The sequence below is a fragment of the Calonectris borealis genome, chromosome 17, assembly GCF_964195595.1.
Source record: "Calonectris borealis chromosome 17, bCalBor7.hap1.2, whole genome shotgun sequence".
Classification (NCBI taxonomy): Eukaryota; Metazoa; Chordata; class Aves; order Procellariiformes; family Procellariidae; genus Calonectris; species Calonectris borealis.
The window spans coordinates 9,532,111-9,669,374 of NC_134328.1; the positions used below are offsets into that span (position 1 = coordinate 9,532,111).

The window sequence follows — 137,264 nt, forward strand, 5'->3', positions numbered from 1 at the left end:
GTAAGAGAATAACAATTAGAGCAACTTTTCAGAAGTGGATGTTACAGCACATGTCTGAAGTTACTTGCCAATAACATCTGAGAAGTCTATGTTAGAAGAAATAATTCTGATTTCACCCTGTACTGCAGTGATTTCCAGGTATCCTTCATTAACGTTTCATTCTTCAGTTTTCCTCCATTCTTTGCTTCATTTTTTAAGTTTGCAGATCATTAAAATTGTACTATTTTCAGATTGATAAAAACACTTCCTTATGCCAGAATAAATGGAGCATCTCTGGTGGATACGATTGAATTGATTTACTAGCAAATCAAACAGCAAAGGAACACAATTTAACGAGGAAGCCACTACCTTCAAAAAAAATGGGGGAAAGAAAAATCTGTAATTCTGAAGACTGCAAATTTTGGAGCATAAATGACAATGGAAGTTTATGGAGCCTTTTAGATTAAACCAAAGGCCAGCTCCATTAAACCAAATGGAGCATTCCTAATCTGACATGTTGACAAGGACACCCCTGCCTATTCCAAAAGGGAGTTTCAAATGAATCCAGATTTATCTTATGTTCCCAACAGGGGCTGGGCTGGCTCCAAAGGAAGTTATCCAGGCCAAAAATAAACAAGATACACATGAAGCAGTTTGTGCCACCAGGAAATCTTCCAGGGAATATGTGGAGAGGAGAAGGAAAGCCAGCAGAATCATGGCTTAAGATGTCTTTCCTCTCTCCTCATTATGTCCTATCTCTATTTCTTCAGAGAATGTAAATCAAAGTTTCTTCCCCAAGAGACCCCTTCCCCTTCTATTCACTTTCCTCATCCTCGCTTCCCCAAGAAGAGGGCTCCATGTGCTGCTGCTCCCCAACACTCAGCTCCTCCCTGCAGTTGCAAGGAAGCAGCTACAGAGATGCTCAGTGCTGAAGTGCTGATCCTGCATCTGCTAATATTCATACTCGGTTATTGACTTCTGCAAGAGCAGGCTGGAGCCGAACAGCCATGCTTTCCCCAGGAGCGCGTGTGTATAATTTGAATTATGTAATTCTAAAAAGCAAATTTAACCTTTTCCAAGTGCTTTTACTGTGGCAGACACATAGTCACAGTAATTGCAAATATTGGGACAAGCACCTTTTGCATTTACATTTTGTCAAACTGGGACCAACCTTTTAATTTGCTAAGAGACCCCAGGAGAGCTGTCCTGGTGGCACACATTGTTCGCTGCACTGTGTCTGACCAGAGTCTGACGTGGGCTTTATAATTTGCTGGAGCAGAGTCACTAAATTACACGCTGCTATGAGATATATAACCCCATGAGACCCAGAACAGCTCCTTAATACAACAGCCTTCGAATAGAGCTCAAATACCACTGCAGAGAACAAAGCTTCCCAGTGTTAGATACGATAGTAGAAGTTCTACCTTAGGAAACATTGTAAGACTCCATTTTCAAAGGAAATCCAAGTTTGTGCCCATAATAATAGCGTGTTCAGAACTTCCTGCCAAAAAAATAGTCTGTCTAGCTACATATGGACAAGCATCAGTGCGTGCAAAAATGAAGGCTGCAGAGTGTCCACTTTACAAATGCAACTCCAGGGTTTCGGAAGCGCATGCCATACACATGCAGGATGGAGACAGTTATAAGCTGTGTGACAGTGAGGGCCAGAGTATAAAATATGAGTCTCAGAAGGTTGCTTTATAGCCTGAACTGTAGATTTTGCAGCAGCCTTAGTGTACGTATAGTGTTAGCTATATTTTGGAAACCAGCAATCTGTTTCAGAGATGTGTGTTGCCTTCCATCTAGTATTAACATTTAAATTTTGAGTGTGAATCTCTTGTCATCAAAATGACAGCAGTCCTGCTTGTCCGTGGATTGTGTCATTTATTATCCCCAGTGATAACTGGATGATAATGGCCATATTCTTATAGAGTTTGATACTTGAGGAAATACGCTAACAGAATTAAATGTGAAAAATAGATTACCAGTGTCACTTGCAACAGTGAAAACTTTTGCAAAGAGGTGGCATAGTATATTGCTACGGTATAGAAAGTTGTTGAAACACTGCAAATAAAATAGGTAAGTGATGATCAACGATTGTATGTGTGTATTCACCGCAGAGTCACGCTGACTTTAATAGCACTTGTATGTACACTGCTGTATGTAGCCAGTGCACATGTATGTAGCTGTACACAGTTGTATGTAGCCAAGGAAGAGTTTTTATCATAGATATATAAAAATAGATATATTTATATATGTCTCTCTATACATATGAATAGATAGATGTGTGTGCCTGTATGTATAAAACCACACAAAACCACAGCTGCTTGGTCTTGTCCTTTTGCTATAATGTTTTAAAAGTCTGATAGAGATCTTTTCTGATAATATTACAGTATATTTGCTACATGTATCAAGTTTTCTTTTGTTTGTTTGGGTTTTTTTGTAGGCACCAGGAAGGTAATAGGTAACTGGTTTTGGGGGTTCAAGCAGGTGCAAAAATCTGAGGCTGGCCAGACCAAGATTTCAGCTTGAGAAGTGCGAAATACAGAGCTGGATCACTCCAGCAGTTCTAGTGCAATGATTTTGCTCTTGTCTGTCTGTAAGATGTCTTTCAACTTGCTCTTGATCTTGGTAAGAAGCTCATATTTGAGGCTTTGGCTCTCCTTCCAAGGAGGAATATTTAGGCCAATACGGACACTTGAATCTCCCAGCCCTCGTAGGAACTGACAAAATTATGGGCAAGTTCCATTAAATGATACTGGAGAGTTTTGTTTTTAAAATCACTTAGAACTAGGTCGTGCACGTGGGACTCGGGCTGGGTATCCCGGAGGGGAGCAGGGAACCCGTGTGCCTGGCTGAGCGAGCTACCTGCTGGTCTGGAGATGGGGGGACACCACCCCTACACGCGCTGTCCGCAGCCCAGGGTGTACAAACTGCTGCTAGCTTTGGCCAGCAACACGTTAGCCTCTCCCTGGGGAGGGATGGTGACTCAGAGGGGTGTCTGAATCATCGGGGCTTCCCCCGGGCGAGGCAGGACTCGGGCACACGGCCCTGCCTCATGTCCGGGCAGCGGGGATGGATGGGGAAGGAGCTTCTAGCTCCATAGAGCTGCAGCCCCAGGAGCAACCTCCCAATCTCCACACCTGTAGAGTGGCTACAGGTGAGAAACAGGATCAAGGTGACACATGGCATTTGTAAAAGCCGTTCCCATGACTTTTTTTGGTGTATTTGTTTTCAGGGTCTGTTTTCACTTCACCGGGGCTACAAACTACGGCAGCTGCCCTGCAAAGTCTGCAATAATGCGAAAACAGAAATAAGCAGTGAGTGGCTGTTGCAAACTACACTGGCCTCCTGGCATTTTCGGCTGTTTTCCACCCACCCTTGAAAATCATCTCTGGCCCAAAATGGAACTGTGAGCTGTACCACATGCTCTAAATGAAGTGCTAATTAAATACTTCTACTTAATGTAGACAACATTTCTTTGAAAAGACTGTAATGTATTGCAGATGTCATGAATTCCCTTAGAGAATGACGAAGGGAGCAACATACACATTGCATCCCTCTCTAGGAGGTAGGGATGTAACCCGGCTGGTTACCACTGATAAGGCCTTATGCTGAAACAGCACTCGTCTGATCCAAATTCCCACACACATTCTCTCACAGTGACCTTGCTATCAGGAATACTGCAGGTGCTTCCAAATGGATGCACACTTTGACACATGGGAGATAAACGGTGGGGCCGTAGAGCTTGATAGGTACTTGGAGTCTAAGGGAAAACAGGTAAGAACTGGCAGATGTTGCAGAAAAGGACCTAAATCTCTCTGGGTGGAGGCCCCAGCCATGCTAGAGGAGCTGGCAAGTGGTTTCTGGCTCAGGCTGTCCCAGCGCAGGACAGAGCTCCACAGCAAAGGAGCTGAAAGGCTTTGGGTTTAGCACATGCGCTAACATCCTTTCTGGCAACAGGAGAAAGGCTGAAAATCCAGGCCCAGAGCAGCTGGAAGGCTCTGCTAAAGTTCTTGCCATTGAAATCATGGTCGATCTTTAGATTTCAGGGTCAACAGCCATCAAGCTCAGAAGAGCCAGATCACCCAGCTTTGGGGATATGTTTATGCTGTTAATGGACCATATGTCCAAGTCCAGGCTTGCCCATGAGCTGCTTGCTTTCACGCAAGCTCTGGCGCAGGCTCAAGTCCAGCTCTAGCTCTGTCCTGAGGGAAGAGTTTGAGCAAAATGGGTGTCTTTGTACAGACCCAGGCTCTCATCAGCGCAGTCTGGGTGGATTAGACAAAAGCAGGGCTGTGCATACAGGGGTTCAGTTTTCCAGCATGAATGCCAAACTTGGACTGAAACACTTTATATGTATACCAGACCCAAACTACCACCAGGCCAATAGCTAGCCAAACGGACAGAAGCTTGTCACGGAGCTTGTCCCCACGTGCCTGTGCTCATCACACACGTGGCCTCTGTCCTCAGGCAGGCTCGGAGATCAAGCTCTCCTGGGTCATCTTTTGGGGGAGATCTTTCTCATAACCCACAGGACTAGAAATCCAGCTTGTCCTTTCTACGACAGTTTAAACCTTTGGGTATCTGAGGGGCTGCCTGTGACACACGGGCACTTTGCCTGAGCTTGGGCATCAGGGACGGGTAAGAAGAGGCGTGCAGTGGGGCAGGAAAGGGGAAAGGGAGCTTGTGGAGTATTTCGGCTGCAATGGTCTGAATATGCCCCCCACACAAGCAAAGCAAGTAGGGCAGAAAGAGTAAACTAGGAAATCCAGTTTTCATGCAGTTATGGTTACTTACAGGGTTGAGAAAGATCTCGGATACCCCAATGTCAGGATGGGGGAAAGAGACTGATTAGGCAGAGATTCCAGTTGGGAAAGGAAGGAGCATGAGCCAGGACTCCTGGCTTTAATTAGTCTGTGCTAATGAGCCTTGTTGGTGGCTTACCTACTGATAACCAGTTTGCTCTTCAAAATGGATGGTATTATCCTGTCTCGTTGAGATCAAATAACTAAGGTGTGTTAGTGCAGGTGAAATAGTATTTGTGTAGGACTTCCAGGCCTGCAGATGAACGGTGCAATAGTGCCTATGTTTTGGGGTGTCAGCGATGATAAATTAAACCTTGCATTAACGCTGGCTACGTGTAAGTTTGTAAGTGCAAATTGGAGAAGGAGCTCAGCACTGAAGAGTTAACAGGTGGAAAAGAAAGTCCAGTTCTTTCTGTTTTCATTCTGACACATTTTGCTTTGAACTGCAGCCAGCGTGAGCCGCCTCCGCCCCGATCCAGCAGTACCTCCCCACTGCACTCACGGAGCTTTTCCCCCCGGGACTGTGTCCTGCAGGTCTCCCCAGCAGAAACAAAACTGGGTATTCATAGATCCCTAACTGCAGATCGAACTCCCTCTGTTTTTCTTTTGAAGATTGCAGGCTTGTAAAGACCTGAAGCTGGTTTAGCAACTGTTCTCTGCAGCAGGATTGTGCTTATTGTGCAATGTTAAACCAGTTATTTTTATTAAAAGCGTGAAGCCAGTGTGTTTCCTTGCTGCTGGAAGGATCGCTGTGGACCTAGTACACTGAGTTTCTCCCTGCAGTGCCCAAGTCTGCAGGCAAAATTGAGTCGAAGGGTGCAGAGAAGGATGTCTGGTCACCCTGGCAGTGCTGCTCCCGTCACCCTCCGCACACTGTCCCTGGCCTGTCCCCACCTCGTAGCTCTTCCGCACCAGGCAGTTACATCTCTGCTATCTCCATGTCCACTTTCAGCTTCTCATTCCCAGGTACCGCATCGGGAAAAGTGTGTCCCTGTGCCACTGACAGCAGCCAGTAGAAGGCACGGACACCCTGGCACCCCGATTCTGGGACCAAACCAACCTCAGGCAGCCCCACACTTGGGGTACAGGTTGCAAATTGCTCCTTCACAGGAGATCTGGGGATCTGGACAGTTTCCAAACAAGTGACTTGCAAGGTGCCTGGTAGCTCTAAGTGAAGAATTAAAAGAGTACAGCCACTGTAATCAGTATTTTGGAGTAGCACAATTCATTTATTATTCATCTCTTGTGCATGGGAAGGAAGTTTCAAGGTGGGATTCGAGTGCACAGAGGGGTCAGAGTTGCTTTGGTAGCTGCAGTAAGCACCAGCACAAGCCCGCAGGGAGCTGGGACTCTTGTGGTTGTCCTGTGGGAAGATACTCTAGGAGATACCAGAGTCAAAAGCAGAGAAAGATCTTCGTTTTCAGAGTGGTGCAGCAATTAATTAGTGCTATATTTGTTCTTCTTTTGCTGGGGCTGATAACAGTGATGGCTGCAAAATATGTGGATAGCTTCAAAGAATTTCTTGATAATAAGAAATATGCAGTATCTTACTGTGTAGAGTATGAAAGCTGCTCCTGTAAAAATCCATAGAATATCTCCACATTTCTTTCAAGATGGTTCTGCAATGTTGTGAGTGCTTTTTGGAGTTGGATGCTCTCTTGGGAGAAAAAGGAGGTAGGAATCCAAAGATGATGAAGAAACAAGAAAAAGGGGGAAGAGAAAGCAGATGGCTAGGTGGAGAGCTTTCCTTAATAAAGTATTATACATTGAGGATGTGAATTCAATTGCCTGTTGCTATTTATCATGACCACATAAAATTCAAAGTACTTTGGTATTTAAATAGTTATAGATTCAGAGATGAGTCATGAGGCAGAGCTGATATTTTATCCGTGGCCATGTTGGTGAATGGTTTTCTAATGCAAGGATCTTATTTCCACTCTCTCTACTTTAATGGTATTCCTGTTCTCAGATTATTTTGTTGTAGAGAACAGGACAAAATGAAGAAAACTAATGCTTCTATTATTACAAACTTAAACAAGGGCTATCTATTATTACAAACGTAATTATTTTCATTTAAAAAGCTACATGGTATTGCAGAGATATTCCAAGTTCTTACTCTCCAGAGAGAATTAATCAAGAAAGATACCTTCTGGCTCCGCTTCTGTAGGAAACTTTGAGGGGAATTTTTGCTGCTGTTGGTGAGCAGGTCTCTGAGTCAAGTCTCATTTTGCACATCTTTTTGCCAAGAGACGATGTGTCATTTGTGTGATAGCCACTGCAAGCAGTCTGCACAAGGCAGGGAGTGTTTGGGAGTGCAGGGGAATGTATCCAGTGGCATGAACTTAAAAAAAAAAGAATCCTGCAAAGTTCCGTCCTGCATGTGGAAATGGATATAACTTGCAATTTTTCAAGTTTAATTCTCTTGCTATTTCTGGGTATGGTAAACTAGAATAGGCTGAAATTTGTATAATAAATAGGATCATTCACATGAAATTTATTTTGATACAAAATGTTCTCTCTTGCCCTGAAGACAACTAGCTACTCAAGCAGCCCCTCCACTCCTAAAAGAATTTGTAATGGTGCAGTGGTAGTTTTCTCTTCCACCAAAAAAAGAGTTAAGTTTGAGAGAAGACAGATCCTTGTCCCAAGGAAAGTATTGCTGATGTTAGACTCGGGGACCCCAAACAGAGGCTGCTTTCGGAAGATGCATGTTGAGGATTGTTAATGCTGGAGAGGGAACTGACTCATCACATCATCAATTCTGCTCCTCTGCCAGTACAGCACAAAACATCTTTTATCATCACGCTCGCTCTTTCTTCTCCATTTCTTTTTTAAAGGAGTTTAAAACTGGTCAGTGTTCTTGTCTTCCCCTTTTCCTCTTTTGCCGTTCTCTGGCTGGTGGTTACAGTTTGGGGTGATGGACCCTCCATTTGCCTTATGCAGGAGGACTCTTCCCATCCAGGCATTGTCAGGGACAAGCTAGAGGATTAATTTCTTGGCTTATGCTTTCACTCCTAGCACTGAGTTGCACACATACCCCTTAGCTGTAAGAAAACTAAGCTTTCCCATCTGAGCCCTTTTTTCTTTTTGCTTGCCTTAATTCCTCCATTCTCTTTGTTGCGGAAAGCTCTGTTTATCTTAATGGGGACAGCAAGAACACTCTGGCCGCATAATTGCCACGAAGGCTACAGCGTGGTCCAGACGGTACCAGTTTGCACTGATATTTTTCTGGAGCATGCCAACAACAAGCGGCTGCTGGGAGAGCTGAAATTGCTGCTTTTTTCTGTTCACATCTGCATTTGATTTTCAATCAAGACTTGGTTGGTGAAAAGCCAACTAATCTACAGTGCTTACGGGTTTTTTGTTTGTTTTTAAGGGGCTGGTTTGAGCCAAGTTTAGTACCACAGAACTAGTTTTTAATAGATTTTTTTTCTCCTGAATTATAAGTAGTTTTGGAGATACAGACTATTTCAAATGGATCTTATGGGAAAATTATTATTCACCATTATTTCTTTGTATTAGTATCTTGTGTATAACTGCTATGAAGGGCCAAGACCCTCCCATGCCAGGTGCATTACAGCACACCACAAAAGGGCAAACGGCATACCCAGGCCCTCGTGGTGTCAGGGATGCTGCTGGGGAGATGGGTGCCTTCAGCTTCGTGCTCTGGAGCCAGGGAATCGGAAAAGTTTGACTTTTGTGAGAACTAGGGGAGGAACGTCCACAGATTTTGCATTAAATGCCTGGCATTTTGTTTGGGCTGGTGTCTTATCCTCTTCCATTTGCTGCTGTTACGGTGGATGAAGAGTTGGTTTTGTATTGAAGATACATGAAAAGTTACTGTTTAATCAGAAATTTCAAAAAAACTGAAAAAGAATCCATCTGTAATTCAACGATCTTAAGCTTCAGGGAACAAAAAGAGGGAAAGGTCTTGGATCACAGTATTTTCACTTTTTTATGTAATTTTTCTGTGAATTACAGTAACAAAAAGTATTGACCTGTGACTAACACCGTCTACAGAAGGACTTCTAGTATTGCTTGCTGTCCTTTATTTATCCAAGGCTCCGCTTGATACATAACACACTTTTAGTAGAATTTTTTAAGCTGAACGTACAGTTACTGTTGCAAGGTGCTGAACTAATAACTCTGAAACTACGGTTTCCTCTTAACATGGGGAAAATTGGTTGGGGGCACTGGCTGGATGAGGAAGAGGGCAAATTAATCATACTGACGAAGAAAAAACATAAAAGGTAAAAGCAACTAATATAACACAACAGTAGTACTGTGAACCGTTAACACTCGCATCTCGGTGCTTTGTGCCTGTATTTGAATGTGTGCTAGTGCAAAATCAGTGAACAAATCTACCTCGGTCAGCCTGTTTGTATATGGTACCCTCCGCGACCGCATCGGCATGGCGCTGGGAGCCTAAGGCGCTTTGCGGGGTGCCAGCAAATGTATTGCCGGGACCTCTGAGCCTGTGCAAAAGTAACGTGAGGCGATGTTAGGAACGCGGCCGTGCTGAGGAGCCGGGGGCCGTTCCCGTGCCGCGGTGCTGCCGCGGGCCCGGGCTGCGCTGGCATCCTTGTGGGCCTGCTCCCTCTAGCGGTGCCTTTTCCAGAGGACGAATTTGACCTTTCGGCTCATCGAAGTTATACTCCTTTTTTTTTTTTTTTTTGTATTGTTTTACGCATATTTTCTATAGCTGGTGATTTTTCGACTAGGTTTTAGTGATGAAAATCCACGAGTCCCATCCCTCCTCCGCCTTCCTCCGCTAGCAGGCGTGATGTGCTTGCTGCAATAGTTTTGGCTTGTTAGAGAACCGCTTTAAATAGTTGAAAATACTTAACGATTGTGTGGTTGTAGGGCAAAGTACAGCCTTCTGCAGTCTATGCTTTCTTCTGTTATATGGCAAAAGCTAATAATGGACAGCCCAGAGCTAAAATCTAGCATTCTTTTCTGGTTAGTTGTCTTTTAGCGAGCAAAGATACTAACTAGAGTATGGAAAACCTGCTAATTTCCCACCTACCTTCAACTTTCTGGGTCAGTCCCAGTGGGCTAGATGTTTAAAAATATGTAATAGTTGGAGGCAGAGTATGCGGCTGCAGTGTTTTTTGTTTAGCCAGTCAACTGATGAAAGTTGGCAGCCGTCTTTGTACAGGGTATTAAATACCGAGGGGAGCTGGGTGCGCCAGTCAGTGCTGCCAACAGCGGCGGCTGTGCCTGCGTGTTGGGGGCTGATACCGCCCTGCGGAGTGACAGGCTCTGCTCTGCCTTACGCAGAAAGTAGGACATGCACAATTTTAAATCGCTACCTGTTTCAGTCTTTAGGGGACATTTTTAGGGAGCTCGGATAGCTTGATCTGCCTCCTGCGGTGTCTGTGGTGCCGTCTATTGCTGCCTTCCCTGCGGCGCCTAAAAACCTTCCTCTTGATATGGTTTGTGCTTATGTCCAATATATTTGCCTGCGTATCTGAACTAGGCACCAACGTAGGATGAGCAATTTTAGGTTTTTAATTGAAATTTCTTTCCTTCCTCCATGCTTGGCCTTCAGAAAATGGTTGGGTTTTTTTTTTTTTTCTGGAAGGAAGGAAGGAAAAGCGTTGAACTTCTGTTTACCTCATTTTGTTTGAACAGAGCCCTGTGTGTTAACCCTCCTCTGCACAATGAGACTCTGTACAGTGAAAATTGGCTAAGTGGGTCCTTATTCAGGACCATTCATCACCATGGCATGGCCTCGTGCATACGTGGCAGATTTACATCAGTGAAACTGAGGAAGAAAAACAAAAGGCCCAAGATCTGAAGGAAGGGCTGGCATTATTTATGAAGTGCCAGCGATGTGCTGAGGACTAGATGAAGATCTAATCAGCCTTGCTCTGCAAGGGTGCTGGTGGATGGTGACACACCACCGAATGCTGCAGCAAGGAGGACAACATGTTCAGCAACTTGGGGCTCTTCAAAGGCATGTTGTGGTGTGCATTTTGCACGCTAGACTCTCCCCTCCAGAAGATGGGGCGTGTGTGTGGGAAGTAAGTGTAGTATAGACAGTAAAATTAGTTAAAGGAAATAGTGTTCCTGTTGCACTTGCTGATTTGAAGTCTCAGGACCTTCCCCAGGCCAGGAAGCCATGGTGATAGTTTCAGATCCCACTTTGCTCTTTTTGTCCAAGCAAAATAAAGCCAACAAATGTCAGAAGGGATGCAGAGAGGAATGGAGAAGGCGCTTCTTGGAGTCAGCAACTCGTCCTCCTTGAGAGGCTCAAATACATACCTTCCCTCTTGTCTCTCTGCTGTATTTCAGTGAGGGACCAGCAGCAGGAGTTGTTACTCAGGAGCCCAAACCTGCAAACCAGGCTCAGGCCGACTTCATCAAGGGCATCGTTAGGATGCTGCTGGGCTGGGTGCAGGGTGCGCGGTGTCAGCGGGCACCCGCTGCTCATTCACAAATTCTCAGCTTTTTCACAGCAATGGCAATACTTGCTCAAGAGCCAATTGCCAGGCCATGAGGAAGCCTTCTCCCGCTCCCTGGATCCTGGTGGTTTTTGTTAAAGGAGAAATTGCATCTCTTGGCACTGGGTGAGATGAGAGTTGTTCTGGTTTCCGAGGCGTTGCTTTTTGGTGAATGTCTCCAGCTGCTGCACTCCCCTTCACTCAGGGCACTGACTCATGCTTTTTGCCATCACAATAAGTCTGTTTTCATAAACAAAATTAAGTGCGCTGTGTTTATTCATTAGGGAGATTTGAAGTCTCTCAGCAACCAAGAAATATGCTTTGTGGGATGAACTCTCCCTCCCTCTTCCCCCCTTTTCTCTTTTAACAACTAAGGGAAAGAAGAGGTTTGGGAAAACACTGGCCCGATGCTATCAGCGGGCTGATTCTGCGCCTGCTGGTGTGCAACACCACGACAGACGAGATGGTATTGACTGTTCAGCTGGGGTTTGTACATCTCGGAGACTCGGTGCTCTGGAGAGGGATACTGTAAATTGCACAAAGACGAACAGGAAAAAATGGGACAGGTTAATGACCTGGGCTTTAAACAACGCTCCAGGTAAGCACAGCGCAGATGAGGGGTCCCAGCTTGACAGCCAGGGAGAGAAGCTTGTCTGGCATGTGGGTGGCTCTGTGCCAGTTGCTTTCTTACGGATGGTTTTGGGCAGGACTGGGCATGGGCATGGGCAAAGCCAAGCAAGGCAGGTTGCCCAGGGCCCCAGTGCCTGTGCCAGAGCCCGGGCGGCACAGCCGGCTCTGCTGCTGTTCTCCCTGTCGTGTCCATCCCAACCCCAGCCTTCTCCTCTCCTTCCCACAGTGGGAACACTTATCCTAAGTGGGACAAAATTCAGTTTGCCTACAGTGCTGATAGCTTTTGAGCTGGATCTGCAGCAAGGTGAGAGGCTCGTGCAGCCTCACCATGCCGAGACTGCCCGGTCTGGGTGTCCCTCCTCCCTGCTGCCAGGGTCCTGCAGTTGCTGCCATCTGGGATTACTGATGTATTGGCGACATTGATGTTTCTTCATTAAGGACTGGACTAATGCCCACAATATAATGTGAGAGAAAAGCAAAATCTTCAAATGGTTAAGCCTGAAATAAAATTAAATCAGATGGAAACTGTATGAGTGAGTTCATGGCAACAGGATGGATAAAATGTTGGGACTGAAACAACCCCCGTGCTCTCACTTAGAACAAGTGTAAAGGCAAGTAGCAACCGAGAGATGGCATTAAGCATTTGAAGAGTCAGAATCCAATTAAGCTAATAAATAAGCTCCTGTAATTCGTATGACTTTTAACTCAAGCATCCAGATCAACAGATTCTGCACCTTGGTCAGCTGCAGTACTGCAGAGGGAGAAGTCCAAAATGCCAAGTTATGGAGTATTATTTAGATAGATAAATTCTAATGCGAACTAAAGAAAATGAACTGCATCAACATCAGCAAGGACATATCTTACTCATATCAGCCTACCAAGATAAATTTACTCCCTAATGTATGTTGCCTATTACCGTATGTTTTCCAGCGTGCCAGCGTGATGGGGTACCCACTGCTCCTTTTGGAATTTGGTTTATGTTATGGAACCCACATCAGAGACTTGCAAAGCATCTCCCATACTGAGTACCTGCTTCCATTCAGACAGCTTTAATCCTGCAGAAGACAATTTAGAAGAAATAAGTAATCCCCAAACCAGTGGGGAGCAGCGAGGGAAGCAATTCAATTGGCCAGGTATAACGTCAATATACACGGACTGTAATCCCAGCCTTTAAAATAGGGAGATCTGGGTTTGGACATTGATTAATAAAACTATGTTATTACAGGCTGGAAAACATACCTTGAATTTCTACTCATAACAACTACCCAGTGACTTCTTTATTAGTATGCAAATTTTGTCCCCACAGAAGAGGAAATAAACGTGGAATTTGCTGTCTTTGCAGCAATTGTATACGGTATTTTGGCCATTCTTGAAATCCCACTTTCTACCACATACCATAAATGAAGTGAATACCTTTCACTTGTGCTTTAGAGGGATCCATAAATCAGAAACAAAGGACAGCAGAATAACAGGGTGGTGTTTCTCCTTCTAGTACACCAGATACCCCGTGCCAACAGCAATAATGTCAACGTGATCTGCGGTTTCCGTGCCAGATGATTCCATGGGATTTGCGTGCGGCCGTTGCTCACCTTCCAGTGCGCAGAGCAGCCCTCGCTTGCCAGCACCCAGTCTTCCTCAGGGGTTGTTCCTCAGTAAGAGATGCTGGCAGCCACCTCAAACTTCCTGAATTTGGGGGAGTGGGAGCATGGATATTGATCTGAGCTCAGGCTTTTGATAACTGGATTCTGTCCCCTGTTATCACTGCAGTTGCTGGAGCTGGGACTTTGGACGAGTCCCTTTGCCGTGCCTCAGTTTCGCCATCTGTACAAACAAGGTTATAATAATTTCCTTGAGAAATTTGTGCTGTGTGGGTAAAAAAACACTGGCTAAACCCAAGGAATTTTGTAATTTTAAAACGTTTAAAATTTTTGAATGTTTTGATTTCTGTGTGATTGACAGCAAGTGGAGGGGGTCTTCTGGCTTGGGTTCCCACGTGGAAAACTGGATAGGCTGATATGTGGAGTTCGTTGGCTAGAAAAGCACCATGTCTTCAAAAGCGTAACCAGATGGACTGCCCTGCTGAATAGTCACAAGCATGTGACTGTGCATAGCTCTTCAAAGGAGACCTCTGAACCTGCAGCCATTTTCTCTCATCAGCGTGTCTACAAATACTATTTCAGGACTCTTCTGTTTCTGTTGCTCTTGGATTCTTTCGCCACTGAAAAATGCTCTGGGCAAAGTGATGGCCAGGTGGAAGGGGTGAGTCTAATTTTCAGCTCATGCCAGGTCAGCCTCTGGCTCCGATGGTTTATAAAACACCTGACAGATGAATCTCAGGCAGAGGTGAATTGGCCTTTTCATCACCTTCAGTTGGTTCTGGTCCTCAACCCCTACCTCCTCCTGAGAGATGGAGCCAGTGAGCCACCATCAGGTGCTGCTCTTCGCCAACTAGAGGTGTGTGGGTCTCTAACACCTTTTCTAAAAGGTCCTGGCTCATTTCAAATCTGCTTATTTCAGAAACTGAAAAAAACCCCCACAGACATAGAAGAGATCTCATCAAACACATGATGGGCTCCAAGTCCACAAATGGGTCTGCATCTGTGTAGGTTGAAAGGTTTCAACCAGCCAAAGCTGGTTGCACATTCAGATGCAGTGCATTGGAGTGTCAGTCTCTAAAAAATTCACATTCAAGCTCAAACCTATGTGTCACATATTTGAACTACCTTGGTTTGGAGGAGGGTGAAGCCTCATGGTTATTTTTGTCGCTGCATTTTTTTTCCTACTGAGTCATGATGTTCATCAGGCATCGTTGCTCAAAAAAAACCCAACCCAAAACACCCTTGTCCTCAGATTTTCTTTTCATCCACCAAATCCCTCTTATTTCCTTAAGTTCTCCTAATGGAGATCTCACTATGGGTAAGAAAAATAAAACAGCTAAGCCTTCATCATTAGTCTTATTTCAGAGGGCTTCAGGTTGGCCAAAGATCTGGGTTTGTCTCATATAACTTCAGGAAAAGGGATTAGTCTTGGACTGTAACCCACACAAAATGGATCTTGTTTAGATATAGCTCCTTACTTATGAAAAATACATATTTAGCTTAACCTGTTTCTAAAGAATGGAGGCGTAATTTAAAAACGGTTAATTGTTGCCAAACCCACTCCCTGTTGTGTGAACCAGAGAACTTGTAGGGGCTGTGGTCAGAAAGTATCAGTTCGTGTCGGGTACAACGGCTCCATCCTTGCTCTGGTTTCCACGCCACCTCCGGAGGCCGTGGCTGGTCCCCAGCAGTGGCCGTCTGCTGTTTGCCGGGTAGGTTTGGTGTGGTTTTCCCAGCTGTGAAATGGGGTGATTGGCTCTTGGAGACTAACGGGGGTGCGCCATATCGGGGAATAAAGAAAAAGGCTGAGAAGTCGCGTAGCCATCGCGGCAGCTGTGCAAACACTGGTTTAATACAGAGCTGCTGCAATTAATAGAAAAGGCGTCATCTATGATCATCACCCGCTGTCCGGGGCATGAAACACGGTGGCAGAGATCAGCCCAGCAAAACTCCCTGCTTTCTTCCGAGGGAGCTAAGCAGCACAAGGCGAACCAAGCTGCATGGAGGACTGGAAAAACAAGGTTTTCCAGACAAAAAAGTTTTCACAGCTTCCTAGTCTTGGCACAGCTTTGCCAGAGCTGGGGAGAGATGGCTGGGAAGCCCCGGAGGGGAGGGTGGGGGTGTCTGCCTGCCTGTGTCTCGGTCTCAGAAAGGCTGGCCAAATCCCCCCATGCTTGGAAAAGTGCGTGCGTGTGTCTGTCTGTCTGTTGAGGGGGGTAACGGCGTCGTCTGGCAGCGCTTCTTGCTGTATTCTGCTGTCAGAGCGGGCAGGGTTAGGGCAGGCAGCAAACTCCTCTGCCAGCAAACGCATCCCAGTCACAGGCAATGGTGCAACGTGCAAGGCTGCGGCGTGCGAGGGTGTGACATGAGGGTGTGACGTGAGGGTGTGCTGTGCGGGTGTGCTGTGCGGGTGTGCTGTGCGGGGTGTGCTGTGCGGGGTGTGCTGTGCGGGCGTGCTGTGCGGGGTGTGCTGTGCGGGTGTGCTGCGCGGGGTGTGCTGCGCGGGGTGTGCTGCGCGGGTGTGCTGCGCGGGTGTGCTGCGCGGGTGTGCTGTGCGGGGTGTGCTGCGCGGGGTGTGCTGTGCGGGGTGTGCTGTGCGGGTGTGCTGTGCAGGGTGTGCTGCGCGGGGTGTGCTGCGCGGGGTGTGCTGTGCGGGTGTGCTGTGCGGGGTGTGCTGTGCGGGTGTGCTGTGCGGGGTGTGCTGTGCGGGGTGTGCTGTGCGGGGTGTGCTGTGCGGGTGTGCTGTGCGGGGTGTGCTGCGCGGGGTGTGCTGCGCGGGGTGTGCTGTGCGGGTGTGCTGTGCGGGGTGTGCTGTGCGGGGTGTGCTGTGCGGGTGTGCTGTGCGGGGTGTGCTGTGCGGGGTGTGCTGTGCGGGCGTGCTGTGCGGGGTGTGCTGTGCGGGGTGTGCTGTGCAGGGTGTGATGGCGTGGGCGGATGCGGCACGTGATGGTGCAGCAGGTCTGTTGCCAGCACCCAGGCAGTGTTTGCCATGGCCAGGACATTTAATCTCCCCCTGGCGCTGCAGCTCCGTCCCACTGGCACGGGGTCTCCGCGGGGTGGGGTCCCACAGGGGCCGTGGGAGCGTCGCAGGATCCGTGGGGATGCACCCCCCTGCAGAGGGCACTGACAGTCTGCACAAAACCTCCGCCCTATTTCCCCGGACTTTTTTTCTTGCTAAGGGGAAAAAAACCAAAAAACCCAAGCCTCCACGCAGCCTAAAAAGCAAGTTTTATATAAACTTGGCCTTGGCCCCAGCCTGCAGCCTAGAGGGAGCAGTGCCATTGTGAGGCAAAGTATTACATAGCCCATTCCCGTATAAAAGCCTAGAAAATGTAAGAGATGTGGGCATGGTTCAATTACATTTATTCCTTCCATTTATTTCTTATGTTATATGGCCTTCTTAAAGGTAAATGAAGCCAATACGGTTCCTTGCAAGAGCCCCGTATACACAGCCAGCACGAATCCTGATTTATAGACCTGTTTGAGTTTAGAATTGGGAAAAAGAAAAAGCCTAAGGAAAGTAAGGCACTCCTGCGCTAACAGTAGACTGAGCTAGTCACTGGAGACTTCAACTCAAACAAGAAAGGTCTCTCCCCGCCCTTTTCCTTTAGTGAAGCCTAACATGAAAAAGCTTAGAAATTAAACATCTGTTGGGCTTAGATTTCCGTGGCTGGCTCGTGCTGATATAATCAGGCATCTGAGAAGGCTTTCATGATACTACTCATCTTTCAATAAGGTTATATAAAGGGGCCATGAAAAATTTACTGAGGCCAACTCAAACCTTCAGGACTATTCATCTCACCAGTGATCTAGCCTTACCAAGTATCTGATCTATTAAGAGTGTCCACAGGGAGCAGGTCAAAGCGGAGACCTTACTATCACTGTAAGGAAAAATAACCTGCCAGTTTAATGAAGCTTCACTTTGACTGAATCGTAGCCAGCGGCATAGAAAATACATAAATTCCCATCACTGTCATGTTCCTGTACTCTTACCTAGCACGGCGCAGAAGCAGGATGGCCAGTCTGTCACACTGTGGGGCCCAAGGGCTGTGCTGCTGTCGAGGTCCCTGTACAACACGTGAGCAGACTGCTGTGTGCTGGCTGGAGACATTAGAAATGCCTGTGCTGTGAAGCCACTTTATAAATAAACCTGGAAAGTCTTGGGAATTAGGAGTAACACTCCACGGCTCTCAAGGTAAGTAACTGAGGCCCCATTTCCCATGGATGTTTTTCTTATGCTGGAAACCCTTTAACTTTAATTTGGGATGGGGAAAGTTTGCTGGTAGTTGCAGTAAGCCTGCAACGCACGTGCATCCTTCCTGCACACCCTTTCCAGGGAATGGATGAAAACTTAGAGCAGCTCCATCACTTGCCATGCAGCACATGTGCGGTCAGCACCACTGATTCTCATCTTTCCCCAGCCAGTTTGTAATTTTTCTTTCAGCTAGAAGCAGATATGTATTTTGGTATATAAAGGGCAGGGTTAAAGCAAGCGGCTTCAGATGCTGTAGCACAGATGAGGGCAAACTTTGCAAGGAATTGGGCAATAAGATGCAAGGAGGTCCGTTGTCATAAGCTTGGGTGGGGGACACACACATACTTCGGAATCTTTGATGGCTTTTGGTGCCTCGAGTTCACCTAGTGTGAAAAGTTAAGGCTTGTAGCAGGGTTTGTGACAATTTCTGACATCATTGAAAAAAAATGTAAATTAAAAGGGGAGGGAAGCATGTAGCTCGCAAAAAAGTCATTGATGTTATCTGTCAAAACTAATATGATTCAAACTTGACTCCTTCGGTGATTACTCCTAGGCTAGCATTAAAGGCCTGCCACAAAATCACAGCATTCATCTCCTCTGTTCTGCTCTGCAGGGACAGAGGCTGTAATATTTTCCCCTCGGCCGCACTGCTTGCTGCTACGCCGATGGCTCCCACCGAGGGCCGGGAGGGCACGTCGGTGCAGGCAGTCACTGCGGCTTTGCTGGAGGGAGGTTTCCGAAAGCTGATGTCCTAATCCACGCCAAACCTCCAGCAGTATTTCGGAATAGGCATTCTCGGTTGCTGCTCTCAGCTAGAGGTGGTAGATGGACTGGACTGCTCCCGGGGGGACCTCCGAGTCATATTTCCTCTGCTCTTTCCTCGCGGCGCTGCGGGAGGAGAGGGCTGGGGGCAGCGGCGGGGCTCCCCGCGCAGGGCCAGCACTGACCCGGCCGAATTCACCTCCGCCGGAGGCAGAGAGCCAGGGTGTGTGCCAGTGTCAAGCCCAGAGGTCCAAGGAGTTAAGCTGCAGTTTCTTATTGCTGGTTTCTTACTATCTACAGCCCAAGGGCAGTTAATTCTGCCTAGACATAACTCCTTTCCTTGCATATACTCCCTCAGTTGTGCATAAACGCTGCAGCTGGCGGAGGAAGGTTTGTTATGCTTTTAGCTTGGTTTCTGAAGAAAACAAGGCTGGTATGGTGAATGCTGGCTGCTTGCTCCCCGTACCCCGTCCCTGGCCTGGAAGTCCTTTTCATCCAAAACCCCTGAGAAGAGCTGAGCTCTCACAGGCAGTTAGACAGCTAATAGACTGCAAAGCTCAAAAAAAAAAATAAAATCCTTTTACTATTTATATTTCTCTATATCTGAGGGACAGATAGAGAATGTTTTTCTTTTACATGCTTGCCTTCCTTGCTCTGGTCTGCCTCCGCGCGCTCCCTCTTGATTTCAGCTACAATTTCGGTCCTACCGTCTATTGAATAAAGAGGTGCCTTTGTGCTGCAGTCACCTCCAGTGCCTGGATTTGGCCAATTTGTGCGCAGCGCAGCTCCTGCCAGCCTCTCCCGCCTCCCCCTTCCCCCGGGCTCTTGGGTTAAGTGGTTCCTCACAGCCTCAGCAATTTTGCTGTGCCAGCAGTCTTGCCCTTCGGAACTCAAATCCTGTGCTGTGGCCTTCCCTTCCCTAAATAAAAATAACTCAAGCCCCTCTCCAACTAAGGCACAGGAGGGGAGCAGGGATAGGGAAGATGAGGACAGTGTTGGGTGGAAGCTCATCTTTCCTGCAAAGCTCCCTTAGCAGCAGCCCAGTCGAGCGTGGCCACCTGAGCAAGCCAGTGATGATGTATTTAGAAAAGAATCTGGTATGAAGCTGAAAAACAGCTTCTTAAACTGAGTAAATTACATTTGTATTTAAAAAAAAAGAAAAAAACAAACTTGTAAATCGCATATTTACACAATGGAGCATGCGAGCAAGCGAGTTCTCATACGAAACCCAGATGTTCATTAGAAACATGAATTTTTCTTCCTTGCTGCTACCATGAAAAGTAAAACTGGGAAAAAGTCAGCTATGTTGAAGGGGAATAAAGGAGGGAGTTAAGTCTACAAAATCCAGGAAATTTCCCGTTAAGACTGAAAATCTGGGATACTGTTGTAGTCTTTTAGTTTGGACCCAAGATATAAATTAAAGCCAGAGTATCAGGTCAGGTGCTCAAGTTCTCAGCCCTTAGCTGTGGAATTTCCAGGTTAAGTTACTTAAATTTTCCTGTTGCTGAATAAAGCTAAAATCCTGTGTGCCATATATTTGCTCATCATAAAATGTTCTCTCCTAGCCAGTAACAGCTTCTTTGTTGGCGCAGCCTGTCTAGTTTATGAGCTTCCCAGCCTTTGTAGAGTGTACTGGGAGTTAAGAACTTCCACATGGCGCTTGCTCTGAGGCTTTTGTGAATAAGCAAAGCAAAGCGCTTGCTCTATGTCCAACAAATGCATCAAATATGGTTTGAATTCTCTGTTTTTAAATGCAAAGGATAATATTGATTTTGTTAAGGTAAATGTCTTTAATTGTACGATATATAAACTTGACTCTTACTGAGACATAATGGGCTCTGGGCATTCTTCCAGCACAGCAGTATGAAAATGTATCTTTTAGTGTCTCCAGTAGAGAAATGTGGAATTAAGATTTAGATGAACAAAAATTAAATGGAGTACATCCTCAGTCTCTAAAAAGCAGATATTGATGCAGAAGGACATTTACGCAGATGGAAATTAATGCTATATTAAGATTAAAACTCTGGAGTACCTGTTGATGTGGATTGTTTAGTGCTTTTTATTGGGATGGTGCTGGTGGGAATAGAAAATTAAATGAGGGAAAACAGACAATAAGAGAAAGTGAAGTTGTTCATAAAATTGTCACTGTATGAATCAATCTATCATCTCATCTACAGAAACTGAATGGGATCTTGATGCAAAGGGGTACCGGGCATCTCATTAACAAAGAAGTACTCCATACTCTGAAATCCTTATGCACGTCCCATTTGTGAGTATTTAGGAGCGTGATGAGGACAAGATGACTGTCAAGTAGGTGACTCACCCCCTTGATATTAGTTTGTCAAAAGCAATAAAGATATTTAAGAATAGACCAAACACTCATGCAGCTGATATCCTTTCATTTATTGCTAAACTACCATAGTACAGGCAATATATAAAAATATTTTACAGATAGCAAAAAATCATTACATTGGAGGTTAACAATGTTGTTGTAGGAATGTGAATGATATAAACCCCTTTTGAATTCTTAAAGTTTGATTAAAAAGACATCTGTTTGTTAGGATGATTTGAGTGACAATTGCTCACTCGTGTATCTATTAACATATGGTTTTACCTGAACATACAGGGCAGGGCTTCAGCAAGGAGGCTTGGACTTCAGGGAGGGGGGGATCACTTTATAATTACACACAGTCATACACACACACACAGATATGTAAGTCCCAGTTAGGCCACCATTATTAAGACTGAGCTGTACCTTGATTCTCTGTTCCCAGTTCTCACCACACTACTTGTGCAGTAAGGTACTGATCAGCATCAGTAAAATGATGGCAGTTTAATCCTGGAGTAACTGATTATTCCAACAACACATCTGTGGATTTCTGGGCTATTACAAACACATAAATCATTATTCATTTTTGTGACTCAGTCACTCCAGAACTTTCTACCCAATTTTGCTATTTTATGAGAGTTATTGAAAAGAAACTCAAAACACTAACTTTTCCCCAGATAACCACTTGTTTGCAGCCTGCATGATCTTTTACAGTACCAGCACCTTCATTTGAAATTTATTGCCATGTGGGTCAGGTACCAATTTCTTTTTTTTGTACACCAGGAACAATGAAAATGGCTAAAGAAATCTTAAACAGACCATAGTAGGTTAGATACTGACTGGTAGTTAAACAAATTGCAATCAGCTGTCACCCGCTGCAGTTATAAAGTAGTAGACATTAAAAAAGACAGCTGTCAATCTTATGTCAAACGTTCAAAAAGGTGGATTATTTATTCTGAACTGAGATGAATAAAGAATTATAACTTTCCACGTGTGATGACAGATAGATGCCTTACATTTACAGGTAAGAAATCAATGCAATGTAAACGATGAGGAAAACAGTTGATTTCTGGAGAATTTGCAATTCACCCATTCTAAACGCAACACTGGCGTCTCTTCCTATTGCACAGGAATACGTAATATAAATAACAAACACTCAGAATTGCAGCTAAACTGGAACATCAGATGATGTGGTGCAAAATTTATGAAGACCTGAATCAATTTAAGATTTGAAATTAAGACAGTCATTTTCTTGAATCCCATCTGGCAGATAATTGTTCCCTATTAAGTAGCAATTTGGAAAGAAATGCAGGGGAAAAAGTCAGATTGAAATATTTAGAAACATATTTCTGAAGTGTTTAAAGCTGTTTTTGAAGTCTTTGGAAAATTTATCAAATACATCTTTTTTTAAGACAATAACAATTCAACAACAATTGCATAGAAAATTAATACACTCAGAAAATGAAAATTGATCCTTTATAAATACTATCCTTAATCCAAAAGGTGTTGCATAGTAGGTCAGACAAAAAGCATAGACACTTTTTTGTAAAGATATGGATTACAAAATATACTTTAAAAAAACATGCTAGCTATTTTGAGAACTGTTTTAGATATGTTATTAAGCAGCAGCATTTTATACAATAGAGAATAACATAGTGCTGGTTTTGGAAATATTCTACATTCAGAAAATGCTGTATTCCTATAAGAAGAATGGAAGTGATACATATTTACATGGATACAAATAAAGCAAGTGCAAAACCCATGGCTCTTCTACATTCTTTCTACCAATAAAAACACATACATTAGACACTTTCATTCCATCGCTGCTGTTCAGGTCTTACATTTTGCTCATTCTCATGGAGAAAAACAAAAACGTGACTTCATACTTCATTGCAAGTATCTTCACGAGCAATTACTCTCCTGGCAAACTGTACTTCCAGCACTCATAACTGACAAAAAAAAATCTTCCTGTTATCTGTCCACTCCCATTCCTCTCTCAGACTGTTTACATATCATGAATGATGATTTTAGTCTACGTATTCATATATTTGATGCAGAAGTTTATAGAAGCTCATCCTGTATTTGCAGCCAAAGCCTGGACGGAAAAATGGAAGTTAAAAAAAAAAAATGCACACACACACAGAAATGAAAGAGATGAACTTTGAGTTCCAAGAGCCCCATGTACTTCGCATGGTATAACTTTGATGGAAAATGCATTAGAGTTGTTCACCCTGTAGAAAATATATTTGGAGGCCTTTGGTACAATGGCAGGAAGGCACTGTGGTGAAACATTCAGATAACTGAGGAAAGACAGAATTTCCTCATGTGCAAATATGGCTATCTTCCAGATAAAGTGAGAACAAATTACTCACAAAATGGTATTAACTCTTCCAAGGTTAAGCTAATGCTTCTACAGAAAGAGAGCAAGTTGTATTAAGTAACAAAATATTAATACTGGAAAAACACTGCTCAGCAAGAACAGGAAATAATTTAGTACTGTATATTTTGAAGTTCTTCAGCCTAGCTATATAATTTTAACATATCGGTTTTCTTTTTAAAAAGAGACAACGATGCGTAACGCTATATCTGAGGATACTCCTTTTTCTCTGGAAATAAATATAAAGTTGGTTAAAGCTGTATTATTTAACTAACAGTTGCATGTAAAAGCAGATAGAGTAGCACAGCCTGACCTCATGTAAATAAAACCACTAAAATGTAGTCTATATTATATACATCTTATGCACCCTCGATCCAATAGCTGGCTTCATGTGCCTGCATAGGTCTGACAGACTGGAGCCAATTATAGGATCGTGACCCAAGTTTGTAATGGGGTGTGTGTGTTCATATATAATCATATGTATATAATATAGCCATATATGTATATGGTTATATTATATAAATACACCTACACAAACACACATACAGATTAATATCTATGCATTAAAAATGAGGAAGAAATACAGGTAATGCAAGCACGAGTAAAGCACTTGTAGCACATTAAAAAAAATCCTCTCCCTCTCTCTATAGCAAAGCGCCTGACAGAACACATAAGAGCAGTGGAAATCTTATCCTTCAGTTAAAGAGCGCGTTTCATGGGTGCATCCTGCACAGTAGCTTCAGTGGAGCATTGCAGGGACTCAGGGGTTTGCCTGCCTGGGTCCCTTTGAAGGTTGAAAAGCCTTTGCTATGAGTCCACATTTTTCTTGTCTGCTTTATACATTTATGCATTACAGTAAAAAGGGGAGATGGATGCTTAAATGATCCGTGGGGGATAGTGACAAAAAATAAAAATACAAATAAAAATCAGTCCGCATCATGAACGTGCATACTGCAATGGCTCACTGCAGGAGAAGGTGGTTAGTGGATTTGGTGCGCGGTTATCTGACTTCGAGATCAGCCATTCATCTGTATACGGAGGACTACTGACAAGCAGTTGCTATGGACAATCACCAAATAAGTAACAATCTTTTTAGACTACGTCAGTGCGTCTACAGATTTGAAAAGAAGTTCATGTTCTTCTTTGATATTCTATTTAAAATCCAGCAAGAGCAAAGAGTTTCTGTCAGTTATTTGGGGATTTTTGGTTTTCTATGAATGGGTTTTTAGTTTGTTTTTTTTAAACTTCTCCTATACTTTACAGGTTGGATCAGGGAAAATAGATGGTTATTTTTGGTACTTCCAAGTGTGAATTCTGTGAAACTGGGAGACACGTTTGGTCTGTTCTTTTACTCAGCTGCAGCAAAGAACTTCTGACAGGCAACTTTTGGCCTGAGAAATTTTTCAGAATTGTCCAAAGTGTCGGACTGCATTGAAATACATAATATATTTCAGATTCTGGCAAACTGGCAGTTTTAAAACAATCCAAAATAGGTTATTATTTGAGGCATGTGAGCCAGTTGAAGTACTATACAAGTGCTGTTTAACAATCAATAATTCCCTGCGCAGAAGTCATTTCAGCTAGTCCAAGCCTCAGTTTTGTTTCTGTAAAAGTCAGTAATAAAAAAGGCCATTTTCACCTCTGCAGGTAACAGGCTGAGGCTTGGCTATCTCGACATTCATACTGATGCAATGTGTGGAGCTCACAATATGAGCACCAGAATGGGGCATCCTCAGCCAGCAACTTTTTGGTGCTGCTGAAATGGGATACAGGGGACTCACTTTTTGACAAAAGATTTGAATCTCACAAAGTGGGCTAATGCCTGCTACTACTTGCCGTCTTATGCTAGCGCTGCTGGTCTGTGTTAGCAGTACTTCAAGGGGAAAAAGAAGCAAACTCCCCAAACTGCGTTATTAACGCCAGTTTGGGATTTGCAATTGGGAAGGGCTCTGCTCTGGTTCTGGTCCTAGGCTTGGTTGAATCCAGAGCTCAGAGCTGCTCCTGTGAAATTCAGATTTCAGTTTAAGATCCAAGATTATAGGTGAGACCTAGGTCAGGTGTTCTGGAAAGTCTAATCCTTCTATTAACTCTAAAACTGAAGACCTTGCAGCGTTTAAGTGCCAGCTTTTACTGGCAGAAAATATATTCTTCTCAACACTCCTGAAAAGACTGCTGCTGAACCAAGCACATACTCTGCAGAGTTTGTGCAAGATCTTTCTTGCACTATTGGGGAACAAATTATGCAGCTGCTCTGTTGTGTTCATATAACCTAATTCCTGCTGTGAGCATGTGGACACGTTGCTATTCAGCAAAGCTTACTGTGAAACAACTGAGAACAGGATAGATTCACTGTGTTTTCTAGAATAGAGCTCAGGCTCTGCACTCTTAAAAATATCAGCGTTCCTCATTTACAAAACCAGAAGAGATTACTACGTATTTCCTACAATATTATGGCTATCTTTTACTGTACATTGATTATCCACTCATGATGCCTTTTTATCACACTGTGGTAGCAATGACACACCAAAATGTTATAAACTTGCTAGCGATACAACTGCAGATGGCAGCGGTTATCTCTTATCGTGATAAGCCTGTGTCAGTACAGTATATTCTAACACATGAAGCAAAACATAACAAACATACTCATGTGGAAATTTAACCTTTCCAGAAATTGCTGGTAGCTTTGCAAAGCTAAAGAGACAAGGTGAATATAAGTAAGTGTATACTTTTTCTGGAACATATTGCTTCTGTAAGATGCAATTATTTTCCTCTGCAGCTTGTGTGGTTAAATGTTACAGCTGCTAAATGAGACAAGTTACGAGCCAATAGCAGGTTCTATATGAAAAGAAACAGCAACAATTTATTAGAGGGAAAATAACTAAGATGTGTTCATACACTGCCTAAATGTTAATAAGGATCAATCATAAAAACTTTGGATTTACTGTGACTCCTATATATTAATTTTATCTGGGTTTATTTTACCTTGGGACAGGTGTTACAACTGCTGAATTGCGCTTTTTACCGGTTCTCTGTAAGCATCCTTCTCCTTCAAATTCCTATCCAGTCTGACAAGAAAAATGAAGAAAACTCCTGGATCCAGCTGACATCTACTGTTTGAAATACTGATCACAGTGCTCAGAATCAGAAAAAAAATGGCTTTTGATCCCAGGTCGGATAAAGGCCGAGCAAGCTTGGGTTGCCTCAGTTTCCTACAACAATAAAATCTCTCAAAAGGGCTTTGAGACCTGGAGGGCAAGTCATTGTTAGTGAACTGCAAAACGTTGTTATTCTTTTATGGAATATATTACTCTTTCTTCCCCCATTTCCCACCCCACCCAAATAAGCACTAATATATAACCTCCCTTGCTTTGTGCGGTGTTCAGGAGTGACATCTCACTTCTCCCTTACTACTAAGATAGATCGATACATAGATAGATATTTTGCAGCAGGCTTGAAGAGTTTCCTCACACAGATGCTCTGTTATACAAGAACAATATGATCTCTGGACGAAAGGAAGGGTGTCCTTCTCGGTGTTTACAGAGAGAGGTGGCGAGTTGCTTAGTCAAGGCTGTCAGCTTGATGCCAATACATTGTTCCTTGCATTGAATTGGTGCCTTGAGATGAACAGTTAAGGAAGCAGGAGGTTGCAGGGGCATTGGAAGGACCTAAGAGGTCAGTTATGGAAGGATTCGGTAAAAGTTGTCTCACAAATCTCTTCTTCTATGTCTGATTTCTGGCAGGGAGTCCAGAAAATTCCTTCCTGATAATTTCATTAACTGTGAAATAAAAGAAAGAGGAAGAAATGTTAGTGCAATTTCAAAATCACAACAAGTAAAAGCCATCCTTGGGTAGTTTGCTGTTAAGCTGAAAACATCCCCTCTGTATTCATAACATAATTTTACATTAGAACTTAAAACTTTTAGTCTTTATTACCCAGACTACATATTTTTGGAAGGCCAGGGGGAGGGAGCGGAGAGAGGGGGTTTACATTGTGTTCAGCATGCTTCAGGTACCATAAAAACACAACTGAGAAGCTGTACCATGTGTCCAGTACATGCCGCATCCTTATGTACACAACACGTGCCCTCTTTCACAGACATTTGCTTTACCCAAGGTAAAAAAAAAAAAATCTGAGCATTTTAACATTTTCACTAGGCTGAAATAAGAATATTTTGAAAAGAGAAAGGCCAGATTTGGAGGAAATACATTGGACAGTGCTGAAAACACAGAGATTGCAATTCAGGTGAAAAAGTGTTGGTTTTTTTGTGGTTTTGTGTTGTTTTTTTTTTAATCTCGCTGTAGACTGTGTTTACTTTACATTTTTATTATAGTTTGTTTGTAGATTATAGCATAAGCAAACTTCTGTGCACCACTATGATACTCTAAGAGGTTGGGACAGGCTTGATAATAAAGCTCAAGAGAAGACACTGAAGAACTTTGTTTTCTGTTTAAAAAAATGAGAACAATATTACATGTTATATACAACAGCCATTCTCTCCTGTCACCCTTTGGTACCCTCCTGCAACAACATTTCTTTCTCTAGGCAGCGATTTCATTAGGAGAGACTTGAATGTTCTGCTGCAAAACTCCAGAACTGCCTGTTTTGGGGCTCCATTTCACATGCAGCTCCTTGGTGCTGTATTCACCAAGGGGGTCCATGGTTTGGAAACTGGTTATCTACTTTGAAAAATTTGCCTTAAAACCAAAAGACCAAATTTTCTAAGGTTTCAGAACCCAGATCTAAATGATTTCTCCCTGTTGATATTTAAGGGCTAAGACAAGGACTAATTCAAACCAGAGAAGACCCTCACCCAAAACTGATTAATCCTCAGGTATGCAGCTGTAAGACTCCCCCATATTTAGGCCCATTTCTAACAAATGTTTAAGAAAAATTTTAATTAACATAGTATTTCACCACTTCCCAACAATTAAGAAAAAATGGTGCCCGATCTCTTACTGTCTCTGGGAAGGGGAACACATATATTAATTTTTAGTAGTTATGACTAGTAGTAGTTTCCACTTTACATGCAATGGAATTGATCTCTGAGAAAGTAAAAAATCTATGTTTTATGCAAACAAAGCTCCATGTTAATACTGTACAGATGTCTGCTGTGGTCGGTTATACTCCGCAAGGACTACGTATTCGCACAGGTGCTTGACAGGAGGAGCAGGGAGCCAGCCCTCTGCATTTCCAGGCACAGTAAACTCTCCTGAAGGGACCCCATAGCCTGTGCCACACAAGGCAGTTTCCATGCCTCCGTGCTCAGAAATCCCACTGTAAACAGCCCAGAGTTTAGCTCTTCCTAATTCCAGCCAGGAAATGCCTGACATCAATCAGATTGGTGCCTCTTGGAGAGGACATGAGCAAAAAACAGCATGGCTGACAGCAGAACTCCTGCCCTCTCCTGCTGCCCAACTTTCTACCTGCCACTGTCACCTGCTGGCTTCTACCAGCCTTTTGGGTGAATTCTTGCAAATAAAGCACATATGTGGGGTGTTTGGTGTGTTGCTGTTCTGCAGTGCAAGCAAGCAACCAGTGGGAGGTGAGGTTGGTCCATTTTCAGGGAAAAAACCTCCTTCAGCTCAGTTAGAAGAGCTTCCTGTTTGCTCTACCCAGGAAATGAGAGGAGCAGGTCTTCAATGGAAATTTTTCACAGCCTCAGCTAAAAATAGCAGTGAGGTAAAAGAAGTGGGCACCCACTCTTACAGGGTCATTTCCTTTCTAAAAACAAGTGGGCTGAGACTGCAGGCCGATTTATTTATCGACACATTTGTTTGAGAAGCCAGCGTACCAAAAATACCATGTATGAGTTTCCTTTCATTTAATAGAGGCACCACTTGTGGAAATACTAGAATCAACAGTCATCTTCGTCTAGGAAGGGTTAAATATGAAGTGAAAAACGAGCAGATAATTAAATGGAGTTTACTAAACATACAGTCTTTTGAGGGGTCTGGTTTTGGTTCTGTTTCCCAGCCTGAGCTTTAGGCAAAGTGAAATCCATCGTGCAGCACCAGCAGACCACAAGCCCAGAGTTTGGCCAGCGTGGGGACTTCTGCTCGCCGGCTCGGGGCAGGTTGGACGGTGCGGTAAAGGGCTTACTCAGCCTGCAAACTTCACTTTCCCTCCTGTGTGCTGCATCAGAGGTCAGCAGTGGGTTTTATGGGCTGAGGTTATAGGGGGACTACAATCTGTAAAGAGCTAAAAAATTGCAGGGGAACGGTATAAAACATTAACCCCATAGACGGGCTGCAGGACCATACTCAGGTGCAGGTGGACGCTCTCTGTGCGAGCTCTTACGGGTGGCAAATTGGATTTTTGTTGTAAGCACCTGAATGACAAGGGAGCTTCCTGTTACCAGTTGGCCTGGACGTGCTGTAGTCACCCTGAATTTCACCTACATCCACGTGGTGAGGGGAGTTAGGTGCAGTTTAAGCTGGGCAACACTAGTCTGGGAGCTCTAAGGGAAAGATGTGTTCGTCAATGACTGTCTCAGCACAAAAAGTCCTAATCTACAACCAGAGCCCCTAAACCTAATAGGAATGGATCCCTAGGCAAGTATCTTTCTTCCAGCTTGGAGTCACCTCCAGACTGAGTCTAGTGAAATCACACATCTTTGCTGACCAGCTCCAGATTTGGGAGCACATGGATCCAGATCCAGGTGTAATCTCAGTGACTTGGGTTTCAATAGTAGGTTGAACAAAATCAGCAAACTGAGACGTATCTAAACTTCAGAGGAAGCTGAGATCATATGCTGAACTTGCTATTCTGAACTCCCATCTATCTTTTTTTTGGTAACATGGTTAAAATGTATCTCAAGTATCGGTTCTCATTATTTGCTCATTTCTAGCTGAGAGGAAATGGAGACGATGTGATTAATAAATAAAATATTGTTACTTAAGGTGCCTGGCATGTGGCAACTCTGGAGCACGCTGCTATTGATCCATTTAATGAGAAAGAAGTGATTAAAGAGGGCCATGAGGACATATGCAAAGATAATGAAAGATTAAATCATAAAAAAAAAGATATTGAAATTACAGCTGATGTCAGCTATCCAGATGAAGGAAATGCCTAGTTAGGCCTGAATCCCTTCAGCATATCCTCTGTTAGATACTGCTGTTGCACGAGTATTACAACAGCCCTGGTGCTTGGAGATCCCCAAGTTAGCTGAATGTGAGAGGCTGGCTGAAATCATGTGAGAATGTCTGCGTTCTTCTAATCACTCGGCTTTGATGGGTTAGAGCCAGTCTCTCAGGCTTCAGTCTCAAAGACATTTAAGACTCTAATTCACATCCTCTCAGATAGAAATCTGGAGTGTATTCACTTGTGGGATGATAGTGGGTTGTATTAAATACCGAGCTTGAACTAGTAGTCCAGAGACAGAAAACAGTCTCCAATTTTAGCTGGCAGTGAGTCAGGCTCCTGGTAATTGATTATATACACGCACACACACTCATATGCGTGCGTGCGCACATATTCACACACGCATCGGAAAAACAACTTTACTAGCGTTATTCCATGTATATGTCTGGAATAACACTGATGGAGTCAACGCTGTCACAGCACTATACCCGTGGCAGTGACTGGGGTCTTGTGCCCCTTGGGGATCCTGCAAGAGTGAGGGTCTCATCAGAGGAGGCAAAGCTCAGCACCCGGCAGGGATCCTGCACATTCCATGTCTGCTCCGCTGACGTGGCCAAGAGGCGTTTTACATGCGAAGCCAACACAAGACACGCAGGGAGGAACTGATGGCATATCAGGGACTGAGGAGGAAAGTTGAACCCTGAATTATTAGTACGCCCTCAAAACATGACCAGGCAAACCACGGTCCTAACACGGTTCTAGCAGCTGCCCTGGAATGACAGGATGCTTTAGCCCAGCATGCACAACCCCATCTCTCCTTCCCTGCCCACCAGGCCCCAGCTACTTCAGGACAGCTCTGTGGTACACAAGTGGGGAAGAAAAAGAATGAAAAAAAAATTAAATTAAATAAGATTTTAAACCCTCTAAGCCAAATAAAAAGGGGCATGACTTTTTAATTAAAAAAAAAATAAATAAAGGTTAAGAGAAACACACAGCTGGAGAAAAGGCAGAAAAATACCAATTACCTTTCTTTTTGATTGCTTGGATCAAAGATCACAGTCATTCTTTTTCATATAATGTTTTGTATCCAGCTAAGGTGTGTATCTATCAGCTCTGAAAAAGATTTGCAAAACCATTTTTGAGAAAAAAAAGTAACCTTTGACCTGTGTTGCAAGGCCAAATGTTACAGTTTTCAGCTACTCTTTCATTTTGTGGTTTAATTTATTAAAAGGACATTTCAGCATATACAATACATAAGGCAGAACCTAACCGCTGACCTTTCTGTTTGCTCAGATCCAGCACTACGTTTTACTTTTTTTCCCTCTTTTCTCAACTGATATTATCTAAAAATAAGTATGCAAAAAATTACACTCTTAAATTGATCACAAAACATGCGAAATGCTGGTAATTTGATCTGAGACTTCAGAGGCACAGGAGGTCCATGCATCTTGTAAGTCAGGTCAAAGACTAGTCACTGCCTTTTGCAAAATTCAGTTATATTATCATCTTAGTGGCCCAAATAAAACATGACACATTTATGCCAGATCAAAAGTCAGTCCCTTTTAAATAAGAGATCTAACCACAGTGGCCATGTAAATTAGACTTTGCCTTAATTGTAAAGAACAGGAAAGATATGTGCAAAGAAATTATGAAAGTTACAGTCTTTGCTTCAAACACAAATAAGGTGAAATTTTTTTCTCATAAAATGGCAATATTTAAAATTCTGTTTCAATTTTTTTCTGTCTGATCTTTTTAGATTTCTTTTGAATTCATCATGAAAGCATTTGGCACTTCTGCAAAACCATGTGGAAATAAAAAAAAAAAATTGCAATATCAAGGAGGAAAAAGTGCTTCTTAAAAACTAAGTTAGTTTTGAGTGCAAGATTCAGAAGTGTCTTTGCTGCTGGATTTCAGGTGACTATATATAGAAAAGAAATATTTTACTTGGCTCGAAAGATTGTGCAGCCACGTATCCTACACTGGAACCTACCACTCAGTACACAGCCTATTTTATATTCTTCATCCTGGAAAATCAGCTTTTGCACATGAAAGCAGAGTAACTAATTGACTGGTAAATACAAACTTAGGTGTATAGGCACAAGGAGCCCAAACCCAACAAACTATCTTGGGGAAAAATACTGGGGATGTGTGTGTGGGGTGTTTTATAAATCAACAGCAATGAAAGGCTTTTTTTCTGGAAAATGAGGACATATAACTATTAAGAGGTTCTTAGCTGTAAAGCTTTACTTTAATTACATGTCAGAAAAAGGTTTTATTCTGTATTGAAATAATGCCAATAGATGCACCCTGCAACTTTTCTTCCTTGTGCTGCTTGTAATCTATGTGGTCTGTGTAAACTATAAACCTCTTCGACACCAACCAGCCCAACAGCAATTGGGTCATCTCCATTAATTAAGCAAACTCTTGGAAGAAGTTACTGATCTCAAACTAAGTGGCAATTCAAGTCCCATGATGCATTTTTGCTATAATAGTTTCAATAGACTCAAAACCCATCGGCATCTTTCCATTAATTTAACATCATAATATAGATATCTGATGGAAAACAGAATCTAAATAAAATGCATATTTTTGGCTAAAGCCTGTCCCAAATGAAATCAATATCTAAACTCCACGTGATTCACAGGATCTGGATTTCACTCACGACATTTAAATATCCTTCCCTTATATTTCAATATAGAATCATAGAATCATTAAGGTTGGAAAAGACCTCTAAGATCATCGAGTCCAACCATCAACTCAACACCACCATGCCCACTAAACCATGTCCCTAAGTGACTCATCTACACGTCTTTTAAATACTTCCAGGGATGGGGACCCAACCACTTCCCTGGGCAGCCTGTTCCAAGGCCTGACCACTCTTTCAGCAAAGAAATTTCTCCTAATGTCCAATCCAAACCTCCCTTGGCGCAACTTGAGGCCATTTCCTCTCGTCCTAACGCTTGTTACTTGGCAGAAGAGACCAACACCCACCTCACTACAACCTCCTTTCAGGTAGTTGTAGAGTGCGATGAGGTCTCCCCTCAGCCTCCTCTTCTCCAGGCTAAACAACCCCAGTTCCCTCAGCCGCTCCCCATCAGACTTGTGCTCCAGGCCCTTCACCAGCTTCATTGCCCTTCTCTGGACACGCTCCAGCACCTCCGTGTCCTTCTTGTAGTGAGGGGCCCAAAACTGAACACAGTTCAGTATAAAGTACCAGAGTGAGGTGCAAAAATAAAACAATCAGTATCTATGGTACTATCCTACCCAAAATCTTTAACAGGAAGCTGGGTGTGCCTATAAGAAAACAGCAGAAAATAAAGATAGCATTTCTGCTAAAAAAAAATTCAGTGTCCTAAATGCACTATACATCAAAACTATCAAGAAGGAAATACTCAAAACACAAATATGTCTGTGACACTACCCCAGAAATTGTAAGGATTTTCTAAGTACTTTCATTACTGTCAGCGTGCTTCCAGAAAAGATCAACAGTCTACCACTACAAAACAACTGCATTAGAACTGTCAGGAAAAAGCGTGACCTAGTGGTTAGAGCAGAAGACTGGATAGTGGGACTCCAGAGCTTGGACCTCTGCTATATCATCATCTTGCCATATGGCCCTGGCCAAGTCCAAAGTATCCCTGAAGGACCAGGTTTATTACAGGTTTGCTTTGGTCTGAAAAAGGCAGAAAGACTGGGAAGGTCACACTCAGGGAACTTAAATAATACATGCTAGCTAACAGAAAAAAGCCTGAAATGATAATGACCTGCATAGAATGAGTCTATACTAAGTGTGTGGATGTAGGAGAGAGCAATCATTTTCAAAAATCCCTACAGGGATGTTTTAAAGTCCTTAGGTAGTTTATATCCCAAATTACCAAAGGCATGAAGTGCTGAGCTCACTAACAGGCAACAATTTAAGTTACCAACCTAACATCTTTAAACCCATAAATGTCAGTCAATGTTGGAGTGCTCAATACCTCTAAAAATTAGGTCCTAAGTATTTCTATTGGGAAATTGAGCCAACATAGGCAACAGCGAGCACTTTGAAGACAGTGACCTGTTCCGACTTCGCTGTATGGCATCTAAAGTCAGGAGAATAAGGAGCATCCCTCAACCCTGGGGATGCCTTGTCCTGGGAGACACTGGGGTACCACTTGTGAGAAGCTGCACGGATGCTCTCTTTACTGACTGCAGGAAGTCTGGGGCTGGTATCCCAAGGCAGTTTGTAGCCTGAATAATTTCTTTTAGACAAGCAACCGTTTGTTTTTGTTTATTCACACATACTCCTCAGACAGAAGTTGTTACTCTGCAAACTGTTCCCTCCAGCTGAGTTCTCCTCAGTGATACAAAGCAAAGTGATCAGATACAAGGGAAGGAAAACAGAGCAGTTTGCAGCAGTAAAGATAATGTGGAACTGCTCTCCCCGTACTACCTGCCATGCATGGAGCTGTTGGGTGCCTGTCCTATTTTGCAATGCTTTGCTTCAGCTTGTTACACAAATGGTTACAACCTTGTAAATCAGTAATAAGTTGCACCTGAGCCTGTAAGTGATTAGTAAAAAATCATTACACTTCAATGGCCAGAGGACTTTCACACAGTTAATCAGTTAAGAAAAGAACTGGGTGTTAACTGGTTGTTTAATTCCCTGGAAGGCCAGTTTATTGAGACCCCATAGCAAGAGGACTGAAATCTTATGTGCAAACAATATACAGGAGAATTATATCGCTTACAAATGACATACTGTCCTGGAGAAACAGGTGCCAAATGTTGCCCTAAAGTGAGCTGAATGGAGCAGGTGCCATTTGTGGTGCTTTCGGTTATTTAATCCATTTGATCCCTGTTTGAATCTATTGGAAATCAACGAGTTAAGTTTTCTAGGTACCTTCTCCATGAACCAGGAAACTGGGGTTACGTGATATTTGCCGGACATACATGCACGCACGCACAAGCGTTCTCATCCCGGGTTGTTGACTGGAACAGCAAGAGAAAGAGCAATTTTTGCTCCAGAGTGTGATTTCCTGTTTGCTTGATGGATTTCAGTATTTAGTCATCAATTTTTTATCAGAAAATTCTAAGATAGGTGCAAACCCTGCCTACACATCAACTGGAGGAAGAATCCGCATCTGCTGGCAATCTGGAAAGTGCACCCTCAGGCACAATTTCATGCCCTTTCCCTCCTGCCCTGTTAGGTTTCAGCTATCACGGTGGGAAGCCCTTGCAGGCTCAGTCCCCCTGGTATAAAAACCCCTGAATTTAGAGGAGCTGCATCTCAGTCACTGCATGACTACAATGGGAAGAGGCACCCCATCAAACTGGTGTGTTTCTTTAAATCTCATTCTCAGCACGCTTTTTCTGCCTGGTCCACATACTGAAACTGAACCTGAGGGATGACGTTCAGGGTGGCACCCAGTGCCAGGCGCTGCCAATCTCTTTCACGGGTTACCTGACGAAGGGCTGGCTCTGAATATTAATGCTGACACTGCCGGGAACTATATGAATATGAAGCAAAAACGCTTGTATTATTAAATTTGCTAAGACTATGATAAATATCCTGTTTATTTATTAGATAAACCCTTGAAGTCTGTTTAGTCACTACACATAAGGCATAAAGGGACTGGAACAAGATCTGGCAGCTTTGTGCAGTTCTTCTACGAGTGTCAGCGGCCACTTTGGGAAGTGTACCTTGCAAGTGGAAAACTAGATCAGCCTGGGTGTGATGAGGAACTCCAGGCCACCGTGGATTTGGTTTGTAGTAGCTTTCCATAACAAAGTCTTTTTTTAACTGACTTTCTTTCTGCTCACATATATTTAGATATGACTTTCATTCTGCAGTACTCTGATGCCAGATAGTTTTGGCTGAAATTGTAAGGGAAGGGACACGTGTTTGAGTCATGCAGTTGGCTCTCTCTAGTTGATAGTTAGCAAGTTACTGAGAAAAGATGAAGTTTGTATTTAGTTTTAGTTAACATGCAATGAGACCAAGTAAAATATTCCAAGTAGAATACGCACATAATAAATAAATATACAAAAACTTATACCAGAAGGGGATGGAGTTCATTTTCTTAAACCACATTAGTTGGCTAAACCAATACAGAAATATTAGGCTGATGGACTGAAGCTTAAGAAACACAAGACAAGAGTCTTCATTTTGTCACTCCTAACTCTTGATCTAACTCTGCGGCAACTGCTGCTGCTGCTGCAAAGCACAAGGGTGAACTGTGCTTGCATCTATTTTTGTGTGCGTGGTTTGGACCTTATGAATTTGCTACATAACTGCTGAGATAAGCAGCGCCATTTGGTATTAAGACATATTTCTTTTAGATTAAAAACAGCAAAGCCGAAGGAGGTTGGTGATGATTTTTTCCTACAGTAGCTTGCACCTCATGGTTTAAAAGCTAATGAAATTGGTAATAGATACCACAATGTCTCTAAAATAGTAACTTCCGGCAGGAAAAGCACACAAGCGATAGCACTATTTATTCACATGTCACTTTGCAATTTCATCATTCTCCTAGACTTAACCTATTTACTAAGAGGCGATATGAGTCATTCAGCGAAGTGTTTCAAAAACAGAGAGAGAAAGGAGAATGGATGGGAGAAAGCTATTTTTTACAGGAAATAATTGGGGGGTAGGAACCAAAGAACAGTTACAGCATGTTCAGGATTAGCTGAAAGTAACAAGAATAGGCAATGCTGCTGCTTTTTTTATTTCTGTCACAAAGGAACTACCAGAACAAATATTTAATTGAGGGGAAACAAACCATTTAACAAATATTTAATTAAGAGGAAATAAACCATATTACCCTTCCCTTTGGGCAGTTTTGCAGGGGATGAACAGTCAATAATGTCATCTATTTTCCTCCCTCGAGCGCTAGCGCTTATGTCTATTAATCCACAAAACTATTTACTGGCTCTAATTCTCTGGCATCTTATCTTCTGCTGTGTCTTAACTTTGCAAGCATCCCTGCTGAAGGGCTTGTGGATTCTTGCAGAACCCGGGCCTCTCCGGCAAACCAGGTTTCCCTCTGAACGTGTCTAAACCGAATTTTGAGCCTGGATCTCAGGAGAAAACAGCCAACAGAAAATCACTGTCCCAAGGTAACAGGAAAGATGCACAAGTGGCCTACGAACAATTTTGCAGACAAACCAAGCTCTCCTCTGGAACAGGCATGCAAATAACCTTCTGCTTGCAATTACTCTGCTTTCACAAACAACTTCGGAACAGTGAGTGCAAAGGCGGCATATGTTTCTTATGTGCCTTATTTTAAAGAGGATTATGGGCAGTAGGCTCACTGTTTGTAGTGAAAAACACTGAGCAGGGGAACACATGAAATCACTTTTGCATACAGATTATTTTTCTATCATGAATCCACATCCTTTGGCAAATGAATGTTTGGGGCCAGATTCTTCCCCCTTTGCGTTAGGCACTGAATGGTGAGCGCTGTTTTAGGAGCCCTGGTACCAGGACTTGCCTCTGCAGGTGACGGAAAGTGACAGGCTCCGCTAGAGAGGTCTGCAGGTCTGGGCAATGGGAGTCCAGGACAGCTGAGCGCCTAACTTTGGGGCTACAATTACGAGTCCCAGGTTAGCTGGAAAGAATCCAGACCATTAAATATTTAAGTAGTTATTGACAGAGTGTTACAATTCACATATAACAATGTCAAGGAGGTGCCTTATACAAGATACTGCGTGTCTGCCCACATCCATCTGTTTGCTTTTATTTTGCACTTTGACTGTAAGTCCTTTGAGGCAGGAACTGCTTTTTTTCCTTTGGAGTCAACACAGCATCTGCCACAATGGAGTTCTCATCCATGCGGGGGTTTCTAACATAAAATAACGTAATAGTAAAAATACTACATAATACTATGGAGTATATGTATAAATTGGAGACCATTATGAACCAAGAGGGAGAGCTAATTATAAGAGACACCTGTAACTACAAAAAGGAGTGCAAAAGACTATGGGGAGCAGATGCTGTAACTGACTTTGCATCTCACCTCAAGAAGGCCAGCAACCTCTGACAGTAAATAGCTTGAGAGAATAAGAAAAATGTATATGCATCATCCAAAGACTTAAAACTTTCAATTTGACTCAATGGCACAAACGATAAAACTTTTGTTCTCAGTATGAAAAGAAAAGAAAAGGGGGGATATAAATTACCAGAAATAGAACTGAGCTCCTCGATGTCCAATAGCTGTTGAGGTGACCATCTTTAGCTGAAGCGCAGCCGGTGCTATTGAGGTTGGGCAATTCCCAACCTCACCACAACAGCAGTAACCTACATTTGTTCAGAAATTAGCCCTCAATTATTTGCAGACTTCCCATCCCAATTCCAGATCAAGATGTAGGAACAACCACCCAAAGAGACTGCCCCAGGGAATCCTTCCCAGGCTTTTAATGATGAGCCATCCCAAATTTTCCAACTGTGAGGTCTGAGAGCTACGTGTATCTCCATGCAACCCAGGCAGGAGGCAAAACGTTATGCTCATTGCAGTGTCTCAGGGGCATGCTGCAAGACACTGCAAGTACCTAGCAAGACCATCCTAATCACTCCCAAGTTCTCACCAGCTGTATGACAACATTCTCCTTTATACGTGAGTTTGCACAGCCAGCTCACGAGCTCTGCATTTGTAGCTCATATTGAACCTATTAGTTTGTATTTAACCATCCATTGCTACACTTCCTGGGTGAATTCCAACCAAACAATGAAGGCTTTGGAACCACATCGTGATAAAACACCCTTTTGCCTAAAATAAGGATAAAACTTGCTTACGTTTGATATGATCTCATCTGACTACAGAACACATTCAGAAGCAATTGGCAGGCCGTCCCCTCGGCTAGGAACGTGGATTGAATGGGAATACTGTTTGTCCTGCAGTTGGGGAACTAGCCACAGACAGCTGGAAGACACAGTAGTAGCAAAGTTGAAGGCCAAGATCACCATAACTCTTTCTGAGCGGTCTTGGAAGGAAAGCAACTGCCAACACGAATGAAATGCCCCAGCTAACACACACACAGCATAATGAAACCGTATGAAGCCACCAGATATCTTCCACAAGGCCAGATTTTTAAGGGTATTTTGGTAGGTAACGCTCAACTAAATCACTGTGGATTAGACAGCTAGCCACTTCTTAAAAAATCAAATACACAAAGAGACAAGCATGTATCACCTCTCAGAATCTGGCCTAGGCTGTACCCAACATTTCCCTGACAGATGAGATGGAACAAGTGTCAGGCAACACCAGTAGAGGATGGCCTACGATAGGAACTAGGGGTTGTCCTTTGGGATGCCAAGTAGAGATGGGAAGGTTTTTGTGGTAAGGGCTGACTCACCAGTGCTGACTCCTTGCACACTTCTTGCAGCATCATCATGAGGAAGGCTCACAGCGTGTCTATGCAGCACCATGATGAGAATTCACCATCGTCACCACCATGCAGTGACACTGCACAGCGCTGCCATAATCTCTTCTCTAGGACATGGGAACAGCTCTGATGGTTGACTACCACCAGCTGCTGTGCTTTGCCCCAGGCTCAATGTGGAGGGGAAGGACAGCGGAGCAGCCATGGTGGAGAGAAACCCAGCTGAAGTAACAGGACGTCTGTCCATCCTAACCTGTGCTCCCCTGTAACTTGTGAGGCTTGGAGACTTAGCTGTGGGCTGTAGCATGCGCTGTAGAGCTTGTCCCAGCCAGGAATTGCCTGCTGGCCACAGCATCGCTGAGCCCAGCAGCAGCAAAACAGGCAGGTGCCTCGCAAAGGGGAGGGAACATTCTAGGTACTACAAAAATGCCACATCGAGAGACTTAAAAATGGAAGTAATTTACTGCTGGGAAAAGACAAACTATCCAAAAGATTGGGTCTTCCGCCTTTTCAGCCAAGAAGTTAAAATGCACTCAAGTTTAAGTGGGTGGTTAAGCCATGGTGACTTCAGAGCAGGCTCATGCTACAGTGGGTGCTGGGAGAGGGCAGAAGGAGCACTGCAGAACTGAAAACTCCTCCATTTTGTGCTGACAGCAACCAGTGACCTTGGGAGAGCTCCGTCAAGCAGAGATCGGTTACGTCCCATGGCCAAGCCAGCAGCCAGCATCGCTGCAGGGCCCGTCGGCACAGAGGGTGGGGAGGGAACATGCTCTGGCCCAACTGTGCCACGGGTCACACAATGGGGCTTTCCTCTCAGGGGCTCCCCTCAACATGACTGTAATCAACACTAAAAATAATAGCACAGTTTATATTTGGGCTGCAAATCACCACTGTTAATACCGACAGCCAGCAGAGTCTCCAGAGAGGGCTTGGTCACTACTGACCCTGGCTGAGATCTGGCCACAAAGACAGAGGCAATTTTTATGGTTCAAGAGGGTGACCACCTTCTCATCACCTGTGCTAGGTGCCCCAGAAACATCCCCTAGCTGCATTTCTTCGCCTGCTTGTGCAAGGACTCGGCCTGGTCCTGCCACTGCATGGAAGCGGGGCAGAGAGCAACACGAGAGCGGCTGGTTTAGTTAGAGCTTTTTTTTTTTCTTGATTCAGAAGTGTCATCTGCATCCAGCTGTCAGTATTTTGGAAATCTGCTGGGTTTTGTTTTTCTCGTGTGATTCAGCACGGCTGATGCTCCAGCTGCAAAAGCCTCAGCAGCCAGTGAGCTTGCTTAAAGCAACTATACATGAAAGCCCATGTCCTGGCCAGCACTTCCTCTGCTGGGAGCACCCTGGGACTCCTCTTGGGTCCCGGGGGCAGGCTCCTCACCACTCCAATGGGAATGGTGCCTGACTCTATCACAACCACACCAGATGAGTGTGGTGATCAGGAACTGCACAAATAGGTATCATCCACATCAAATGATGTGGCAAAGAAAATATTTTAGTTGCAGCCAACAGCATCCTGACCCCAACTTCTGCTCCTTCTGAAAGCATGGCAATGCTTAAACCTTGAACTGTAAATTGATAAACTTCCAAAACACTATGGCATTGCTATCCACTTTCAGGTTTTCTGCTTTTTTGTAGAGGTTTTTTTTTAAATATTATCCTGAGTATAATCTATGTTATCTATAAAAAGACCGTGATTCAGCAACAGGGCAGGTTATTCATGAATGAGGGTAATGCCTTTACCCCTGCACCTTTTCCTTCTAGTATGCTTCTCCCATGCCCATTTCAGTTGCCTGCTCTCTCTGGAGGCTGCAATAATTCCCTCTTCTTTCCCCCTATCCCAGAGCAGACACCCCTGCTAGAGGTGGAGAACAGCCGGATTCAGAGTGCCTTGAAAGGGCAGGAAAGACTGCAGCATGTTATGAGGAGGTGGGGGCTTGCTGAGACTTATTTCCAAGGAGCAAACTTCTAATAGGGTGTGGGTTATACATGTGAAAACATAGTGATTAAGTAAAGTTAAGGGATGTGGCTTTATTACTTAAATAATTCTTCCATTTGACAGCTGAATCCCAAGTAAGTCTCCCATTTTTATCCACACAACTCTAATTCCATGCTTAGTTACTCAGTGACACGGACAAAATCATCCATTACTGAATAGTCAGGTAAATACAAACCACCACTAAATGTAGCCTGATCACGTAATTGGCCTTTACATGTCTTTCCCCTCCCGAGCAATGATGGAAACAATGTTGGGTGATTAATAACCCCTTATGATTATATTTACCAAGTACGCTACAGAAGAAAATATAAGCAATACAAAAGTGTATTTGCTGCAGCAGAGGCGTTCAGTGGCATGCTGGAGCCTGCTTCCCTGGCAGGGTAGGACGGTCCTGTGAGGCAGTGATGCAGTGCAGGGCTGTGCTCCTGCGACCCAGCCTCTGGGTGCCCAAAGCCCTGGAGGGAAAGCGGTAGACAAAATCCTCTTTAGAGAATCCCTGACTCCTGCAGATGATAAGCACGTGGTAGCTGAAGTGAAACAAAGAAGAAAAGAAAATATATAGTGTGGGCTGCTTGTAAGGTCACTAAACCAGTGGAGAAGGGATTACTTTAATTTCCCTTTTACCTGGAAAGAAAAATAAACTGAAAAAACAAAATAACCCCACCACCTCTTTAAAGGGTTGGAAAAAACCTGTCTGAGAAGGGAGATAGTTGAAAACGCCTCGTTGAACGCGTGCTGTTTTCCATCCCCCATAAGCAGGCCTTAGTGTGTCTTTTACCATGGCTGGCCTGGATGCAGGCGTTTCACAGCGCTGGAGAGGCGGGGCAAGGAGCAAGAGGACGTGAAGTTTGCTGTGCTGTCCAGAAGATGAAAACACTAGTGCTGTTTATAGAGGGAAACCCAATTCGTCAGCCCAAATGAATTCCTGTGCTAATCCATGCAGGCTTCATGTTTTCCACCAGCCCCAGCCACTGTAAAGACTATCTTTAGGAGGCACAGTGTGTTTGGAAAGGAGCAGCTGGAAAGAGGGGACATTTATGCCAGCTTGGAAGGCTTTCTGGTATGGAAAAAGAGGAATGCTCTCTTGGGTCTCCCCACAAAATTAAAGCATCTTCATCCAGAGCAAAACGATGCCAAGCACAACAAACAAAAGCGGCTTTCCCCAACTCTCCTGGGCAGCCTCACTCCAGGGTTCACAATGGTTTCCATAGAACTTGTTTTGCTATCATAACAAATTCGATCTATCCAGGCATGATGGCGCGCACTGTTTTCTAAAGACAAGAAAATTAATTTCCTCACTTATTTGTCTGCCAAAGCATTTTTGTCTAGATGCCACAGACAGGGACTCCCCAGATAACTAGTGCATCGGCCTGTCGGCTGAACGCAGCATACATCTTGAAAAGAAAAATCCTCGAGAGGTTTTGGTCCGTGTGGCACGATGCGAGTCACCTTTGCTCCGGAGGCTGGGGGAGAGGCTGCCCTTGGCTAATCACTCTCGTTCCTCGGCCCCTGATCCTCCCAAGCTGAGCTAGCATCAGCGCAGTGTGCCTGTGTGCGGCAACACGAGCTTCCTGCAATAAACCAGCCATCAACTGCGTGCCTCTCTCGTTGCATACACAGGAGGAAATGAATGTCTTGTTGTATTGACCACAATCTGTTGAAATGCTAGTAAATATTACATCTAACTGTGATTAAGGGCTAGATTATTTGCATGGCCGGGGTATGCTTCCCCAAAGCAAGACCTGCACTGGAATGTCACACGCGGGAGAGGTTTCTTCCAGCCTTTCCACAGAGACACTCACGCTCAGCAGTGGTTTTTGAAAAGCAGAGATGTTTTTCTGCATGACAGAAAAAGTTGGAGGAGCATTTAATGCTACATCTAAACAAAGACCATTATCAGAACAGCCTGAACTTTTGGAAAGTCTTAATCTTCATCTAAAACTTGCACTGGTTTTGAAGATGGGAAGAGCTATGAAATGTAATCTAGTATAAAACAAAGGTTCACAGATATTAATTTTTAAAACAGACATAATAATAGTTTTGTGTGCTTCTTATTTTAACAATAGCCTGTAAAATTTATACTGAAGAAAAATATGTATTAAAATCAATGGCATTTTTTTAAAAACATATCTGAAAACATCGTAGAAGTTATTTGAAGACACGAAGCTGCAGGATGACCTCAGCAGAAGAGCTCTCATGCAACCCAGCCTACCTAGCTGAAAATCTCACCCTAGTTTGCCTGCTGGAAATCAGTATCTTGGGATGCTTTCTAAGGAAGAAGACAGCACCCACTCAAAGCAAATGAACATGTGTGAAGAAGAAACCAGACAAGAAAAAATTAAATGTAATTTTAAGGAAAAAAGACCCACAAAACACAATGTAATTAAAAAATACAGCTGCTAAAAGTCCTCCTCTGATTTGCGTCAGTTCTGGTTTAAACCAAGCCAGTTTGCTCACCGGACCTGCCCAATGCCTAGAGTGGCCAGCGCTTGCAGACTATTTCCAGCTTTTGCAAACGTTAATTTGTACAAAATTATAATTACTTCATATCCGGTGACGTGAACTGGGGGACTTCCCCAAGAGCTAAGGACAGCTTCCTAGGTTGGTGATCATTTTCCTATACAAATGCTGGGCCTTATTTTTAAGCGGCTTTGGCAGACCCGTGAAAAGTGATTAAAGCACAGCTACGGTAGTGCCCTGTGTGCCCCCGGCAGAGCCCCTTCCCCTGGAAAGCAGCGGCTGAAGGCACTGCCTGTGGGCAAGCTGGGTGTAACACAACCAGACAGAGCGTCTGAGGGCAGGTGCCTTTCAAAGTCGGGACCTTCACAGACACTTTCGGAGAACAGCCCTGCTGCCTCCTGGTAAGAATCAGAAACCCAAAAGCGGCTGATGAGCACCGGGAGGTATTTGACCATAAAGGGAACGCAACGTCTGGTACATCATCCAGCTTCCTCTGGCCTTGTGGCTACGGAGTCTCCTGGAACTGAGCTCTTACAAAATAACCGACGCTGTGTTGCTCATAATGACAGATATTTAACCCAGGGAGGTTTAACTGTCACAATACTTTCACCATTGACTCCCATACTTCTGAAGTGGCTCCCCCTTCATTTAGTCATTCTCACTCTTTCCAAAGAAACTTAGAAACCACCTAAATAAACCAGCACTGATTGAGACATTGCAAATGTCATAAGAGTCATTCATGTGTCTCACTATTTGTCCTACATTTGACTCAATTCATTCACGGATGATGAAGTCATTCATCATTAAGAAATCAAACCAAACCACACCACAATTTGGGAATCTTTGACTAGACTCCCCTGGTAGAGATGGTCAGAGGGAATGATTGCAAACTCACACTCCTGTAATTTACTGCTGCTTTCACCCTGGCCCAAATTATTCTTTGCAGGTTAAAAGCGAAGGTCAGAGTCCTCGCACAAAGGCAAAGCAAGTCAGCACGTAAGCATTGAAAAAGGACTAAACTATGCTGTCACTTTGCTGTGATGTCATCTGGCTATTTCTGCAGGGCCTCAAGGTTTTCTGGTCATGCAGTGCACACTGCTTTGGTGCACAAACAGGTCTGGCACACGACCGCCGCACTGCCAGCACCCTCCACCACCCACGAGTCAAAGCATGCACACAGCTGGGTGGAAGCAAGGGACAGTCCGCTTTGACCTTTACTTCCACACCCGACAACTATCCATGGGGAAAAATTCTCCCTCAGATGCAGACCTATCACTCACTCCAGCGTCCACGGGCAGAAGTCAATAATACTTTTCTCACTAAATCTAGTTCAACTGCGATTTCACTCTAAAGAAATTGTGTTTGTTCAGCTGAGGGCAGAATTTAGCCTGTGTTTTGGAGCGCAAAGTTTCCAAATTAAAAACCCACAGAAGGACATGGCTTGATTAAAATGGGAACTGTGTGGATTAGGAGAACCTGCAGGAAGATGGAGAGCATTAGACCAGTTTCTCACCGAGTAAAGTAGTGTTGCTCTGCTGAGTCACATGGGCATCACTGTGGTAGCCCTTTGATCCTCAGCGGTTTTACTCTAGTTAACAGTAGCTGAAGATTTAACTCTTTTATACCTAACACTGGTTAAATCCAACTCAAGACCAAGTTAGTCTGTTAGCAGACCATTAGTCATGCGAATACAGAGAGATCAGTTTTAATTGCCAAACAGACTGTAGTATTCCTAGTAGACGCGCACCTAAACTGGAGAATATGAATGTTTGCAAAGTTGGGAGTACTCGGATTTAGGGTTTTTGTGCAGACCCTTTTTAGAGAGAGGATCCATCTGTGAAATTCACAGCTGGATGTACGCCCAGAGTTCTGTGCTTGCAAAATTGAAGCATGGGGACTTGGAGTGATGATTCAGACGCAACTGCGTTGTTTATACATTTTAGGTTGGCTTTTACCTTCCTCTGGTTTCTTCTTGGTAAACATAGAAAAAGTTATATTACAAAATGAGAAAGAGAAAGAGTGTGAAAGCCAACAGCTGGTTGAAAATTCAAATTAGGAGCTAATATGCTGGGAAGGGAGTTTTATGGTCTTCAAGTATTTTCTCTTCTTCCCCTACCCCTGACTCTCTTGCTGGCATGACTATAGATGTGCTGCTTGTTTTTCAAATCAGAGAAGTAGGAATGACCTATTAGGTCATCTAGTACCTCTCGTAGCCAGTGCAGGATTGTCTTCTTGTACATTTGTCCAGTCTGCTTTTAAAATTCCTCTAAAAACATACTGCATCCAAATTAGAGCACAGAAGTCTCCTGGAACTGGTGAGTAAGCAGCACTATAAAATGACCAGCAAGTATACGGCCATACCAGCGTCTGCTGGGCAGAAAAGTGGCTAACGCTATTTAGCATTCTCGTAAGAAAACTTTGATGGGAAATTCAGATGATTCACCCTCAATTTTTTATTTTTTATTTTAAAATAGCCAGGGATTTATAAATAATAATAATTATTATTATATTTTCATAAGAAACAAAGTATGAAAAGCAGGTGGAAGAAAAATGGATTTTAAATTAATCACCTATAGGTCTTCATTCTTGTGAGAGAAAAGATCTATACAGACCAAAAGTCCCCCATCAACTATCCATGCTGCCTGGCAGGATTTGACCTTAACTGGAAAAGTTCTGCTTCTGTGAATACTGCTGAGAATCCAGACATTTTTCTATAGTAGAAGACTTCATAACTGGCTTTCAGTTTGCACCATAAACAGACTGTATATCTTTAAGATGGTTATTCTTGCCAGGCATTTTATTTCACAATAGTTAAAGAAATGTGCAGATGTTGTCCAAACTTTTCAAAGCAGCAGAGCTCTTTGCAGCTGCTTGCAAGATTTCAGAAGTGCAGTTCGAAAATGGCTCAAGCTGCCTTTTCACTAGCCTTTGCAGCAGAAGCTGAATCCTCCCATGTATTATATTGTGCTTTAAAGGGAGAAAAGACCCCTACCCTTTCCCACCTTTGCATATTCTTAACATTAACACAATTTGTAACAAGTGAAAGTGTGAAGAGCAGCAATGCCAAACCCAGGCGTTCAGGGGTCATGAGTCAGGTCTCTAATAATCACGAGATTGGTTTTAAAATCATGCAATCAAGCCCCCGCCCCCAACGTTGTGTCATTTTCGTCTGCCTGGATTTTGAAAGAGCAAAACACCAAGGTTCATATGTTTAATGTTTTGGTTTTTCTTGGATCGGACTTGAAAAGATTACTAAGAAAAAAATAACTCTCGTTTTCTGCTGCAGTCACCTGCACAGGGACTTTTAAATAGCTATAAATATTCCAAGACTCACAATGAAATTGCAAAGAATTAGCAAAAGCTTTGAGCTGCCATGTGGATGTAAGCCAGTTCACTGGTTGCACTTATTCAATTACATTGTGCTAATTTTAAAGGGGAGATAACAGGATAAACTGTGAGGACAAATACATACCTAGCTGCAGGTTCCTTATATAGTTGTCAGGGAGGGTAAAACTCCCCTCAGCAAAGCATCTTTCTAATAAATGAATCCAGCACATTGCATCATCTTTGCTGGAAGTTACTAACAGTAGGATTCATTTTGAGGTGGTCAACACACAAAGCAAGCAGGCTGAGCTCGTGCAATTATTGCCCATGTGAAAATCCATTATATTACATAGGCTGTAGCTATCCCTACAAGTTTAGCCAGCTTAGCAACACCGGCATTGCTGGTGAAACCCTTCTTCCAATGCAGACATAGTCATCCCAGTACAAAAGCCTTACAGTGAAACAGCTGGTGGTGGTTCCCTGACTTGGCATAAGCTGTGCTGATTCCAGTGTTTTTACACCGACAGAGCTGTGTCTATACAAGGGCTTTTACCATAATAGCTGTGTGAGCAAAATAAAAAAAAAAATCAACCACCTTAACCAGCATAGTTATGTGGTAAGCTGCCTAAGTGTAAAACAAGCCTTGTTAAAGGTTTCCAAAGAGCGCTTCTCTGGTTCAATGCAAAACGATGAATTTAGCTCTAGAAGGAGTTAACCCCCTTTCCTGCTTTCCACAGTTTTGTTATAAGCCATTTCCTATCCACACATTTCTTGCTTCTCATCTCCAAACCCCCCATTTTTAAAAAATGTTGTCAAAACAGTTATCATTTTGACTGAACTGAGAGAATTTCTGTGTAAAACACCCAGTGTCACCCCTTGCTGGCCGGAAGACCGCTGACTGATTTTTCTTACATCCTGTACTTGCTCCTATGGCAGCTTTGCTCTGTCTCCAGACTTTGCCCTAAGAAATGAGGGTGTTTCTAATAGACACACCTGTTCTTGGTGACAGGTAGCGTATTACTTGCCAGCAATCAATCGTTCACTTCTAGAAAGCAGGTAGTATTCTTTGATACATACAGTATGAAAGGAGTGAGTCTGGTGGAAAGACAGAAAAAGGAGAGAGGAGCTCTGCCAATCCCTCCCTTTAGCGCAATGCGTGTTTTAACAACCTATGGCATAGCCAGCGCTGCCCCAGCTCCTGCACACCCGGGCAACAGCTTCACGTGCCTTTGGTACCCACATGTCTGTGCGAGGGATGCGCAGACCTGGGATCCCCTAGGCAAGTTACAGTTTTACCGGTGAGTTTTTGCATCACATAGGGCAAGTCACTTAAAAGCTCTGTGCCCCACTTCACCCATCTGTAAGAGCTGGGGAAAAAGCTTGTCTGCTTCTTTCTGCAGTGGAATTACTTTAATTCATTACCGTTTCTCTGCACTGGATGAATAGTGTCACTGGACTGAAAACTGTTATTGTTGTTATCCCTTTAAATTGAAAGTGGATTGAAGGAATAAAAGTAAATGTATGGTCTATTTTGGCAGATGTCTTCCAACAGATGGGTGTCTATGGTCTTCTTTATAAGAGCTGTCTGCTGTCTGTGATTCAGACCGTCTAAGGAATGCCATGAGCGTGGAGTAAATGGACAGCAAGTCTGGGAAAGGACTTTATTGTGGTTTAGAAGCTTTCAATTCCCAACTGCATGAACAAGTTCTTTTTTTCAAGTAACTCTTTGCCAGTATTTCAAAACTATCATTGAGAATTGCTTGATGCCTTCCGAAAACAGTGTTTTCTGCTGATAACAGTCCACTGGTTTAGCCTTCAAACCGTGGCATGCCTTCCACCAGCAAATCGCTAGAATTGGGCTTTATTGCCTTGGTGCATCAGTTTGTGGTGGGACCCTGCCCATCAAGGCATCGAGAGAGCCTTCACGTACCCATCCTGCAGTGTCAGTTCTTGGCAGTGGTGCCCGTGGTCTCCTAATGGAGTCTGCATGTTCTTTTGAACAGGAAACGCTTTGTAACACAACTTGCCTGCGGGCACTTACTGCACCAATTAAAGATTCCTGAGCTCGAGAACAAAGAGGTGCCAGTGGAACTATGGTTTTAATCACTTGATTTATTTTCTTCCTTCCTCCACTGCTGATTTTGGATGTATGGGTTTTTCTTTTTCTCGCTTTGTTTTGTTTTGCATGTTTTTAGGCAGCAGGACAGCCGCTCAGAAAGACTGCTGGGGAAAGAGCACTCTTGAAAAGGGGCTGGATTTGTCTGAATTGTTTCTAGAGGTGAAGAAGAACATCAGATGCTAGCCTGCATAACAATACAAATACTTAAGTCTTATTCAGGTATGCAGCTTTTTTTTCTAAGAATCCATGTGAGTTTTAGTAACATGAATGAATTAAATGCTTAACTGTACTAGAGGGAAGGATAGTAAGATACTTTTTAATAATGGTAAACTGAGGTACAGGGTAGTTAAATACTTTGCTGAAAGGCCAAGCTCAGACACAACCAGGAGACCTTCCTCCTGATACACTGATCTTTCTACTTCCTGCCAACAAACTACAGGTTTTTGGGAGCAGAACCGCCTTTTTGTTCTCTTTTCATATTGCGTCTAGAAAAGCAAGACTCTGGCATTCCTTATAGCAGCCTTCCAGTACCAGAAGGGGCCTACAAGACAGCTGGAGAGGGGCTTTTTACAAGGGCATGCAGTGATAGCACAAGGGGTAATGGCTTTAAACTTAGATTAGATACAAGGAAGAAATTCTTCACTCTGAGGGTGGTGAGACACTGGAACAGGTTGCCCAGAGCAGTTGTGGATGCCCCATCCCTGGAAATGTTCAAGGCCAGGCTGGATGGGGCTTTGAGCAGCCTGGTCTAATGGAAGGTGTCCCTGCCCATGGCAGGGGGGTTGGAACTAGATGATCTTTAAGGTCCCTCCCGACCCAAACCATTCTATGATTCTATAATACGACTGGGGCACTTAGATCCTAATGCGACACAAACCCACAATAGCAGTGATCCAAAACTAAAGCATGTAGTGTACCCACGGAGTGCTGTAAGGTCCCAACAGAGAACAGAAACTCTGGAATAAAGTGAGTCAGAGCTTCAAGAATGAGTCTGGTGAATACATAGATTTGCTAGAGTGTTTGAGCGAAATGTTTTGGAGAACGTACATCCTTCACTCTTAGTCAAACTCTGCCTGAGCAGAAATGACCACACCTTCTATGAAAAGTAGTTCTAATTAAAAACAGAGCATGGCTTTTTTTGATGCAAATTGTTGCTCTAACTGAACCACAGCCCATTGGCAACATTCAAATTCACTCCTGTCTAAAATGCCAGGAAACAGGAACATTTCGCCCTCTGCTCTGTATTGCTATTTTACTCTGTATATGGACACATGATGAAAACAACTAAAACCAAACTAAAACATGCTCCTAAAGCCACCATGTTCTGTGCTTTCTGGGGACGAAATCAATAAGTGTTAAGAGAGAAAAGCGGCTTCTCCACAGCCAGGCAGGCGGCCAGACCCCTGGCCCCTGCTAGTGCAGCTCCACTGCTCTAATGCACGGAAGGCTTAAAACTGCCTCCACCGTGCAGCTGAGGTTCCCCCCACACAGGGAAATCCCCAGCTGGCAGCAAGCTGACAGAGCTGGCTTCGTGCCACCCCCTCCTCCATCCGCCGTGCAGGGGCTGGGGAGGGCGAGCAGGATGTTCACAACGTGCTAGCACCCGAGCCAAAGCCCTAAGGACCACGCTGGAAGCGAGGGGGGGGCCCTGTGTCCTGCCTTCCCTCCTGGCTGTACTGACCCTCTCCTTTCATCCGCACACGCACGCCGGTCTCCCCACGGAGCGCAGATGCAGAGTGGGCTGCTGCGCGCTGCGGTGAGAGACCAAAGCCGGCAGGAAAGAACTCAGTCCCCGACTGCTGCTTACTCAGGGCTGACACAGTAGCTTTGCTTCTCGGGTCCCCAGGAGACCTGGGGTTTCCTGGAGGTACACCCTGCTCAGGCTTGTGCCTAACAGCTACCAGCCTAAGGAGAAAAAAGCTGGTCAGAAAAGAAAGATTCTTCCTGAACGTAGAGGAAAGAAGGGATTTGAATTTCATTTCATGCCACTGTGGGGACAGACTGCGGATTTTCTTGTTGTTGAATGAAAGAACACAAAAAGGGACCTAACACACTCCGAATGGTCTTGGATGAGACCCATGGTTAGGGCAATGGTTACTGTGGTGGGGAGCAAAACTGCACAAATTAACACATTGCTCATAGCGAAGGTGATCAAAAGTGCTGGGTGATTTACAAGCACCACATTGCACACCCTGCAGATCCATTTTCTAAAGAAATATCTGCTGTGTCTGAAATTTTCTGTGAAATACATGAGTTCACTATAAAACATCCCTGCTGATCGGCAGTCTGATAAACCACTACACAAGCATCTGCCTTGCTTTTCTCCTCCCCGTTAAAGATTACTGGTGCACCAAAAATAATTTAGAGCTGCTGTATCAAGCAGACAGTTCTGAGTGTCAGATGTGGTTAGATAGTTACTATTTGAATAATGACAATAATTTTTCTTTGTAAAGTAAAAAGCACACAACATGACAGCTGAACCAAAAAGAACTAAATCTAAGGCAGGCAAGTTGATAACATTCAAGACAACAGCTACACATCCATTATCTGTATATGGAAAGAGCCTAACACCATACTTGACACTCAGTCTCTACAAGGCACTTCTAGATCGTGTCGCATCTGAGTGCTTTAGAGTCTGTGATGCATTTATCCTCCTATTGCTCGTCACACGATCCTCGTATCTCTGTGTCGCAGATGGGGAACTGTGGCACATGGCAGCTGAGCGGCTTCCCCAGGGCTACACAGGAAACCTCCGGCCCTGCAGCCTGAGCAGGGGCAGTCCAGGGCACGACCAGTGCCCCAAGCCCTGGGTCACCCTCTTTCTTGATCCTGCCTCACCAAGGGATTTTGGACGGTGCTGCAAATAACTAATTTATTAACTGGGTTTGTGCTTTAAATAGCTAATCTGATTGCTCTGAAGGTCCTGGACGAACTAAGTTCTATTTGTCAACATATTTCTGTAGTTGTTTGTGTAACTTTTACCATTGTTGGTGGTTTTGGTTATGAACAATATTAAGATGAGGCCTTGGCTGAAACATGCTGAGCACTCTCTCATCCTATGGCTTTCACTTGCATTTGAAGCTGATCACTGCTTGCCAGCATTAGCCTGGACACCAGACGGGTCCTGAAGGTTCTCCTGCCCATGGCTTATTTTCACTCCCAAAGTATTTCCAACAATAATGAATCTCTGAGGCAGAAGTGTGTAACAAACGTTTCTCTGCCAAGTTTTCATGAATAGTCCCTTCCTCTGGGGATTCATCTTTACACTATTTGATATCAAAAAGTTACGGATTTTTTTTTTTTTTGACAGAGAAATATGGAGGTATATGGAGGAATATATATATGAAGGTATACATGTGTGGCAATGTCTAACCTGCATCAGTCTCCCTAATGGCTGCATTTCCAAATCCAACCTGTACGACTTGATAGCTAGAGCTTTCCTTCCAGTAAGCACGCCTTCCGTAATTCTGTCTGGGAGGAGAAGGCTGAGAAGTTCCAAGGGGGCTGCACAGGCTGGGCTGGGCACCTCTTGCTCTGAGGTAGCACCAGTAAGAGGAGAATAGGGGCAAATGTCTCCTTCCAAGAAAGCACATGGCAGGTCTCTACATCTGCAGAACAGTCAGAAATGAGCTACAGACATGCTAAAGTTACCATTAAGGTAGCCAGTATGGATGGTACCAGTTGTGCAGCTACTGCACAAAGAGGTCCTCACACATGGCAAAACCCACCTGAGAAGATAGGTAAATACTTGCCATCACCTGCCTTAAGGTCCATGCTGTTTTGGCTACACTGCTGGTGTTATTCAACCTCGAGAGCTTACAGCTTTGTGAGCTATGGTCACACATTTGACTGTAATCCTCCTGTGGAGGTGGAATCAGCTCTTATCTTTACAAGGCAGGAAGTAAAGAGAGGTTACGTGTGCTAAGTCCCCAGTATTATGTGCCCTGTGGAGCAGTGAAGGCTCTGAGCAAAGAACAAACCATGGTCTCAGGAAGAAGGACAAATACTTTTTTTTTACAGCAGGGAAGATAAGAAAGTAATGAAGGGTCCTGCCAGCAGTGGCAGCAGGAAGCTGGAAGAGGTAAAGAGAAATAGCAATTGTGATAGCTACGAGATGTTCTTCTCTGGTCGCTTCCAGGAGAGCTCAAAGACTGGGACAGCATGCCCACTCTGAGAGGCAACAGCTTCAGGAATGAGGAACCAACAGAGCGGGGCTTGTCCCAGGTCACTCAAGAAGTTCATGGCAAAGCTCAGAATAGAAGCAAAGTCCAGAACACCAAGGCTGTGCATTAACCACAAAGGCAGAGGACAAGAGTTGACGAGGGGAGGTCACGACCATAGAAAGGGATGAAAGCTGGACTGTCAGCAGAAATACGGAGAAAGAAGAACAAAGAAGAGGGAGGAGGAAGACGGGGGAAGGGAAGAAGAGCGAAAGGAAGCGAAAGACACCGAAACAGTGATTGCCTAAGAGTCTGTACATCAGCAGCAGTGCAGCGCACTCATGCCAAGCCTGGCTGGGTAACCAGCATCTCAGTATGTATCCGTGAAAAATCACAGCAAGACCTAACAGCTTTATCTCAGAAGAGCTTTCTGGATAAAAGGGATTTGAGGGTAAAGCCTCCATAATCCTTTGGGTTTGCTTTCTTTTAATACTATAAAGCACAAAAATAAACTTTCTAGTCAGGAAAAATATGGCTTTTGTTATGTTCTGAGTCACTTTTCCCCAGCAGCAAACAAAGTGGCTTTTCAATTCAAGTCCTGAACGTTTCAGAATGAAATGTTTTGCAAAGTCCTAAAGTAAATCACAATTCTCCAAGTCACACTTCTAACTAATGTAAACTTACTGAGGTCAGTAAAGAGACTGCACGTGACCGATCTTGCCTGGCCTGACTTGGGTGGCATAATTGATAAATTAATCTCCAGTTGAAATCAATTCAGAATGATCCAGTCAGCCAAGCAGAAGCCTGGAATTTCATTACTACCTTGCTGCTATTCTGCCTAATGGCTCCTCTTAGCACGGAGGTCGAGCACATCCCTTGTGAGCTATGCTGTAGTTAGATGTTACTGGCCTGATTCAAAACCCAGTGAAATTAATTTTGCAGTCCATTTCGGGAGTTCATTTAAGCGGACTTTGGCTCGACTCTTAAGTTTGCTAGCTTTAACGTCAAGATTCTTTCTTTTTTATTTCTTTTACAAGGTTTGTATCAAGTATTTTTAGAAATGTGGAAGAATCTCTTGGCTTCTCAAAAGTATCTTAAAACAGTGTTCAGTTTTAGTATTAGAAAGATTATCTTGCTTTGTTATCATGGGAAGTGGATTTTACTTAGCTATTTTCTTGCAGATCTAGCAAATCTCCTAAATCAAATTCACTGTAAAAACCCAATTCAACACTCCTCTTCAGACAAAGGGACCAGTAAAAACTCTCCGGATTTTACTGGGATGGCACCAAAGCGGTATCAACAACATTTCAAACGCAGACTAATGGAGAAAACCATTCAAACTCTACTCTGCCTACAAAAGCTACAATGAAGACTGTCCATGATACAGCCACAGAGCACTCAGTACCTAAGTTGAAGAAAATAAAACTTTCATGGGCACAATTTCACAACTTTAGGTGAGTTACTGCAGGAAAAATCCCAAACTACTGGGTGCTTACAAAGCACATAACGGTGCACATTCATAAGATCAAACCATGCATGCAGTTGCCTAGACTGAGAGGACAGCAGCAGTGAATATATGTGAAAATCAGGTCTGTACTTCATGCATAAGAACACCCTACATTTGCAGCAATATATCCAGCAACCTCACTCTGCTCCCACCAAAATCAATGTCGGTTTTGCTACTGGCCTTTATGATTGCAGCGTCCAGCTGCACTACTAACTTTGCATTGATTTCCTCTTGCAAGGAACATACTTTAATAAAAGAACCAATCAACCAGATTGCCAATAGCTGCCTACCTAAGAATAAGCAGGATATGTTCAAAGAAAGCTTTACTCTAACTTATATTCATTCCTAAAGGCTAAATCTGCTGGGCTCACAACAAAGAAACAGCATTGTTTTACTTATCAATGTCCTACTGTTCATCTAGAACATCTGCAATAGTTTTGCCTGCAGCACTACCCCATTCATTACAGGCCTTGATAGACTGTTCAATGGGCTTTTTTTTTTTGGTACAAAATGTACAAAAGCATTTTACAAAGTGGACTTTGCCCTGATATGAATAATAAAAAAATAATTTAAAAGTGCATTTTGTTTCAGATTCTCCATTTTCCAAACTAACCTTTGGCAGATGGAAACAAAATGGCAACAGCTTGAAACCTGACAGCTCACTCCATGGCACGAAGCAAGACAGAGGGTTTCTGCAGAACGCTATGTTTTTTGCTTGGCTGCCAAAAAGCATTGCCATCTACCAAAAATGCAGTTGATGAAAGACCAAAATGCAGCATGACCAAACAGCAAATATCCACACCAGTCAAAAGGAGGCCACGTTGGTTTTGTGCAGAGGAACAGGTGGGATTTATAAGTCCTAAACTTCCTCCCTCCCTCCAACAAACCAACCCATACAAGAGAAGAGCAGTGCTTACCGTCATCCAGATATGCTTGGTCCAGATTCTGTTCCTGTTTGATAGTGACTCCAGCTGGCAACACTTCTTTCTGGTCGCTAACCGGTGGTCCATTTTTTGCTGCTCGCTGGCCTGAGGCTGTCTGCTGCTGAATCACGGTAGGATATGAACTCGGACTTAACCTTTGTGCTTGACTGACCTGGGGCTGGCTGGACCTTGCAACATTGGACGTAAAATTTTCACAGCACATGATGTGCTGAAATTCTTGGTGACTTCCACACCTCAGCTGCTGGTTGGTTGGAGAATAGTGAATCACTGGAGAAGACTGCTGGTTGCCTGGAGAGTGGTGGAGCACCGCTGAAGTTTGGCCTGGAGAACCAGCGTGCACCAGCACTGACCTATGGGCATCTGAAATAGCAACTGGTGTAGCCATCAAATTGGATTGCTGGTAGCCCAGCTGGCTCGGGCTAAGGCTCTTGCTTCTTTGGTATATTACAGCGGCTGGATTCTGCTGATGGTATCGAGAATCAGGAGAAGAAAGGCCTGAGCGCAACTGCTGGCAAGGAGCCATAGTGGCCACAAGACAGGAAGGGGATTCGGTGACCATTGTATGCTGTGAATAGTAAGGCTGTGTTACTGTTCCCAGACCACTGTGTACTGTATTGCAGATTAAGGCTGGATCATAGTCATCAATGGGCTCTGTTTTGATTGATGGTACTAGAATAAAGCATGCAAAGGACATTATTCGTAACAAGCTGATAAGAAACAGAGAGGTTTTCCTTGAAGTAATAAGAGATTTAAGCCGTTCATAAGATTTGCATGCGCAAGCTCGCAGACATTGAGTTTAATAAATCATGTATATGCAATCATGGCAGAGTCTCTCTGAAAGCACTCTATACTAAGATGTTCTTTAAAATCTTTAACAATCTATTTAACCACGAATTTCTGAAAATCGAAAAAATCAATACTTCAGCTCATTCTGGAACATAGCAAAATAAGAAGCCATAGATAGGTGTTTCTTGTAGTACTTCCATCTCAAAGGAAGACTGAAACTAGAAATCCTATGACATATACTTCTCTTTTTCTGTAAAACGTTTAACTAGTGGCCAAAGGCACAGTTGAACTACTTCAGACTTTCTTTTTAGTTCCTTTGCTACACATAACTTCCCCAGTATTGATCTTTCTGACACCATCACTTAAAAGACCATGATTTTAGTGAGAGTTGTGTGAATCTTGGTGGTATGGATATATGATGGTCCTCTACAGACAAATTCTCACACTTCTAATGCTTTTTTTGTCAAATCTTCCCCAAAACACAGTACAGAAATACCATACAATGGAAACCATATAACGGTCATGCAACTGGGTTATTTTTTGGAAGTGTACAGTTTTCCTTCTCTGAAATGGTCTATTTTAGGGATCATATTGAGATAGTATTGTACTTCTCAAGAGTATTCCATAACAGAACAATTTAGCAACTATACAAAACCTTCACATTGGTGATATCCTATACAGTTCATAAATTCATGGAGAGGACCACAGGTTTTCAGTCTGGAGGAGACCGAAGTAAGAATCAGAATGAATGTTTGTCCATCCTTAGAAACCAGTCAAATTAAGACATCATTTTGAAGCTTGCAAAAAATCTGGTACTGTTATTTTATGCTTTCTGGTTTCCACAAACACAATACTCTGATTTTCTCACAATATTTTTCTCCCAGCCAAAGCTGAGAAATTCTGGGAATCTCATTAGTAATCCTGTTGCATTTATTGTGACATGGCTCACTGATTCCCAAGAGGAAGAACATCAGAAAAGCATTCATATTTTTCTCAACCAGCCTCATTCTGAAGAATATATATTGCTCATCTTCCTCCATACCAAGCCCTTGTTACTTTCCCAGATCTAATGTTATCTTACTGTCGTACACGTCAGCTGGGGAAGGCAATGCTCATTTTCACAGGGTCACATCGTGTCACAGACTGAGTCTGCTCCCACTGAGGCTGTTGGCAAACTTCCATCAAGTGAATGGGGCAGCATCAGGCCACTGCCCAGATAACTGTCCCCTTAAATTTGTGGGAAATTCCTGATCATAAATCATATGCATCCTTTAAACCAAACAGTTGTTGAGTTCTCAGCTGCACTCAGCTGAATTAAATTAGTAAAATTCAGATCCTCAAATAATGGCAAGAAAACAACATAGCAGAAAATAAAATCTTGCTCATGAGAACTAGGCAACAACTTGCTCTGTCCTTGAGAATTACCTGGGTGATAGGTAAAATGCTGGGGTTGGCTTCTTTTTCTTTTCCCATTGATGACGTAAAAATTCACCTTCACAGCTGTGCGAATGTGCTTGTTACGGTACTCTGGTACTTCTACAAAAAGCATGCTCTGAAACAACGAAGGTGACAATATAGAATTAGTAACTGAGGCTGACTGCAGATTCTTGGATGCATCTCCCCTGTTACACGTCCAGGCATAAAGGAAGAGAAATCTTCCCATTCATCCCTATAAAGAAGGGTATAAAAAGAAGAAAGGAAAAAAAGGGCAGGTGGTGAGAGACTAGAAGATTTTTGGTACTAAGAAGCTGGTTTCTATGTACTGTATTCTTTCGGGTACTTGATGTTTTCCTGAACTTGGAGAAAGAAGTCTCAGCTACAAATAAAACACACAGAATGGTGATAAATGCGGCAGCACTGTTAATCACACTGTGCTTGATAAACAAGTATATATTGCAGAATTCCCTCTTCTTGTTAGAATAAACTTGATTATTCTATAGGCTTTTTACTTATACACAGCCGAATCCTGCTTCCATGGAAATTAACAGTGAGTCTCCCGTTCTCTTCCGCAAGGGCAGGCATCGCCCATGGCAATGTAAGTGCTAGCTCCTAAATGCACTGAACAACTACAGTAAGCAAAGTGAACAAAGAGGCTCATTCCCTTGAAAGATCAATGTTCATTTTAAATACTATAGTACAAATCCTGTCCTGCAAAGTACAGAGCACCCAAGACTTCCATACAGGCGAAAGGAAGTCAGGACAGCCAGCATCCTGTAGAGGACTGGGCTGATACAATATAGTCTTCTGCAAGAACACAAAATCTAGCAGTTATTCAATTTGCTGTGGGTTACTGCTAAATGAATAGTTTCTTTTTGCAACACATTTACTGCTGAAGCATTTGACATTTGTTCATCACAGCAGTAAGATAGCTGCTCTTTCTGCTTTTGAGACGCTCTTTGAAAACTATCCCTTGAATACGACTTGCTGTCTGAGAAGCCCAAGGAGAGGACATCCAATGGTTTGCATACTTACAGGCTGGCTCTTATCTTTGTCCACTGTTGCCTCCATTTCCCAAATCTGCTGCCCATCTAGAAGAATATCACAATATTAACCTCACTGTATTTTTTTTAAATCATAAAGCTTGACTTAAAAAAAGGAGACAAATTAAGGGCATCAAGTTAGCAAAGCTCTCAAAACAGACTTAATTTCAAGCACCTTCCCAGTCCTAACCAAAAGCAACCGCATTTAATTTAAACACATCATTGAACACTTCTCTCACCAGGAAAAGGCTTACATACATATTAAAATTAAATGTTTATGTAGAAATTAGCCTAACTGAGGAATGAAATATTTAGCACAGGTGCAACATCTGCTTTTTACCAGACTTGATTTCAGCCAGCTTGACTGATGGAGGGCACCAGAAGGTCAGATAACTTGTTAATGGTCCCATTCGGTCAGCAGCTCAGCAAACTTTCTGCTATTTTAAGCCACGATCACATGGCTCCCCACCAGTGTGGTAAGTGGTGGAATGGGCGGGGAGGCGGAGGAAGGACCGGCTAAAAATCCAGATCTCGTATGGGGTGCATGGAGATGGAAGCAAGCAAACTGAGCCACTTCAAGGCTGATTTTTAGAGGTGCTGCACAGTGAAACTGGCAGATGCTCTGAATTCTCACAGGAGCGTAGGTTTTACTAGAAGTAGTTCAACAGGGACAGTAACTTACCGTAATTGGGAAAGCAGCTATATAGGGTGCTTGATTTCTGTTATGCATACCCTCTTACTATTTATACTCGTTTCTTATATGTGCAATATGAAACCTCAGCACACGGTATCTAGCAATGCACCTCCTCTGATCGAGGAACAAGCCCAGCATCTCCGACAGTGGATCCGCACCTCCGCACTGCCACCACTGTGGGCTGTGAGGGAGCGTCATCGGCAGTCCTGCTTAAAGTCATATAAAGCACCAAATATTCACTGTACTCAGTGTAAAAGCACCTCACTGTGTGTGCAAGAGCCTCTGCCTCTGAAACACTGGAAGTCCTTCTGCTCTTAATTACATCCACGCAGCTCGTCTCCATTCTGAGTTACACAAAATTGTATTTATAAAGGAAAATAAAATTTGATCCCCTTGTATGGAATACCATCAAAGTAACGCCCGTGCTATAAGAGTACATCAGTAGTGACAGGACATTTGTACACAGACTGGGTGCTTCATCTGGCTACAAATATTTCTTAAATCTACTGTCACCCACACTTCCCAGAAACATCTTTTAGCAATGCCTTCCTTACTACTTTTTTTTTTTTTTAAGATTTTAATCTCTACCCCTTTGATTTTTATATTCCGCTGAGCCTTTTAGCCAAGCAATTTGCAGAAGAAAAATACTCATGGGAAAAAAAATTGCCTCATACCTTTCTGGAAGCTTGATTTTAAAATGAATAGGGGACACATATCCAAACGATCTGAGGTGACTTGAAATACTGCAGCCGCAAGGCTGGTGTTTGCTTTAGAGAGGGGGAGGCAGCTCCCGGGCGCGTTTCTGCGGGGGTTCCCCAGACTGCACACCCAGGTCTGGCAAGACAGGGGTGGAAGTCTCCTAAAAACAGTCCTTCTCACAGGACTTCTTATTTTTCCCAATTCTTGGAAATTCTGCAAGAGCTGCTTTTGTCCTCTGTTATTTAAGTACTTCTGCTTCTGGCAAAAAGGGAAATGAAAGAGTATTTTTAAATGCATTTTGCATTTTTTCTGTTGTTTTCCTCTTTGTTCTCCGCTCCGCGCAGACAATGAGCTGACAGATGTGCTCGGCTCTCTGGGCAGCCTCTCCCCGAGAGCGACTCGAGCTGCTGCTCGGCGGCCGGGCCGGGCCCGCAGCCCCAGGGAGGGCCCTGCCTGCCCCAGCTCCGCGTCCCTTCAGCCCGGGGCTCCCTCCCCGTGCCCACTGCTCTCTCCCCCAGCACCCTACCCCTGAGACACCTCTGCTCTGTTTTGGCCCCTAAACCGCAGGCGGGAGAGAAGGGTTTACCCCGAGTCCATCGCCAACAGTGTGCCCCTTCCTCCCTCGGGACAGGCCGGCTCCCCGGGGCTTGTGGGGGGCAGGAGCGGGCACGTAGCACGGGCTGGGCCTCCTCACCCGCCTGCCCGATCCTGCCGCTGGGGAAGCGGAGGCAACCGAGGAATAGCTGGAAGTTTGGCTCCATCCGTCGTTTACCTGTGAGGAAGAGCCTCACAGGGGGAGAGAGGGGAGAGAGAGCCCGGGCCTCCAAACACCTCACGCCGCTGCTGCCACGGCATCTGGTGCAAGGAGAAAATGCTAAATAACTTCGGCTTTTTTCTTTTTTAAGTGTTTCAAGTTCTCCACAGTGAGTCAGTTGTCTTTTCTACACTAACACGTGGATTAGTGATGGGCTGCCAGGGCGCAGTCGGCCTAAGCGAGCTGTGTAATTAGAGCCGGCAAGGCTCTCGCCCGATTTGCTGTTTAGCCCTCAGATCCCAAAGGACTGCTGTGCAAAGGAATGGAAAATATTCCATTATTTAATAATAAGCATTCGCTTTGCCCATTGCTCTGGACTGTTGCAGGTTAAATCTATACCCCTACTAATGTAGCTAATGCTTCACCCTGGTTGAAATGGTAAACATCTCGGGGAAGGGGGAAGCCAGCAAATACTGGGTGTTTAATCCAGCAAATGCTAAATGCGTTGTATGATGACAAAGCAATAAATACTTGATGGGGGAATTCCTCTTCTAGGTGATCTTTGTGAAAAGAGACCATCACAGTATGTGTTAAGGAACCGCCCCACACCCCCAAAAAAACCCCAAAAGATAAATTTTTATAGTTCTCTGAGGAAAAGAGGAAGGAAAAGGAAAGAAGAAAATATGTCATAAAATAAGAACTCTGATAGAGACATACATTGGGAACTGTCTAAGCAATGCAATATGAAGATGTCCTGACAACAAGGACAGCCAAGTGGGAATATTTGACATTGGTTTTCTTCCAGGCAGAATGTTTTCATCTTTGTTTCTGTACTGCTAAATTCAAACAGTCTGTGCAGATACAACAGCACTAACTTCACAAAGAAGGTAGAAATCAAAAGGATTTGTTGGTCCAAGAGGAGAAACGGGCCTCCAAGTCATCTGCCGTATTCAAGAGGCCTGTGAAGCATATGCAACCACAATCACAGTGGATTTGATTTAGTAACCGAGCCACTGAATTGCACTAAAAGCTAATGAAGCCAACCATAAAAATCAAATTATGTTTAGGCTGAGTCCAAAGTCTGTGCGGATTAAGAGTAAGAATGAGAATAAGCCCAACCAAACAAGAAATAAATGTATTTGGAGTTATCATTCTAATGATGATAGATGCTTCTGTTTGGATATATTCATGCTCGTGGCAGCTAAACAGGTTTCTAACAAATCTGTCAGCAGCAGCAATCCCTGTTCTTTAAGCACTGTTGAATATAACCACTCCCTGACCTTTATGCTTAAATATCATGATGTGGCTCCATCTGTCTCACTGCTTCACTGTTATAGTTGCGAATGTACAAACTTTAGTTCGAGACAATCAATATTTGCTTTTCCTTTAACCCCTCTGGATATGCACATTACGGTGAGCTTTTGGCAGAAGGATGAGGGAGGCTGTGAATAAAATGAAAGATACAACTGCATTCAGAAATGTCTCTCTAACCTATCCTTTTTGTTGGTAGTGAAAGCTTTTGATTATGTACACTCACAGAGTTAACGGAGAGCAGAAGGACTAAACTGCGAAGTCTAAGGCCCATCTGTAGGACAATTCCAGCAAATTTTCAACAGAGACAACTTGCACCAAACTGTCAACACATTTATCATCTTTAGAATGTGCATAAATGAGAATTTTTTTAGGAGAAAATTAAAGTGGATGTTTGAAGAAAGTCATCAGCAAAAATGGGATTCGTATCGTAAGGATGTGCTAAAAATCATAATGCGCATACGACGGTAGAGCACAGCCCCCAATACAAAACATGTCGTGACCTGGGTACTCAGAAGTAGGCCCTTTTCTCCAGTGCCAGTGTTGCAACCCAGGTGGTGCCTAAACACTACAGATCCATTTTGCTTTGAGCAGGAGGTTGGGCTCAATGACCTCCCGAGGTCCCTTCTGGCCTTAATTACCCTGTAATTCTGTCATGCCACAAATGGGACAAATGACTGGTCCCCTCCTTGCTTGCAAACTGAGAAGATTAAGCCCCAGCCTGACTGATAATCTAAAGTCTCCAAGTACAGATAGCTGTTTATTGCATATAATTAAACCTGCATTGACACTGGAGAGTAAGAAAACTGCAAAAGAGCAACAGCATCATTTTTGCTGAAGTAGGGTAAGAGCATGAGCGCACAGATGCAGAGCGCGTGTGCTCTGCAAGTCGCAGTCAGCGCTGGGCTGTCCTGACAGCGATACGCGCCAGCCAGAGCACTGCAAGGCTGTCCCAGTACATGCGTGGATCACACTGGAGCTTGGTGCCAGGTCCATGTGTGTGGTGTGTCTCAAATTCTACCTCCACAATGGGGAATTCAATCTGCGCCTCTGAAAAGAGCAGTAGTTCCACTAAAGATGATAAAATATTTTTGGATTTAGACCCTGAGGTCTTACCAGCCACGGCTGCTTCATGCAGTATTTTTACTGTTGTGGTTCCCTGCTCATTTAATGGTTTGTCTTAGTTGGCAAGTCTTTAACATCACAGGTCAGTAAAATGTTCAGGAAATAGAGATTTTTGTGCTGCTTCAGGGCTATGAGACTTAGCATTAAACCCTGATGAGAGATCTGATTGTGTCAGCACTCTTTGGAGGAATGAATGAGTTGTTGGAAGAAAGTAATTCTACCCTCTCTAACTCAAACTGTGATCATACCAAAAGTCTTGCTTCAAACTTTGGGGAAAATCAAAACGTCAGTCTGCATTAGGAACATTTTGGGTGATTCTCAGCAGCCCCTTATAGGGCTTTTTTTAATTAGCCAATTAAAGGTTTTCTGAACCAGTTACAGCCTTTACACATTATTCACGATCCCTTACTCATGACTTTGGGGTCAGTAACTAGCAGAGAAACAAACTTACTGCTTTATTTGAACAAGCATGACTGATGGACTGAGAGGTTCAGGAAATTTTCTTTGCAGTTCTCTTCAGTTGAAGACTAAGTATACTATTGTGCAGACTCTGTATGTGATTCTGTGCCTGCATGTGATTTTATGTACACTGAAAATGTACATTGCTTTTGAGTCAAGCATTACACAAATTACTTAATGAACAACCTGTTAGCTCTTTCCCAGGCAGCAAACCATGCTAGCTCCCCAAAGAAACTGAGCCTGGTAGCTAGTGGGACAGCTGCCCCGACTACACATTTCTGCAGAGTTCCCTTTGGGCTTGCAATGAATTGTCCCTATTCACTATGTTTCTTGGAAGGTCTTCCAAAAAAGCACAACGATTATCTCTGTCAGTTTTTATCAGTAGATGACAGGCATCTCTGGAAAACTGTCAAGGTTTTTTAGAGCTACCCCAAGAACAAAGTAAACAACAATGAATGCTTTCCAGCAGAACAGACACCACTTCTGGGATGTGGAAACCTTATGGGCAGGGGATCACTCACACAAAGTCTCCGCTGCTCTTTTCAGGGACAAATTCTGATTTCAGCTGGGAAGTTAGTCTGCTTTATGTCAGTGCAAGGTTGCTCAGCATCTGGTCCCAAGCAGTTGTCTCCTTCTAAGCTTTTACTTCAGAATAGTTTTCAAAATTTTGAGCAAACACAGCATGAATGAATTTACAACTCACAAAAGTAGAGCTATTGAATTTTTCACTGAGCTTGATTTCCATGGATTTCTTTTTCTTTCTGAAGCAAGACTGCCCACTGCAGTTAATGAAGCTCTGTTTATGATGAGCTGAGCCCAGTGCCTTCCTTTCACTGAGGACTTAAGTTTGAGTCACCGAGGCCAAAGATACAAGTCAAGGTCTGGGAGGTAAAAGGCCAATGGATTAGTCATCCGCCATCCAGCCCAGCCCCAAATCTGACATTTTGCACAGTGAGAACAAGTCTAGAGGAGATTTCTCCCCATCTATTGTTGAGGAATTCAATTCATGCTAAAATAAAACATAAATACAGTAGTTGAGTAGTGAAGCAGCAGGGGCAGTCTGTCATTCCAGAGCTCTTCCAAATGATTCCTTATGCCAATTCATCAAAATAGATTTGTTGTTTTTTTAAGATTATACGTGTGTTTGTGTGTGTGTGTGTATAAATTATTAAACAAAAGCTCCTCTCAAAATAAAACCACTGGGAACCTCCATGTAATAAAATGAGTCACACCAGGATGCGATGACTAAGTGGGAGAATAGGGAATTCCACTCCCCATGCCAGCTTTCTACACGATCAATTTTCTGTCAACAGGTGATGGGAGCTTGTCTCTCTGCCTTTTGTTTATTCCAAGAATTATTATTATTTTTTAATATTCTCTTTAAACAATTAAGATTCAAAGCTGAATAATCAGGACCAGGCATACTTCCACTAGGCGCCCCCATAGTAAACAGTGAGCCAGGGAATCCAGGCCAGTAGTGGCTGCCTGTGTTAATAAGGATTTACCAGCTGTAAAATTCCAAAATCTTGTGTCATACGGGGAAACCTTCCAAAACACTGGATTCCACCCTGTCTCGCTGAATCTCTAACAGCTATGGCAACTCCGTTTCTGCAGCCACACTCTTTTGCATTTTAGTGTGTATGATCCTTAGATTTTTTCCTGTTTTGCAGTGTTTTTCTGGGATCCCCAGTTTAATGTCTGACAATTGCCCCACAGGATTACAAGAACACCTGGGGCAGGCAGCACATTTCAGCCAGGGAGTAAACCTGTGGGCAGAAAGGTTTGCTGGGTTTTCAGCAGCTATAATAGCAAGGAAAAGCAGGAGGTTTCCCATTTGCCCTGAAACTTTCTAATTCGCACAGCAAAAAAGGGCAAACTCTAATCCTCCTTATTAATACTTGTTACTCTTCAGTGTTCACAAATGGTGGGATTTGCTGAGACACCTTCCTCTTTTGCTTAGAAAGAATAAACAAAACAGAAACTCAAAGAGAACAAAACCTCCCTGATCCTCCCCAGTTCTGACATCTTTTTGAGAGAACTACCAAGCAGGCCCTGTGCGCCACTTCGCTGCCGCCTTACTTTGGTGCACTGCAAGGCATGAGCAGGGGAGATTAACCTGGAAGGTGATCACCTTTAGCTAATGCAAAAATCAAGTGGGCCTCCCAACAGAGACATCTGTAATTTATCCCCCTGCTTCATCCCATCGCCCTGCAGGTTTAGAGGGGAGAAGATACGCATCCAGCTTTAAATGCTGGACTCAGCCACAGACTGCGTGGAGCAGAGAAAGTGCTCTTTCAAACTATCAAGAAAATAGCAAGATAGCAAATTTATTTCATATACTCTCTGTAGAACCTCACATGTTGCAAACAAATTGAATCGTTTAAGATTACAGTACCACTCTCAGTTTTGCTAACTCTATAACTATTCCCAGATACTTGTGTTTTTTTCCTTAGCCTTTCCCATTAAAAAAACCAAACAATAGTTTAGGTTCTTTTCCCCAGATGCTGGGCTTTTGGGGTTAAGATGCCTTAAAAACCTACATTGTAATGCTTGTTCAGCAGTGGATTGCATCTGCGACTGAGTTATGATCCTAGTTCTAAGATATGTCTTGTTCCTCTCAATTCTCCATAACTTAAACCCTCTATTTCAGTTCATTAATTTAGAAATTCAGTGAGAGAACTGGAGCTTGGAGCTTGCATTAAATATTTAAAGTTGTTTACTGGGGTCAGATAGCAAACATCTCTTTTGGATGGATCTGGGGAAAAAATGAAAGTTTTAAAAAAAAATTTTGGTGTCTTTTTTATCTTTAATTTGCCTGAGAAAATTGCATCATTAATTTTGCATCATTAAGTTCAAAGAGATAATTGTTGCAAATAGTTTGCTATTTTTTGCATTCTCCGGGAGTTTTTTGATCATTCATGAAACTGCCAGACTACTAACATGCATTTAGTTCCCTGTTTGGGGCACAGTGAGAAATTTCAGACTTGACGCAACAGAAAAGGGGAACATTGCTGTAGACAGTCTTAAAATTTCCTTTCACATCTCTCACAAAGGATCACGATCCTCAGCCCTGGTTCCTCACTATCATCAAAACCAATATACAAGCCACCTTCTATTCACATTATACATGCCATAACGCCATCCCATCACAGTTTTCTATAGTGAATTGTCCTGGCCAGAAGACTGCTTCATGTTTCAAGTCATTTGGCTGATTTTGAGCAGATAGATAACAACTCATACAATTACAACACATACGGGCTGTAAAAGGCATTTACTGCCTAGAAGAGCACTTGCAAGAGTGGCTTTACTTATGATAAAACGTCAGCCAATATGTGCCTCGCGATTCATGGGTCTGGGGCAACACTTAGTGTGGACTCAGCCTCCCCAGGAGCTTCGGCCCAAAGCAAAACATCACCCCTTTTAACTCCTTGCTTGTCAAGGCTGCCCCACTCTTCTCGTTCTCACCTGGCAGTGTATAGCTGTTCATTGCTCCTGAACAGATTGCTGAGGACTCCCACACCCCATTAACACAGGATTTACCCCATTTCACTGAACTTTCTGGCTGCTTGTCATAAGCAAGTCCTATGCCCAAACACCCAGAAGTATTGAGCTCTTGCTGCAGCTGCAGGCCAGAAGGGAGTGATGTAAGAAATTATAAATTCTTAATTTTCTATATTTTTAAATCTATTGTGCATTTTAACTGTATCTAAATATATATTTAACAAATCACCACTATCACCAGCTATAAGTTGTGAATATAAAACCCTTCTCGGGAGCTGTGATTTCCTTTTAATTTCTGCAGGGAGAGGTACAGGAAGATTGATAGCATCATTGGGTCCAACTTATTGTGCTTTATAAACAAGACTTTTTCTAGAAAGTGGACGTTCCAAAATCAGAAAACGCTGCTGTGCTTATTTGCTAGCTTGTGACGCAGCAGGAATACTGAAAACTGCAAGTTTGAGAGCAAAATCACTCTAGAGCCTGCTTGTTTGCTTCTGAAAGTGAAAGTAATACATTTCAAAGAAATGAAATTATTTGCCCAGAGTTAAAATAAAGCACGTCTGCAATGAGAGAGGTACAGAAGTGCTGGAAATCAGAGAGACACTGTGAAGTAGTACAGCTATCATCAGAATAGTTATTAACATTATTGTTATTCCAGTGATAGGCAAGCCACAGCAAGGGATGTAATGAATATATTGGGATAAAACAAGTACACGTGGCCATGGGCACTTATGAGCACACAAGCCACTGCACTTAGCATAGCTGGATGCGCAATGAGAGCCCATCTCCTATGGCGATCCCCAACAGACAGCAACATAACTATATACCCGAGAAGCTGGGAGCCCCCAACCTCAAAGAGAATGGGCATAGGTTGGATGCCTGATGCACACCTCAAGCAGCGTGATACTGCTCCTGCTGTGCACGAAGGTGTGAATGCTACTGCTGTCCCTGAAGCAACAAAGTCTGTGAATCGTACCTCAGATATTTCAGTAAAGCTGCCAGGCATGCCAAAGGGGGTACAGGACGGAGCCAGGGGAGGAACAAGATGGAATGAGAGGCGGGGAAGAAGAAAGGCTGGTGGGTCTTGGTATCCTGGCACAGGCACAGGCTCTGTGGTTCGTTTCTAGGGTATGGAGGCATGTGCCTCCATTCAGGCACAGCATTTTGGGCACCGTGCAGATGAAAGCCTCAACTCACCACTGACACTGAACCAATGGTCCTGATCCTGCCCTGTGGTGAGCTCTCCTGAAACCAGCAGACATTCAAGTATGTCCAAGCTCACCTGCTCTAGCTATTAGCGTCCTAAGAAACCACTGTCACGAAAAGATCACCGAGGTGATAGACATGCAGGAACTCAAGGGAAAAAGAAACTAGAGCTCCATTGCTTGACTCTAGAGCTGGAAAGATTTATTTTTGTCAAATGGACTTTGAGTGTCCATACTTCAGAGGCCTTGACAGCTGCATCAGTTCAAAGGGCACAGAGAGCACCACCTCCTCTCTTTACACTGCATGGCCAAATTGAAAGATTTATGGTGGATCTACTCCAAAGATGTATGCTTTCTATTTGGGTTGTTCCTCCACCACCCACATTGTCCTAGCGATGATTCACGATGTCCATGTGGCCACCATAAGAGTTTGGCAGGGGAAAGCACAGTCCATTTGCACTTTTCTCCCAGAGAAACATGAAACTCCTCTATCACTCACAGCAGAGCAGCCGTAACCAGTACACAAATGGGAGTAAACACAATGCAACCAACAACATCTGACTTGCAAATTATTACATGACAATTAAAACAAATAAAAAGGGGAATTCCAAACCTTTTCTTTTTTTAACTGCATTGTAAAACCTGGGCCTCAACCAAACACTAACACCCTTGACCTTTAGCATATTCCAAATCCTTGATAGCCATAAGACTGCTTTTCAAGCTCGCTCTTCCAGATCAAAATTAAAAGAAGACGTGCACTTAAAAAATTTCTATCTGTACAATCCGATCTAGTTGCTTCCCCTAACCTATTTTTATTTAGCTGGGCTGTTATGTATCTCTGAGTTCAGATCTTAAAACTCCTTCAGCCAAACTCTGCTTTTGTGTGCTGGACTGAACTCTACCGAATTCATGAGTTCCCCTGGCTTACAGCACCTACAGATTACAATCTTTCATCAGGAAGAGATAACCTTAAAAAGAACTCAAAACTATATTGCTTGCTTGTTGGTAAACCTTATCATTAAGAAAATGAATGCTATTTATGCATCAGCATTTCAAACGCAAGTACTTTATCCCCTCGCTCGCACACAGAGCACCGAGCTCCAGCCCCTTCAGTTCGCTTCCTGCTGCCATTTCCTGTCGCAAGCCTCAAATGAGAGACTTTTACAGACTTCTCATGGGCGAGCTCATTGCAATAGTTTGCAGTTTGTGTAATATAAGGCGGCAGTTATTTTCATAATGACATCCCAGCATAATTTGGGGAATATTATTTATTTTCCAGGTATTTCTAGGTAAAAATATACATATTTGTAGTGCTGTGTAACAGAGAAGTAAAAACTGTTCACTATTGTTCTTAAAGTATGTTGTATTTTGGTCACAAATATGAACAGTTCTACGTTTCTCTGCATTGCTAATAGTGAGTGAAGAATTGCCTACAAGATCCAGAGGAAACTGAAACAGGTTTTGAGTGTCCGCCTGAGGGTTAAAACCTAATTTACAATTGTGAGCCCAACAGCAGTTTCCTCAGTTTTGTAAGGCACACCGACTGCCACCTTCTCAGCACCCGCTTCTTTGCAGACACTGATCCAGACCCCAGATTCAAGGTACACCCAGATTTCAGAATCTGGGAAACAATTAACAGGAGAACATCTCACTGCACGAAGATACCTGCACAAAGGTTTTTGGGGAGAAAAAGGAGTCTTGCTACTCTCATCTTAAACACTGGACAAAGGAGCCAAGTCAAAGAGCTCTATGGAGTACGACATGCCGAAAGCTATCAGATGCTTATCTGCACTGCTGCTCTCACCCTTGTCGTTACTAGTAGAGCTAAAACTGGTGGCAAAAGTGGGAAATCGAATACCGTTTGCTAGCACAGACAAGGCTTGTGAGCTGATAAAATGAAACTCAAAGAAAACCGTGTTTCCCCTGCGAGCTGGTGCATCTTCCTGCCTTCACAGGAGCGTGATTCTTTCACAGGCTCCCCGGGGCAGCGTCGGGCTCTGGAAGAGGGCGCAACAATGACAGGGTCACGCCAGCGATGCACTATCCACCCACCGGGATGTTTATTGTGGCTTACTTTGCTTCTGAGCAGCTTATCAGTGCTTTTTGCAAGGTGCTGTGCAGATCGGATCTGCAGCGAGCGAGCTCCTCGAGGCGAGCGCAGGATCCACCTCCTCCTTCCACCCAGTGACATTTCTAATTGATAAATCGGGCTGCAGAACTGGGCCTTTTTGTTCTGCCTTCATGCAGCCTAATGCAACAATGACTAAGCACGACCATGGTAGTGATAATTAAAATTGTCTACAGTGTATAATGAGGGAAGCTGAAAGTCACAGCTGCAAAGATCCTAATTTTCAGGCAGGCTAGGACACTCATTAACCTCTGACAACTCAAGCACAAAGGCTTAATTCTCCATCTACTGCAGTCAGCTAGAGTGAGATCACCCCTGCATGATTTGCATATCCAGCTTAGCTCCTTAACCTTCCTCACCTTAAGATATACATATTAAAGAAAGCAATCTTCACCTTGAAAGCACTTCAGGGCATATCTGTAAGAGGTATCACTGCATTATAAAACAGTGCATGGATACACAGAGAACAAGCTCGCCTTCAGCACGGAGCAGAGTCCCTCAGATAACCCGCTGCAAACTACACAGACTTCTGATTCAGACCAAAGATTTGACTCCGGGCCTCCCATCCTCTGAATTCCCCCTCTGCCAATCACTTATTCAAAGTCCAGCAGACTGAGACTGCCTGCAGAGGCCGAGGGGCGAGGGGGGGAGGCAGGATATGGAACACCAGCATGCAAATCCCTGCTCCAGACTGGGCACTGCCGCTGGGATAAGTCATGCCTCTCCGCTACCAGGAGGTAAAAAAAAGAAGACCAAAAAAAAAAAAAAAAGCGGTTTCCCCAGCAGTGAAGAAAAGCTTTAGATTTAGTGTGGAAAACATTGTTGTTCTTTTTACTTTCTAACATCTATTGCAGCCAGAGCCTTCCCTGCTCTTATATGGAAATAGGGGCAGGGCGTTTTGGATGTTTCCTCGAAATGGCATTAAGAGCTACCTCCTTTTAGTGTATCATCTCCTTTAGTTACTGCAAAACATTCTTGGGACAGGTACCGTTGCAGGCTGCCAAGCATGTTCCCATGCACCTTCACGATTCGCTGACATCGATGGAACAGTGGCAGCACAGTGGGAAGGAATTAATACACGGGCTTAAAAGGAAATAGAGGGTGCCAAGAAAATTGCTCTGAGTGCACAGGCTCATCTGAACCTTCACAGTTCAGAGGCCCAGAGCCTTTCCTTCTTGCTGTAAAACAGCATGGCTTGCTGTGGTGTGTGAAGAAACTGGGACCCACTGCATGCTTTTTTTTCCCCCATGTCACCAGCTGATGACCACATACATTAATTTTTGGCTCGATTCTTACTTTTTACCAAAGGCATCGCCCCATAAATCATGCACATGCTGTTCACTTGGACAATGCAATTTCTTAAATTCCTTGCAAGTCACTGGATATATCGCTTAAGCTGCCTCTACCTTAGTTTACCAACAGAAAACTTAGGAGCAACATGTTTTCATAACAGCACAAAGGGACCACAAAGTTTACATAAAACAGGCTGCTGCTCTTTTGTACTGCAGAGTCCTTTGTCTTGCTGAAATCAACAGGACTAAAGGATGGCAGAGTCTGCCCTTCATATTTGCAAGTGCTTTTTTGATCCCTGGACATTGTTATCATCCTTGCAGAGCACATTATTTAGAATACAAAAATCAAGCCTAATGAAGGGTAAGTTAAACAAGTCCAGACCATTTACAAAGAAACAAATGTCCATTTGCAAAAGCCTTAGGAAATCCAATAAAATACACATACTGCTTACTGAGGTGAGATTAAATGCCTGCATGCGTATGATACTAGAAAAGAAACAATTCAGCTCTGAAAAAATGGGTAACTAACTACAGCAGAATGCATTTGTTTGCATTTCCTCCTGTAAACAAGAAAACCTGGATTTCTGCTGCCCACCTTAACCATTAGATCATGATAAGCACACTTTCTGGGGTCAGGTATTCTTTGAGTTAGAAATCAAGTGATGTTTATTATAGCATGCCATTATGAAAACACAATACGGAGAGCTCATCAAAGGCAGTAAAGGTGATGCTAGGCAACTAAATAACTCCCAGTAACCATTCTTTATTCCTATTATTTATATTCATCCAACACCAGTCAAGGCTTGGGACCATCTTGTACTGGCTCTGTGCAAGTTGAGCAAATAAGCAGACAAGGTAAAAAGAGAAGAGAGAGAATCTACAATCTGCCACTCATTCCCCCTTCATGGTTGCTCAAGAACTGGCAAGATTACCTGAAAACTTGGCCAAAACATGTTTTAAAACAAGCAGCTCTACTAGTAAAAAGTAGCATTGGGCTGTAACAGGGGATTTTTCTCTTTGAATTGAATTTGATTTGTTTTGCTACAGTCTCAGCCTTCCTTTTGTGGATTCTTCTCTCGAGGACCCACTTGGGTATACACCTGGGTATACACCTACGTATACACCTATGCCAGGAAAGCTGGTGACTGCCCACCCGGACAGCAGGACAGATACGTGCGTATGCACAGGCTTAGGTGGCTGCATGATTTAAACTGATGCCTCAGCTTATAACGGTAATGCTGGGGAGATGCAAACCTGCACGCAATGAAGCAGGACAAATTTCAATGCTATGTTTCAGGGGTATGTGGTAAAGTTAGAGACAAATCCTTCAGAGAGCTAAGCAGCTTAAAACTGTTTTTTCTAAGAAGCAATATGGAAAATACCAATGTAAAAATATCTGAAAAAATATGGAAGATGAAGTGATATATTATTGTAACTCAATATGTGTATTAAAATAATATTACTTTGATATAAAAATACACATTATGCACATTTTTCCTCAAAAACTTCTAAAGGGAAGAAAATGCAACCTTTGCCTGTAGTTCACTTCAATAAAAAATATTCATTTCAATTATGATTTCTGCAGCAGCACTCACTAAACATGAGATTGAACAAGCATAAAGGAACATGTAACGGTCATCCCATTTCTTTGATAACGTATCCTGTTCCTGCTGATTCCCAGTGTCTATATTCTTGTGAACCTTCCCCATGACACGGCTTTGATTTACTCTTCAACAGTGCCTGAAAGGCCAGTAACGCAAATATTTGGTCCCAAGTCTAATTTTACTTACATGGTTAAGTCAAGTGATTTGGTTTTACTTACATGAACTTGAATGGGATTACTCACTTGAGTAGAGTTACTCATAAGCACAAATCGTAGGATGAGACCGTGAGAGACGACAGCATTACAGATTTGCCTTATCCCATTAGGAACAGTTAGAAAAACACTGCCTTACCTGATGTTTTCTCTGTGAACACCACCTTGGACTCTGCTGTGAAATTTTGTCCAGTCAGGATCATCTGTTGTCCTCCATAAACAAGGCAGCTATCAATATCTTGTCTTTCAACCATTGGAAGTTCATGAGCAGACCTTTGGGCTGTGGACAAATTGCAGACATGAATGAAACCAACTCTGTTTTACCAGGACTTTCCAAATCTTCCCAGAACTATCCACAGATCGATCTTGTCATCGTTACCATCCGTTGACTGCCAAAGCAGCTTCTCCAGGGTGCTAAATTTAGGTTTGAGAGGGAAAAATAAACTTACTCAAGGCATTTTATTTGGAAACATTCAGGAGCTGGCTGCAGCGTTTCAGCTGTGCTGGCCTTGCTCCTTGTCCTTGAGAAAGGACAGCTTGGATGAATGAGCTGGAACTTGCCCATCTCTGTTTCCAAATAAATGGCCAAATTTTCAAGTGCAGGCACACTACAGTCCTGGAGCCCAAAGATTCCACCTGCAGAGAGGATTCCACTGAATAGCACCGAATTCCTTCAGAAAAAAAATAAAAATAAACCTCTTCTACAAAAGCCCACCGCCTCCTACAGAACAGGGACTATGCTGGGCCTGGAACAGTCCCTTTGCCAACGAAAGCACTGTCTCCATGTGCAGGCACCGAGCCTTGTGCACACAACAAGAGGGGCAATCTGTCGCTGCGTTCGCGTCGGCACGCAGGACAGGTCACACCGGGACTCTGCTGCAGCCTGGGCTTTTTTGCAAGCGTGTTTTGCAGAGGCCTGAACGTCTGAGGAGCAGGGCCCTGTGTTGCAGACTGAGTTTGATTATGAAAGGCAAGGAAGGAGAAGGTAGGGTGGAATCCACACAGGCATGTATGTGATCAAGGATTTCTAAGGTCTTTACTGTTCTTGGCCACGAACTTGGAGCGTGTCTTTGGCAAGTTCTTCTCTCTTTCCCCAGCCAGAGAATCAGGATAGCACCATCCCTCCACCTACTTTCCTCTCATCCCGTTAAAACATCCATTTGCATGGTCAGAAAAGCTTCGGAGAATCCTGGTCACCATCCCTGCAAGCCCATTCCAACTGTTTGCTAACACGCAGCAGGAGCCGAAGAAAGCGAAGATGCGAGAATTGTTCCCTACAACGCAGACAGCTGGAAAATATCACGAGCTTCCCTGTGACCAGACCAGGTGGGCAGCAGTTTGGGTCTGGTGAACTGCGAGTTCATGACCTGCACTCAAACTCCTCCAGATTCATCCACCCCAACTGGAAAGGCCTCTCGAGGATGCCGCTCATCTATTTAACAGCTGCCTTGGCTGGATTTTAACTTTCTTTGACAAACAGCCTGTTCCCAAGAGACCCTGAGCACTTGTGTCTTCCCTTCACTGAACACCGTTGCCTGCCGAGCCAAAAATAAGGAAACGTTATCCTATGTGTTCAGCGCTGGGTCTCCACTCGCACACAGGCAAGGCTGTGCTTTCTGTGACCTGGTCCCAGCACCCTTTTACTGCTGTGCAACCTTCAGAGCGCCGAAAACCCAACAGCTCTTGGCTGCAGTGAGAGCTGTACAAATTCTCTCACCACACGAAGAAAATGTTAGAATATTCGGTGGGAAAGAAGCAGCATTAAACCTTTCAGACAGGTGTCTGTAGAAGAGGGGAGCAACTTTGCTGGCAAGGTAAACTCAGCTGAACCCATTCTGCCAGTCATGACACAGAGTTTTTGCTCTTGTTAAAAATATAGATAATTCAATATTTATAACTTTCTTGTGCCATTTGAGAAGCATTTTTTAAAATCTATTTAAAACAACCTTATGACTCATTGTTCCCTTCAAATATATAACAACAGCTGGGCTAAGATACTGCCAGTTAAGAATATATATTCAGATTATTTTCACAGAAGCTGCTAATTTCTTTCACATGGCTGCATGGTTAATTCCTTTCCCTAAATACTCGAATTTTTGATGAGTTCATAATTGGATTTATCACAAAGACAGATTTGTAACCTCAAAGGCTTAAGAGTAAATAGCAATCATCAAAAACACGTCTAAATAGTCAAGAGAAAATGTATTTAAGCTTTGCCCTGGACACTGTTTATTCCTAGTCAACCCCCAAATCTCACTTCCAAAACATCCCAAATCATCAAAATTCCAGACTAACCTATGTCTCCTACAGATTTCAGTGTGTTAGTAGAGTTCTGTACCTGACATCCCACAGATCAGTGGTTCTCAAGGCTTTTTCAGGACGAGGAAGGACAAATTTTAGCCTGGAAATAACCGTCTGACTCATCTTAATTACATTTGGATCTCGGCAAGTTGGAAATCGCTGCTGAAGACCAAGTCTCTGTCCAACTTCCATAGAGCGCAGTGTTTGTGTACGCCGCGACCTACCAGGGAGCCGGGGAGGACAGCCGGTTCACCAGGAATGTGCATCCCGGCTCTTAGGAAATGCCAAAGCCCCTTTTGCCATCCTCAGCTGAGCTGGGGTGGCCTCAGCAGCGCTGCCTGGAAGCCTGTGACGGGCAGAGGTGTTCTGCAGGTACCCCGATGCAGCTCCGTGCTGCCACGGCCCCACGGCCAGCAGCAGCCAGGCTGATGCAGAGCTACGTTCTGGCATGGCTACAGCACGAGCAAGCTGCGAGCATCTCCAAAACAGCTTTCGCCCTGACCCAGACTTGATTACGCCTGTGGGTGTACAAAACCCATGTGTGCTTTATATGCGCAGCAGAATAATACCATTGGGAAGTGTTTCAGTTGAGTTTCTCAATGCAGATATCGTGCTAAAGGGAAAGGTGGAGAAATACAATACCCACCGAGCGCTGGGTTTCCTCTGCCCCATTTTGCCTGCACTCTTCTCCTCCCACTAGGTGGTTTGGAAACCCTTTTCTAAAAAAACCCCACTTTTCGTTTTCCAAGATCTTCTTTTTTTTTTTTTTTACCTAGGCCTATAAGAAGGTTTCACCCCATTCCCCATTTCCACCAGTAACAAGGCTCAAGGTTCAGTGTGGAGCTGCCTCAATAGGATTGCTTTTTTTGCCTCTGCAAGAAATATTAATTGCCAATAAATCCCCTTCCTCTAAAGCTCATGATGGGTGGACTGCATGCAATAATTTCACACTATTCCTTCTCTTCCCCCAGGGGTTGGCACTTCATAAAGTGACCTACAGCTACTGGAGTTTATGAGCTTTGAATAAACAAAACACTGTTGATTTAACCAGTTGGGGTGTTTACTTTCAATAGCAACAGTTACTGACATAAGGCAGCAAAGCAAATGCTATAGAAATACTCACACTTGGCCTGAAGCAGTGTGTCAACGTATTAACAGGGGACATTATTTTTCTATTTTATTTGACTGTCTGCAAATCAAGATGTCATGGATGCATGGTGCCAAGAAATACAATGCACGCAGCGACACAGGAGAGAAAGGGAGCTGCTGTCTCGGAGCGCGGCACCACCTCCAGCGAGCCTCAGCCTGGGAGGGAAGCAGCCCCTCCGCTGCCGCCCCTGCCCGCACCGCTCGGCAGGCCTGCTGCTGCCCACAGCCCACCCAGGCTCACGTGCACCCGCTGCAGGGGCGCAGGGCGCTTCTCGGGGGGTGAGCCTTTATCCCCCTTCCCTATGCCAGCAGGTGGAAGAAAAGTTAAGACGGCCTAAACCTCTGGGCCAGCAGGCTGAATGCTTCACAGGGGATGCACAAGCCTGGAGGCTGACCGAAAGGAACTGTGCCAAGGCAGGGCGAAGGCGTTTCTTGCTTCCCCATCTGCCTGCAGCGTCCATAACTGTTCCTTTTCCAGCAGAGTGGCTATTTGGTTTCTAGGAAAAAAAAGGGATATTCTGAGACAACTGATTACCTGGATAAGTCTGTTGTGGCTGCAAATCTCCCCCAGGAGACTGTTGCCCCCTGCTGCTAGCAGGTTCCAAGTGACAACCTCAGTTGTATTCCCTGATGTGCTCCTTAGGTGATTCCAGCTCCACCTGAGAGCCCCTTTCCCTCCGCGCTGCCTAGCTCTCCCCATCAGCGCTCCTCCTGCACCTATCTCCTGGGACGAGCAGTTCTAGCCCTGCCTGAGCATCGCGTTTCCTTCCACCGGCTTGGAGGGCTTCCAAGCACTGCCCTGTCTTGCCCAAAAGCTGACTCGTTTTATGAGGAGTCTTAACTGAAGCTAAATGTCTCTTAACAGCCTCTGGAGAGGAGCCGTCTCGGCAATCTCTCTCCCAGCATGTGCAATAAGAGTGAGGGCTGGATCGGGTAATGTAGGCAAAGCAAAAACACTAACGTGTCTGCCTCTCGCGAGGAACAGGCTTGTGAACTCTGCGCAGAGCAGCGCGGGTCTGACCATCGCTTCCAGAGCAAAGATACTCTACAGCCTCCGTGTATCGGCGCGCTATCTCAGAGCCTCCTGCAGAGTGGCTGGAGGCTCCATGCAAACGTCCATGTAAACAGAGGCCAAAGAACAGCTGCTAGAGTGAAATCTGCTCCATGCCATCTTTCTGCCACCTGCAACACTGGAGCCAGAGCTTAGGTTTACCTGTCGTCCCTGTTACCATTTCAGGAGAGATCTTACCCAGGGTGATCACAAGGAGCAGGACTGAGGCTCACCTGCAGCTAGCGTCATCTCTAATTACCTCTAACTGCCATCACAAGCCAAGTAAACCAAAAAATGTGGCTACTTAAAAGAGGTGGGGTCATGACCTGTACCCCCAGTGCAGCAGTCTCCCCAGGCCAAATGTCCAGGTCCCTCTTTGAATCCCCCCCGTCCTTACCCTGCCCAGGGCAGCCCCAGCTCATCCCAGTTTGCTGGAAGCCTTCAAGCTGTGACTCACCACTCCTGACATGTCTTTCCAAACCCCCAAAGACTCTTGGCTCCAGCCACTGATTTCTGTTGGATTTGAGAAGAGCAGATAGAGCTGGATGTCTGACGCTAAAAAAAATCCCGAATCCTAGAAGCAATAGCAGAGGCGTAATTTGTTGTGGGATTAATTCTTCCACCTCAGTGCAAACCTTAATGAGCCAAAGTCAATATCTCATTCCTCCTGTCACACTGTGTTTATTTACCACGAGCTGCCTGCCTGAGGTAGGATTGATAGGAGCAGAGCTCCCGTGCCCAGTGCTTATCCAACGCATTAATGCCCTGAGAGACTTTGACCCCATCCGTCACACACTGAAGCACCCTGGGCTCTCTGGTGGGAGGGGAGGCACAGGCTGGGGAGCCGCAGTATGGGAGCCAGGGGAGGACCAAGGGCAGGAGACAACTCTGGCAGGCAGGTAGACACCAGGAAGGCACCCTAGAGAGCAGCAATCTTCTCATCGGAGGAATGGGATGAATGGTAGGAGCATGGGGCAGTGGAAGGCTTAAGTGAGAATCAAGTCAAAAAAGCAAATTTCCAACCCTCATAATTAGATGGGGAACCTTAAAAATGTGATCTAAATGCTATGAAAAGAACAACCCAGTATGAATGACAACAGTTTCCAATTTGTTGCCAGCAAGACTTCACCAGGAGTTTGTGCAGAGCCATCCAAGAAAAAAGCACCAAAAATAGAGGGCTTTTCTCCATCTCCTTCTCTGCACATAATTTATTTTATGATGTCCTTGCGAAGGAAGAGTGACAAGTGCTGATGGCAGCAGTGTCAGATAAGTATGATACTTTCTGTGAACTGCAGCCAGCTCACCAAACCAGCGTGTGATTAATGACAGGAAAACCATGGCCTCGGTTCACTTCTCTGTCGATCATCTCTGTGGGTATGCACAGCATTTCCCTTTAATCCCTTGTGGAGGAGATCTGCTGAGCTTAAATTATGCTCAGAAATCCATGCTGTGCGTAATAGGCTGGGGCGCTTGCTTTTACCAACAGCAGTATTGCAAAGACAAAAAGTAAACAGGGATTTATCCTCATAGCAAGGCTTGCAGCCTGCAGAAAGGGCAGGCATTTTCCTTCTCTCTTACTCAGACTTTCCAGACTGAAATCTTTGGGTTGCACATTAAAAGTGGCAAATGTTGTCAGAATTAACTTTTAAATTCTGTGCTTTAGGAGAGAGAAAAATTTTACTTTTGAAAAAGCACCAGGTTTTGTGTCAGCTGTTTCTATGGCAAACTATGTGACTGTCTTGAAGTTGAAATGAAAGGGGGGAAAAATTCCTTTAATTCAACTGCTACTCTCATAATAATCATAGTTATGGTTAAACTTGCAAATGGGTTATCTCCCAAGTGCAAAGAGACCATTCGTTTCTGCTTTTTTATCTCAATAAACTAGGGCTCCTTCTTGCCTGCCATTGTATTCCAACCAGCACAGCTCCCGGCCGAGGAAAAGAGCTTGCTGGTTTGCCAAGACAACATTCTTTTTGATGACTAGCTCTTTCCTCTGTAGTTATTAATGTGTCACATATCATAGGCTCAGATTGTCTAATATTATGGGAAAATCTACTAGAAGGAGAGAAAAATAAAGGAAACTTCCAGGGAAATTGATTAAAGGGAAATAAGATATTTGACCCAATTTAGTGGAACAAAATACGGTCAATAATAGAAACTATTTTAAATTCCTCAGATGGACACACAGTTCTTTAATGTTTTGTTAGTTTTGTTTGTTTTGTTTTTTACCACCTCGGAATATCTATTATAAGAACAAGATTTTAGACGACTCCTCTCGTGCCAAGTGCAATCATTTGCATTGCACAGCTTAGTATCAGCAAACAGGGATTATATGAAACAAGAACTGTGAGACACTTTAAGAAGGTTTAACCAGGATCCATTAGAGTAAAAACTGTGACACAGTGTGAATGACACTCCTAAGCCTTACACTCACATCTCACAGACACTTGCATAAAGCAGTTTTTGGTTGCTGACAAAAGCATGGAGTAAAACAAGCTGCCTCGCAGGTGCTTATGTGGCTACTCTGAACTCCCTTCAATACTGCTCCTTCTCTGCTTCAGCCGAGGAGTAGAAACACAACTCCAGAAATCAATCACTCACCAAGAAATGAGTTTCAACTCATAGGGAAAGATAAATCAAAGCAAAAGAATAGAACTAACATTACAGAAATTGTCTTAAAGGTTTGAAAATAATGATCAGGTTTGCAAATATCAAAGCCCTCCACGGGCAATTCGCCAAGTGGCTTGTTGTTATTAGGGCTGTATTTGAAGGGACAAGTTAACTCAGTAACCCTTCACGCCTGCGATTTCACCACCTCCTGCGATAGCAGCTCTGCGATAGCCCTGCCTGGCCCAGCGAGAGCTCACCTACACGAGCTGGTTTATGCCTGTGCCTAAAGCACAGACCCGCACGAGCAGGGATGGACATTCGGGCACGCACAACCGCAGTACGACTAACGGCGCCGAGGTGTGCCGAGGTGCGCAGGCAGGGAGCCGGGCCAAGCAGCACGCTGCTGCGTGGACCCATCGGCTGTGGGACATCTCACGTAGCGCCTGTGGGGCTTGCTGCCGTTTCACCGACTCAGCGTGGAGCAACACCCAGGAGAAGGGATTTTTCTCACCTTTCCAGCACCACACCTACAAGACAGTGGCTTTTTATCCCTAACTAAGTGATGGCCTGTTGCTACAATTATCAGAGGGCTTTCAAATGCCTTTGCCTCCTCAGTGGCTTCAGAACGAATCAACAGGCAACAGGAGAAAAAAGCTGCAAGCTGCTGAATGTGCAGGCTTGTCTGGATATGAGGTCCATTTTAAGGCATAACTGATCATTTAACAACATATCACCTCCTTGGTCCTCCCACACAGCTGCCTGGGGAGGAACTCGCTCCGGATGATGCTTTGAACCTGTGAAATCCCCTCCTAAAACCTGTCAAGTGCTGAATGTGACACAGACAAGGTGGAACCGAATCGCCCTGTAAAAAGCAGATACTTCACAGTTCTTGCTTCATTGCAGCTAATGATCTGCTGACACCGGTGGGAGTTTTTAGCCGGGATCGGCTTCTGCTGAGGAGAGCACTCACATATTCTGTTGGTAGCAACAGTGCTCTCGGGGGAACCCCACTGGTAGGGAAATGGCCAGTTATCTTAAAGCTGCTACTTACTAAGGCTTTCCCAGCAGGATATTATTCACAGCTACCAGACAGGAGAGATGTTACGGGAGAGTCCCTGAGGACAAGGGTTCCCAGGTGGCCATGTCAAAAAAAAACGAAAAGCAAACAAAGGAAAAAAAAAAAAAAGAGAATCCCAGCAGCACACGAAGGTGGGAGGTGGGACACAAGGAGAAAATGTCACGGAGCCCCAGCGTGCCCCTTCTCAGCAGGTCAGCTGAGCTCACCTGAGACTGAGCTCTGCAACATGTGCAGATTGTCTGCAAGAAACGGAGATTATCATCTCTAGTGTGATTTAGCCTGCATTACTAATGCTGGCTGAACCAACTAACGTTTTTAACCATCTTCCCAGAACCAGGCTGAGATAAGGAAGTGCTACTGAAACGCAAAAATGTTGCCAAATATGCCACATACATTCTAAATGGAAGAGGCTTATTACTCCAGATTACTTTATACTCTATTTCCATGAGTTCAGAAAAGCACAGTCCTTAACATATCTCTCCAAATTGCCGGTATATCGAGTATTCCAAAAATAAAACTAACTTTTTTTTTTCCTGGGGGAACAAATATATTTTTTCTTGTAGGACCTTCGCTGTCTGCTACGCAGCCAACATTTTCATATTTTAATCATAAAAAACATAAAAATAAGCCACTTATACTGGTATCTCCACTCTTGGCTTTTTTATGCCCCTAAGACACATCACAGCAAACACATCTCAGTATAAATGCCTAGACATCTTAAGCCATTGCAAATAGCAGTTATTGCACAGGCAAATTAGGTGTGCGCATACAATTCGGAAAAATGTGATCTTATTCTGTAAACCATGAGCGGATTTCTGCTTGAACGCTCTTTGATGATGGGCACAAATACAATGTGCAATTGTGGAAAGGTCTTTGAAATGCCTGGCTAACTCATATTTGCTTTTTCTGTAGGAGAATTTGAATAAGTGGAGTGTGATCTGCGGGGCTCCCTGCACGACCCGGGGACCATCCACCCTCTGCTCTGGGCTCGTGCTGTTTTTCTGCACAGTGGATGTACGAGTTACACCTGGAGTTTCCCCACCCAAGTAGCTCCCCATAGCAGGCAGGAACGGGCTGTTTCCACTCAGAAAAGAAGTTGAAGGAGAAGCCAGGTGATCCTTTGCCGCAATTCCTTTCCTATCCACAGAAGCTGCAGTTTGCTGAACGTTTCCTTTAGCAAATGAGCCTTTGTTTCAGCAGGGACACGTTTGGGGTGGAGGCCACTATTGTTTCAGCCATCTGGTCCCATAAAGGATCGTAACCGTTTCCTATGGAGAAAGGTGGTGGCTACTCCCACTATTCTCCCTTCCCCATCACGGTGCCCGGTGCCCGGAGACTTCACTCAGCTGCTAAAATGCTCTGATAGTTGGTATCTTCCCATAAACATTGCCAAGAGATCTTACGTCCCCATCATCCTCTCCTTAGCCTTGCCTTGTTTATTCATTTCTACTGTTTTTTAAAAAGCTGCCATCAATAATTCACTAGTCACAATTTGTCTTGATTTCCCATGCAAAATTGGCTCCTCTCTTACTCCAAGCAGTTATTATTTAAGTAAAGCCTGCATCGCAATAAATAAAACTCACACATGAGAAACTCTTCAATGACTTTCTTCACATGACTTATGGCAAGACAGGTTCTGCTAAAGGGGTGAGTCATTCAGCAAAGCGGGAGGAAAACTGTTCATTATGTATTTGTGAAATCCCCAAACCACTGAAAAGGCGCCATTTACCAACAAAAAGCATCACAGGATGCACAGGAACCAACAAAGTGGGTGGAGCCCTTCCAGAAATGACTGCGACACGAGGGGCACCTCTTTGGAGGCCTCTCTTTCTCAGGATCCAGTACGTTAAAATGAGTGGGAGGTGCAGGTTTCTCAGCTTACACGCTTGTAGGATTTGCCCCCCAGAAATCAAAACTGCAAGTTTTCTTCTGTCCCTCAGGGGAATACCAGAACAACCCGGGCTTTCCCTGCTTCAGCTGCAGCCTCCTGAGCTGCACACCCCTTAGCATTGACACCTAGAAAAAACAATAACCAGGATGCGCCCAAGCCTCAAAATCAAACCTGTTTCTCCATTTCAGTTGTGTTCCTGCCACAGCTCAGATCAGAGGACTGCAGTCACTCCTGCAGCAGACAGGACTGGCCACAGTGCTAGGATTTGGCCCAGGTTTGAATTCAAAACCTCCAACCACCTGCCAGCTTGTGGATAACAAGTTCTGGTTGTGCCTCCACTCAAAATAAAACCATGCCCAGGAAGGCAGGCAGCTTGCACGCTCATGCACAAACAGGGAGAATGTATATATGCCCCTATACACACACCCACACTGGCTCCCTGCTCCCAGAAAAGACCTGCTAGCCAGAAAGATCCAGCAGCAACACACTAATAAATAAAATCTGCAAAAGCCCCAAAGCCCCTCGCTGTCCTCACAAGCTCTAAGCACCCTGAAAAGCCACCTGCTGCCAAAGCTTGTTGCAGGAAAGGGAGTGCATATAGGTAAGAGCTGCAGGTCACTCAAACGGTGGCAGAGACCCAGCCAGCGCAGGGAGAGCAGAGCACCTTGCGTTTGCCTATCTGAGCACATCGGGTTTTTTCCCCTCAGTGCTACCCTGGAGCAGAGGGACAGGACAATCGTCGTTGCAAGAGACGGAGAAGGAGCAAATCTCAGGGGATACTTACAGCATTCGATGGGATTTGATGCTGCCTGCAGAGAAATGATCCTGCCATTGGACTCGGGGATGTGCACGCGGAAGACGAGCCGGACACGGGTGTTCTTCCTGCCGATGTCCGTCTCTCCCTTGCGCAGCTCGATGTCTGCATTCCTCAGCTTCAAAATCCCTGCGCAGTCAATACTGCCAAAGACACACGCCATTCAGCTTAACATTTCTGCTCTCAAACAGCTTGGAAATAGGTGGCAGGCAAGAGGATTAAGCTGTTTTGCTTCGATCTCCAAGTTAAGAGCAGCTCCAAATACTTGTTCTGCTTAGGATCTAGATATTGCCATTTCAGCAGTGACAGGGGAAGAAATCCCAGACACGCAGCGAGTGAGGGACGCTGCTGGACCCCTCCCCAAAGAGTCTGGGCCCGGTGGCTCAGCGTGTCCCAGGCACGTCCCAGCCGAGGGTTAGGGGTGGCCTTTACTCTGGGGACAGCCAAAGCCACTCTCCAAACATTATAACCCTGAGTCTTATTTCCCTCCGGTGCTAAGAACAAGAGTGCACATGGTAGCGCCCGCCCCAGCCCCCCGGGCAGGGAGGGTGAACCAGGACAAGAAGGGCACACTGGGGCAGGCGATAAGCTGAGCCTGTGCCGGAGCCCTCCGCGAGCTGGAGAGCATGAAAGCCTCCACCGCCAGCTCTCCAAACAGCTCGGTGCCCAGAGACTGCACAGCAGCTATTGCCTGCACGTGGGCAAATTAGTTCAGCTCCACGGGGAGTCACAGCAGTTGAACCAGCTAATTGCATGCACCATCCAGGCATGTTTTCCCCACAGTTTGTACAGGTAAGCATTGAATTCAACTCCAAAGCAGGAACCAAACTGCTCTCCCCTCCTTTTTGACAAGGTAGGTGCTTCTGCTAGAACTGGGCTCTCCAGCCCTGGCCCAGGTCACCATGTCATCCTCCAAAGCCCTGGGATATTGTTCCCAGCCAAGGCAATAGCCTGGCAGTGCAGAAAATGGTTCTCTGCTCTTCACCGTATCCCTGCACAAAGGGAGGATGTAGGGAGCAGGATGGGGCTGAGCAGCACTGAAAGGATTAGGATTGCTTAAGCCAGCATTGCAACTTAATACTGGTGTAAGTGCAGGTTAACTTCTTAAGAGTCCAGTGTAACCTAGCAAACATGCCTGTCTACATTAAGAGAATATGCCAATTAATATTTACAGAATCTGAGGTCTTCAGCTCAGCAGTAGTCCTCGGAGGGTGCACTGTTAATAAGACAGGCACTGCCAACCCATTTTGCTATTAGTTTTAAAGACATACCATTTTTCTTCTTTCGATATGAATTAAAATCACATTTTGGGAGGCATAAACGCCAAGCTGTTTCCTACACCCACACTGTTCCTCGCCATTGCATGTGTGCAGGGGTTTATTACTCCAGGGTTACTTGCTAGGAACAGATAGTCATGTTCCATTCAGCACTTGGCTGCTTAAGTTTGAGATGTGGACTTTTATTTATCTCCTCGGGTGCACAGGGAAGGAGAGGCTTGAAGGAAAGAGAGGAATGAGGTATATTTTCTGAAAAAAGATATATAAAGAAAGAATGTGGATTTTGTGATGAAGTAGGGGGGCTTAAAAACGTAGCTGCTCTGCAGTTTTCTCAGTATCCTCTGAAGGATGGAGATACAGCTCTTCCCTCTGCAGAGCAATCACTCTCATGCTGCCTGGCACACATTCAAGCCTGAAGTTTCAGACTGGTGCCCACTTCATCCCTCTGCCTCCATAAAACTGGAAGGAATAATACAGAAAAGATGTGTCTGTACTTGCTTTTCCGTTAACCTATCACAAGAGAGTGCAATTTCATGGCCAGAGCACTTGGCTGAGTTCAGGAGAGATGGTTTCTATTCTATTAAATGTTGTAAAATGAACTGTACACCTTTCCTCCGCTGTATGCCACTCCTTGTTTCCCATTGCATCGCTGCAGCATAAGGACTTGAGATTCGAATCTCGTTTTCCTTAGTGCCCTGCAAAACCATTCTGTAATCATCTGTCATCTTCAAAGTCAGTATAGTCACCGCAGCAATTGGGGTAAAGAGCAAAAATGCCTGCACGGTCAGCTGATGAATGGTAACTCTTTAAGCAGCTTTAGCCCAGGTGCTTGTAACTGCTGCTCATGCTTTTGTAAAAAGGGTCTTACAGTCATATATCATCCCGATGCTTTGGAAAGGGGAGTCCCTCCAGAGCAAACATCATTATTCATTTAAGTGTCTCCTTTCCACAGGAGAAAGAACTTCACATGCCAATTTAATCCTCCTCAACTTTGCTAATAAAAAGAAATATGCTTACGTTGCTTTCATGTTGTTTTTGGGTTCCAATGGGATCTCTAAAACTTTGGTGTTGCCAATGATTTTTTCATAGCTGGTGGTGGTGACAGTTTTTCCCGTAATGCGATGGACTTGATAGAAAGCATGAGGTTTAAGTATCCGTTCGTCTGCTGTCCCAATGAAGATCTGAAGACCCAAGGGTTTGTTCTCCATGTAACCGTGAAGCTGGCAAGACATTAAAAAATCTATTATCACACACAAGGTTTGCAATGCCTTCATGTCAGGAAACCAAACAGATCTACAGACATATATATAGATATGGAGATATATAGACATAAAGATATGTGTAGTACAGACTCTTTCCTACTCTCAGAGACAGACAGCCTCTTAATGGTATTTGCTGGAGTCCATGATACATAGGGAAGGGAGCTAATGGAAAACATGTAATTAATCGTTATAATACTAAATATATCAAGAAGAAAAAAAGAATATATCAAGAAGAAAAATTCCAGACAAGCTCTCCATTACCAGACATTTGTTGGTTGTCTCCAAAACAGACTGATAAATCCCCTCAAAAGGTGTATTTTTGAGTACACTTGTTTAATTTGCAGTGACTGATTCCTAAATGAGGTTCAAAAGATTTTTCTCTGTGGAGTGGATAAAGCTGGAAAGCAGAGCTGACTCCCCGCACCTGCAGCCTTGGGCAGTGCTTCCTGCCTCCTGTCAGCAGGAAACACAGTAAGGACAGGAGAAAGTCTCTCGCTTGCATTTATATATGTGGTATATAGGTGGTACTCCCACATGCACATTTTCCAGACCTTATCGAAGCTAATGGAAGATGCCCATTGACATAGAGGGCTTTAAATCAGTCCCTACGTGACATCCAACTTGCAAACCCTGGTTTCTATCCAGCCTCACATTCAGCAAAATGACTTTGCCTCAGCTCAGTTTGTGATTCCTACTTCAACTGCAGTTAAAAAATACAGCTTTTTCCCCCTAAACAGGAAGTATCTAGCGAATGTGTCTGAGATTTTGAGAACTGAGATGTTAAACGATGTATAAATATTTCAGAAATTAATGACCCCTGCCACATTCCTTTCTCTGGCCTTGGCACGTGCAGTCTTGCCCCAGTTCACACCCATTTCAAACCCAGCTGGAAGGATTGTCCTTCCAACCTCTCACTTTGCTCAAGTCACCCTGAGTTTCACATCTCTCCAGCTTCCCCTGTCTCCCTCATACCAGACATAAGCTGCCTGCCTTCATCTTCAAAGTTCTGCTCTTCTCTCTGCCCTCTCACCTCTCATTTTCTACCCAGTTATCAACACCTATTCCCAAGCTTCCCAAATCCAGCCCCAAACACCAACATCAACTTCTCAAACACTCACAGCTTTGCGTATTCTGCCCATCAGCCTCTTCGCCCAGAGAGGATGTTCCCTTTCAATACCTACATCTCCACCCTAACAAATCTCCCTGTCTGCAGAATTCTTAGTCTTAAAAGGAAATATGTTCTTGTTCTCCTGAAATCACTTCTGTGGACCAGCGTCGATTCATTGCTCTTTGAAACTCATCCTTCCCCCAGTTGTTGGTTGACCTTCAGCCATTCCTCTTGCATTGCATTAAAATACTATCTGTACAGGTAGAGATGGCATTTTTGGCCTGTGACTGTACAGTACCTGGCAGAAGGAGGTCTTAGTTGACTTTAGAGACTGGGGCCTCTAGGGTTCAAGGACCTAAACAGACTCTTCTGTACTAAATAACATTTTTATAAACAGTATTTGCTGCAAGAGAAGCAAGAAAGCCAGAATGCCTCCATAGGCCAGGAGACGAGAAAATTTCTCCTTCTTTATTAACATTCAAAATTACAAATCAAACCATTCTAAATTTCTCACATAACCAAAAATGAAAACCAGACATTTATCTACCGCATAGCCAGTGATCTAGCTGAAAGGGAACTTTATGGTCTGAGACACGCTAAATTTGTTTTCAATTATTCTGTCCACATACAAAACCTTGATGAAGCCATACAAAGCAAATAGTACTGGAAGATCAGAGAAAAGGAAGATTAAGCTAATGGTATTCATGGCCAAACCTTTTTTTTTTCCTTTTTTATTTTTCACCAGTCAGCGGGAGGTATCTTTGCATAGAAGGATTAATTCCCCCCTGGAAGGGGACCACATGCAGCATCAATGCAATCCTGGCAACCTTCCTCCAGTATGGCAAATGTAAAGCGACACTCACTCTTCTGAGCTATCATTACTCATCTAGCACATATTTGCAAGGCGTACAAAGACAGGGTCTATGCCCCAGAGACCTTACAACCCAAGGGCCCGAATTTGCAGCCTCCACTTACATGAATAGCTCCATTGAAGTCAACAGGCCTTAAGTAGGGGTTGTGCAAGAAAGAATTACAGAATCCAGCCCAGCCGCAGCTCAGACACCTACGACAGCTCACTCGCACAAGCGCTTTCGGAGATTGTGAGGAAGGAAAACGGGGTACGAGGCTTTGTGCAAACATGCCAGTTGGCTCTGGGAGCGAGGTGGAGGGGGAGTGGAGCTGGACTCCAAGCACAAGGGTTGGTACTGGAGAAGCAGCATTGCCAAGAATGTGATAAATACAATGGCAGCCGTGGGGAGATTTAGAAATGTACAGAGTGTACAGAAGATTAAAGGCGACGGAGGTCAAAATGATAGATCTACCGGGAACAGGCATGAATGTAGGAATCATCCCCTGTTTATCCACAAAGGCCCATTAAGCCCGGTTCCTCTGGGAGCCGTACTGAAACTCATCCTAAGTATCGTACTTTCAAAACCCAAGATTTCCTGGCCTTCGGTGAACAGCCACTGTATGACCAAAAGCCATCTTGTCTTTGCAAGGGGAGAGGAAGAAGAGAAGAGTAGTTTTTAAGTACTGAGCATGTTTATTGTCATGCCTGACAGAGTAATTTTTTGTGGATCCAGTTAAGATGACTGGAACCGTTATTACAGTGACAGCACAGCAGCTTTCGCTCTACCCTCCATCCTGGCAGAACAAAATCCCAGAGTTATAGGTGGGAGACTGGAATGGAGGAAAACAGATAATAAATTACAGAAGAAAATTTGCCCCCAGTGAGCACAGTCAGTAGCAGCTGTAACAGAACTGGCTACGTACACAGATTTTAACACTGGCCACCTTTAAAAGTAATTTTAAGTGGTGTTTGCTCATGTATAGAATGAGTTCCCAAGGCAAAACTATTCATGATCTTCTAATAACATGTATGTCTGTGGGTGCGTGTCTGTATAAATGTATACATACTTAAAGAAGTGAGGAATTGATTGCCTGTTCATATGGCAATGTTTGTATCATCTGCTGGATGGGGGTATAAAACACATAGTAAAAGGCCTTCTGGTCCTCCACAGGACCAGATTTTAAATCAGTTGTTTGATCAGTGGAAGTAAGTAACGTAATTATTTGGTAATTTATGGCATTATGGCAGTGCTTTGGGATGACATCACTGTAAAATCAAAACAGCATTATAAAAAGCAAATACAAAGAGAAAAATATATGTAAAAGAGTCAAGTACCCCCGTTTAAAAGGGTGTGTCCTTATCTTGAGTTAATTGATTACATTTTAAAGGGTAATATAGGTGATCATTTACCATATGCATTTCCATCTACCTTTCGCTAGCTAAGAACGCATCAGGATGACTTAGGAACAAAAAATGAAGATGGACAGCCCACAGAAATGCTCCAGGAACTTTAAAATCAGAGTTTTACACCCAGCTCTGCCACCAATTTACTACGTAGCTCCAGTCATGTCATATAACCTCTCTGTTTATTTGTAACAGGGGAACAGTGATGCTAACCCTACTTAGCAGGGAGAGAAATGAGTTAATATTTTGTGCTGCATTTTTATATAGAAAAATTGATTGTGAGCTAGAATGAAAGAACACATTAAAGCTATGTTTCAGATGCATGTCTCTCCTCTCAATAAACACTCACCTCCGCTATGCTAGGCAGCTGCTTTAGTATTTAACCATAACGCTGATCTTTTCTTTGGCGGAGCAAAGGAGGAGTAAAAGCGACCCTTAAAGAACCCTACAGAAAAGTGAAGACTTAAAACATTTTTTTAAATTATAACTTTGAAATTCATTTTTTTTCCCTCCCTTAGCAACAACCAAGCCGCTCGAAAGTCTCAGTTTTTCAGTCCTACTCTTCCGCTCATCACATGGGAAGGGAGACAGCAGCTCGCCCCGCAGCTGCCCGAGGGAAGGGTGCAATGCCTGCAAGGGGAAGAGACGAGAACAGAGGACCAGCCCCGCGCCAAGGTGTTCCCTTACTCTCCTTTTCGTGAAGAAAACGAAATCATCTGGATTTCAGTTTCAAGAGAGTGAGAATCAAGAAAGATTTATGAATACAGAACTCTGGAAGGAAATATTTTTGTGTATTATAAGGTGACCTATTCACAATAAAACTCCCCCAAACTGTATACAGATCGAGCTGGAAAAAACCCAACTCCTTTGAGTCACATTTGCCACAAGGGGAAAGAGAAGCCAGACATGATGTGTACCTTTCCATACTCTATTTTGGGATTTTAAGATCCTATTTCTTTCAGTTAAAAGATTTTTCTTAAACTTTGCTTTTGCATAACTCTTATAATATTAACATAGCCAGACATGGGCCAGTCTGTGACCTGAGGAAATGCAAAGCACTTCGGCAGATAAACAAATAACATCATTCAGAAAACAAGGAGACTTTTCTTGTTTGGTTTGCTGCTATGATTTGGTTTCTAAACAAAATGGAAATGTGTGGCATGATTAAAATCATCGGCTCACCTCTGCATAAATAAAATTCATTCATTCTGCACTCCATCTGTGGATCAATACCAGTCAAATTTGGGAGAGGGGGGTATTTAAGTGCCATTCTCAGGAAGGCACACATGTAATTCTGCATGCAAAAAATGAGCACATGTGCCTTTAGCTGCTGTGTATCGGCAGCCCAGTTACCTGCCTGAACACAATTCCTGTGACTGTACCAGTAACCACAGCCATCGAGACCACACATTAGGCATATGAAAAAACACATTTTTTTTCCTGCACTATTTCAAAACTCAGGTCATCTTACAAACTGAGCCCCCAGCTCCAAATATACAAGCACTTAAAGCAGGAGTTTGAAATTCAAATCTGAATCAGTCCCTATCCCAGTGTTCAGACGAAGCAAACCCTGCATCTGTGCAGTTGACATTGCCTCTGGCTGTGGGGATTCAAAAAACACAGATTCACCTTTGCTGTGCTGCATGAATAGCAAATCTCTTTCCACAAGTGAAGCCTGCAACACTGCTTAGTTATGCTGTCTGATAACCGAGTGATAAATTGACAGCAGAGTGAGAAAGAAAGGTGAATTCCTTAAAGATTCTATAGGTGGTCACCTATAGATACAACATATGCATATACAGAGGGAATTTAGTGAAACCTTTGCAATTTAATCTTTGAATCTTGAACACGTTTACTTGAGCTTAAATATTATTATATTTTATATAGAATTACATTATTAGCAAGAGGAAGGAGGATTCACAGGAAATAAGCAAGATAACTTTTTTATTCTTAGATGGGGAAGCCGGGGCAGAGAGGTGCAGTGATTTGCCGGGTCCCGCAGGGGACGAGCAGCCAAAGCGCAGTGAGAAGCCGAGGTCCCCGTCCCCCTGCACTCTGCCTTGCTGCAGGGGTTGCCAACCTCGTTCTCCAAATGGCACAAACGTGCAGTAACACCGCTCACCGGCCGCAGCACCTCGGTTTCCACTAGTATTGCAAGCTTCTGCCTTCGCCTTTTATAATTGACAGGTTTCAGAGCCAAATTCTCTTAGGGATTTCTAGTTTGGGTGTTGCACATCCGAAAGTCTGCATGCAAACAGTGACGGGCTTTGTGAGACAAAAGCAGGAGCACCTGCAAATCTTACGGACACCTTTGAAGAGCCCCAGCGAGAACGTTGCCCTGTGCGATACAGATGCTGATTGCCTTAAAGAGTAGAAGGCAATAATTTGTTTTCCATTCATCCCAAAAGAGCTTTGCTTGTCAGAAATGTAGGTCTTTCTCCCCTGGGAGGTATAAAGCTGCATCTTTAAAGCTGATTGCACACATCTTCCTGTCTAGACAACGTAAGCTACTGCCAGAAGGAAAGTATAAAATTGGGGAATGAATTCACTAGTCTTGGTGATTTTATTTGCTCGAAAGTAATCAGCTCTCTTGCTTGTGTCAGCTCACTGTAACATGAGGCTTAGTCCATTAACCGCTGCATATTATTTGCTATCTCCCCATGGAAGTCACTCCAGCTTCCCCCCGAACGGGGTGTGCATGTGTGTGGTCAGCTTTGAGAACAGCGCCGGGGTGATTCAGATAGACCATCCCCGCCGGTAGTGAAAAGTGGGAAAACAGAGCTCGACTGGCAACGTTTAATTAGAAGCAAATACAAAGCCGCGTGAGAAATCGCTTCCTCCTACTGCTTCCCTTTTCCTGCTGTACACAAGAAGATAAGAAAGCACCGAAAGGCTTGCCAGGAGCGGCACGCGGTTGCGGCACCGGCTGCCCTAGGACGGAGCCCAGACGCCCAACGCCCGCCTTCCCCTAGAAACAGGGGAAGAGTTAAACCCTTTTGACACCACAAACTATTCCCCTGCTCAGACTCTTCATCAGTTCCGAGGCCGTTTTCCGTGCCAGCAAACGTTTTCGGACGCTCCGCAGCGGACAAGAGGAAGATGTGCTTGTCGGAATAGCCCCTGCTTAGCACAGCCTTTCTGTCGCGCCTATTCAGCTCCTTTCCCAGTGGAAGCAACTTTGAATCTTGGATTTGATAATTAATTCTCATCATTAATAGCCTTTCACTGCAACAATTTCAAGGATTTTTTGGGGGGTCTTTACTCAACAATACTCCTACCAAGATGGAAAATTTCAACATATTGTCTCAGGGAGAGTGGCATATCAATAGCTGTCAGTAATTAAGACAAAGACCTCATCCAGACCTCGTATCACGTAGCGGCTTGCCTGCCTGCTTCAGTTAGAGCTGACATTGAGCAACAAAGTTGAATCTTGTCACATGTTTTTGTTCAATTTAATGTACTTGGGACATAGCAAAAGAACGCAAACCAGAAGGAAATCTCTGCCTTGTTTCTTTCGGCTCCTTACCGAAGCAGTCTAAAAAGGCCTCCAAAGATAATCCTTTGAACATCTGATTCTGCTAAATGATGAGTTTTTATTATACTCAATTTTAAGTGTTTCTTATTTTGGTGACAATTTTGTCAAAATTCCAAGGACTGAATCTCATTTGCTTTGCTGCTCCTTACGGTAAATGACAACCAGACTCCCAGTGTCTAACTGGGATTTCTGCTTTCACATGGGGGTTAAAATACAGGTCCGGGACAGAGATGGCAGCTCTTGGGAGAAAGCAGTTGCGGGGTTTTGTTCCTGACACTGACCTTGCAACGTAAGCAAGTTGTTTCCTCTCTGTGCCTCAGTTTCCCTACCCCTATGAAAAGCTGATCCTGTTTTCAAGACGCTTTGACTATCTCGGCTGAAAGTTTAAAAGAGGCGGCATCTGACCACTGCCCATGTACAGATATGGGGATTTGGAGATCAGATTTTCATAGTTGGGTGAAAATATGAATTTCTTCCTACTAAGAAAACCAGCTGTGTAATTAAAGAGCTTCCGTGCACATTCATGACAAAGATTTAAACTTCCCCCAGCATGACAAAACTCTCTCTGCCACAAGTAAATCAGCAGATTTGCTGATTTTGACAGAATCGCACTGGGGGAGTTTCTCGGCCCGGGGCTCTGCCACCGGTTAGCGAAGCCGTTCCCCTCCAGCTGTCGGAGGCACTGTGGGAACCGGCCTCAGCCCAGCTGGAGCAGAACGGAGGGTGGCAAGGAGAGCTGCTTTCTTATCACCTAACCTTGCAGCTTCCTCTGCCACAGGCAGTTCATCCTCCCCAGCAGGCAGGCGAGGCAGCGATGCCTCAGGTGCAGCCCCGGGAGCATCACGCTGTGCAACCAAGATGTGGCACAAAGCTTGAGAGCAACCATGCTGAGAAGGGGGAAGATGGGACAGCAGTAGCAGCAAGAGCATCTTGGAGTTACTCGGTTCAGCCCGAGATGATTGATTTGACTGCACTGAACCCAATCCCCAGAGCTGAGCCCTCTGCCAGGGCTTAGTGCCGGGCCTCCTGCGAGGCAGGTTTGGGTCCAGGAACCATACCGTGGCCCTTGCTCAGGCACTGGCTATTTGACCAAATGTCAGCCAGATTTTGGAAAGGATCTTGGCCAAAAAGCATTTTTGGGAAAAAGAAAAAAAAGAAAGGGGGGGAAAAAAAAAAAAGAAGAAATAAAAGGAAGCCCCAGGAACCTCTCTCCTCCCCAATTTCTTTCTCATGCTGAAACCCACAACACGAGGCATGCTCAGAGAGAGAGTAACTCAGTTCTGCTGGAAGCATCAGGGTTTCAACAGTTGTTTCAGAATGAAATAAAGGCCTTAGAAAATTTTCACTGAGCAGCAGCAGGCAGGAGTCCAGTCCCTTCCCCCCCAAACAGCCGTTAGCCCGACGAGCACGACGCTCCCCCCAGATGCGGGAGATCCAAGTGCGAGTCCTCGCTTGGCACGAGGTTCTTCCAATTAAACAGACATTGGTCTTGAGAGGGGAAGGGAGGAACTAGAGGCTTAGCTGGATGGTGAAGCCCGTGAACAGAGAGCTCAGATGTGAGTTTACAGGACACTATCCACCTTGCATTAACTTCTCTTGCGGATGCTGGAGCGCACCCTGAACAGGATGAGTTATGCAGGCATTACTGCTGCGCTGGAAGTGTCGGCATTCATGGCAAACAGCCATAAATTTGAACTCTGGTTTACTGCGCACTGACTCCCCCATGTACAGTCCTGCAGGGAGATCACACATGAAAGAGTAGCCTAAATCTTGCATCTGCCTAATCCAGGCACATTCCTAATCCAAGGAATAACCCAGGCTGCCTGCATCTCACAGGCATCACACTTAAACCAGCTGGTACACCCTCCTTCTCCTCACCTCTGCCAAAATTACTTTCCATCAGAAGCAATGTATTTTGAATTGGGCTCAAAAGTTTCATTAAGAACTTTTCATTCATCTCTAACTCAAAGCAGGCTGGCCCATGCGAAAATCCCCGAGCTCCCTCGAGGTACATGGTTCACCGATCATCTGCCCTGCACCTCTGCACCCCATCTGCATCCCAACTGCACCATGGAGCGATCCTGAGCCTGTCCTCACTCAGCCATAACATCTGGGTGACGGCGTCCCTTCCACACAGGAGGATGCAGACCCAGTTTAAAGACTTTAAGCAACAGAGGATGCAATTTATCTCTGGTTAAATTCTCCCAGTAGCTAATTATCCTCACTGTTATCCAGCAGTTCTCTTCTTGCATTAGTTAGAGAAAGCATACAGGTCAGCTCTTCCTCTAATCTTGGTTTATTAGATATCATATTTTTCTGTTTTTCAGTCCAGTCTCGCATCTAAACAAAAGCAAATTTCAGGCTCATCCATGTTTTCCTACACTACTTTTGATTTATCTAACAATTTCATTTCCTCAGTGGCTCCAGTCAGCTTTCAGATAGATAGATCTGAAGGTACAGCCACGCTACCATTAGGCTAGCAGCGCAGTGTGACGGGTACTGACTGACCTACCCCTACATTTGATGGGATATTAGTTTTGAAGAGAATTTCCCAGAGGTACCTAAAATCCGCATTTTCAGAACTGCACATCTATCCCTGCTCTAGCACATGTAACCACAGTAAATATACCCGCGACCTAACAGCTCAAAGCTCAAGAGGTACCTACAATCATCACAGTTGTGCAAACAAGCCCAGTAGTCCTGCAGGTAAATCAGGCATGAAACGTGCAGTCAATCTGTCACACGCCGTTCTCGAGTTGGGGACAGAAATCCCTGCAAGAGCCAAAAGCTGCCGAGAGCCTGCGCGAGGCTCCCGCTCGCTAGAAAAGGGAAGCGAAGGCCAGGAGAACGGTACAAAGATGTTGCACAGCACGAGTCCAGCTCGGCCTGCCCACGGAAGCGCAAACACGCAGGGCTTCATCCCAGACCTCGGACTTCCCCTTCGCTGAACAGGGGGAGTTGGGAAGATGGGCAGAAAAGGACAAACTCAACTCCTCCGACGTGCCCTCATCAGTAAATCTTCCTGGGCAGGCCGGGCTGGGTTTCTGCAGGAGCGCATCTCCAAGCTAGCCCTACGTGTGAGAGTGTCAATCACGGTATCAAGCTGAGACTTGGGTTTGAGTTTCCATCAAAGGTTCTGGTTTCACTAATACGCAAAGGAATTAGTTGAATGTTGGAAGTCACAAACAGTTAAAAGTCAGGGCCCCGTGGGAAGGCTAGGCTAGAAAACCTAGAAAACAATGTCTTCTTTGACTTAGAAACCACAAGAAAACACATACGGCAAAATTCAGATATAAAAAGAAAGTGGAACATATGTTTGTTATTGTAAAGCAGCTCCTGAGTGCTCCATTAACAACTCTACCATGCCAGCTTCTTTTTAATTAAAAAAAAAAAAAAAAAAAAAGGCAGTGAAAGTCACCCAAATTTTAAAAGTTAAAACCCAGGGGAAAGTTGGGTCGGCTGTGCTGAACAGGAGCCCCTCTCCGTACAGCTTTCCTGCATCAAAGAGGCGAAGCGAGGAGGAGACCAGGCGTGCAGCGCAAGCTGTGATGGGTCGGGGGTACCCTGTGGACCTCCCTGGTGATTTTAGGAGAGCGGCAGCGGGCAGGGACTCAAGTCTCAGCCCACTTGAGGTATCTCCCCCTCCCGCTGCGGCGGAGACGGGGAAGGGGGCGTCCCCGATGCTCTGACTTGAAGGAACTATTCCCTCCTCTCTCCCAGCCCTGCTACTTATTTTAACCCACTGCGTTTGACTAAACGAAGACCCCAGAATTCAGCAGCAGCCGAAGCAGGTCGCAGGGATGTTGCCCTCCCGTCCGCAGGGACCACGGCTCCGGCGGGGGCAGAGAACGCTGCTGCCCACCGGTGCACGGCGGCTGGGGAGCCTGTGCTGAGCCCCGCCGGCGGAGCAGGGCCCGAGTGCCGGGCTCCCGCTTCCTGGGGAAGTGCCCAAACCGCCGAGCTGTTACCCAAAGGCGGGAGGCAGCGGCCCCGCCAGCGAGGCTGCTCTCCGCAAAGGCCCCAACAACGCTCGCCCCGGACGCGGGCTCGGCCGGCTCGGTGCCTGTCTGCCCGAGCATCCGAAACCTCCGGCTGCAGGAAGGTGCAAACTTTCTCCCTGAAGAATGAGTTAATTCCCCCCGAGTCGGGGACCACTGAGGCGGGGTGTGCGCCGGGCAAGGTGCTGCCCTGGAAAACTGGGGCCTGAGTGACCAACGTCCTCAGCTGCTTTCCACCGCTGCAGCCTCAGGTTGTGCTGAATGGATTCGATTATCTGACACAAGCCGTGGAAAAAAGCGGGTTTGTTGATGAACAGAGTTAATAACGCGGGAGAAGCGAGAGAAACAAAGTAAGACATGCAAATGAGTTACTGATGACTTATGGGCTGGTTTTCATTAGAAGTATTTGAGCCTTTTGTAAAGATAAATTAGAGAAGCAATACATCAGGGGAAGGATTTGCTAACATGGCAATAAAAAAAATCCAAAATGCCAGTGTTAGGCACACTCATTTGAGAAAATGATTACAAATTATTGTGCTGAAGAGCCGTGTGTAAAAACAGGTTCCCCAAGGATTGTTTACAGCAAGGTAAGACCAAAACACACAGGTGCTTCAGGAAAAAAATAGAAATAATAAGAAAAAAGAAAAAAAAACACCAAGGAAAGAGACTTATATTTAGTCTTTGACCCCAAGACTTAGCTGAGTTCTCATAAACAGATTTGTTAACAAAATAATATACCTCAGCCTCTCTACAGTCCATGGCAGATGCACATCTGAAACTGATGCCCTGTGTCACTGCTCTCAATTATATGCAGCAGTAAATCACCCATTTATCTAGCACCGATTACCTCCAAGGACCCCAGAGGACTTCAGAAGGTGGGAAGATTATGATGTGAAATGGGTTTGTCTCATTCATACCCATGGGCTGCCACACGTGTAAATGCAACCACTTTTAATGAAACAGGTACAGATCAGCTATCCAGAGTATGTGCACAACCATTACATAAATCAACTGCTCATCTTCCCTAAAAGCTTCTCCTTTCCCTTCCACTTCCCTTGAAAGAAGGACAAAGGTTCTGTTTGGAACTCCCTGAAATATCACACAATCGTATGAAATATCATTTCCATCTTGAAAAAAAAACTGACTTCATGCAAAGCAGTAGGACAAAACCAGAACCACTAAGTTTAATGACTATCTTCAAAATAATATTTTTATGGCTTTAAGAGATCATAGACTCTGCTTGATCATGGGGTGAAGCTCATCCAAGCCCAACCTTTGCTACTGAAAAGGCCTTTCCTTCTCATCACTGCCTTAAACAGTTCAAAGACAGGACAACCTTTGCTGAAGAACTGAAAATCTGTCTCTTCCTGAATCAGAGAGGTTCTCATTGCCACTGTGGACAGTAGGGGAAAGACACCCAGTGCTACTCAAGCCCTGCTTCCCCTTAACAACAGGATAGCAAGCAATGCCAACAACCCAAAAAATTTAATTTCCTCTAAGAGGTGGGAGTTCCTAGAAGGACTATTGAAAACGATGCTGGGAGAGATCTCAAGGAATCGCCTAGTTCATCTCTCCTGTCCCAAGCAGAATTCAAATATATCCATGTCCTTCCTAGCACATGTTTGCCTAAAAGTGTGCAAAGATGGAGATTTTTACCCCTCTGGGCAGGGCGTGCTGCCGCGGGGTGAACTTGAACAGAGCTAGGTTTGTGTTTGGATTGTCACCTCTATCCCAATCACATCCATAAGCTCTTTGCACGGGAGCAGTCACTGCCTTTCCTAATGGACAGTCCCTTGCAAAGCCTTGACTGGAGCAGTTGGGTACAAATAAGCAGCTGTCCCTCAACATCAGTGAAAAAGAGTTGGAAAGGAAGAAAACAATCATGCCTACCCCTCCTCTGCGGTCTCAGTGACCAGATGGACCTGCAAGATGGTAGGTGCACGCAAACCTCAGCTCTGTCCTTGCCACACAGGATTTCCTCGCTGCTCTCAGTGACTTAACATCTAGAGGATACTCACACTGGCATTCAACTTACATCCCTAAAATAGAAGCCCGAGTTTCTCTACAGTTAATAGCAAGCTGTAGTTTCCTCCCAAGAGTGACTCAGAACACCTAAACTGGGAGCCTACGCTTCTCCATGTGACTCTAGATGGTCTCTAAAGTTAGATGGTGCAAACATTACATGAGATGCATGGCTTCTCTCTTCCTCCCCCAGGCAAACAAAGTAAATGCCCTCTTCCCTGTGGCCCATCTAGCCAGAGGTTTTGATTAACCAGACTCTTCTCCTGCACTCCTCCTTGGAGTGCACAATGGTGCAGAGTCTTGTGCACAAACTCTCGGGGCTAGACACGTGAAGAAGAGGAAGCAGCATCAGAAAGATAAACCACAAGATAAGGCCTGGAGGATATGAGATCTGCTGGTCTGTAGCTTCAGAGCACCCAAAAGAAGAAACTTGCAGTTTTCAAAAAGTAAGTATTGCAGGCCAACACCATGCTGCAAAAACTAGGCAACATCTCTTCCTCCAGAAGGTTCAGCTGGATAATTAGTCACGTGGAGGGTTAATTTAATGCGAAATTAGAAAACTCAGAAAAAAATTTAAAACCACGTTATATTTTAGAAAAGGTAATCAAAATAGTGGAATAGCAGTCTGTCAAAAGCAGTTGTAAAAGGTATGGGACATGAATGGGACATTCGGCCTCAGTATAAATCCCACCACTTTGGTGGGCCACTCCCACTCAGGGCAGGCTTGGCTTCTCACTATTTGAGTCCAAGTGTTTGAGAGACAGCACTGGATTCAAAAAAGTTGCTATGGAGAGGTCCCAGTGCTCCAGAGAAGTCCCAAGGGCGGTGTGTTCCAGTCTGCCATTTGAAAAGTGCTGTGGGTCCCCAGCGCCAGGTCTGCAGCCGGCAGGAGAACCCCAGCCCTGTCACCCCTGGGTCAACGCTGCCATTCCTGCGCTGGGGCCAAACACAGATAGCACTTGTTGAAAACTTATTTAATTTAATTTCCTTACAACCAGTTGCCTTTAACTCATCACAGCATCTACCTTTTAAAAATCTCTCCTGTTTTATTTTCTCTCTTTCTGTACTGTTCGCATCTGACAAGAACATGAAAGTTAAAATTCACTGAGGGGAAAAAAGAAAAAAAAAAACAAACCTTGAAGCCAAACAACTTATGACATGAAAGCTTTGGATTTTACTAGCGTTCCCGAGTTTCAGATGTCATAAACCATACAGGTGCAACTATCTCATTGCTCTGCACCCATAAGAACCTTGTTATGTTAAACTGAACACAAATCCAACGAATACTTCCAGGTTTATAACAAACCTTCATAAAGAAACTATCCATATTTTCCCCATATGCAGGCACAGCTGTGCAGAGGCACATCTGCTCGGGAAACTAACGTGGATCTTTGAATTTATAGTTTAAGATCCTTAAGCTTGACGGCAAATTATGATAAAACTAGGAATATCAGTTCCTGTCTCCAACAGAAAATATAAATCCCTCTTTGATTGATATTGATTACAGGAAGGAAACAAAGCACTTGTATTTCCCCATGTCACGAGAAACTCCTTCACTGCAATAAACATCCGGTTGATAGGAATATCTTGGGAAGGTAAATGATACTATATTTGTAAGCAAACTGAGAAAAGGGCAAGTGCTGATTGGCCATATAGTTCATGCATCCACGTAGCTTCAAACACACCACAGCGGGCTACGACTTTGTCAGACTCATAAACTAAAAAGATTGCATATGTTAAGGTATGTCAAATGTGATTGCTATTTATTATTATCCTGCACCCTTTACTCAAATATCCAGTCCATACATGCAAGTCCAGCTCAACCAAAGTAAACAAATTCATTGATTTAACAATTTATGGCTTGATTTTAAAAGGGGCTGAGCCTGCAGGGGAATATCTAACATATGTTTGAAGTTAAGCACAAGCCAACCCAGTGAAATTAGCAGTACTGATCACATGCTTAAAATGAAGCATAAACTTCAACGTTTTCCTGGTTCATGCTTGCCATAGCCAGCCCTGAGTGTGACAGCAACACCTGCAGGATGCACCCCAACTTTGCCTAGCAGAAGCTGTGGCTGTAGGCAACAACCGTGCAGTGGCCAAACCTCATTACCAGCAATATCGCCCTGACACCTTGCAACCCCGACCAAAAGCCTGGCTTTCCTTCCTGAATGGTACTGGCTGGAATTGGGAGGAAATGAGTGAGAAGACTGATGTGGCCCCGAATAGCTCCAGTGCAGCTCCTCAGCCATTATTTTATATCACCCTTTGATAATATAAGTGAAGGAAAAGCGCTTCACCCTCCACAACAGAATAAGGGTTCAGCTCATCCGCCTTCCAAGTCAGCAAAGGGCCAAATTTTGTCACCTCCATCACTGTCAGCTTGGATTTCGTTCCCCGATTTCAGCAGGGTGACTTCCCGGCTCACAAGCATAGCTAGGACCAGAACTGGATCCTTTAGAGCAACAGAAACGGTACCTCAAAATATGAAATTTTGTTTCTGTAGAGGCATCAGCCCAAATCATGAGGCAGCTCCTGCCTAAACTCATTCACCCTTTCTCTATAAAATTACAAAGCCTCTCTATATGTCCTCTCAATATTTACAGCTTTATAGAGGCCAAACTTTTTCTTGAAATCGTCCCCACTGCTATGTAATTATCTTGCCCCGCTGCCTCCTTCTCACAGGGCTACGACAGCCGTGGTGGTGTACAGCCAGGAGAAAAAGAAGGCAGCGTTAGCACAGATGACAAGCAGAACTGCATGCAAGGTGGGACACGGCGTCAGCAAGTTACCTATGAACCAGGCACTATATTGAAATGGATGTACTGAGTGCTTGAATTACACATGGGTTAAATTCTCTGACCTCAATTTAAATGGGCTTAAAATTAGAAGTTCTATCACGTAACCAGAGGACAGAAAAAAAAGAGTAAAATTGCTAAGGAAAAAGCAAATCCATGAAAGCCATTTCTAGCAAAAGGCAGCTGTTAACTCTGGGGAAACTCCAGTTAACATCCATACCTTCCTAATCCAACTCCCATCGAGGTTAATGAAGGTTGCTTTGCCTTTCTCTAAACCTCAAGTGAATGTGTAGGAGTTGTGTACCGTTTGGCTGTACGGACCGGAGAGGAGCCAAGGTTAGATACAGCCAGAAGCACAGGTAGCAAGTCTGCCGCACGGACTTGCTCTGCGGGAACCTGGGCGAGCACGACTCCAAAACCCTCACTCACCACTGGCAGGAGGACGTGGTACTGCAGATCTGACGTGATCTGCTAGTTATTTTAAATCTGAGTTTGGTAGGTCGCTGAGCTACACCGAGTTTGAAAGCAGGCTCGACGTTTGTATGTTTTGAACCTCATAAAAAGCCCTGGCTGACACAGATGAGTCTGTTCTCAAGATAAAACGGGCTCAGCTGGAATTCAAGACATCTTATGACAGAGTTGAGTCACAGGAGGTTTAACATATAGCCCAGAAAAGGTGGCAAATATTTTGCCTAAGTTTCTGAGCTTTCACAAGCTAATCCAAACCAACTCTACAAACATCTAGGACTTCACCACAGTTCAACTTCAGACACTTTATCCACATCTACAAGCACACCCAGGTTCACATGGTCCTCCTCTTTCAGAGTCAGCCCCCAGCAAGACTTTCAAAAATGGATTCACCCCCCACTTTTCCTCCACGGAGTTGTTCTCCAGTCCCTTACCTGGACGACGGGGTGGCCTCCGGTCGGCGCCTTGACGGCCCCTCGGCTTCCCTCCGTCTCGTAGTGCGCCCGGTGGTGGGGCTTTGGCTGTACCTCGATCCGCAGCTCGTAGGAGCCAGACTGGCTGGAGAGCGGCCACTCGAGGGGCGGGAGCGACTGGACAGGCAAACTGGGCAGAGAGAGACCACACCAGCTGAAACTCTTTAGCACTTTATTTCTCAAAGCCCTGACCCCTTCTTCCTCCAACTACCCCACTGGGGCTGCTCTCGCTGAAACGTTTAGGAGTCTGCTATTAATTTCAGTAAGAATACGCTGTCCTGCTCACGTTGGATTACAAACTCTGCTGAACTTCAGGATGAACACAATAATTTCTGTGGGCCCATCTCCTTGTAGAAGAGAACAGAATATTTCTATTTCTTAAACAGAAACATCTGTAGCAGTTATATTTTTTCAAAGATCCTCCTCTTTTATCTAGCTTTTGCTGTGCATCTTAAACTTTGATCACAGAACATATATTGTGAAATATTAACTCCACTTACCATTACTTACCAGCTGTGTAAATTAATAATATTTATGATTTCCATAAATATTAAAATGCACACAAATAAAATGCTAAATATTCTTACCTGATACTAGTTTTCCTGTTATCAAATACACAAGGGTTTATAACATGAAATTAATACATTGAAATGTACAACTAGCGCTTGCACTGGATTTTAAACAACTCTTATTTTGTTAGTACAAACTGCTGCCCGGACCGACCTAACAAGCCAAGGAAAGTCACAGCCCGCGTTCTTTCACTCGCAATTGGTATTTAGCAGGTCGGGAGCAGCACGGGATAACGTCAGCGTGGGGACAACCTTGCCGCCGGGCGGGATGGCGGGGCTGACAGGGTGCCAGTGGTGACCGCAAGCGGAGTCACACATTTGGCAACCTCCGTCCTGGCAGATACGCACGGCCCCGGGTCCAGACCTGCGTGCCGCCAGCACCAGACAATGGAGGGAGTTGATGAGGGTAGGGCCAACGACTGAGATTTGGGTTGAACGACAATTAACAAATTAACAACCAACAATAAGTCACTTGGGGTTGACCGAATGCTCAGTCTGACTTGGAGCAGCGTGCTCTATTTTGAATTGGGAAACATTTAAAGTATTTTCCTCCTTGATGGAAATTTGTAAGTGAGACATTCTCTGAATTTAGAAAAGCGATCAAACCATTTTCTTTAAAAGCAGCAGCAGGATGGAACGAGAGTGTTTAGCCTTTGTCAAAGGCTGTCTGCAGTCTGCTTTTTAGACAAATAATTTGGAAATTTGAATTTGTCGTATGCTGTGCTATCAATGAACCACTTTGATGATGTTTCTTTCTTCCAAACCCAGATTTTTTCATCTCTCGGAATCATAATGGATTGGGCTCGCATTAACCAGCGCTGTCCCTGAGCACTCAGCCCAGGTCTCCAGCAGGATCTGCCCAAGGAAACACTCCCTAGGGATCACTATGCATGACAGAGGACATCACGCCATGAGAAAACACACAACCACAAGAAGCATTACATACCTGCAGATAGGTATTGCAGGCACCAGTTGCTTTGTCCAGGATGGAGGTACCAACAAAATTGATTCTGGGGCTGAGTTTCTCCTGTCCTCCTGCTCACAAGGCCCGTGGAAGTCAACAGTCTGGAAGACGTGACATGGAATGCTGTTTTTGTGGGAAGGCATGGATGAAGGATCAGGGCTGGTTTTCCAAATTTTCGTGGGAACACCACAGGAAGGATCCGTAGGAAGGCTGTTCATAGCATCCATGGAAAGAGAAGCGCTGGGCAACTGCGTGTAAGTAACTGAAGAGTTGTCTTCTCTCAAGGGGATGCGAGGAGAGGATTGTGGAGAGGGGGTCCTTGACTGTCGTGGAGAAGTGGAAGGCAGCTGAGTACTGTAGAGCTCAGTGCAAGAGTACCTCCGTTTTGCACCTGGTGATGAAGACCTTGAGTTGGGACAGGGTGATGGTGAATGTCGTCCCAAGCAGGTTTCCTCCGTGATGCTTGTTCGTGGTGACATTATTGGAGAGGTTCTAGGAGAATAATGAGTATGGATGTTTTGAAACTGTGGACAAAGGTCATCACTAGGACCATTATTTGGTGAAACACATGGTGATGTGCAAGGAGATACATTTGTCTCTGAAATGAAACTTGCAGAGGAGCCGCTACTAGCTGGGCTCAAACACAGTGGTTCTCTGTAGCCCTCAAAGCCAGGGACAGGCAGGGTAACCCTTGGGCTAGCGGTAGCTGAGTTTGACTGATGTTCTACCAAAAGAACATCTGTGTCTCTGCTGCGGAAGGGACCCCCTGAATGAATCAGTTCATGATATGGAGTAATTTCAATCCTAGGGCTCGGAGCAGAGGCCCCTGCAGCGTTGGCAGGGTGTGTAGGTGTAGTCCCTATGCTATCTGGCTGTCCATATCTGCCCATGGGATCTGCAGAAAGGCTAGAAAAAGGCAGGGGGCATGGCTTGAGGCCACAGTCCAAGACATCATGAGCGTATGTAACTCCAGAGGGTGGGCTGTTGGTTTTATGTGGAGTCGGTTCTTCTGGAAAAAGAAGGGTCTCTTTAAGACTATAAATATTATTACAGCAGCTGAGCAATCATGGATTTAAAAAAATGCATATTTATAAACTGGTTGTGATCTGATATTAGGTAAATACTTGTTTAATTCTTTTTAACTGCAATTAATGCTTGTGAAAAGTACTGGATTAACAGCCAGGGAAGCTCAAGTGCTCAGAGCAGATGCAGCACGGACAGAAGCACTGCAAACACCTCCATGCCGCCCAGCCGGCCACCCTCTACCTGAGCCCTGAGCTAGAGGGGTCACCTGGAAGGGTCGGCGACACGACAGCCTCCCTGTCCACTTCCCCTTCCTACTCCTTCTGCCAAATATCCCCCTGAGCGCAATCGGGGTGTTGTGACTTTGGTCAGATTTTGTCCACCAGGAGCTGGACTGAGACCATCACGTCACAAAACCACTTCCAAATAGGTCTACGTAAAACCAAAAGGTTGAGGAACAGCTTTTGGTGAAGGGAGAAAAACCCTTCTCACCCAGCAAAGTCCAGCCAGAAAAGGCTTCATGAAACCAAAGCTGAGCTCAAGCTCTTAAATTAATAAGTCAGTTCTGTGTGATGATTTGTTTGGCTCCATATCATGTCAACAAGTTTTGGTGACAGGTTTCACATGAGAAAGCACCAGATGATCAGAAAACACATTCACAAATATTTGTTAGAAAAGAAAGAGAGAGATAGAAAGGATCCAGCCCCATATTTACAGGCAATCACTTTCCAATTTCAGCTCAAGGAACGTTTTGGCCAGAGAGGGATTATAAAATACACAGTAATAGGTAGATGTTCAGTGCAGCCCTCTCTCCTGGTGCAAAAAATCCTCAATTTTCAGAGATTCTCAGTCTTGCAAACTGTCCCCAGGTTGCAGAGTACAGGGATGCTTCTAGGCAATACAGAATTCCCATCGGCATCGTTGAGCGCAGTTCTGGTCTCGTCCCAGCAACCCATCGGGTGCTTAATGCCAGCGGCATCCAAGAGCGCAGAGTCATGCCAAGTACCCCTAAGACAGGCCCCTCGACATACATCAGCTCCTGCAGCTTCCCCAGCCTGGGAGCTGAATAACATTTGTCATTACCCAAAAGCATGCAAAATATGATCAGGATTTTTATATGTTTTCAAAGATTTCAATGTACCCAGCAGGAAATATCTGAAACAGCTCCACAGTCTGAGATTAATTCACACTATCTGCTCACCCTTGGGCACAGATCAGTATGTGTCATAGGCAAAGAGGGTTTCATTTAAATATTTAAATAACTGTTCCAGCATTTTCTCCAACTCCTACACTGCATGAGACAGCATTTCCCATGAGCAAATAATACTGTACATAAAGCCAGGTAGGAGCTGACTGTGCTTTCTGCAAAAGTAGCAAAAGATCGTAGTGAAACTTTTGCACACAGAGAGATTGTGATTTAATTTTAGGGGTTTCTGTTCATTTTCAGTTTTAAATGCTTCTTAATGTGAAAGCAAAATCCTCCATTGATCTTTGACTACTACTTTTTGTGCTCAGTGTTTTGTACAACCTGGAGAAAACTCCATGAAAAGAAAAAATGTAGCAGAAACTGCTAAGCCTTCGTGTTTAGTGGGAAACCCCGACCAGCCGACCAAACAAACCAGCACACAGAAAGTCTATGTGACGGGATGGGAGACGACTGGGAGAGTCCAGCTTGCAGATTCCTTAAGGTTCCCTCTGGCTTTTAATCCCAGCACACAGCTGTTTTGGGGATGGGAAAACAGCAACCAAATTTTGAGCCGAACATATTTTTAGCATCGTTGATCTCGGATATCAGAGCTTTGGCATTCACAGCATTAGCGTGTCATTCACATCACTCAAACTCTGACGCATCAAGCCTAGATACTGATGTTACAATTCACTTTGAATAACACTCATCACTCCTTTGGATTCAACAGAACAACACGCCCCTCCGCAGTCACACAAAACATCACTCCCACCGCTTTCAGAAGAATCACTCCCATTTAAATTGATGCAAGAGAGCAAAATCAGACCCGAGCAGAGCAAGGCTTGACGCCAGGACTGAGGCAGGATTCGTACAGTGATCGGCAATCGCAGAAAAGCTCTCCAGGCTGAACAGCTTCACACCAAGGAACAGACGACCGTTTCAGTTCCCCATTCAGCACACCTACAGCGAGAGCTGCCCCCACCGTACGCATTAAACCGCGTTATCCGGGCCAGATACCCAGACAACAGGTAAAAAATTACAACTCCTCCCAACACATGTTGAGCAGCAAAGCTGGCATGTAGGGGTTTGTGTCGAGGGGTAGGGGGAAAGCAAACATATATTTTTTAAAGTCTTCTGAATAATAAACACACACCACCACCCACATTTCCTGCCTATTAAAAATTGGGCTTTCGATAACCCAAGTTTTCTTTGCTTTTCTCTGAAATAGTGTTTAAATGAGCCCTTTCACCCTGGGCATTCACCCTCCAAGAGGATCCATGTTCCAGATATTAATAACAACGCTTACGCACAACAACAAGCTGCCACATGCCCTTGCCTCCATACAGCACGCTGGCAGAGCGCTCCTCTGCAGCGCAAACCGGGATTGCTCACCCCGCGCTCGCAGGCAGCGAGCGAGGCAGGCGCCCTTTGCCAAGCAGACAACACCCACAGCCTTCTGTGGAGCAAAAATATTTAGTTTCCCCCCACATGGCAAATTATCAATAAAGCCGGCAGCAGCACAGGAATGTGGGCAAGACTGCAGACAAGAAAACCTCAGCTCGTTTGAAGAGTGCCTGGGGAACCGCGCCAGGTAGAGATGCCCAGAGGCTGAGGCTGCGTCTCGGGCAGGGGAGAGGCTGCCGGCCCTGACTCATCGGCACGGCTTCGTCAGGACCCGGGGCTCGGGGGCTTTGGGGAGGTCTCCTGACCGAGTCCCAGCCCTGCATAACTTCAGAGGTACAATGAAATCACTGTCCCGGGTGCTATTGCCCACGCCTGTGACGTCACGGTCTGTCGCCATGGAAATGCCGGTGATGCTACAACGCAAGGCTCTGACCTCTCTGGGGGAGGGAAAAGGGGCAGTGGGGTGAAGCAGCAAGTGCTGCTCTCCAGAAGTAAACGGCCCTTCCATCGAAATCAGGAGAAATTCTGCTTTTTGCTTCAGTAGGAGGAGATTGGCTGCCCCGCTCTCGGCCAACTTGGCTAAGGCAGGCTAGGGCTTGGAATCCGCTCGAGGAAGGGACAGACCCGAGCCAACATCCCAGCTTCCCCAGGCGAGCACCACAGGAGTTTGGTTTTGTAAACAACGTCAGGCTCCTGCCTTTGAGAGGGGCAGCAGGGGACAGGGAGAGGTTGCTCCCTGGCAGCCCAGCTGCTTTCTCTCTGCGTTTGCAGAGACCAGCGGGAACGTGGAGCAGCCCAGGGCATGGGAATGGCTCCAGCAATACCCATGCTTCTCCCTGACCTGCCAAGGTGATCTTGGCTAGGGTGGCAGGAGCTGAAGACAGCAAAACTCACACTGGAGATGACGGGAAGCAGCCCCGCCGCCCCCCAGCTGGGCTCCCCAAGGACGTAAGAGGCCATTGCACCCCCTTACAAGAGAATAATTATGTGACAGATCAGCCTAGCAAAGGTGTTTTTCAAGAACTGAAGCAGCTTTGAAATCTTTCTGCAGATGCCCTAGAGGTACAGCTTTGCACCCAAGGTTGTGCCACCTTCAAGGGTTTATCTGTCCCTGCATATTGCATCCCAGAACACAGACTGAAATACTCCTGCAAAGGACTGTCCTCTCCACTGCTTTTCTGATGGACATCTCAGCGAGCAGCCCAGCAGCTTCAGCCCAGCAGCTTCAGCCCAGCTCCTCTGACACCCCTCTGTGCAGTTACAGTGCTTCCCCACCTCCCTTCACTCAGGCATTTCCCAGCCTGAGGTTTCACTGCTGAATCATCCTCCGATTCAGTACCAAAAGATCCTTCTTGTTTGAAAGGGGGTTAAAAGAAAGCGAGCTTCACACCCAGACAACACTGGCACCTCCTCAAGTTCTCAGTCAGCTTTACTGGCAGCAAACAGCCTACTCCCCTGCATCACCCAAGCCTCACAACTGGGGAAGTCCTACCTCCAAGCTCCCTGGGATCCCACCCAAACTGCCAGCTCTTATTCCTCCCTTTTTTCCACAGCCTTTACCCAGTTACTAGTTCACAAGACCATCTCTCTTCTTCCCACAATAGGGAATGGAAGCAGGGCTCTGCGTCCTACCGTATCGTAAACAGCAAACCAGCTCCTATAGACTCAGGAACGCTGCAGGCAGCTCCACCACCCATCCGGTGGCTGGGCACCCTCCCCAGGTGGGAGCCTTCAGGACTGCCCTTAGTACTGATTAGCTAGAAGAGGGAAAACACAGGTGAAAAAGATCAAGGGATTTAAGTTTCAAAGGACTTAACCCTTGATTTAAAAAACTCCTTTTCACACATCTCTGAAAGGAAAACCCACACCGGGTCCTGCTGGGCTCCAGGGATTTCCCAAGCCGGACGGGATGCACACCAGTGTGTGCACACATGGCTTTGCAAGGGTCCACGCGCCGCTGTTTTTTAAACAAGGCAGTAACTTCAAAGCCATTCAGTCAGCCAAATGTGACCTTGGCAATTAGCATGAAATTAGGGAGTAAGAGATCACCAGAGCAACTGCATTCCACGATGGGTTTACACAAATCATCATCTAGGAGAAGTTAAAGAGCCACGTGCGGGACCAGGGAGCCAAGGGAGGGCAAGGGGAGAAGTTCGGTTCTGACCTCACATCCATTTGCTGCAGTGCAGCTCCTGGGATTTAAATGGAGTTCCTTATTTGCATAAGTAAGAGAGTCCACATTTTTTTAATTAATTTGCTTATTGCCATTTGAAGGGGCCAGTCCAGAGCTTTTCTGCATTTTTCAAAAGCCGAGCCGTCTGTTATTTACACTAGCTGCTTGGAAGCTCAAAGTGAAAGTTGGTTTCCTGAGTGAAATCTGGTATTCTCTGCTACATGTGCATATTTGTTTCTTCACTGCAGGGCTGCCGCTGAACACTGCCTCCTGTGTTACTGAGCCAGTCACCAGGACTGAGCTGCAAGTATTTTTTTTTTTTTTCCTTTTAATAGCTTTGTATTGGGGAGAAAAAGAAGGAACGAGGCAAATTATACAGGGTTTGACAGCTACAAGATGTGGCAATGTCCCTGGGAGCCTGTCTACAGACAAACAAGCATTCAGAGGAATATTAATATTTATAGATGCTCCCTGCTTCCCTTCTCTATATTATACATACATAGACCTTGTAGATTCAGCTCACCAGGTGCAATGTAAGAGTCTGCTGAGCTACAGCAAAGGCTTCAGCCTACAAGCAAATACTCTTTCTTTCCCATTTGCATTCTCACCTGTTGTCTTAGGGCAGGATTTTGTCTGGAATCTTATTTAAAAATGGGTTTTGTTTGGATTTTAAGTTTCAGAACACCTCTCAGAGGATCAGTTCTCAGAAGGGTTAACCTCAAATATTAAAAATTATGTGGCAGCTTTACCTATCAGTGGATCATCTCACAGTGAACACAGAACAAAAATACATGAAGAGAGCTGCTGAAGCAGAGCGGTTGTCTGACTTTTCAGTATTTCGTCTCTCATAGTGGCCAACAACAGGTATTATGGAACAATACACAAAGCAGTTATCAGAGCTTACTCGTCTGGGACTCCTGTTTGTAAGAGCTAGTTCAAATGCTCATTGACTTTCTGTCAATCTTCTCCTTCTGAGAAACAGGGATATTCAGCACCTTTCAAGTTTGAAGTAAGCTAAAACTTGGGATACCACTAGCAATACCTCCATATGTATCTCTCAAGGGAATGCATCTAACACATTTTTTTAAAAGGAGACAGAAAACATCTTCAATGCCCAAGTAAAATCACAATTTCAACCTAACAGCACAGGATACTCGCTTTACCCAGGCCCATCTGTTCACCTGGGCACATCTCTGAGTTCAGCCTGCTGAAGGCAGATGTTTCTGGTTTGCAAATGTTGAGAAGAAGATAGCTAATTAAAGTCTGGCAAGTAAGGGTAAAAGTAAAAAGCACATGGAAAATGGCACTTTGTACAGCACTCCTGCTTTTGGAAATGGTTGGCTTAGAGAGGAATATCTAATATTAATAATATTGACCGTAGGATTTTTATTTACCCTTTTTTCCCATTGCTTTTACAGCAGTCCATGTTCCTGTTGTCTCAGGCACACATAACACATAAGCACTACTGAATGCCAACCGCTTTCAGTAAGGATATTTCTGGCATTTCCATGGCAACAAGTTGTGATATAGATCCTACTTTTAAAACACAAGCTTAGGTGGATACTGTCAAATCCCAAACTTTTAAAAAATTGTTTATCAGAAATAAGCTTTCATCCAATCCATTCCTAGAGCCCCAAATTTACTTTTTTCCCCAAAAAAATGTTTTTAAAAATCACTTTTAGCATGTTTACAGAGATTTGTTATTATAGGACTTGTCGCGAGCGGTGGGTGGAGCAAGACTCTGAGGAAACCAGAGCCTCTTTCAAACGGGCTTTGAATGTAGGAACCAGACTGAGGTGCTGAGATCCACAGACACTCCTATGGTTTTGGTTCCATTTTGAGTCCTCCACTGAAAAAGGCTTGTTTTCCCAACTGCAGTTCAGACGAGGCCAGAATCGCACATGAACAACAAGCATCATTTACCACCGGCATGTGGATAAAGCCCTTTCTCAAAATTTGAACATTTTCTGTTCTCGTGTAAACATGCTTTAATCTTTTGTACATTAAAGGTCACGGATGTATACTGGATTGCTTACAGACTCTAGCTGGTGCCTTTTCAAAGCGAGGGAGAATGTTCTCCAGATTACAATACTAGTATATATGGTTGTGATCTTTTTTTTTTATGCTAATGATTTCCATCTTTGGAACAAAGAAAATTACTACTAATTATGGTTTCCAGTCATTCAAATGTGGAGAAAGCAGGCTCAAGAAGGAAGTTACTTCTACTACAAGCATACACGGCTCTGCATTTATGCAGTTTGAAGATTAAACTTTCTACCCCCCACCTACGTACTATTACATTCTGTGGAACTTCCCACTTAAGCCTTCACAGCAGTACTCTCTACTATAAAGATGTGAAAAAAACCAGCATCTGAAGCTTTCACTGAGATTTAATGTATTTTCATCAAAATCACTGACCTCTCCCCATCATTGATTTATTTTAGCATGGTTTGATCTACATTAAACCTTGAAAGAAAATTCATCTTTGTACATTTGATGACATTAGCCATCCTCACTCAGCTTTGATGTTGGTGCATATCTGTATATTTAAACAAGTATACAAAGAATAAAACTCAGTAACAACTCTCCATTTTGCTAATGATACCACGATTCAGGCCTACTAGGTCTCCTCCTGCACCGTCCCCTACGGACACAACATCTTTCTTCAAATGCCCTAGAGAAATGCCAACTCCCAACTGTGCAGAATCAAAACGAATGTATCTTAGAAACAATATCCCAGCAATTCTTTCCTTTGGGTCCTGTCTCTTTTGGCTTTGTCTGGTTTACACAAATCTGTATTTTATAGGATAGGAAATACCACTTTTTAGTATCATCAAGAGATAGAATTATCATTTAGAAAGTCAGGGAACACTTGTCACAGTGCTTTTAGAATCACAGACTTGCATAAACTCAGAAAAGTAGGCGAACAGTCTGGAAATCTTCCTATTTTTTTTTTTTTATTTTAACTAAAGTTTATGGTGTTTGGACCCAAACTGGAAACTAGATCTCCCCAGCTCCTTGCCATCCAAGCAGGATGGTCAGACTCATTGCAGGTAGCAAACTCCTTGGGGCTCCTAGACAGGTGCTCAAGCTGCCTTTTTGAGTTTCCAGAACACCCTCTACCATGATGATGACGGTCACAAGCAGACCAACCAAGCTGAGCTCTTCTGCTTCGTCTTTCACAGCGGCGCTCTCACACCCGGGTGCACAACTTTGTAAATAATAGGAAGGTCCCACGGTCCCCCATCACCACATAGGGACCAAGCCACTTGCCGCCAGTGACAGTGACCGTTCGCAAGCGCCTGCTGGCTAAAGCAGCACCGCAAAACCCGAAAAACCCAGCCCTGAGCACAGCCCGTCAAGCAGCACACCGCTCGGCATCCATCGCCACGCCGGCCCCGGGCGGTCAGACCGGGGCACACGCCCGGCTGCGGACCCAGGGAGGGGCCCCGGCGGGGCTGGCCCCGGGCAGGGCAGGGGCCCGCAGCACCCGGGTCTCCACCGCCCTCCGAGGGGCTGCTGGAGGGCGCAGGCAGCGCCCGGCCCGGCCCCCGGAGCCGCTCGGCCCGGCAGAAGCGGCCCGGCCGCCTCGTCGGGGCACGGCAGCGGGTGCTCCTGCGGCGGCTCCTCACCAACCTTCAATCGGCTTCAGGTAGTCGTAGTCGAAGAGGATGGAGAAGTCAAACTCCTCCTGCGGGCTGCCCTCCCGGGCCGGGCCGGGGCCATGCCCAGGGCCCCCCTCCTGCGGGTCGGGCTCCGGAGCCTGGGCGGCGGCGCTCATCGCGGCCAGAGCCCGCCTGGCAGCGGCGGACGGGGAGGGGAGGCTCGCCCGGGGCTGGCCGGCTGCCGAAAGGAGCCCGAAGTGCGACAGCCGCCGCGAAACCCGTCGGTATCCTTCCAAGTGCAAGTGGAGAGGAGTTGAGAGAGGGAAAAAAAGAGGGAAAAAAGGGGGGAAGACAAGCAAAAAGATCTCCCGGGGGTCGCTGAGGCGGGCGCGGCTGCCCCCGACGGCGGGGGGTGCGGGCGCGGAGCCCCGGCGGCGGCACACGAGGGGGATTGGCGCGACGAGCGGTGGCAGCTTCCTGCTCCCGAGCAGCCACCTGCCGCCGGGGCCGCCCCCGGGGAGGAGGAGCCCGGCCCGCACCGCACCGGCCCCGGGGGAGAGGGGGGTCCCTCCGGGGGGGATGCCTGCCAGGGGTCGTGGTGGGAGAGCGGAGGAGAGGGGCCTGGGGAGGAGGGGGAGTGGAGCGGACGAGGGAAGAGCAGAGCTGCGAGGGAAGTAATGGCCTTGCACAGGGACGGGAGCCTCCAGAAACCCCATTCAGCCCCCATTGGGTGAGCCGTCTCTGCCCTGTTACCTAGGTTGAGCATGACTTGCTGTCTTGCACACAACCTCCTCCTCCCCAGCAGTCGGGCCCCTTTCTGTTGAGGTTTCCAGGGTCTCCAGCAGCTCCAGGCAGCCCAGGTGCTGCCCTTGCCTTCTCCAGGCTTCATGCGTCCTGCGCCACGTGCTCCTGCCTCCCATTACAGGCTGCTGCTAAAGCAGCAGCAGGCAGGTTTCTGGGTGCGTCTCGTTCTGCCATCACCTCTGCAACCTCTCTTAACTGGAGCACCTTTAGAAACATCAAGTCTGTCATGCACAAGGCCTCTCTTCTCCTCCTGCGTTGCTCACAAACAGTGTTTCACAGAATGGGCTTTTGCCGTGCTCCCTGCTGACCACACTGCCAGTGCTGCCAGCTTTCCCAGGTACCCTTGGCCACTTCGCCACATTGACTCTATTCATCAACATCTTCCCGAGGCCCTTCACAGGGTGCTGGTCGCTGCCTCCCAACAACCTTCTACCCCTCCGATGGCTGCTACAACCAGCAATGACTTCACTCGTGGGTAACTGGAGATCCTAAATTTGTGTGTTTAGAACATCTGTGGTCAGAAGACTCTGTTCCCTCGCTTACCTGTTTGTATGGTCCCCTTTATTAGTGTACAGATGGCTGTCACCAGGTCTGTGAGTTTAAAAAATGCTCTTAGTCTGTAGACAGGGAAGGGAGGCAAAGGCAGAGGGACCAAGATCATTAAAAAAGTATTTTGGTGTTTACTTCAACTTGTTTTTATTTGCTAAGCCTGTTAACACGACAGCATTAACTACATTAAAAATCTGACCCTCAGTTACTTGTCTAAGGTCACAGAAAGTCTGTTTCCTAGCACACATGAACCAGAATCTCTACGTTTAGGCTTATATCCAGCCGCATTTATCATTAATGTGGCCAGCCAAGTAATGACAAATCACCTTCTCATCACACCCTTTTGCTCCATCCTTTGCCAGTCCAGAATGCAAGAACTCGGACTTTTCCTGTGCTTTGAAATGAGTTTCTACATTGAGCTTCTGGAGAACCCCAGCAGCAGGCTTTGTACCGGCCGGTCACCCTGCAGCAGCTACTGGGAGGCGTTAGAGGCACCTATTGGTGAGCAGAAACACTGCACAGCGCTTTGGGGTGCGAAAGGGGAGCAAGGGGAACTGCAACAACTGCTGTTGTGGCTGCATGAAGGCAGGAGGGAACAATCAGACTGGAATTAGGCCTTTATGGCATTAATTTGTTACTGGAAAGTGCCAAGGGATAGGGAAATCAGAGTTGCAGAAAGGGCAGGTGGTCCTGCAGACGGGATGTGCCGGGGTTTTTTCTGAGGTATTTAGAGAAGGAGATGGTTAGCTGGAAATACTGGGAACCCTACTGGTATATTCTCTATATGTATTTCCCGCTGGAGCGCAATTTAAATGGAGAGGGAAAAGCCATTATTCCATATTCACAGCCACTGGATTAATGAGTGATTTCACTGCAGTCAATGCCATACTTTAACTCAGCAGAGACTAAAAGGACAATATTTTTTCTCATTAATGCATAACATACATAGTAACACAATAGCTTCCTTGGACTTAACCATTTGAACTTTCTCCTGCACACGCTGCCAAAACAACCAAGAATGGCGCTTTGCTAGGTTTCCACATGGTCAGCGCAGAGCCCTGTGTGCATCTGCACGCACGTGTGTAAGAGGTGTGAAAAGGTCATAGGCTGTGTCTGTCTCCTCTTGTGCAACACGATGCTGCTCCTTGCTCGGCGCAGGGACCGCTGAAGCCTATTTTGAAAAGCATCCAGCGCTCGCTCTGTGGTTGAGCTGGAGACCACAGTTAAAGCCTACCTCATCTGCTGCAGCGATTCTTAATACTACGCGAGGCGCGCGCTCGCTGTAGTTTCATAGTGTCTGGTTCGGCCAGAGACAGGGCTCTGCTGCCGCTGGGCACAGATGGGGAAGCCAGAGCAGCCGGTGATTAGCGGTCTTGGCTACTGGCATTCAGAAATGAGGCCACCCCAGAAAGCTGCAGATGGGGTTGAGCTCTTACCCTCAGGAACGTGCGTGGGGAGCGGAGGCTGCCGGCCCTTGGGGAACATGTGCTGCTCTGTCTCAGGGCTTGATTCATTCTGAATTGTTTAAATGTGAAGAAAACATATATTAAATTGGCCTATTTATATATCTGTTCTAAAATGATGCTTACCGTTTGCTGGAGTGCTAGCCTTTTATCATTGGCCCTTCTATTTAAAATTCATTAGAAAAACCAAATATACTTGCTGATCTTGGCTTAGCACTAAAGAGAGCTGTCATCCTTGCAGCTAACAACACATGGAGCACGATTGGAGAGCATCATTTGTATTAGCCACAAAAAGAAAAGACACGAACAATAACATTGGCCTTTTTAAGTAAGATATGGGTGATCGGCAGGAGAGCATGGGGAAACGACCCCAACTTCTGCTAAATCTTTGTCCGATCCTTTATCCTTTATTTCCTAGCTCGCCTGCAATCCATTAAGCATGTGAAGTTTCAAATTTACCCTCAGCTACTCCTAGAATTAGTAATACTCCACAAATGGAAAATGTACCTTTTGCTTTCCAAGATGACCATGTCATCCGAAATAGTTTCACCGCTAATACATGTAATCATAAATTCTGACACTGGCAAGGAATTAGGGTGACAAGACAGCAATGAGAAAAGTGTTAGAGAAATGTAGGAATTAGCTCAGCTTATAGGATTCAACTCTTTTGCCCAGTGGACAGCTTGACGGATGTCAAGCCACCAGGCATACGATCGCCTGGATTCCCCCTGCTCCCTTCTGCAGCTCACAGGGCACATAAGGACATTGGTCCCATATGACCGCTATGGCATAACATATAGGAATAACAGTTTCCACAGGCTTTGAGTGCACAGAGGTGTGAGTTATAATGCTATACCCTGTGCACTACGTTGGAACCTACCAGTGTGTTATTTCCAGCAGAAATGGTGCAAATGCACAAAATAAAAATTTGGCCTAAATATTAGAGATGCATGAAACCATTACTAGGTGCAAGCAGCTGCAGAATTCAGCTCAAGGGACAGCTGTAGTTTTTGGAGTCCTCCAAGGGCTGAGCATAGTTTAGTTTAGACCCAAAACATGCTCTCGAGCCAACAATGAGAATAAAACATTATAAATTGTTTAAGATTTTGCTGTTATAACTACATAACTGACAAATACTGCCCACAGTCTGTCATTAATAATTAGCAATGAAGAAAAGGCAGGAGAACTACTAGACTTAAATAGACTGCGGACTCTTCAGCTCAATACATACACTCAGAAAAAGCATCCAGCCACTCCAAATCAAAGGAAAAACCCAAACAACGTGACAAACACTTCCCAATGCTTGTTTTCCATTAGGGCTGGAGTGAAAGGCTGGAATACAGTGTCCAAAGACCGGAAATACTAGTTGGTTTCCCTAAATCTCAATCTTTTTCATATCAGAAATAATTCCTTTCTACAAGGATCCTCCATTTATTTCTCCTGTTACCACTATCAATAGACCGACATGGCCACAACCCCCGGCCGCTGGTCACAACTCCGCTTGGGCTCACAGCACCCACGTTAAAGATCCGGGAGTCAGCATTAACTCCTATTTTTTTCCTGTAAAGCTGTTTTCATGAGCCAAAAAGGTGTTTCAAGAACTTAAGCAAAGTCTGTCCTTGGCAGCATTAACAAAAATTGCAGCCACGTATACTTGCAGCAGGCTCTACAGAGAGCAGAACTGGAAATACATTGTGCTGCCATTTCAGGGAACCGGAGAATGGAAGGAGTCCTTTTCCACATAGTTGGATCAGTGCTTGCCTTTGGCAGGGCTTTGCTTTAATAAACTTTAAAAGTATGTGAATACTGGACTACCTAGGTACTAGGGGACAAGGAATCCAAAAACAAAGCTAAGAAAGAGTAGTTTCTAGTGTAATACAAACTATGATTTAAAAAGTACTTAACGTATTTCTCGGTGTTTAAATTTATTGCAAATGTAATTTATCATTTACTATTTTCAGTTTCTACTTACACCGTCCCATTGTATTCTCTGTACCAATAACTTCACTAATGCAAGTGATCAGATGATGCTCCGAGCTGAAGAAGGTTTTAGACGATCTTCTCAGAAATACGGTGACTGTGCTAATTATTACGTGGCCCACGTGACATGTAATTTACACTGGATCTGTAATACCGTAATACCCTCGTATTAAACTTTTTAAAAGAAAAGGAGGTAGAGAAAAGTGGATTAAAAATGCTGCATCTCTATTTAGCAGCTAAAACCCAAAGAAAATATGAGTCAATGCTGTCTTAAAAATCTAAGTGTTCTAATGGTGTATGTGGCAGGCATTAGAAATTTAACAGGCAACTAAAACTTGCACATGGACTTAATCCAAGCTCTTTAAAATGAGCTCAGACTGTGAGTGACTAGTTGCTCGGTCTGGAGTGTGGGGAGTGCTATTAGAGAAAAAAAGAAGAGAGGGAGGGGAGAAATATTCTGGTACTTCCTTTGAGAGGCACACATGCACACACACTACTATTCAATTTTGGGGTCAGGTTGAGTCAGAGATATTACCCCCAATTTCAGGCTTAAAGTGGTTTGGCAAGAAAGGACAATGGAAAAATTGCTCGTATCTCCATGTTCCCATTAAGTTCTGAAGTCTGCTGTGCAAACCAAAGGAATGCACATATCATAGTTTAAAAAAATAGATTAAGCCAGTAGTGGAAAAGAAGTTCTAGGATATTATTATCCTTGGCTATTTTCAAAAAATGAATGATGAAACATTTCAGTTAGAATATCTATTGGAATGTTATAAAAGAGTGCTCCAATTATGTCAGTGTCCCATCTGTGAATGTGATTCCTGCCCTGTATGAAAGACACTGAAATCATTTGCTGACTGATAGCTGGTGTAACCGTGTCCCGCAGGGCAGGCTTACAGATAGAAAGGGGCTACCTCGAGTGATGGAGCATTAACAGATGTGAGACAACAAGATGACACAGGGACTCACGGTCACCTGATGAAAATCTCTGCCGTGGCTAGTGTCTTGCTGACATTTGCAGAAGCACAGCTCAGGGAGCACAGCTGCTGAAGCATCTTTTTGCTAGCAGGGTGTTAGGCTATGCAAAGTCCTTGTTCCCCATTCTGAGCCTGCTCGAATCATAAAAGGGGGTTAGGGCCTAAAATTATTAACACATCATTGTTTACACATCCTACATTAATGAGACTTCTGCACTTTGTTGTGGGTGCAGAAATCCTCCCACACCAGAGACTGATCCCGAAAGTGCCATGTGCTACTAACCCCTGCCAGTTTCATGCAGCTTTTTCTTTGTGGAAAGGTTGGGAGCAGACTTGTGACACGAAGACGAGTCGGTGCCTGGGTCTGCTCCCATTGCCCCTATGCCTAGGAGCAAGCATTTTGCATAAGAGAAAAATATGCACTGGAGCCCAGGAGCATATTCTTTCCGGAGCATCTCTGGGCTCTGTCGTGCAACTGACTGCACTGCTCATCTGGCTACTGTAGTCTCAAATATTTGATCTGGAAAAAAAAGAATCAGTGCCTTTCATTTTGGTCTGCGACTGCAGGGCTCTGGGGAACATCTACTCTGGGGAAAGCAGAGCTGCATGGCAATGGAAGGAGTTGCGGTAGCTGCCACTGGAGCGCTGCCTTGTGCTTTGATCCATTGCTATCCTATAGCAGGTGAGAGCAGGACCTTGCCAGCACTGAGAAGAGCACGAAGTCTCCTATCTTTCCCTTTCCTGCTCTCTCTGCAGCAAAATAACTTCTCCGGGGTGTTGTAAGAGTGACTAACAACAGCTGAAGCGCTCAGGAGAGAGGGAGTTCTGTCTGGAGGAAGCCGAGGGTACATGAGGCAGGGCAATGGCCTGATCCTAAGGCGGTATAAAGCCACTCAGAGTCTTTCCATTGGCTTGTCCGAGAATTGGAGCTCTCGGATGATCCCCTTCGGGTGTACGTGTTAATGACTGTGTTTTGGCAGGTGCCTGGGGAGCTTGCTACGGCAGGAGAAAACAAATAGCCGCTACTAAGGGCCCTTCAAACGAAGCCCTGCGGTACCCGCCTCATCCCCCCCATCGCCCGCATGCCCCCTCCGCCGGCCCCGGGAGCGCCCGGGGCGGCTCTGAGTCAGCGGCCGGGCGGCGGGGCCAGCGCTGGCGGCGGGGCGGGGAGCGCGGCGGGCAGGCTCGGCGCTGGCCGGCCGGAGGGCGGGGGAATCTAAAATGGAGCGAGTCGATGGAAGAGCGCTCCCCTTCTCCACCTCCTGCCCCCTCTCCACGCTGCTCCCCGGACCGGTAGCCCTGTAAAAATTGCAACTCACCTGCGCTTCCCGCCCGGCCCGCGGGGTGCAGCGCCGAGCACCCCGCGGGAGCGGGCAGGCCGCCCGGGCAGGGGGCTGCAGGGCCCGGCGGGAGCAGCCGGGCTCGCTGGTCCACGGGTGCTTTACAAGAGCCGGGCTGCGGGCGGCGAGGGGTTTCCTCGCGCGGAGCATCCTCCGCCTGGATCCGCGGCTGCTGGCCACGCCGACCCCGAGAGCCCCAGGCACAGCTGTGCCCGGAGACCCCCTCCCCGTCCGCTGGCATCGCTCGGAGGGATGCCCCTTCCCCCGGCTCCGTGCCAGCATTGCACAGCCGCTGCCGTGCCTGCAGCCCCCTCCGCGTCCCCACGCAGGGCCGCTCCCGGCGCCGCGCCCTCCCCCGGGGCTCACAGCCTCGCTCGCCACCGCGGGGGGAGGACGGAGGATGCCGCGGCCCCTCCTAGACGGCTGCACCCCGCCTCGGTGGGACCGGGGCCGTGGCTGGGAGACCTCGGCTGCGGAGGGGGGTGATGGTTCGGGTCGGAGCGGACCCGCGGGCGGGCGGCGCGGAGCGGCCGCGCAGGGGGCGCGCACCGAGCGCTGACAGCGGGGCAGACTCCTCCTCTCGCCGCGCTTAACTCTTGCCTCCACCGGCACCGGGACGCCGCGGCGGTGGAAGGGGAGCGCGGCGGCCGCCCCGAGCCCCCCGGCAAGGCTGCCCACCCCCCGCACGCCCCGCGGAGGTGCGGACCCCGACGGGAGCCGCGGACATCCCCGAGGGCAGCGCGGCCGCGGAGCCGCCGACCCCATCTCAGCGCTGCCGCAGGCCCCGCCGGGCCCGGGGAAGCCGCCTGCGACGCCCCGAGCCCCCGACCTGGGCAGGCGGCGGAAGGGTTAAGCGGCCGGGAGGTTAGTCAGCGAGACTCCTGGGGTGATGGCTTGGAAGAGGAGGGTCCCTCTGGCTGAAGTTTAAAGGAGGTTTCTCCAGACAGATTTGTATCGCCTTCGCGGAGCGCTTCAAACCAAACCTAAAGCCAGCCCAGTCCCTTCCCCGAGGGACCTTCTCGCCATGAAACCCTTCCTGCCTGCCCAGCCGAGCTGCCTGCGAGCGAGCTAAAACCGGCAGGATAAAGCACCTGGCCCGAGCAGTGACCTGCAGAGACCCCCGGGTAAGGGAAACGCGCAGGAGGGCACACACACAGCACACAGACACACCGCGCAGGAGTAAGACCCTACCTTGATCCATAGACCTCATGATGTGGTGGTAATGTACCAGCCTGCAGGCAGTTTCTCTCTGCATCAGGAATTTAAAAAAAAAAAAAATCAATAGCAGAAAAAAGAAAAAAAAAAAAAGAAGAAAAAAATCTTCTTTAAACCATGTTCAACCAGTGCCGCCCGGACAGAGGGAACCCCTCTTGCTCGCCTCCTCCGTAAGTGTTTGGAGGTGCAAAGAGGGATCCGAACTGGGCTGAGCTTGTTCCTGAAGTGAAGTCAGTGCTCTGCTCTGAGATGAGGGTTACTAGAGAGGGAAAGGCCACTTCCTTCCCTGCTCCGAGTGTTTATAGTCTTTGAATGCTGTAAAATAACGGGATTCCCTCACTGTTTCCTCCTGTTTATCCCAGTGCCATGGAAACCCCTGGATCGCCTCCATCTCCCAAACTGAGGGCTTTCCTGCAAACTTCACACTCAGGAATCCATGACGTCTCCCAGCTCCGGGCCAAGGCAGCTCTGCGGCTTTCTCAGTCTGCAGCACAAGCACTTAATTGTTGAGCAGAAAGTTAGAGAGCGAGAAAGAAAGAAATATGGATGATGTTAAAAATCCCAGTGTGTGCTTTTTAAACAAAACTTGCAGGAACTGCAAAGCCTTTCAAAGCAACGGGGCTTCTGTGCAGAAGTTTTCCTTCTTCCCAGCAGAGACAAGTTCGGACCGCTGCTGCTTTTACCTTTGAATAAATCATTCAGAAAACCGAAGTCCCCAGCTTATATTTATGTCTTTTAAATTCGCCAGCACCCTATTAATACCCATCTTGTTACTGGCACAGGTTTTGGCTTCTAATTACCACTGGCTCAATTCTTCATACAGAAGACGAAAAGAAAAAAAAAAAATCGGTTAATTTGTTTAGTGGCATTTCACAGACCTCTCTCTGTTTCTATTTTTAGGTCCATTTAGAAGAGAGAGGAGCAACCCCATGGATTTCCATTGATACACGTGGAGCTTAGCAAGAATGAAATAGCCAAGGAAGCCTCCGAAACCAAGACAACCCGTGTGTGTTTACACGCACTATGTATAAACAGGAAAATAAAGCAAAAGAAAACAGGAAAATAAAGTCAAAGATGTCATGAACTGTGTGCTGTCTCACAACGTATAGTTTTCACTAGTGTGTTAACGAGCATCTGCCTTTTGATGCTGTGCTGGGCTCAGTACCTCCGTGCAACTGGACTTACATATATTTTTTTCCAGAAGCGATCAAGAGTCCACATACATAAAACAACTCTTCGGGGATGGTGACAGCTCTGCAGTCCCTCGGTGCTTGTACATAACCCCACCAAACGCCGCAATGTACATTTTGAGCCGGGGTGGCTGCCGGGGTCAGCTGGAGCCCTGGGCAGCAGCGGGGAGTGAGTCACTGCAGAGGGACTTGGCCCGGAGCTGCACGGAGGGCTGGCTGGCACCCGCACGACATTTCCATTTTTCACTCCCTGAGTCCCAAAATCGACTCGAAGGAGGTATCACAATCAAACTTTCTGCTTCTCGAGTTTGTTGTCCTGCAGGCTAGCAACTGCAGGCAGGCCAGGGAAACTCAGCGCACCTCACTTTCCTAGCCTTTGTCATTTTTGGACATGCCGAGGCGGAAATACCTTCCCCAGCTCCGCGGGCCCGTTATGCAACCGGCTTCCACCGACCCCCGACCCCCGCGCCCTCAGCTCCCCCCGCGGCGCCGCACCAGCCTCCCCGGGAGCCCCCGCAGCGAGGACCCCCCGCAGCCCCGCCGGCTTCGAGGGAAGCCTTTTCCCCCTCGTCCCCGCACAGGCTGGGCGCCGTGACCCCTCCGCTCTCCCCGCAGCGATGCCGTTCGCAAGCGTCGCTCCTCGGCCGCTCGCCCGCCGAGATTTCGCTGCCCGAGCCCCAGGCGCGCACGGCCCCGGGCTGGCAGAGTAGCACCGAAAAGCTGCGCCTGACACTTAGGCTCGACCTGGATGCTTTGCCCTTTAACGGGCCACTTTGAAGCCACGATATTTACGAGCGAGATCCTGCAAAAACCCCGGCGCTGCTCCCGCAGCGGCCCCGGCCCCACGCGGGACGGAGCCCGCCCCGCGCACCCAGCGGCTCCCGGCTCCTTTGCAGAGGTGTCGCGCCTAAACTAATCGGCGTGTTCGATCGGACCCACTATTCGCATCAGGTGAAGTAAAGTCGGAACCACTTGATTTCTATTTCGTAACATTAAGGGGAAACCGAGGCTGCTGCTTTGCAATTGTTAATTAATTATTAGTCGGGAGAAATTAGTAATTTCACTTCCAGCCCCACCACCCAAACTCCTCACTGTGGCACTAACTGATCACCCCAGCACCACTTGTTATAATTGCACTGGGAAATGCAGAGAAGAGGAACTGGGGAAGGGGCTTTAGACGAGGGGGAGAGCTGGGAAGGGGCGAGCTGGGGGGGGCTGAAGGCGAGCAAAGGGAGCAGCCGGGTGCGGGGGGGGAACACACACAACCTGGGGGGGCCGAGGGCACCGGGCCCTGCCAAAGGGTATCCCAGAGCGAGCGGAGAATGGGCGACCCCGACGGAAAGCTTCGCCTCCTCCCACGCTGAGCTATAATCGGGGGAGCAGTCACAGCTCAGCGGTTATGGCACACAGGTTGGCTTCCCTAGTCTGGACCGTTTAAAAATACAATGTCTTTCTTTTAATAGCTCAGTTTGATCGGCTCCCGCTAGTTCACATGACAGGGTTTTCCTAAAATATCTTCTTCCACCAAGTTTTTTCCAACTTAAAAATGCTGAATCCTGCTACCCAAATTAAACTCAGTGCAAAGCGAAAAAAAAAATAAATAAAGAAGTGAAAGAGGGCTGGCGGCTGCCTCCGGACTGCGAGCATTCCCCAAACCAGCATATGACACAACTGTAAGATTTCCAAGGCTTTTGGAGAGTTCAGCGAGAGAATCGTGTCCTCCACTGGCTGCAGCTTCCCCGCTGAGTTAAACTTTCCTGACGGAACCTTTCTCCATCTGGCTCCGGCTCCCAGCGCGTTGTGAGCGGCCGCGGAGGAGAAGGGGGATGTAGTTCAAGTCTTATATAACTGTGCAAGCTGGATGCGGGGGCAGAGACTTTCCCTAGAAACGAGAGATTTTTATATATATATAGTTATTTTTAGCTTCCTTTTTCAAAGGAAGGCCAAATACCTCCGACTTTCCTTTGCTTTCTTATTTTGGTATCACTAAGGGATTTTATTTTTGGAGGTAAGGAGCTATTAATAGCTAATATTTTTAGCTATTTATTCCCTCGTTAGGAGAATACTTCCTCTTCCTTTCAGGGGCACATTCTGGACCGCATCCCTAACCCCCAATAACAGACCCACCTCCCCACCATGCCCATGGCACCCTCCGGCACTTGCCAAGAGGATGCCCGGCTTTTGGGGACAGGGCAGGGAGTGCATCTCCTGGTCCTGGCCCCGGGGGTAGGTTTAGAAACCGACGTTGCCCCCGTGAGCAGCGCAGCCCGTCCGCAGCGCCGGGCTCCCAGCCGAGGAGACTGAGCAAGGAGAGGGGAGCTACGGGCGGGCAGGGAGAGCGGGGCCGCCGGGGAGAGCCGGCAGCCGACCCGGGGGGCTCCGGGGAGCCTGGCCCCGGGGGGGCCCTGGCTTCCCCCGGCAGCTGCCCGCAGCGTCGCCCCGCCACCGGGCAGGGCCGCTGCACCTCCCGCTGGAGAACGAGCGCTCCCCGGCCGGCTCCGCGCCGTTCGTTGGCAATAAAACCGAAATAGTTTTTTGGGTTTTTTTTTGTTTTTTTTTTTTTTTTTTAAATTTCTCATGCTCTCCAGGAGATAAGACATCAAGGCTTCCTGAGGATGTGCTCGCAGGCCTTTGGGGCAGCTGCCCGGAGTTTATCATCATAGACTTCATGGAGACATCTCTGTTTTCCACTTGCAAAAGGTATTTCAGGCTCACAGCAACAATAAGTATTTTTGACAAAAGCTCCTCGCCCTTCCAAAGTAAATACTGTTCTCCCCGAATCTGCCATCACATACAATGCACTCCCCAGCGCAACCTCGGCATGTTTAAGACGTTAAGCAGAGCCGTGCCTAAACACCAGCTTTACACACTCTGCACCTCACCAGGACTCCCGAATAGAGCCCAACAAGGACCAAGCAATCCAACATCTGCAGCTCGGCCTGCTTAAGTAATGCAAATTGGCACCTCCCTCCGTTTTCATAACAGTCCTAGAGCATCATGACTACATGTTACCAACTCAAGCTTATTTCTGACAATGCACTTGTCTAAATAACCTATTCACTCACTTAATTAAGTTACAAACGAAGTGTCTGATCTTGTAATGAGCTCCACGTGGCCCGGGGAATCCACCCACATACAGCTCTCCGAGATTGGAACTAGAACTGCTTGAATTTTTCCCATCAAAACATTTTTTCCAAATGAGAAATAGCTTTTCATCTAAAATGAAAATTGGTTGAAATTTTCTGTTTTTTCAACAAAACTCAATAAACCGAAAGGCTATTTTTTGAGTTAAAGCAGTTTTGTTGGGTTTGTTTGTTTGTTTTTTCCCTAAGAATTGGCTTTCAGTAAACGGATTCTGTTTGTGAACATTAAAAATCATTTTTATAAGTGAAGAGTGATTTTTTTAATTATTTTACTTTTTCCTCAACAAAGGCAACTTCAGAAAACAAAACCACAAATAAAGAAAGATATTAAAGAAAGTGTAGAGAACATTCTTTCTCTTCCCCCTCCCCTCGAAAATTTCCTGTAAAGGAAAAAATAAATGTCTTTCAACTCACTCGTAGAACAATAGGGCCCCACTCTCGCTGTCTTTAGTCAGGCAGCTCTTGAATTAGTGTCCTCTTATGGGACCAGGAGGATGTAATTAATTCAGCTGGCCTGATACGATATTATCCTAGGCTGCAATTTCCCGTTTTACCTATTACCGTGTCTGTCTCCTAGAAATATGTAGGATTGCAGACAGACAGCGAAGCACATTTGCAAAGCAGTCGCACAAGTTCATAAATAACCACTTGTATATGGAAATGTCCGACACCCTCATGGCAGGTTACACGTGAAATAATTACCAGATCTGCACCTGCAGCTGTAGGAAAACCTATTCTGAGCCTCAGCATCCTGAAAAACCCGACCTGTTGGGTTTTTTTCTCCAGGGAAAAGCCAAACGGCTCAGCCTGCCGCGCAGCTGGGGGCGGCTACCCGGGACCTGCCCGGCCCCGCAGCATCCCGAAACATCCCCGCACCGGCCCAGCGCCCCACCGCAACTCCCACCTCGCCTCCGGGACCGAAATCACGGCTCAGATCTACCCTGGCCCCTTCAATTTGCCAAGAGTCCGCATTGATTCTCGGATAGAGAATTTTAGAGGCACAGAAATTCATTTGTATGAGAGAGAGAAAAGGAGGCAGGGTGGCCCGTTAGGTACGACAGAAGGGATCAACCTTCCCGGGAGGCTTTTTTCACGCCCGGGCAGAAGGCAAACCCGACCATTCAGCTGAAAATCCGAGAGTTTACATGCGTTTCCCATCTCCATAGGGAGAACGGAAGGGCTGAGGCACCGCGGGAGCGCAGGGCTGCGCGGCGGCAGGCGGAGCCGGCGGGGAGGGTCTGCTCCCGGCGGGGTGCGGGGGGCAGCCGGGAATAGCAAGGTACCGGGAAGCTGAGGTGGATCGTGACCTTTGCAAGCAGGACTCAGACGTGACAGCTGGGAAATAAAAGCAATATATTGATTTACTGGATTGTAAATGGGGCTAGGTCTACGCCAGAACTGAAATTCCCTTAGTGCACCCTGATTTAGCAAACTTGTGCAAAGAGGGATGTTTACACGCCATGATCTATGCTTTTACCCAAACATCAAACATTGTTTTCAGGGAACACTTAAGCCCTCCAGATTGGCACTGCCTTACAAACTGCTACCAATGACTAGGTGAGCAGCTCCAAGGCTTTTTGCAGACGAGCATGTAGGATAAAACTGAACTATAACCTTTTTTTAAAGGCAAGACTAATTAAACAAATAAGGACTCTGGATGAGGCTATAAAAATGTTAGTTTGTTGCCAAAGACATTTTCTCTTTAAGATTATAAAACCATAGGTTTTTTTTTTATTATTTTGTTTTCCAAGATTTTAAGCTAAGGTTCAGAAAAAAAGAAGAGACAGCTGAATAGAGCAATTACTCGCTGGAATAATTAGGAAGAACATTAGTCACACTTGGGAGTTGGAGAGGTGCTTCTCTATGTGGACAAGGCAAGTAAACAACATGTTACCATTTATCTGTTTCTTCTAGAGCTTAAGTCACTGTAACTGCAGTCACCAGGCCACGCTTTGGGAACAGATCTCCAACATGAGAAATGCCAATTCTTTAACTTCTTGACCCTGGATTTTTAGCCCCATCCAAAGTTGCTACCTGGGAAATTCCCATTATTGGTCATACCAGGATTAGAACCGTCTTGTGAACCTCTTTCTCTTTGCATAGCACAGGAAAAAAGGGAGAGGAAGAAACTCCATGTGCTGGCTAACACCAGGCAGCGTGGATTCACAGGTGCCTGCCGGCTCAGCCTACAGCAGCCCTTGAGCTGCTCCGTCCAGCGCCCTGCCTGGGGCAGATGAACACTGGGGATCCTTTCCTGCCTGCTCTGTGCAGTGAAGCTGGATACAACGAAGATCTCGTCCCCTGAATTGTAGTCGTTACAACAGTACAAGGAAAAGCTGGTCACTTTTGCACGTTGCTCCCAGCTCACAGAAGTTGTTTGTGGAATGAGAATGGCATCATTAATTAATTGTTATTCCCAGCTGTTCCACTCACCTTCCCCTTCCAAGGAATTACTGTAGGGAACCAAGGTAGGAATTTTAAGAGTTACTTCCGATTGCAGCTGATTATGAGCATTTTTCCCCAGCTGTTCCTTTCAGGGGGTGGGTTCAACAGCCCCCAGGTCCACATGTCCACGCACCAGTGGCTTCACAGTTCTCAGCATGGACCTTTCTCCAAGTACCACACAGCAGCAAGTGCCTCTCCAGTGGGGCCGGGTGGGTGTTTGCCAAGCTTTTGGAAAAGGAAGGCATTCATGGTTGAAAGCTAGTCCAGGAAGGACTTAGCAAACCTAGACCAAGAAGATGGCTATGAAACCCACCATGGTCACAGAACACCTGGACTCAAATGCCCACACCTATTAACTCCTGGCTCAGCTGGAGAATACAGCTATGCTGGTGGATAACTCCAAAACATGCCAAAACAAAGTCACACTGCTTTCTCACTGTATAAAGTATTTCTTTCATGCGAGGTCAGAGTGAATTGCAGCTTAGAGCGATATTCTTGCATCTAAAGACAGCCTACCACCCACTATCAGGGCACTGGCAAAAATGCATGTGTAAATAGATAGCATTAGTTTCAGTTACATTAGGACATAAGTTGGTTTATTAATAATAACAACAACAAACTAATCCAATTAGACACCTGTACATTAGGTTCAGGATGGAAACACTGATGCAGTCATTCACTATATCATATGAATCATATGATGGCTAAACTAAATAAAAATAATAAAGAAATGTTATGACTGTTTGGAAAAGGTGGTTTTATCCCTTTAATATCACTGCCAGGGCAAGGGAATCTGATATTATAACCTGAACACAGTTTACGATTCATTACTGGGGCTCTGGCCACACCCGGCAGCTAATCTAGAATTTCACACATTTAATGAACTTCATACTTGAAATATGTGGTCTGTAAAATCTGATTTACACTGTTGTTAAAATAGTTGGTGTTTGAAAGAAAATATATTTTAAAGTATGTATTTGTGCACAAAGTTTGTTGTGTTTTTTTTTTTTCTTCTTCTAAAAAACCCAAACCCGGTCATTAATTTACCCCGAAGCATATAAACCGTTCCCTACAGCGTAATTTCTAGTGCAGTATTTCTTTCAGCACCTCAGATTTACTCACTATGTTTCTTCAGGAGCAACTGCATTCAGTTATACAAAGGAGTAGAAAGCCCCCACAATGTAATTGTAGGTACTTTAGGCGGTAAGTTAACTTGACAAGTCAGTTCATGATGGAGTCCAGGGTCTATAATTAGTCCCTACCTGCCACCGTCATAAAACCGCTGCATTAGGTCAGTCCCTGCCTGGGCCATACAAGAGGTACCTTGCAGTCCCAGTTCATTCAAGCGTGTTAGCTTTTTATTGGATGTTAACACCTGATATTTCCTCCAGGCTCTGGTTTTACTGAAGGCTTTGTGGCATTATGTTCTTCGGAGCTGGAATGGCAACAGGAGCTGAAAGAAAGAAGAGTGGGAACCCGTATAAATCACTGCTCTGCGCGGTATCCTGATGGTGAAAGATCACAAAAGACACTTCGGCTGTTGAAGGAAATAGCTGTCGTTCACATGTGAAATACAAGATGTTTCTTTCTGTTGAAGGCTGTTCATGGTGAACACTGCACCTGTAAAAATTAGTTCCACACTTCAGTAACGAGGACTCGCAAGAATTAAACTCGACTTGCACAAAACCTGAGGATTGTGTGAGGGCGTGGGTGAGCGTGACCTGACAGCTTACACCAGCCGTGGATCTTCCACCAAGATACCAACACAATGCACTTCTTTCCATCTGATTTTGGAAGGATTTTCTCCTTATGGGTTAGTGTTGCAAATACCAATTTCACTTAGAAAATTTGTTTTCTGGATCATTTCTCCTTGTATATAGGAAAGATCAGAAATCAAAACCTGATCAGCAGGAGGCTTGAGACTTCCTAGAAGCAAAACTGGACAGCTTCGAATAAAACTTTAGTCTACAGACAGTTGCCTGAGAAATTCTGGCAATTTTCAACCTAAAATGTAAACTGTCGCTTTGGTTAATTTATCTTGATCCAGCTAAAAGGCAGCAATGCATCTTGACAAATAAATAAAAGGATACCAAAGATTGGGAAGAGGCGTACCTGAGAAAGCAAGATAGGTGAGGGGTTGATAACACCTAATCTTGGCCTTTTAGAAATTTCTTTTTCATTTTACAGCCCAGCTGTCAGGGTGGAGAAGGTCTGAGTCCCTATGCCACACTGTACATGACTGATAAACGCTTCTTTGGTCTAGCTCACAGCAGACGATGATAGTGTAGATCCTGTTTAAAACTGGTCTTCCCCTTCTCCAGGGATTTTACTTACCTTGGGCACAGACAACTATAGATAAAGGGAAGAACCAGTGCTAGTTTCCAGCTCACGTTTTAGGCAAAAAAAATTCATTGCTCTTCTTTAATTTTATTTGCCTTCAACGTTAAAATCACTTTTCTGTTTGTCATTGGGCTTGAAGTAATTGTTCCAGGCTAGAACGAAGCCAAGATGGTATACTAAATAATTAAAGCTACATTAATAAACTGCAGGATGTAACTGCTCCAGTTACATTTAAAAATTAAATTAAGAAAAGGATCTTATGTGCAAATCAAGTCATTTGTAACTACATCTACATGCGTTGGCAATGTGTACACACACACATGGAAATCAGGCGCGAGCACCGCGAGGGCTGACACCCACGGTGCTGCCCAGGGGGAATTCGGGAGGTGAACCTCGGCCAGGCAGGGCAGCGCTCGGGTTTCCCCGGGCTTGCTAACCACCAGCACAGCTCCAAGAGCGAGAGCTCTCCGCTCTCGCCCAGCAGGCTCGCGCCAAGGAAACCTGGCAAGGGAGCGGTTAAACCGCTGGCTGCTCTTCACTAGGGCTCTGAAGTGCTACAGCTCATGGTGCGCGGGTTGTCAAACATAAGGAGAACAGGATGGAGCCTAATAGAGGTGCAGCTGGAGAGCAATAAACATTTCCAGCAACATCTCCAGGGCAAAGATCCTACCTCGTAGGGGCTGAGAGGACTGCTGGCAGTGCCCCTGCCCTCGCAGCAAGATGACGGGCTGCTTCACCGTCTGCTGTGGTCCAGAGTTCCCTCCTCAAAGGTCCTATCCTTTAACTCTTGGATCAAGATCAAAGCCAAAGGTAATAAAACATGGTAAGCACAAACCATTTGAGCTCCGAGTTCCACATCGGTGCCCTGACCTGCCCAGAACTGATTCACATGCGGGACCTTCCTGTCCAGAGTGACAGCGAGGGCTCTGCCGGTGCTGGTCCAGGACGGCAGTCACCGCAGCGGCAGATGCAGGACGCAGTGATTCACTGGAAACCACTGCGCTGGAGCAGCGACGCTGTCTGACAGAGGCAATGCCGATTCTTACAGATGTGCCTTTTATTGAAAACCTTAATCTCAAATTTACAAAGGGTGCAGAGGAATTCTGCCTCTCTGGACAGCATCCCTTGCCTTTCCCATAGGCTCAGCGCTGGGTGGCGTTTCTTTCCATGGCAGTTACACCACTGCTGCCAGAGCAGGTAACGTGCTTCATCGAGACCCTTACATGGCATTTTATGTAATGGTATCACTGACAAACGGTTTGTTCTCATTTTAAATAGGAATCCTGATCAACAGCAATTTGCATCACTTTTTGGCAAGTCACACGTTGGTGAAATCTGCCACTGTACAAAATGAATCCGAAGTGACATGTCTTAAAAACCGAAGAGCCAGCACAGGACGGATCCACGTCTAACGGCACAGAAATGTAACGCCTACAGCAGAGCTACAACACAGTTTTTTTGGAGCAGATGTGAAACACATGAGTAAATATGCTGTCTGATGAAATCTCAAGCACAGGAGTACCCGCTTCCCGCGTGCCCACCGAGGTGTGCGCTCCGGCAGCACGGCTGAGCTGACTAAGCAGAATCGCGCAGTACAATCATTTCACCTCTACTCATGATCTTAATTTATATTGTGGGTAATTCTACTTTTACCCTGGTAAACAAGTTTCTGGATATGGTTAAGCTACTCAGAGCGTACATTTAAAATAAAATCTGTTTCACATAAAAGGACAAATGAGAACGACTATTACCCCCATCTTTAATGCGCTAAATTCTTTTGCACAGATTGTTCTTGTTACTACTTCTTTCTGTGAGAGAATCTGAACAGCACACAATATTCCTCCTTACGTGCACAATTACAGCAAGCCAAGAGGGGGAGGCTTTAAAGTGGGAATGCAATGATTTTAAAGCCCTTTTTTGTAACCCACTCACTCAATAACAGTTAGGTCTTAGGCCACAAAGGGAGGAAGAGCAGCAGAGGGAAGGACATTCTTCTGAAGGCCAGATCCTGCAAGATGCTGATCATCTATAACTTTAATTACAAGCAGCAAAAATGCAGAGATTCACCATGTAACCTAGAGAGCTTCACACCACCCAGAGAGTTTTAAGGCCAGGAAATCCCAGCTTGTGGCCCAAAGAAACCACAGCATCAGCTTTGATGCTGACCTTAAATAGGTGCTGGACCAGGACTTAGCGCTGCTAGTAACTGCTGTCACACTCAGCAAAGTTTTTCCTTGCATTACCTTTTTGCAGTTGCAGCGATGCTATTTCTGCAGCCAGCTGCTGCTCACACTCTCTGAAACTCACTGCTTTCATGTACAGTTGCAAAACATTTAGCACAGATGTAATTGGGATCTGCAGTTCCAGGTTTAAGATGGAAAAACCCGGCAAAATTTTTGGATTGGGGTTTATCAATACTCCATATGATAAGGACAGTTTTTTTGAAGCCTGCAATCACATTCCTAATTTAAAAACATACATCTGAATACTCTGTGGAATAAGTAGCTTTCCTATAGGATTGACTCCAATGTTTAAGGCGGGGAGAAAGTCAAATAATCAAACCAGGACTATTGTTCTGCCCTCCATGCTCTGCCACGGACTTTGGGTACAGCCCGGAGACCACAGGTTCTCTCTGCCCCCATCTGCTGCCTGTGGAATGGGAACAGGAGCAGCTACCTTCCTCTAGTGAAGATTTATCACGACAATGATATTTAATGCCACGGTAATGCAACGGAGAAGAGGTGCACAGCTGCCATGACTTGAGCCATCAGAAGACAAAGACAGAGGGCATATCGACAAGGTTTTCTTCTCTCCAAACGGTTTAAGGTAAAGGGAAGCTTGTGTACATCTTCATACAACATGTAAGGCTCAGGGCCATAGTAAGATACGCAATTACCAGCTGGCACCTATTCTTTTTTTTTTTTTTTTTTAAGAAGAAAAAAGAAAAAAAGACACACTAGTGTATAATACAACCACAATTTGAAAAATAAGTCCAGGCATTCTTTGGTAAAGCCGAGGCTGAAAACTTATCCCAGGATGCGTGATCTTCCAAAAATCTGCCAACCCCTGCAGTGTTCAAACTTCTTGTATGACCACAGCCACATGAAGAATGAAATTAAACCCCATGGAAATCTTTGACATTTCTACTATTATGCAATGTTTGGGTGAAAAAAAAAATTGCAGAAATTCTCCTTCCCTTTCCAGAGTGAGTTCAGAAAAACTATTTCTAGCTTTTTTTAATTACACATTTCACCATTAAAAAGAAACCGTCCATAAATTAAAAGAACCACTAACTAGGGCTTATGTAACCCATTTAGAGTGGGAAATTGGTAACACTTGGGAGTGAAGTCTGTTACTGTAATTTCTGGAGTCTACAGCATTCATTTGATGTGTGCAAACATCACAAAAATTGTTTATTTAATATTTGCATTAACTGTTTTATACAAAAAAAGTTAATCATGAAAAAGGTTAAGATGCTGGCATCTGCATCCTATAGAATCTAAAAGAAAATAATAAATGTTTAATGATCTGAGGGATAGTTTATCACTGCTTTAGTGAAATAGTCTCCCAGCTTATAGATTTACTTTATCCAATTCGATTTTTTGGGTTGGTTTGGGTTTTTTTTGGTTGGTTTGGTGTTTGGTGTTTGTGTTTTTTTTTTTTTTTTTTTTTTTGCAAGTGTTTACAGCTCTATTACATTTTTGGTAGAAAACTGTCATACTGTATTCTTAATCAACGTTACCGAACTTTCCCCTGTGGAGAATATTCAGTTTTAAACTCCTGCCTCTCCCTCCCGTTTCTGACCCAGAAGCGGGGCAGCCAGCCCCAGCCGTGGGACTGCTGTTGTGCCGAGCCAGTTACTTAATCTAACGTTCAAGTGATGAGAACATTCCAGAAATAGCTGTTCCTAATGCTATTGCATCATTGCTTTTCCAAGAGCAGCATATATGTTTCAAACGAAAGACTTTCTCCTAATTCACAGCCGTGGGTGCCAGCAGGAACAACCACCTTCTCCCTAATTGGGGTTGCACCAAAAATTGTGAGGATGATTTGACCAGAATCTTCCTGAATGAGCTGAGTCTCTTGAAACTGAATTTACAAATTACAGGGCTTGTTTAAAATCCTCGGGACAGTTGGGTACTCTGGGACTGACTGGTTGTAGGAAAGGCAGCAGCGCAGCGGCAGCCCGGGGCTGAAGTTCCACCTGGCGGTCGCGGCAGCCGGGGCCTCTCGCCGGGGCGGCGGCAGGACGGCAGCGGGGCCAGCAGCCTGCCCCGGGCCAGCAGCAGCTTCTGTGCTCCGCGCCGAGCTAGTCCAGGCCATTAAATTGCAATGACGACTTGCAGAAAGCAATCTTGCAAGAAGTCACTAAAAGCGAAGGGCAGCAAAAGCTTACAGCTTTTAAAAAAAAAAAA

General features: G+C 45.2%; 1 protein-coding gene across 1 annotated transcript; it reads right to left on the reverse strand.

Annotated features, from left to right (window-relative positions):
- Positions 1–20,652: 20,652 nt before the first annotated feature.
- NFATC2 (nuclear factor of activated T cells 2) lies at positions 20,653–115,869 on the reverse strand. The gene is made up of 10 exons (XM_075166538.1): positions 115,435–115,869; positions 105,995–107,021; positions 104,441–104,609; positions 87,579–87,781; positions 85,255–85,427; positions 74,530–74,670; positions 59,399–59,454; positions 58,352–58,478; positions 56,114–56,809; positions 20,653–26,960 (listed from the first exon to the last, which is right to left on the reverse strand). Exons 1-10 carry the CDS (start codon positions 115,577–115,579, stop codon positions 26,905–26,907), a joined length of 2,793 nt encoding a protein of 930 aa, XP_075022639.1. The 5' UTR covers positions 115,580–115,869; the 3' UTR covers positions 20,653–26,904.
- Between the last annotated feature and the right edge of the window lie 21,395 nt (positions 115,870–137,264).

Bases quoted from the DNA above. Each gene is read 5' to 3' on its own strand.
- NFATC2 (XM_075166538.1), bottom strand. From the start codon at position 115,579: ATGAGCGCCGCCGCCCAGGCTCCGGAGCCCGACCCGCAGGAGGGGGGC. The intron at 104,610-105,994 runs GTATGTAATGCT...CTCTCTGCCCAG, and splicing joins CCTGCAATACCTATCTGCAG to TTTGCCTGTCCAGTCGCTCC. The intron at 59,455-74,529 runs GTAAGGCAGTGT...ATATTCTTCTAG, and splicing joins GTTCACAGAGAAAACATCAG to ATGGGCAGCAGATTTGGGAA.